The following is a 144,179-nucleotide window of genomic DNA, read 5'->3' on the forward strand; positions in this document are numbered from 1 at the left end:
AAAGCAGGCATACAGACCTAGCTCTAGACCTCTCAAACTCAACTCTGGACCTTAAAGCCAGTTCCACAACGTTTTTGTCATTGGTGCCCTCTAATCAGGGACCGATTTAGACCTGGGACACCAGGTGGGTACAACTAATTAACAGGTAGAACAGAAAACCAGCAGGCTCCGGACTTCGTAGGGTAAGAGTTGAGTACCCCTGGTCTAGTCATAAAAACAGGCAGACAGCAAAATAAAAAGACAGAGACAGACAGTGAGGCAGAGAGACGTACCAGTGACCAGCTCCCGGACTTCGTTGTCGGTGGTTTTCCTCAGCAGTCTGAGCAGAGCGGGAACGCCACCAGAGTTCCTCAGGGCCACCTTGTTGTCGTCGGTAGCCTTGCCATAAACCAGGTTCCTCAGGGCTCCGCAGGAACTCCTCTGCACCTCCACAGCCTTGTGGTCCAGCAGGTCCACCAGGTGCTGGATACCTCCCAGGTGACACACCTGTTAGAAGAGGGTCATTGTCACACACACCTGGAGCTGACAAAAAAGGTATAGTCAATAACACAGTTACTAAAGCAATAAGGCCAGAGGGGGTGTGGTATTTGGCCATTTTACCACGCCTAAAGGCTGTTCCCTAGCACGACGCAAAGCAGAGTGCCTGGATACAGCCCTTAGCCGTGGTATATTGGCAATATACCAAAAACAACCGAGGTTCCTTATTGCTATTATAAACGGGTTACCAATGTAATTAGAACAGTAAACCATTTTTTTGTCATACCTGTGGTCTGCATTCAGGGCTCAAACCACCCAGTTTATATTTGTGTTTTTAGGACTATCCTTTATATTAATTCACCTTTTACTGCAGTGGGCTAAATCAGGGTCACAGAGTGATTCTTGGTAGTCTTTAACCAATCTACTTTGAAACAAAGGCATTATTTTAAATTATGAAAAATATTAATGACATTCCACCCATGACACCACTAGAGTGCGATTTGGTCATTCAACTGCAGAAAGGGGCTATGTGTTTGTGCTTTCAAATCCTCTCTAGGGAAGGACTTCCCATCCCCATATAGTCTGTTTGATCATACACGTCCGCTGAGAGACAGGGACAGACGGGCATCCTGGTACCTCCACTTTGATGCGGTTGTCTCCGTAACACAGGTGCTGGAGGTAGGCTGCAGCGTTGGCCTGGACCGAAGGGAAGTGATGCTGCAGCATGTGGATCACCTCAGGGAGATCGGGGTCACGCCATGCAAACTCCCTGCAGAGGGTGGGGAGGGAGAGCGAGAGAGATACAGAGGGAGAGAAAGAGATAGTAGGAGAGAGATAAGGGGAGAGAGAGATAGTAGGAGAGAGATAAGGGGAGAGGGAGAGAAAGAGATAGTAGGAGAGAGACAAGGGGAGAGGGAGAGAAAGAGATAGTAGGAGAGAGACAAGGGGAGAGGGAGAGAAAGAGATAGTAGGAGAGAGATAAGGGGAGAGGGAGAGAAAGAGATAGTAGGAGAGAGACAAGGGGAGAGGGAGAGAAAGAGATAGTAGGAGAGAGATAAGGGGAGAGGGAGAGAAAGAGATAGTAGGAGAGAGATAAGGGGAGAGGGAGAGAAAGAGATAGTAGGAGAGAGATAAGGGGAGAGGGAGAGAAAGAGATAGTAGGAGAGAGATAAGGGGAGAGGGAGAGAAAGAGATAGTAGGAGAGAGATAAGGGGAGAGGGAGAGAAAGAGATAGTAGGAGAGAGATAAGGGGAGAGGGAGAGAAAGAGATAGTAGGAGAGAGATAAGGAGAGGGAGAGAAAGAGATAGTAGGAGAGAGATAAGGGAGAGGGAGAGAAAGAGATAGTAGGAGAGAGATAAGGGGAGAGGGAGAGAAAGAGATAGTAGGAGAGAGATAAGGGGAGAGGGAGATAGTAAAGAGATAGTAGGAGAGAGATAAGGGAGGGAGAGATAGTAGGAGAGAAAGGGGAGATAGAGATAGTAGGAGAGAGATAAGGGGAGAGGGAGAGATAGTAGGAGAGAGATAAGGGGAGAGGGAGAGATAGTAGGAGAGAGATAAGGGGAGAGGGAGAGAAAGAGATAGATAAGGAGAGAGATAAGGGGAGAGGGAGAGATAGTAGGAGAGAGACAAGGGGAGAGGGAGAGAAAGAGATAGTAGGAGAGAGATAAGGGGAGAGGGAGAGAAAGAGATAGTAGGAGAGAGATAAGGGGAGAGGGAGAGAAAGAGATAGTAGGAGAGAGATAAGGGGAGAGGGAGAGAAAGAGATAGTAGGAGAGAGATAAGGGGAGAGGGAGAGAAAGAGATAGTAGGAGAGAGATAAGGGGAGAGGGAGAGAAAGAGATAGTAGGAGAGAGATAAGGGGAGAGGGAGAGATAGTAGGAGAGAGATAAGGGGAGAGGGAGAGATAGTAGGAGAGAGACAAGGGGAGAGGGAGAGAAAGAGATAGTAGGAGAGAGATAAGGGGAGAGGGAGAGAAAGAGATAGTAGGAGAGAGATAAGGGGAGAGGGAGAGAAAGAGATAGTAGGAGAGAGATAAGGGGAGAGGGAGAGATAGTAGGAGAGAGACAAGGGAGAGGGAGAGAAAGAGATAGTAGGAGAGAGATAAGGGGAGAGGGAGAGAAAGAGATAGTAGGAGAGAGATAAGGGGAGAGGGAGAGAAAGAGATAGTAGGAGAGAGATAAGGGGAGAGGGAGAGAAAGAGATAGTAGGAGAGAGATAAGGGGAGAGAAAGAGATAGTAGGAGAGAGATAAGGGGAGAGAAAGAGATAGTAGGAGAGAGATAAGGGGAGAGAAAGAGAGTAGGAGAGAGATAAGGGGAGAGAAAGAGAGTAGGAGAGAGATAAGGGGAGAGGGAGAGATAGTAGGTGAGAGATAAGGGGAGAGGGAGAGATAGTAGGTGAGAGATAAGGGGAGAGGGAGAGAAAGAGATAGTAGGAGAGAGACAAGGGGAGAGGGAGAGAAAGTGAGTCTAAAAGCACTTTTCCAATCGATCGCTTCCAACATCTACGACACATCATTTGATTTGAATTCATCAATAACATGTCTGGATGTAATCATCACGTGGCTCGACGTGTGTGTGATGTGCGTTGTGTATTTGTACCTAGGATCCTTTTGTATACTGTCTATGGAGGGGGACCTTGTGGCAGCCCTGTCGACCAGACCAGAGTGCCTGGAGAAAGAGGACTCATTGGGCCCCTGTCCCTGCTGGGAGACCCTGTAGGGGTCTGCGTATGACCCTGCGGTGTTCAGCCCATAGCTGCTTCTTTGGTACGCCAGGGTGCTGCAATGGCTTGTGGTCCTCTGGAGGGTCCGCTGAAGGTTCTCCGCACCTGGGAATACAAAGACACAGATATATTCAGGATGGGCCGTAGCCTACACACACACACACACGCACACACGCACACGCACACACACACACACACACACACACACACACACACACACACACACACACACACACACACACACACACACACACACACACACTTCTCCACTTTGAGTCTTGTGTCTTAGAAAAGACAGCCCACATATGAATATCTTGTTGACTGTAGATTGCAAACTAGTCATTACACACTGTGCAAGTCTCTGGTCCCAACGGTCCTAGCCATGTGTAGTTGCGTCTGCTAGTAGTGTGTTGCAGTACCCGTGAGTGTCCTGTAGATAGCGCTGTGTGATCCGTGGTGGGCGTGGGTGGGACTGTGATACAGGGGGCTTTGGAAGGCCCTGTCGTCGTAGACAGGCGTGACGTGGCAGTCAGGAGACATGGCCATCCTCATATCCTGGTCCAGTGGGCTGTGGTGAGTGGCGTAGGAGCTGTGCAGGCCTGAACACACACACAGCAGTGGAACATTAATAGTCACGGCATTATTTACACTGTGTCAGCTGTCAAGATGGGCTTTGAGGACAATGTTGTGGGTGATGGAAGGTGGAGAAATGGGGGTGAATGAATTACTACCAAGGCAGCAGCTACTATTCCTGGTGTCCGAACAGGGTCAGAACAGTTACATCAACAGCCTACATCATTAAATAAAACAATACAACATCCAAGACATTATTATATTATTACTGTAATAATATAAATTACTATATAAAATCCACAATACCACAACATTACAATGTGTCTGTGTGTGTTAGAGTGCGTATGCTTGTGTGTGTGTGTGTGTGTCTCTTCACAGTCCCCAAGTCCAGAACAGTCTCTGGGGAAACACACGGTACTAAATAGAACCATGACGACACGGAACAATTTCACAGGTAACTGAAACGAGCAGTAAAATCAGATAAAACAACAGCTCACAGCACAACGCGGTGAGGTTACCTGATGTGAAAGAGAGTTCCCACGTGGTCATGGTTCTATTTAGTACCGTGTGTTTTCCTAGAGTCTGTTCTGGACTTGGGGACTGTGAAGAGACCCCTGGTGGCATTTAAGGTCCAGCAGTGCTGCTCTGTTCTGGGCCAACTGTAATTTGCCTACGTCCTTCTTTGCAGCACTTGACCATATATCTGGGCAGTAGTCCAGGTGTGATGAAACTATGGCCTGTAGGACTTGTGTAGTTGATTGTGATGTCGAGAAGACCAAGCGGCGCTTTATCACGGACAGACCTCTCCCCATCTTAGCTTCCGTTGCGTCAATATGTTTTGACCATGACAGTTTACAATCTAGGGTTACACCAATCATTTTAGTCCCCTCAACGTGCTCAATTGCCCCATTATTCATTCGAAGATTTTAGGTGAGGTTTAGGGTTTAGCGAATGATTTGTCCCAAATACAATGCTGGTTGAAGTGACCACACTAATGCTAGAGTGCATCTTGGATGGTGCAACGTCTTTTGAAAGCTCAACCTATTGAGATGTACTGTGCAGTATAGGCCTACGGCCAACAAGAATCCCCTGCATCCCTCTGCCTCAGTGTTACGAGCTGTAAAAAGCTATGCTTTATGGCTCTCCAGGGCGCACTTGATTCACTTTGCCAACAGGCTCCTTTCTTTTGGCCCTGTAAAATAGATGGAAACCAATCCATGCTGCTTTGTCATTTACCAAACAACACCCCCCACAGCAGAGCAGTGCTCCGAACGACTCTGGCTACGCCTCAAATGGCACCCTATTGCCTATAAAGTGCACTACTTTTGACCAGATGTCAAGCCCTGACTTTAGAGAGCTATTTATGCCTCTATTTTCCTTTGGTCAGGGTGTGATTTGGGTGGGCATTCTATGTTTTGTATTTCTTTGTTTTGGCCGGGTATGGTTCTCAATCAGGGACAGCTGTCTATCATTGTCTCTGATTGGAAACCATACTTAGGCAGCCCTTTTCCCCACCTGTGTTGGTGGGTAGTTGTCTTTGTTTGTTGGCACTATAGCCTTTAGCTTCACGGTTGTTTTGGATGGTTTATTGTTTTTGTCGGCGTCATGTGAAATAAAGGAATATGTACGCTCACCACGCTGCACCTTGGTCCAGTTCTTTCAACGGCTGTGACACCAGAGCCCTATGGTTAACCTCCGAACACGGGATTTCTAAAACAGGGCTATGTGGGCCAGTAGGGTAGGCTCAGTGATATGACGCGCTGCAGGATGGACCAGGATAAAGGACAAGCGCATCTCTCTGTCGCCACACTGCAGATCTAGTATTTAGTTCATATATTCCCTTTCACACAGAAACCAATGGATCTCTACAGAGCTAAATCGATTCGGAAAGGCAAGAGAGACTGGTACCGTTTTACCCTTTTCAATAATATTTTTCCTACCCTTTAACCAGCATAAAATGACCCTTTAAAGCTAGACTCTTGACTTGCTACATCCATTTTTGGACTTATAAATTAATCATACTGTATATACCCATTGATTCTTGAAGAATATAACTTAAATAAATGCCTCATGAACCGGGTTCAATAGTTATAGGCCTACCCCATCAGAACCCAAAATATACGTTTTTTATTCTCCAATGTAAATAAACACTGTATAGCAGGGTTCCCCAACTAGCGGCCTGCAGAGGATTTTATTTCAAATCTGTTCCAAAGTAATTCCCACACATAAAAGGAGATACTGTAAATGTGATCACAATACAAAATGTAAGCAAGGTTTGAAATTATGATGTTTTGGCCAAATATATGCTTGGGCTTCTTGCGGTCAATTTGCAGTCTTGCTATTATGTTCCGGCTCCCTGACCATCCCCTCAAAAAGAAAATCCTCCCGCAGCTGAATCTAGTTGATGATCCCTGCTGTATAGCCATAAAACATGGTTTAAACTACTATCATTATGTTGATGGATGGTCAGTCCTTGCATACATAGCTTTGCATTTGAGAGTGGTTAAATTTACCCAGGCCCATCCCTCAGCTTCTTACCAAAACACAGGCGGGCTGACCGCTTTGTTTGTTATTGTTTTAATGAAGGATTCCAGCTTTAAGTGTGTGTGTGTGTGTGTGTGTGTGTGTGTGTGTGTGTGTGTGTGTGTGTGTGTGTGTGTGTGTGTGTGTGTGTGTGTGTGTGTGTGTGTGTGTGTGTGTGTGTGTGCATGAACGTGTGTCCTGCTGTATGACTAACCAGTGAGGCTGTCAGGCCGTGACAGAGGCAAGGCGGTCCTCTCGTAGAGCCCGTAGGCGTCATGTACGTAGGGGAGAGCCCCCTGGCGGGGCAGTGTGGAGCCGTAGTGCTGGGGCACAGCCGTCATACAGGACCTCAGAGGAGAGCCAGATAGCCCCCTCCCCTCCACCAGAGACAGTGTAGACCCCAGGCGCCCGGAGACACTACCCATCGCCTGTTGAGGTGAGGTGGCATGACTGGCGCTCCCTGGAAGGGGGCTGGTCCGGAGAGGAGAGTCGCCGTTCCCGTTCCTCTGGTGGGTGGGGGAGTAAGGAGAGGTGGCGCGCTGGAAGGAGGGGGTGGTGCCTGGACCGGGCAGGGAGGAGGGGGGCATGGTGGTCCCGGGGAATATGCTGGCGAGGGGTTTGGGCTCGGTGAGGATGGGTGAGCCGTAGGCGCTGCCGCCCTGGGAGGTGCGGAGAGATACCCGGGACGGGGACACGGCGCCTCCCACACCACACACAGGAGACTGGCCCCGGGAAGAGAGGGAGCCCATCCTCCTCATCACCCGCCCTGATGCTGAGACCTGGGGTAGGAGGGATGCAGGGTGAGTGGGGGAGAGATACCGGGTGTCAGGGAGTGGGGGAGACATACAGTATGGACAAGGCACGACACACAGGAAAGCCAATTCAGTCCTTACATATGGTTATCTTTGACTTTGAGTTGTAAACAGTTTGTGTAGGTTAACTAAGATATCATATAAATGGGCAGGCATTTAAAAGGTTATATCATATGAATACGTGGGCATATAAATAGGTTGTCTGTCACTTCACAGTAGAGGTGGGTTAGTGTATATTGGCTACCTGTGCGGAGGCCTGTCCCTCTGCCCGGGAGCTCCTGCCGTGACTGGGGCTTCCCCTGGGGCCGCTGCCCGACAGCACGTGTCTGGGCTCTGACAGAACCACGTTCTCTCTGCTCACACTGTAGTAACTCATACTGCTGTCCTGGTAGCCACTGTCTGCATAGGACGTCATATGGGCCACAGATCCTGTGAGAGGGAGGCGAGGGGAGGGGTAGAGGAGAACGAGAGGAGGGGGGAAAGGGAGGAGAAGGGGATGTAGGAGAGAGGAGAGGAGAAAGATGGGAGGGAGGAGAGGAAGCAGAGGACAGAATGACATTTGCCTCGTTGGTCTTCAGGTATATTTCAGAGCTAGGCTACACAGCGAATGAGCATTAATGCAATCGATACATTCATAATGAATACAGCATCCCACGGTATGTAAAAGATAAGTGCCCATTTAAAGAAGCATTGTCTGTCACTAAGTTACGGAAAGCGCCCGCTTAGGATGATATACTGTTTATTGTGCATTTTATGGCCAAATTAAAGCCGTGGTTACATTAGTTGTAGATGTTGTCTTAATATTTCATTAGTAAACCACTGCTACGTTATAAACGGCATGTTGTGTCGCAGTACCTGGTATACTTTGATGTTATACCACAGCTACTTTTTATTTCAAAGAATTTTCTGTCTCTTGTCTTCAAAACATTTTCAGTTTTTTGGGGGTTTCAAAGCATTTCTGCCTTTTTTGACTTTCAACCACCCCTTTTTTTGATGTCATTATTCCTGAGTTTTTAAAAAAATAATAATAATCCCATCTAGCCCTAAACGCTCTATATTCTCCACGCTAAATCTAAACTGTCAACAACAACAACAAAAAATGAAGAAGAAGGCAGATGATAAAGAGGATGCAGGAAGTAACAGACCCTCACTGTCATGGGGGGATGCCCTCTCCACTTCAGGGAGGTAGAGTGACCCGTGACCCTGATCAGCTCGGAGGAGACGGGAGGGTGACTGGTGAGAGCTGTCCATTACAGCAGCCCGGTGCTCTCCTGTACCAGACACATCTACTGAGGAAAACATGACGGCGTCATGTCAACCTGTATCCTGTGATCGCTATCGAGACGGTTAAAAAATAAATCACAGGAGGTTGGTGGCACCTTAACTAGGGAGAACGGTCTCGGGGTAACGACTGGAGCAGAGTAAGTGGAATGGTATCAAATACATCAAACACATGGTTTCCAGGTGTTTGATGCCATTTAATTTGCTCAATTCCAGCCCTTATTATGAGCCGTTCTCCCCTCAGCAGCCTCCTGTGGTATAAACGTAGCTTACCTCAAAAGCAGTTTATGATAGGACTCGCTACATGCCCTTGTGCTTGTACTTCCATTGGGCAACCATATGGGTGTCTAGACAATAGGATTTCAATAGGGCTCAATGTGATTTTAATATGGGAGAAGATGTACCTGTGGATCTCCAAGCAAAGGACTTCTCTGATGAGTCACTGTAAAGAAGAGAAGGTAGTGAAATAATGGAGGGAAGGGGGTGGGTCAGGACAGGCATGGAGAGGAGATGAGCGTTAGATCAACATGACAGTTTACAATTTAATCCTGTGTTTGTATTTGTGTGTGTGTGTGTGTGTGTGTGTGTGTTGCATGTTGTGCATTCAGTAAGCCTGGATAAAGGCATTACTGTAGCTACTCATCATCAGTAGCTCCAATGTAGGTGACATGCTGAGAAACAGGGTCAGAGCTCTGTGTGTGTGTGTGTGTGTGTGTGTGTGTGTGTGTGTGTGTGTACCTGCTACTGGCATCATCATCATCATCGCCAGGCGACTCAGCTCCCAGCATGCACCTCTCAAGTTGACTGGCGACGATCTGACGCTCCTCCTCCAGCTCCCGGGTCAGACGCTCAAACTGGAGCTCCTACGGCAACACGGAAGGGACAAACGGTAGAGTCATACTCGCCGAATGACACTTTCTTTCACTGACAACAGCTTCCATTGTGATAAAAATAACCAAGGTACACAGCCTTTGGCATGCTCACTCTGCGTCGATTTTAGAGCATTTTAATGTTTGACCTGTAAAATATCTATGGTCCAAATGAATAAGTCAACAAAAGAGGCTTTGTGGCATTAAGGTCAGAGCTACCCAGATTCATCAGGCAGATTTCACGCTGAACAGGGACGGGTGTTTCTTAATGTGTTTGTCACAAGTCAGCATTATTATAAGAAGTCAATTAAAAACCCTTCAGGGCTACAAATGTCTAAAAATGTGTATATAGACTAGGCAGACTTTATAGGCCATGAGGTGAGACTAACCGCTAAATGACGAAGCATCATCTAATGGAAGCAATCAGTGGCACAGTGGCAGCCAGCCACCAGCTTGAACAGGATGGGTTCTTATCAGGATGGGGTCCTGCCAATGATCCCTCCTCCCATGCCAAGCAGTGCCAGGTTGTGTCTAGTACTGTACCAGCTGAGTGGTGAACTGGAGGCGTCACTGACTGACTGCCCATTGTCACAAACATAAAAGTGTCTCTGTCTAGCGAGAGGCGTCGACCCCAGAAGCTCAGATCCTGTCTGATGTACACACACCAGAGAGAACCAGACGACTTCTGCAACACACTGGAATCCTGCAAACCCACAGGAAACGCAGCCAAAGACAGAGTGTGTGAGTGCAACACACACACAGAGCGCACACACACTCACACCAGAGAATTACTGGGCTCAACCACACGCACAATAAATACAAGTGTGTGTGTGTGTATACACACACACACTCCCTGACAGCTGTCGAACTTCAACAGTTTGCAGCGCATTAGGGACCTCAGTGAAATACGGGCAGGACAGCAGGGTGGGTGATGTAACTGGATTGAACCAGCCTGGCTGGCCTGGTGCTTTAACTCCACCTACAGATCTAGATTAGGATAGAGATGAGAGATGGACCATTCCCGGAAAACTAAACCAGCGGGGCACAGTGTTCATCCTACATACTGGTACCAAACACTCCATGACAACAACAAGAAAATCATCAAGACTTAATTCTTACTAGAACGTCTTGTTCTCTTGGGACTTTTGGCTTTTGGCACGAACATGGCGTTCCCTGATTTTTGAAACGTCTTACTGGGTTTGCCAATTTCTGAATGGCTAATCGCTCATTCAGCATACTGTTTGCTACAGCATCTGATGGACTCCTATTGCTATTCAGAATGAAAATGCTGATTTTGCCAAGATTATTACTGCGGCTCATCATATTACCGCAGTTAGCTGACCCCCACACTTCTGCTGACTCTTCACAAAATCTGACAGAATTCAAGAGAGAAACCCATTAGAAAACACTTAGCCTAAAGCCTTAGGTGTCAAAATACATCAAAACAGCACTGCCATACTCATGCAGCAATACAGTGTACGCAACAACAACAAACAGGAATCAATTAGGTTTTTAACTAAAAGATACAAGAAAATCTATAAAATCTCATCAGGAAGACACTTCCAGTTTTCAGAATGAGACAAAAATGAAAAAAGAGACTGCATTCATTTCCAGTTTTGTGACGGGTTTGATTAAACGTCTGGAATATTGTCACATTAGTCATCGCTCATTTCTGTACTAGCACTCAGGAGGACAGGACAATGAGGCAGCCTACACTGTGCATCTGTAAATCCTGGATCTTCGGATTGAGCGACAGTCTCAGAAAACACTGATCGATCAATGGAGGTTATTTCCTTGTACATTCTAGCATCTCTAAATTCATAAAATAACAGCAGAAGGGAAAGGGGAGGGACAAAGACTCAGAGAGAGAGAGAGAGAGAGAGAGAGAGAGATCGGGAGGGAATGCGATTCATTCCTACTGGGAGAGCACGAGAGGAGCAAAGGAGGGAGCTATTCATACCTGTTCTTTGACCGAGGCCAGTAGGTTGTTGGTGCTGGTGTCTGCTTGGCTGTGCCCGCTCGGCCCCTCTCTGGTCGGCAGAGACCCTTCCCCTTCCTCCCCCATCTCCGTTGCCCGCTGCTCCGGGGATGGCATCCTCCACCCTCTCTGCCCTGTGGAGACATGCCCAGTACACATTACACAGACAATATGTTACTGTCCAGCACTAAAACCCAAACAAGGACTGCAGTGCATGGAAGGCCCAATTGCTTGCCATGTCATTTTGCTACCTATTTGCAATGCATGCATGCACTTCCACCAATGTGACAGGCTGAGAAGCACTGCACAGCACTTCAACTAGAAGCCTGTGTATAATAGCAATACATTTACTACAGCCACTGTCAACGGGATGTCAGCTCTCCTAATGCAAGATGATGCTGCATTACATCAGGGCATTGGTGCAGCCAGTTCAATGAAAATGGACTGTGAGGTCAATGCATGATGGTATGATGATACACTGGAGCTATAACCCCATGATAGATACATTGTAACAAACAAAATCACCGTGTTTGAAGTTTGAACACGCAAGAGAAAATGTACACGGCGCATATGGATATTGAGAAGGTGAATCATCCGACTCTACCTAGGTTAAAATGATAGGAAGCATGTATTTACAATTCTGCAACAGCTGCTTACTTACGAGGCACGAGCTAGTGAGATTCCTTAGCCGCCAGATGTTGCTGATGTACTGCTCAGGGTATACGTCCGTCAGGAATCCATTTTCCATACGACCGCGACAGCTTCATTTTGCAAACAGCCTCGCTAAGACTACATTACTACTTCATCCGTTAGAAATGATTCAATCAATATTCCATGCTTTGGCGAATGTCAATATTATTATTTATGTATCTGCCTTGGCTGTCCAAAATCTACCCAGCTACGGTGCAATTGACTTCTGTGGCACCAACCCACGATTCCAGATAAGTGTGACGTCACCATGCGGTTTGTACACGGAGGTATTTATATGGTAATTCGCTGGGGCCATAGGAATACAACACACTGTTTTCACCTTACAAAATAATAGTTTAATCAACAGATATAGGACATTTAAAGTGGTGTTTTTTCCAAATATATATTGAATGAAATGAATATGCTATCATATTTTGTTGTAATGTAATAAGGCATATGAATGGAATGAATTTGATTGCATATTATTTCTGTTCTATAACCTGTAGGAAGCTATGTGATAGTTTTATACTGTACTTGTCAATAGGCATGATTATTAACACTAGTACTGTTCTGACAGTGTAGCTAATTACCACTTAAATCAAGAAAGAGCACGAGGGGTACATGCACATGCTAATTTATTTTAATGACATATTCACTCATCACTTTAAGAAAGATGTGAGAATAACACATTTGACTGTGTTAATAAAGTGGACCTATCCATCAATGAAAAACTAGGGAAGATTATTACTGTGTATATTTACTGTGCTAAGTGGAAAATGTCTCCAAGCCAGGTAGGGCTGGGCGATATAGCGTGAATACCCGGTCTGGATCAACATGTCATCTATCAAAAACATTTTGTTTTTTATTAAGTGCTAAATAACTGAACAGTTCAACACATTGGACTATTTCACTGTCAAATTTTGCCCTTAAGAATAAAACCGTAATGAAGAAAGCCTGTTAAAATAACTTGTTGCCATTCCAGTCTCATGCACTAATAATAAAACACATTTGGATCTTGTATTATTCAGAAACATAAAATACAGTCAAATAACACCGTGCCGTTGTAAACTATAGTGATATAGTTTTGGCCACATCGCCCAGCCCTACCTTCACGGCAAAGCAAAACCATTTTCACTTCAAAGCAAACAATATCATTGCACGATACAATTGCCACTATTCCCTAAATATGTAGAATGAATTGACACCGTTGTTAGAACATCACAAAAGGTTTCTATCTATCTATGGAATCAATGGCCACCGCCACTTCATAACACTGAACCATATCCTGGTATGAAATAGCATTCCAAACCATGTCTGCCTTCCCATGACAAGTCAATCACTTAGCACCCATGTCTCCATCTTTTTTTTGGCAGAGCTTTCCGATCCTACTCAACATGGGAGCTGAATAGCGTGAGCCAGGCCTTGTGAGTCTCCTTTGTGTGTCTGTACAGTAGGCCTTGTTCACAAACAATCTTCACAGCACCGAAACCATTTTTTTGACACCACAAATAGAAACTCCAGTGTACAGTACTGTTTCATAGTCACACAAATCATCTTCCAATGCAAGAACGATAATATAAACATGACAAGCATCAACAAGCTGCGTCGGTGGTCTGAGAACAACATTACACGGCGTAAAAAAAATAAAAAAAAAGACAAAATATATAAATAAATAAATGAACAGAGAAGGTAGCGTTGCATAATTACAAAACATAACAGTTGGGATGTACGGTAATGAGAGAAAGTGTGTCGCTCAGAGAGAGAGAGAGAGAGAGAGAGAGAACAGACCGTAGAGTGAATGGCATGTGTGGGTGTGTGTATCCACTGTTGTTTTCTACCCCAGATGGACCTCTTCTGTTCTCCTCCCTATTCCAGGTCTTCATCCTCAGGTGCGATGGTGCTCGTCTGTTCAGAGGTCACACCTGAAAGACAACACACACACACACACACACACACACACACACACACACACACACACACACACACACACACACACACAGGTTGGTGATATGTAATAATGGTAAACATTCAAAATGCATTAAATCCCGTAGTCAACCCATATGAGTCATGTTTGGCATTAGTCCAGAATTTCCATACGGTATGAAATAAACACTTTAATTGTTTGATTTAAAGGTTGTTTGATTTAGCAGAATAAACATATAGTGCTGCTGCTAATTCCTCCAAAATACATGTCGAGGAAAAGTCTGTCCGAGACCATAAGGCAAAGTCATTTGTCGTACTTGAGCAGTCATCCTCGTTGGTGGACTTCTTCTCATCCTCTATGTAGCCAAAGCTCAGCAGCTTGGACATGCTCACAGGAGCAGTTTTCTTCTCAACGGACCTGTCCATAGTAAAATCACTTTGACTGAGAGGTTGGAAATTCAATGGTGTTAGTGGTTATGTTGAATTTATAACTTCCAACATTACACAAATGATATACTACACCGCTTATAAAGGTTCTACAAACATATCGCATACTGATACACGCATATTTCAGCATGTTGGTATTATTAAGCGTGAAGTGAAATGGAATTCCAGAATGAATAGGAGATGTGGAATACAGAGGCAGGCACTCACGTCTTCTTGTATTTGTTGATCTCCATATAACCACCTTGGCTTAGAGACATGTTCTCCATTTGGCTGGACGCATCAGTGACTGTGGGGTTCTGCACACAAGAATACAAACCAGCTCAAACCAGTCGGTCAGGCCCAGTACAAGAATACACATTGTATGAAGTATACGAGCGCATGGAACACTTCTACCAATGAAATGGAGGACCGAGTAAATAAATGGGTGAAGATGTGACGACCACAGCAATCTGGTTGGCAGTCAAACAAATGAAATGATGTTACAGCGCACTGGTGAAAAACAAGGCAAAGAATTTCAACAGAAGTCAACCTCCCCAATCCCTTTCTGAACGCAACGACGGGGTCAACTCAAGAGATGAACTGAGGGAAAAAATAAAGGGAGGGGATGATGGTAAATGAGAACAACTGTGTCAGTGATGAGGGGGGTTTGTTGGGGCCATTGAATTCACCTTCTCTTTATAGCTATCACTCTCCCTTTCCCAGGCTGAAATATCATCAGTACCGAAGGGAGCAGCTAGAGGTTGCCTTTTGCCGTATCCTTGACAATCATCAGGGGATGCTGCTTTACTTCCGCTGTAAAGCACAAAACCATTGTAATACCCCTACATTGGCCACTGCTTTTGGCCAAGAGGCATCCATTTGAGAACCCTGGCTTGGACGACTAAAGGTACACCATCACCAAGAGTCAAGATGTAACTTCCCATTCTAAACATGACCTGTTTCATCTGTTTTCAAGACACATACAGACATGACATGATGCAGAACGTTTTCTTAGGCCTGGCATATTGTTCCGTGATCCCACTTTAGAAAATGAGACATTCCAATAATATTTTCATCAAACAGAGCCAACGAACCAACGGGGTTCGGGGTCCTTACCTCTGAGATTCAGCTGAGAACCAATCAGGCGAGTTGTAGGATTTATTAGGCCGAGCCTCCTCCTTGTTGTCCTCATGCCACAGTAAACCTGTGGAAGGACACATAGCACAAGGTACTTAAAAGTAGGAACATGACTAAACATGAATTCCTGTTTTTTGAAAAGCAGTCTTTTTTAATTTCCTCTGGGAGTTCAACGCCTCTCCCCTATTTGACCTAGATATTTTTGGGTGTATGTATTGATATGCAGGCTGCGCATGTCGTTCTGTCCTTGAGCCGTTTGTGTCTATTAATGTCATGAATTATGTCACGTTTCATGTTCTGTGTGAAACCCCAGGGAGAGTAGCTGCAACTTTCGCAACAGCTAATGGGGATCCTAATAATATACCAAATACCAAATGAGATGAGCATGATATATAGAGCAATTCACTATCATTTGAACTAGCTAATATTATTACAGCCACACTAATCTGTGTCCTATGAGGACATAGTAATGACCATGTACTGAAGTGTAAAGCGTGTATCTACTGTAAAGCAGCACAAAGTTATGACACAAAACATTGTTACCCTTCTGTCCTCCTCCTTTGGCAAGTTTGACATAGTCGGAGTCGGAGTCGAATATTCCCACACGCCTTCCACTGGTCCTGGCCTCAGGAGCACCCTCAGTGGCTTCCTGACACAGCCCGGGGATCTGGGAAGTGGGTCCCGTAACACCGTTGGCGGGGGCTTGGCCTGGATAGCCTGTCTTCACGCCTGTAATAAAATGATTCGGTTTTGAATGGGTGTTGTCACTTACAGGCAGATGACGCAACTGCCCTGGCTGGCTAGAGAATTCATGGCCTAGATGTAAAAGCTATATTGAGTGATATAGTGTAGCCTCCCTGTATGTAAGCATATGCAAGCCTCTGCTAAGGTCTCGAAATTTGCTGCAAGGGAGGTAGCTAGTGCACTTTCCCCTGCAACCCAAAGGTAACTGGTTCAAGCACCACCTCAGCCATTCCTCAATTGCTACATTTGGTGGAAGCAGAGGGATAAATCCACACTCTCTCGGATCTTTTTAGGAATACTCTGCTTCGAGGTCTGGCCCTTTATGGCACAGGAGAGTTTGCTTAAATGCAAGGATACTGAATTAGTTGGCTCAGATGTCCAGTTAACTAACTACAGCCAGAGGCTAAAATACGTTAGCAAGCTAGCTTACCACCAGGCTTGGTCCGTCTGTGGTTGGGAGCAGCACTCATTTTGGCTGATGATGATTCCAGAATTAGCTGACGGGGTAAAATAAAAAGACAAGAAAGTTGCAACGTCAGTGAAATATGCAAGATAAACTATGCTAACAGCTCTCACTATATGTAAACCACACGACAATCGTGTATCCCCGTTTCAGACACAGAGGGGAGAGGCACACACAACCTTTGTTCAATGCTAGTTAGTGGGATAGCATCCTTTTGCTAGCTAGCTAGCTAGCTTTACACAAAAGCCATCAAACGAGCACGACTGGCTAACAGGTTATCATGTCATGTTGGTAATCGCTCATAGAGTAATGCAATGTTCAGAGAGGAATTTTAGGTTTAGAAAAGCTATCTTACACAATGCGTGTGCCGGTGAGAGTGGAGACCTCGATATGGATGGTTAGCTAATGCGGTTAGCATTTCCTGCTGCACATTCCATGTACATCCGGTCATGTGGTTGTATTTATTATTTATAAAGAAAACACCCAAAACAGAAATATCCTACCAATATACATTACACATTTTCATACAATTATATATTACAGTTACAATAAACCAAAATGTATAAATAGATTGACTTAAATTAGGAGACGTTCGTGTCTTTTGGATTTGTAATACTGTAAATTATTAGAATGTTCATTTATTTTCATTTATTACAGAAAATTGTCATTTTATTCACTCAAAACCAGCGCCATACATCTGTACAGGACCATGGACAGCAACCCCGAACAAGCCACAGCGTCACCCTGAACCTTTTCAGAACCATGGATAGCTCATCCTACAACCCCACCAGAAATCACATCGTCCAGACCCAGACCAAGACATTTGAGAGATTGACGTACTGGAGGGAGAAATTTGTGATTTCCCCTTAGATAGGTCAGGCTGCAAAGTCAAAATGGACTATATTTTAAAAATTAATTCATTAAAGGTTAGGGTTAGACATTAGGGGTTAATTACTTTGTGGCTGTTACTTTGTGGCTGTGCCAGCTAGTGACCACTCTGCAGAGCTGCCTCCAGAACAAGATTCATTAAGAAAAAGGCTAACCTGCAGCCAAGACCAAGACAGATCCAGGCCCAGGCCCTCGACCTTAGGCACTAATGTTCACATCCCATACCTCCTTTATGTGTTTTTGAGTGTTCAAGACTCCAAGAGTTCATTCCCCCCCCAAGGGGTGTTTGTACCGCTGGATGGAGTCAGGGGTAAGCCATTCATGGGGGTTGTAGGTGTGCTTCCCAAATGCCACCCTCTTCCCTATATAGTGCACTACTTTTGACCAGAGCCCATTGGTTTTATTGTTGTCTTTACAGATTTGGAACAATATCAAATGTCAGAAAGATCAGTCTATCAATTAATTGCCTTTAAAATACTTTATTTCACATTTAGAGTGCAGGTACATGTCATGTTCTTGTTAGATTTCACTGCTATAATGAAAAGTACAACTCCTGTTATAGTTGTGTCACGGATGATTATCCTAACATATACAACACAATACAATAGTTAAACGTTTCAAATGGTAACAAACCACAGACAAAGTTGTTATTTTGTTTAAAATACATCAAAATTATATCTCTCTTTCTAAGAATCTAATGCAATTTGTGCTCAATTCATCAGACAACATACTGTATCAATCTGAGGCCGGTGCATGCAGAAAGCCCTTTGGGTTAGTCTGAAATGTATATTATTGAATAAATATATCATTCTAATAAATGAAACGTTAGTAGGAGTAGGCCTATATTCTCTTGCATCTTTGCCATCTCTGGCTTTGACGCTTCATCCTGGCACACAGCATTTAGACGTATTTGCCACACTCAGGACACATGATCTCATCGCGGGCCGTCAGAAAGCCTCTTCCCACCAGGGAGATGGAGCACTTCTTGCAGTTGAAGCAGTTGTTGTGCCACTGGCGCTCTTCAAACGAGATGTACTTGCTGCCACCCAGACCTGCACAAGCAAGACGAGACAGGCACAGAGAGGGAGGGATGGAGAAAGATGTGAGCGTGGGAACAATGTCCAGCGCATTTCCTTATAAATTACTCCGGATCACTAAATTAATAATACTCTAAAAGATAGTGAGTAAGTACATTTTTCTGGAAGGAATTCAAAACCCATGAGCTGAGTGCCATGGCTCTTTAACAACAGATAAATAGATCACCTGACTAGTTAATATGTAACCTCACTGTATAAGTAAGGAACCTTGAGTTGGGGTCATTACTACGGAATGATTTGAATAGGAGTGAATAGAAGTGGAGAGTATGGAGTGAAAGGATAAGGAACAAGAGTATTTCAGGCAGTTTTTTTTTGTCACATGGTAAGGAAAAAGTCCTGGTCCTAGTGACATTTTAACACAGAACACTTTGTGTGTCAGTAGGGTGTACAAAACCTTTCTAATATTGAGTTGCACCCCCTTTTGCCTTCAGAACAGCCTCAATTCCTCGGGGCATGGACTCTACAAGGTGTCATAATCGTTCCACAGGGATGCTGGCCCATGTTGACTCCAATGCTTCCCACAGTTGTATCACGTTGGCTGGATGTACTTTGGGTGGTGGACCATTCTTGATACACACAGGAAACTGTTGGGCGTGAAAACCCCAGCAGCGTTGCAGTTCATGACACACTCACACCTGGCACCTACCACCATACCCGTTTAAAGGCACTTAAATATTTTGTCTTGCCCATTCACCCTCTGAATGGCACACATACACAATCCATGTCTCAAGGGTTAATAATCCTTCTTTAATTTGTCTTCTCCCCTTCCTGAACACTGATTGAAGTGGCTTTAACAGGTGACACCAATAAGGGATCATAGCATTCGCCTGGATTCACCTGGTCAGTCTGTCAGGGAAAGAACAGGTGTTCCTAAAGTTTTGTCCACTCAGTGTATAGTTAACTAATCATAGAGGGGTAAATCCTAACTTCCATTTATGTTGAACTTAGTCTCCCATTGACATCCATGCATGACTAAGTGAATATTTCACTTAAGTGGATGCAACGATTGGCTCCAGAGACTACAGGTATGTCCAAGGATGAGGCAATGTGAGTGATCATACGTACCACTGATAGGGCTGGTGCAGGTGGCACACTTCTTGGCATACAGGTTGCAGAAGCAGTTCAGGCAGTAGGCAAAGTCGTCCCGAGAGGTGAACCGCTGGCCAGACAGCTGCTGCTTACAACCGGTGCACAGGAAGCAGTCCTTATGCCACGGCTGATCGCGATAGGTCACCCCGCCTGTGGTGATTGGCTACAGGAGACAGAAACAGGAAGTGACAAGTTCAACCACCAATCAATAATTAGGTAACATCAATACCTGTGAAGGTATTTGACCATGGGAAAAAGTAGTACTGCATAATGCAGGTTCAACTGAATTGAGGTGAACTTCTATTCATCACAATCTTTGTTTTGTGTGCACAAGGAACCAGTTTTAAATGCTGACAAATAATTTTAATAAATGTGAATCTGGAGAGGAGCAATCCATTTTAACACAGAACTCTCCAAAAGCATACACTCCATACACTCAAGTACACTCCATTTAAGCCCACCACAGTGGGTTATATAGGGCTCCCGAGTGGCACAGCAGTCTAAGGCACTATGTCTCAGTGCTAGAGGCGTCTCTACAGACACCCTGCTTCAAATCCAAACTGTGTCACAACCGGCTGTGATTGGGAGTCCCATAGGGCGGCGCACAATTGGCCCAAAGTCATCCGGTTTTGGCCAGTGTAGGTCATCATTGTAAATAAGAGTTTGTTCTTAACTGACTTGCCTAGTGAAATAAAGGTTCAATATAAATATATAAAACAGTATGTACTACCTTCTTGCATTGGATACACTGCATGGCAAACTGCTTCTCGTAACAGGGCACGCAGTAGTTACTGTTGTCCTTATGGATGAAGTTCTTGGTGCCGATTGGCTGCTGGCAGTGCTGGCAAGTAAAGCAGGTCTCATGCCAGCTGTTGCCCTTATGCTCCATCTTCTTGGAGCCTGCGAGAGAGAGAGAGAGAGAGAGAGAGAGAGAGAGACAGGGGAAGTGAGAGAGAGAAACAGTTGAAGTCTGAAGTTTACATACACCTTAGCCAAATACATTTAAACTCAGTTTTTCACAATTCCTGACATTTAATCCTAGTAAAAGTTCCCTGTCATAGGTCATTTAGGATCACCACTTTATTTTAAGAATGTGAAATGTCAGAATAATAGAAGAGAGAATGACTTATTTCAGCTTTTATTTATTTCATCACGTTCCCAGTGGGTCAGAAGTTTACATACACTCAATTCATATTTGGTAGCTTTTCCTTTAAATTGTTTAACTTGTGTCAAACGTTTCGGGTAGCCTTCCACAACCTTCCCAAAATAAGTTGGGTGAAAGTTTGGCCCATTCCTCCTGACAGAGCTGGTGTAACTGAGTCAGGTTTGTAGGCCTCCTTGCTCGCACACGCTTTTTCAGTTCTGCCCACAAATTTTTTATGGGATTGAGGTCAGGGCTTTGTGATGGCCACTCCAATACCTTGACTTTGTTGTCCTTAAGCCATTTTGCCACAACTTTGGAAGTATGCTTGGGGTCATTGTCCATTCGGAAGACCCATTTGCGACCAAGCTTTAACTTCCTGACTGATGTCTTGAGATGTTGCTTCAATATATCCACATAATTGTCTTACCTCATGATGCCATCTATTTTGTGAAGTCCACCAGTCCCTCCTGCAGCAAAGCACCCCCACAACATGATGCTGCCACTCCCATGCTTCATGGTTGGGATGGTGTTCTTCGGCTTGCAAGCCTCCCCCTTTTTCCTCAACATAACAATGGTCATTATGGGCCAAACAGTTCTATTTTTGTTTCATCAGACCAGAGGACATGTCTCCAAAAAGTACGATATTTGTCCCCATATGCAGTTGCAAACCGTAGTCTGGCTTTTTTTAATGGCGGTTTTGGAGCAGTGGCTTCTTCCTTGCTGAGCGGCCTTTCAGGTTATGTCAATATAGGACTCGTTTTACTGTGGATATAGAAACTTGTGTACTGGTTTCTTCTAGCATCTTCACAAGGTCATTTTCTGTTGTTCTGGGATTGATTTGCACTTTTTTCTCCAAAGTACGTTCATCTCCTGAGCAGTATAAAGGCTGTGTGGTCCCGTGGTGTTTATACTGTGTACTATTGTTTGTACAGATGAACGTGGCTTCCAAGGATGAACCAGACTTGTGGAGGTCTGCAATTTTTTTCCTGAGGTCTTGGCTGATTTCTTTTGGTTTTCCCATGATGTCAAGCAAAGAGGTACCGAGTTTGAAGGTAGGCCTTGAAATACATCCACAGGTACACCTCCAATTGACTCAAATGATGTCAATTAGCCTATCAGAAGCTTCTAAAGCCAAGACATAATTTTCTGGAATTTTCCAAGGTGTTTAAAAGGCAGTCAACTTCGTGTATGTAACTTCTGAACCAGTGGAATTGTGATACCGTGAATTATAAGTTAAATAATCTGTCTGTAAACAATTGTTGGAAAAATTATTTGTGTCATGCACAAAGTAGATGTCCTAACCCACTTGCCAAAACTATAGTTTGTTAACAAGAGTTTTGTGGTGTGGTTGAAAAACAAGTTTTAATGACTCCAACCAAAGTGTATGTAAACTTCTGACTTCAACTGTAGATATAATAATATAATTGAGATCAGAGAAACAGGAAAATCAGGTTACATAGGGACAGATCTTCCAGAGTGACACATTGAATAATGACACCAGTAGTGGTACGTGAGCTGGCTCCACCAAACTATGACAGACCATCCACTGTCCCGCTTGACTGCTGCAACGACATCATTCAACACAAACTCCTAACACATGTCCTAGGAGATGGAAACTTGGCATCCATGATTGCACCAAATAGACTTGCTAGTAGCCAAATCCTACTCAAACCTCAACTCAGTTTGATGTCTGGCAAATCTGTCAACTCTTTCCCCTTCAGTAGTTTCCTTACCAGTACCAGTAGATTGTGTACTGGCCAAATCCAACTGAGAGCCCATTCACTGACTCCCCCCTCTGTCAGGCCAGACATGTCCTTACCTGGCATGATGGTCTTCTTGCACTCGTGGCACTTGGAGGAGTACTCGTTGGAGTAGCACTCGGTGCAGAGCAGCTGGTCGTCCTTGGTGGAGAAGGGCTTGTCCACCAGGGAGCGACTACACTTGAAGCAGTGGAAGCAGTCGTCATGCCAGTGGCGGTCCTTGTAGGACAGGTCCTGAAGAAGGAGGATGGGACAGAGAGTCAGGGTCAGGTGTATCTCCATTCACCTCGTTGCCTCCTTTTCTGGGAAAATGGACATCAGCGTTTTTGACTGAATCTAAGGGCCACCAGTCTGTTAAGATTACCACACACTGTGTTCTAGTGATCTGCCATAGCAGTGACCTCAACTCAACTCCTATCTGCTGGAGGCGTGGTGACAATGGATGTGTGACAACATGTGCCTAATTAGCTACCAATTTAGATGAATGACTGAATAATGACTGACATGGGAGCAGGGGTGGCATTCACAGCTATGGGTTAGATAAACTGAAAGAGGCCTAGGACGGATGACTGACTAGCTGCTACAGGGGACAGGGACATTCGGCACAGATGAGCCCCCTCCAGGCCGATCCAGGGGGAGTGACAGTCATCTCATCTGTGACACTAATGACCATGTAAAGTGACAGAAATTGCTGGGGAAAAAACGCAAGGCAAGAATGCGAACTTGGAAGGCCACAAGTTCCAAGTTTGACGTTTTATTAGTCGTATGTACAGGATACACGTGGTGTTGACTGTCCAACCAAATGCTTACTTGCAGGTTCCTTCATGCAACAGCGACAAGAAATACTAAAAGATGGGAATACGAACATAAAGTAAATGGCAGTAGAATAGAATAAACATGATATAAGTACAAATCATGAAAGCACAATTTATAGTCCAATATTTACACGTGTATAATGGAAGGGGGGGATTGGGGGGGCAAGTGTTTAAATTGTGTAGTATTAAGCAGTCATAATGGGAGTCTGGTAGCAGCAGTTGTGATGTGTGTGTAGCTTGAACGTGTATGTGTGTGTGTATCTGTGTGGGTGCGTGTGTGCGTGAGTGAGTGCATGTGTGCTAAGATGCTGAGAGCCGGTGCATAGTGGTATGTCCTGTGTCCCTCCAGGTCAATGACTGTGGCTGGGTCTGGGGTATTTGTGTTTTAATTCCATCGACTCCTGTTCTAATTCCAGGTTCTGTTTAACACCTGGGTAATAGAAGTGAAGTGAATACTAGTAGGAAGGAATACAACCTATCGCGGTGTAGAGAATTTGGGTACTGGTAAACTCTACTGTACACCACCACGTTTAGTGGACCACCTACCCTGCTGCTGCAACCAATGGACTTCTTGCACTCTTCACAGGAGTTAGAGTACAGGTTCTCGTAGCACTTCACACAGTAGGGGTTCTCTTCCCTGAGCACATACTTCCTCCCAAACAGGGACTCCTTGCAGTAATGGCAGTCGTAGCGTTCTGCCATTTTGGATCAAATCTCTTCCTTTGCTCTCTTGCCTGTAAAAGAGGACATAAACATTTAGAGTCACCCAGTTTCTTCAACGGGAGACTGAGTGAAAATTTGACTTAAATTGAAGTTTTTGTTATGACATAATGAACTAGACTACGACATAGAAGGCTTACTAATGTCCTAACGTAGCTAAAAATAAAAGTATCTCTGTGGTTCAATCAATGGACCAGAATTCAAGTCACGATGAGACCTTGGAGAAGGAAGTCCGCGAGAGTAAATTGGTTACGCAATCAGCTGCTTTGGTGAGCTATCGCATCAGTTGAGGACACAGCTGTTCGCTTAATAAGAGCTTCACATTTAAAGTGGTGGAATGCTGTAATCAGCCAGAAATGTAAATAGTTCCCACACACGGGTTCAATGAAATGACGTTGAACCAACATGGAATAGACTGTGGCAGTCTAATCTGTGGCAGTCTGTGGTCCGGGGGAATTTTTAGTAAGTCTATTTCTATGGGGTAGACGCCACGGGAGGCTGGTAGCGCCTTAATTGGGGAGGATGGGCTTGTGGTATTGATTGGAGCAGAATAAGTGGAATGTTGTAAAATACACCAAATACATGGTTTGATGCCACTCCATTCGCTCCGTTCCAGTCATTATTATGAGCCGTCCTCCCCTCAGCGGCCTCCTGTGGTGGCCACCCAGGTGGTCCACAATACAACACTGCAGAGGAGCAGAGTTTGAAGGAATTGGCAATAAGGTATGCAAGTGATGCATTTAACTGCATATCTCTTTCTTATAATAGGAGACTTCATTCCACAGGTTATTTCTGGCAGAGGTTTACGACAGCAGTGGATATTTCTAGGCCTCTCTCACGTCTGTGCCTCCCCTGTCTTCCTCCTCTCTCTCCGTTTTGGAATGGACCCGGATGATCCACGATCTCAGGATGACAAGATGAAGTATTTGGCGCAGCTGTTGGCCGGGGGAAGGGAGGCGGTGTGCTGGCGTTGATGTCCATAACTCAATAAGAGGAGTTTGGCACAGAGCTAGACACCTCCTCCTCCTCCTCCACACACACCACAACACTCAACGTAACTCCTTCTCCTCCACACACACCACAAACCTCAACGCAACTCGTTCACCTCCACAAATGGAATTGAGTGATTTTGTGATCAAGATCGAAGTGATCCCGACTGTAAATAGAAACATGCACTTCACAATACTTAGGTTCCACAGTGATAGTTATGGTTGATTGGCGGGTTCATTTGATCTGTCAAGGACAACTGAAGAACTTTTGAAGTCTCAGGAAATAGGCCAATTCAATGAAACCTGCATTGCAGACCTCATTCACCAGCACATTGACATATCTAGAAAAATCTGAATAGTGTTGGGTATGAGACGCAGATAGATCTCTGTCATGACGTGTAGATACTTCCCATTTTCAGAATAAGACATGAGCCTAGTTGTGACACGCTGTCACATGCAGTAGCCTATAACAATCCAAATCTAATTTCAGTTGACTTCCTGTCCCATTGCCCTACCACAACAAAGACCTCAATTCATCCATTCCCAAATCAGAGTCAGGCTCAAAACCTCTGTCAGGTGTTAGTAGTAGTTTAGACCCTTTTACTAACAGTACATGGATTCATACAATAAGCCCAACGTGATCTCGTTTCCCCTCAATCTCCTGTCTAATTCAAGGTCTACAATGGATCTCTGTTATTGTAATTATACTGTTACAGACCAAACATTGGTCCCTTGACCACCATGTGTTGCTTTAGCCATAATCTCATTGCAGGGCCGTAGAGTCTTACAGGCCACACAAATTGTCACGACACTACCATGACACCATGGCAAATAAAAGATCATGATGAGTGACTCCAGGGCCCCTACCATGGATGGGCATTCCAAAAACGTGGCCCTTCAGGCAACTGCCCTGCCCACCCAAACCTCCATCTCATTTCATCCAGCCACACTGCACTGATTCCTGTATTCAGCCGCTCTTTGTTTTCGAAGACTACTTACTCTTCAGCGTTCGGTCCATCTTCAGCGTTCAGACACTCGAATGTACTTGTCCTCTTGCTCAGTTGTGCACCTAGTCTTTAGACTAGTTGAGTATCTGGAGCGTCAACATTTGTGGGTTCGATTACAGGCTCAAAATGTCCAGAAAAAAATAATTTTCTTCGGAAACTTCTTCTGAACCCACAAATACTGATGCTCCAGATACTCAACTAGTCTAAAGAAGGCCAGTTGTATTGCTTCTTTAATCAGCACAACCGTTTTCAGCTGTGCTAACATAATTGCAAGGGGGTTTTCTAATGATCAATTAGCCTTTTAAACACAAAGTGCCATTGGAACACAGGAGAGATGGTTGCTGATAATTGGGCCTCTATACTCCTATGTAGACGTTCCATTAAAAATCTGCCGTTTCCAGCTACGATAGTCATTTACAACATTAACAATGTCTACACTGTATTTCTGATCAATTTGATGTTATTTTAATGGACAAAGAAATGTGCTTTTCTTCCAAAAACAAGGACATTTCTAAGTGACCCCAAACTTTTGAACGGTAGTGTATATTCCACGTTGGTTCCAAGTAACTTCACTGAAATTACATGGAAACAACGTTGATTCAACCAGTGTGTGCCCAGTGGGTAGTTACTGATAGCTATTGATATCTGTATATATCAAAGCATTTGAAACTAATCTGAAACAAAATGTATCAAGCAAACATCAACCACCTAATTCCAAAATAAAAAGATGAGGGTTAGCTCTAAAGCATCGCAAAGTTTCACAAATCCAAAAAGCTCATTTGCTGCCAAAGAGAACAAGCTCTAGCCTGAAGAAAGAGTCTGCAGCTCAGCCTCAGCTGTGTGAGTGGCTGCAAGTTAGCAAGTGAGACGGAGAGCAGTGGAACAGACAGAAATCAACAAGCGGATGTCTAGAATAACCAAAGGAAGTGTAAAAAAGAGAGTAGACCAGTAGTCAGTTACCAGAACAGTCGACCAGAGCCAGAGTAGAGAGAGAAGTGTCCGGAGAAGTGTCCTCCTACCTGTGAGTGGGGCAGCCTCAGCCTGTGTGCCTCTTGCCAGAGGAGTCAGAGCAGACAGAGAGTTGAGAGAGAAGTGTCCTCCTACCTGTGAGTGGGGCAGCCTCAGCCTGTGTGCCTCTTGCCAGAGGAGTCAGAGCAGACAGAGAGTTGAGAGAGAAGTGTCCTCCTACCTGTGAGTGGGGCAGCCTCAGCCTGTGTGCCTCTTGCCAGAGGAGTCAGAGCAGACAGAGAGTTGAGAGAGAAGACCAGTCCTAGTCTCTGCTTGATTGGTTTAAGAGCAGCAGTACCCGGGGACTGGGCAGTGGGGTGACTGGGGTGGGCCGGACCACTTGATCTGAGGCTATAAATATAACGTAACTATTGAGCTACACTGGAGCCAGAACTTTACATCTCCCCACAATCTGACAAACAGTGGCCTTTTATGGCTTCACTGTATATTATAGAGAGAATACTGTCACACAGATACATAGGCCTGCTCACACAAGCACACATGTAGTCACAAATGCAAATGATTATACCTGATCTACCATCCCTCTCCATCCCATTGACAATTATTTGAGTTATTTATTTTTAATGAAAAAAAAAATGGCTGCTACATAAAACGCAATAGGCCTAAAGAGAAATATAATGTTTCCAACAGTGGACTCTCAGTAAGCTCACTTCATCCGTGGCCTCTGGAAAAAGGATTTGTGTTCCGCTCCTGTTACTCACACTCCACTCCAGGAGAGGTTTGATATCTCCAATGGACACAATGGCCCTGACAGACAGACTGGAACGGCTTAACATGGCCTCAAGAGGCCTCCTGTCGACCTGCGTCTAATATTCTTGAGGAGGACGTGACTGATTATTCTAGGTTCCCCGAGAAAAACAAAATCACATGCAACAGGGCTGCGCGAGTTCACCATGTCAGGGGAATCAGGTGGAGCTGAGGAGGGTTTTCAACTTTATTCCTGGAAGGCTATGGAATGGAAACAGGCTGACGTTCAACGCCAGCTCAGCACTAACCTGACTGGTTCAAATAACCAAGGTTCAGACTGACTACCATGATTACTTTATCAGTTGAAATAAGAGTTGATCTATTCTAAACCGGTGTGTTTCATTCCTGATGGATGATCATGAGACTACATTGTTTGTTCTCTGTCATTTGTGAGCTAGAATCATCAACACCAGGCCCCTCGTGTCTCACAGCCAATCCCTCGCCATCGTTATATAAAGCTACTCCAGTTGTAGCCATTAAGGCTGGGCAGGGAAGTGGATGGGATACTGTCCAGTCTGATTGAGCCATTAAGGTAGAGTGGGGTGTGATACTGTCTGAGGGAAGTGGATGGAGATACTGTCTGATGGGAGGTGTAGAGTAGAGGGTGTGATACTGTCTGATTGAAGGTAGGTAGAGGGTGTGATACTGTCTGATGGGTGTGTGATACTGTCTGATTGGAGAGTCTGATAGGTAGAGTAGAGGGTGTGATACTGTCTGATGGGAGGGAGTAGGTAGAGGGTAGAGGGTGTGAGACTGTCTGATGGGAGGGTAGAGTGGGAGAGTAGAGGGTGTGATACTGTCTGATGGGAGGGGTAGAGTAGAGGGTGTGATACTGTCTGATGGGAGAGGTAGAGTAGAGGGTGTGATACTGTCTGATGGGAGGGTAGAGTAGAGGGTGTGATACTGTCTGATGGGAGGGTAGAGTAGAGGGTGTGATACTGTCTGATGGGAGAGGTAGAGTAGAGGGTGTGATACTGTCTGATGGGAGGGGTAGAGTAGAGGGTGTGATACTGTCTGATGGGAGGGTGATAGTCTGATGGGAGGGGTAGAGGGTGTGATACTGTCTGATGGGAGGGGTAGAGTAGAGGGTGTGATGATGGGAGGGTGATGTGAGACTGTCTGATGGGAGGGGTAGAGTAGAGGGTGTGATACTGTCTGATGGGAGGGGTAGAGTAGAGGGTGTGATACTGTCTGATGGGAGGGGTAGAGTAGAGGGTGTGATACTGTCTGATGGGAGAGGTAGAGTAGAGGGTAGTCTGATGGGAGGGGTAGGGTGTGATACTGTCTGATGGGAGGGTAGAGTAGAGGGTGTGATACTGTCTGATGGGAGGGTAGAGAGAGGGTGTAGAGGGTGTGATACTGTCTGATGGGAGGGGTAGAGTAGAGGGTGTGATACTGTCTGATGGGAGAGGGTAGAGTAGGGGGGTGTGATACTAGGGAGGGGTAGAGTAGAGGGTGTGATACTGTCTGATGGGAGGGTAGAGTAGAGGGTGTGATACTGTCTGATGGGAGGGAGGGTAGAGATGGGAGGGGGAGTGAGACTGATGGGAGGGGTAGTGATACTGTCTGATGGGAGGGGTAGAGGGGGTAGAGACTAGGGAGGGTGTGAGACTGTCTGATGGGGGGTAGAGTAGAGGGTGTGATACTGTCTGATGGGAGGGGTAGAGTAGAGGGTGTGATACTGTCTGATGGGAGAGGGTAGAGTAGAGGGTGTGATACTGTCTGATGGGAGGGGTAGAGAGGGGTGTGATACTGTCTGATGGGAGGGGTAGAGTAGAGGGTGTGATACTGTCTGATGGGAGGGTAGAGTAGGGGTGTGAGTCTGATGGGAGGGGTAGAGGGTGTGATACTGTCTGATGGGAGGGGTAGAGTAGAGGGTGTGATACTGTCTGATGGGAGGGGTAGAGTAGAGGGTGTGATACTGTCTGATGGGAGAGGGTAGAGTAGAGGGTGTGATACTGTCTGGGATGGGAGAGTAGGTAGAGATAGGGGGGTGTGATACTGTCTGATGGGAGGGGTAGAGTAGGGGTGTGAGACTGTCTGATGGGAGGGGTAGAGTAGAGGGTGTGAGACTGTCTGATGGGAGGGGTAGAGTAGGGGTGTGATACTGTCTGATGGGAGGGGTAGAGTAGAGGGTGAGAGATGGGGTGTGTGACTGTCTGATGGGAGGGGAGAGTAGAGGGTGTGAGACTGTCTGATGGGAGAGGTAGAGTAGGGGTGTGAGACTGTCTGGGAGGGGTAGAGAGAGACTGTCTGATGGGAGGGGTAGAGTAGAGGGTGTGATACTGTCTGATGGGAGGGGTAGAGTAGAGGGTGTGATACTGTCTGATGGGAGGGGTAGAGTAGAGGGTGTGATACTGTCTGATGGGAGGGGTAGAGTAGAGGGTGTGATACTGTCTGATGGGAGGGTAGAGTAGAGGGTGTGATACTGTCTGATGGGAGAGGTAGAGTAGAGGGTGTGAGACTGTCTGATGGGAGGGGTAGAGTAGGGGTGTGAGACTATGATGGGAGGGGTAGAGTAGGGGTGTGAGACTGTCTGATGGGAGGGGTAGAGGGTAGAGTAGAGGGTGATACTGTATGATGGGAGGGGTAGAGTAGGGGTGTGATACTGTCTGATGGGAGGGGTAGAGTAGAGGGTGTGAGACTGTATGATGGGAGGGTAGACTGTCTGATGGGAGGGGTAGAGTGAGGGTGTGATACTGTCTGATGGGAGGGGTAGAGTAGAGGGTGTGATACTGTCTGATGGGAGGGGTAGAGTGTGAGTCTGATGGGAGGGTAGAGTGTGATACTGAGACTGTCTGATGGGAGGGGAGTAGAGTAGGATGGGTGTGAGACTGTAATGATGGGAGGGGTAGAGTAGAGGGTGTGATACTGTAATGATGGTAGGGGTGGGGGGTGTGAGACTGTATGATGGGAGGTGTAGAGTAGGGGGTGTGAGACTGTAATGATGGGAGGGGTAGAGTAGGGGGTGTGAGACTGTAATGATGGGAGGGGTAGAGTAGGGGTGTGAGACTGTATGATGGGAGGGGTAGAGTATGGGGTGTGAGACTGTAATGATGGGAGGGGTAGAGTAGGGGTGTGAGACTGTATGATGGGAGGGGTAGAGTAGGGGGTGTGAGACTGTATGATGGGAGGGGTAGAGTAGAGGGTGTGATACTGTCTGATGGGAGGGGTAGAGTAGGGGGTGTGAGACTGTAATGATGGGAGGGGTAGAGTAGAGGGTGTGATACTGTCTGATGGGAGGGGTAGAGTAGAGGGTGTGATACTGTCTGATGGGAGGGGTAGAGTAGAGGGTGTGATACTGTCTGATGGGAGGGGTAGAGTAGAGGGTGTGATACTGTCTGATGGGAGGGGTAGAGTAGGGGTGTGAGACTGTAATGATGGGAGGGGTAGAGTAGAGGGTGTGATACTGTCTGATGGGGGGGTAGAGTAGAGGGTGTGATACTGTAATGATGGGAGGGGTAGAGTAGGGGGTGTGAGACTGTAATGATGGGAGGGGTAGAGTAGAGGGTGTGATACTGTCTGATGGGAGGGGTAGAGTAGGGGGTGTGAGACTGTAATGATGGGAGGGGTAGAGTAGGGGTGTGAGACTGTATGATGGGAGGGGTAGAGTAGGGGCTGTGATACTGTATGATGGGAGGGGTAGAGTAGGGGATCGGGGTAATACTTTTCCAGGGGATGAGAGAACGCAGTCTGGCGTCTCTCTTCCCCTCTCCCCATCCCTCACTCCCTCCCTCTCCTGGTTGGAACAGAGATCCTAAGCATATGTCCTCTGTGGGTTTTGGCTGCCTCTCACATGGCATTTCACAGAGTTCTGGAGGGGGGCCTTGCACCCATCGTCAATTAACACACAATTTGCACGCCTCACAGTAATCCATTTATTGTGACATTGCTCATACCATACTGAACAAGCCTTTTGTGGTTTGTGTTTCCCTATGCAATGTTTATGTCGGGGGATTTACAACATGATGATGGGTTAATGATCATTCACAGATCGGTTTAACTCCAATACAAACATATGATTACAGAAAATGTGTCAACTGACACTGAATGCTTCTGGAGACCCTAATCCAAATTGAAGGGATATTCAATCCAACAATAATCACATTTTACGGTCCTATTCTTTATTAGTCATACGGAACCCATTGAGAGCTGTTACATGAACAGACCTGATGTAAAAATGATGTGTCTTATTATCAAATGAAGGTCGTTGGCCCACATTCTGAAATTCCACTCTGCCTTGTGACATTCACTCCAACAAAAGTGTATGGCAAAAAGGTCCTGGGTGCAGTGAAATATTTCTCTTCATTTGTTAACGTCATCTAGCACTCATGGTCCTGGGGACAACCCAAACCATGAGTGTGGTTCCAAACATAGCCTGGACTTAATGTGATAAGGGGAATGTTAATGTCCTGACACAGATAAGCTGTGAGAGAGATAGTGTGTGTAGACTTGTATGACTCGAGACAGTTCCTTGGTCTTGGAAACATCTATTGAAGAAATTAAAGAGTGACAATCTCTTCGCAGTGACATGCTTTCTTGTCAACACCTACAGCATAAACAGATTTGGGACCAGATGAAGTGCTCCTAGATGACCCCTCTGTGTAGTATGTACTTTGCATTTGGGCAGCGCTCATATACAGGTAACTGCCAAAATAATGGAAACACTTGAGTAAATGAGGGATACAAAGAATATTGAAAGCAGGTGCTTCCACACAGGCTTTAAGTTTGCCGACGACATAACGGTGGTAGGCCTGATCACCAACAATGATGAGACAGCCTATAGGGAGGAGGCCAGAGACCTGGCAGTGTGGTGCCAGGATAACAACCTTTCCCTCAATGGAACAAGACAAAGGAGATAATTGTGGACTACAGGAAAAGGAGGGCCCGAGCACGCCCCCATTCACATCGACAGGTCTGTAGTGGAGCAGGTAGAGAGCTTCAAGTTCCTTGGTTTCCACATCACCGACAAACTGTGGTCTAAACACACCAAGACAGTTGTGAAGAGGGCACGACAACACCTATTCCCCCTCCGGAGACTGAAAAGATTTGGCATGGGTCCTCAGATCCTCAATTTTCTTTTACAGCTGCACCACCATATTTGCATTTTATTGTGTTACTATCTTTATACTTTAGTTTTATTTCGTAAATATTTTTCTTCACTTTTATTTTCCTTAAAATGGCATTGTTGGTTAAGGACAAATACTGTGACGTGATTCGATTTGATTCAGATTGTTGGTGCCGCATAGAACCCCTTTCAATGATTCTTTATAGAATCTTTAAGGAGAATGGTTCTATAAAAAACGTTCCTCATCTCAAAGGTTCTACAAATAACCTTTTAAAGAGCCATACATTATTAGCATTTTTTTCTGGTTTGCCATATTATACTGTTACATTTCCAGGTGTTAATTGACTAGTTTAATCAGCGGTGCTAGCTCTGGAACTGCCGGGCGTTCCTAAGGAGAGAAATGAGAAACCTTGATTTAGACAACAGTTCTCAATTGATGCAAGACACTCTGACACACAGTTGCACAAAAAGACCTGTGAGCAAACCACATCCCAAAATATTCTAGGGAGCCAAATGGTTACTATAGTCATTATGATTCCACATAGAACCATCACCTTTCCCAAAGAACCCTTGAGGAATCCTCTTTTCTAAATGTATATTCTTGAACTAAAGCACCTAGTCTATCTGTGTCCGGGAATCTGGCCCTGGGCGTCTTGTTAAACCAGTTGGTCTGACCATCACCTCTTTATAGTCAAAGTGAGGAATAGCTTTCTCTCAGAACACTCAAGCCCGAACAGTGCTGGCTCGCCAAGCAATGTTAAACTAATAAGCTCTCACAAAGCTACAAGGAAAAGTGAGTTTGGTAAGTGTTAGCTCAAATCAAATCAAAATCAACTTGCTGGATCAGGGCAGGTGGACTTGAAGCTCCGCAACAGTTGTCTTTTGTGTTGGTGACTGGAGTGCATGCCAGCCTGTGTTCTGACGCACTCGATCAAGAGGCCAAGCGGCACAGAGCTATGCCAGGACGCCAGGACAGAGTCCCTGCAGGAAATGGGCTGTCGACTTGAGGGGCCTGGGCCCCTGCTACAGTAACTCCCCTGATCCCATTGCCCAATTAAAACTCATCTCACCAGACCAGGGGTAGCCATATCAAAGGACTGACTCACCAGATATTTACATGACCCACTGCCTAAGTGCCCTGTTCCTCTGATGAATATTGAGTTGTAACCCCCCCCGCCTGGCACCTACTACCATACCCGTTCATTGGCACTTATGTTCTGTCTTGCCCATTCCCCTTCTGAATGCACACATACACAATCCACGTCTCAAGTATCTCAAGGATTAAATAGCCCTCTCTAACCTGTCTCCTCCCCTTCCACTACACTGACTGAAGTGGATTTAATAAGTGACATCAATAAGGGATCCTAGCTTTCACCTGGATTCACCTGGTCAGTCTGTGTCATGGAAATAGGTGTTCTTAATGTTTCATATACTCACTGTATGTCAAGAATTCTAAGAACCGTTAGACCCGGTCCAAAAAACGGACCCTGGTCCAGCCCTACAACTTTCCTAAGGGACTAGGGACTGTTTTTGTACAGGACCTCAGTTCAGATAAGGCAAAGTATTGCCACTTATAATTGACTTAAGTCAATCAAAAACAAAACTGTCAACATTGTAAGTAAACTGAGGCTAATTTGTAGTGGTTAATGTTAAGGAAGAGTTAATAAATGCCATTAATGTCACCCCGTTGTCCAATGGCTTTTCATTAGAGAGAAATAGAAGAATAAGGTCAATTGGTGCTTGTCATTGACCACATTTTTCCATTAGTACTCTATATAAAAATGTCGGACTTGGCGTGCAAAGGCTCATAGTAACTTGACTTGTGGTGAGACACATTCTCTGCCATCCAAACAGGGTCAGCGTTGTTTTTTTTACCTTGACTGTACAACATATGGACTGTGCGCAGATGTTGTACAGTCATCATCCCTATAAAGACATGTCTTTGCCTGGACGCCAGAGGATGGTCTCCTGATCAGGGACAGGGGCCAGGAATGCAAGGATCTGTCAATAAGCACTCTTTAAAGAGACAAGAGACAGAATGGAGTCATCAACAGCCATAAATCAACTAAAATCACATGAGCAAATTCTAGAATATTCTTGAATTCTACAAAATGCTGGTTTTATAGGAGTTCATGTGGACTGAGTGGACTCCGTTCAGTGAAACCTGTTAACCCATGTATTTCACTCGGCCTGGTTATGTAACGGTCATCGTCGTCTGATGAGGAAAAATCGGACCAAGGCGCAGCGTGGTAAGTGTTCATGACTTTTATTAAACTGAACACTGAAACAAAAAATAACAAAGTGTAAAACCAAACCGACACAGTTCTGTCAGGTGCAGAACACTAAACAGAAAACAACTACCCACAAAACACAGGTGGGAAAATGCTACCTAAGTATGGTTCCCAATCAGAGACAACGATAGTCAGCTGTCCCTGATTGAGAACCATACCTGGCCAAAACATAGAAAAAAGAACATAGAATGCCCACCCCAAATCACACCCTGACCAAACCAAAGAGACATAAAAAGCTCTCTCAGGTCAGGGAGTGACAGGTTATGTCTTGATAATGAAGATAATATCATAATATATCATACAAATCGCATATATCAACATTATAGTATTATCTATTATATTCTAATAATAATAATATAATAACAATATATGCAATTTAGCAGTTTTATCCAAATCGTCTTGCAGTGGATACATTTTATATATGGGTGGTCCTGGGAATCAACCCGCTGTCCTGGTGTTGCGAACACCATGCTCTACCAACTGAGCTACAGAGGACCACAAAATGTATAGTAAACATGAGTAGGACATTGCCTCCTAGTCGAGAGCCTTGTGATACAGGGAGCCATGCAATACAGTTCACCTGGTGATCCTGTTAGATCCGGGACCGCCGGTGTATCTTGGCTGAATCCTAAATGACACCAGATATCCCTTTCTAGGGCCACGGGGTTATGCGAGGCTGTGTCTAGTCTTGTCCACCAGCCGGCTCCATAGCAATTAGCCTCATAGACAAGGTTTTGCTGGTAAAAGTAATATAGTGTATAAGGAATAGGGTGCTAGTTCATGTGAAGCCTTTGTTCCCGAATCTGAACTATCCTATTCAGCGGTAATCCAATGGCATCCTCCTTTGTATTAGCTTTAAGTGTCTCTGTAGAGCTGATGTAACAAATGGGAGCACAAATTTGATATCTAGCTAAACAGAATTGAATTGGATTAGATTCCCTGCCGGACACAGGTTCGAGCCAATGGTAATGCTTCCAATTCACTTATTCAACCTTTCTCTTCCTCTTGCAACTCCTACTTTGCTCATTGCTGTAGGTCTAGAAGATAATGCATTCTCAGTCCACTATCCTGGTCAAAAAAAAAAAATAGTTTGATACAACATACAGATAAACTACAGTATGTTGAATTTCATTAAAGAAGCCCGTGTTGAGTTTACGTAACACTTAGGACACTAGAAACTGATGGAACCAGTGATACGGTGACAAATGGCAACCACTGACCTGCCTGAACACTCAATAATTCACAATACTGATACACAATACACAATACTAAGTCAACTTTCACTTGCTGGAAAAAACAAGTTCAAAGTGTCCCAATTGAATCTCAGCCTATCATGTGTATACTCATCCCTTTCAGAATTTGGGATGACGTTTTACCCGTTGAGCATCGTCGAGCCTTCTGAAGTCTTAATTGGCAAATCCACTTAATTCACCCTGGCTGACTCTGCTTATGCAATTATCCTCTCAGGGTTTGTTGTTGACGACTTATGATCACATGAGTCTGGTTCTCTTGTTGTTTCCCTTATTCATGTGTTCATCCTTCCTCACGAGTTCCATCGAGCCTCATCACATAAATTGTCTTATTTCAGAGTTTCACTCTGGCAGCAAATCTCTTCGGGCTTTGTGCACTGATGATCTTCCATCAAGAGTTCTCAGAATCAAATAGCATAAGAGGTTGTACTTGGAATACGCTACGTGACACACAGATGATTCCAGGGGATCAAAAATGAGTAACTGGGTCTTTAATCATGTGATGTAACATACCCTAGAAAGGTACTGTTAATTCACACACACGCAGGCACACACGCACGCGCACGCACGCACACACACACACACACACACACACACACACACACACACACACACACACACACACACACACACACACACACACACACACACAAAGCTCAGTTGGATAAGTAGTTCAGCACCTTAATGTGATGTACAAGCATGCTCAACAGCCTACAATCACATTCATTACCTATAACCAAATCTAAGTAAGGGAATTCTCAAGATATTTCAGAATTAGGCCTACAAAATGTAATTGTGCCCAATCCAGATCCCAAATGAGCATTTCACAGAATCATACGTTTGATAAGGTGAGAAGTGGAAGAGTGGTTTATGTTCCCCAGGTCTATGTTACTTTGACCTGTAAAGAGAAGTGATGTAAAGCCTGTAGCGCCTGGAACCTGTCAAATCTCACTGCCGATCACTGCTGATTGTGCTTGTGATTACTACAGGAAGAACATGTCAGATCTGGGGAGGGTGGAGAATCCCAAGTCAAAATAACCCTGAAAAGCAATGCTGATACGATTAGGTCAAGGCCTAAAAATGTGTCACTCTCTCATGCTAGTACCATTTTTGTTGTTGATGTTCCTCTCACAAAAGTCTCGCTTCCTTAGAAATGCCCCAATAATCGAATAATGCTGGAGCCGAATGACGGGACAAACAAACATGGGGAGACATAAATACAAATGTATCCATTCCTTCCTTAACTCTTCCACATCATCTGATTCCCTGGTCGTGTCTTCATACAGATATGAAGCGGAGGCCAAAAATCTCTGGTACATTCGACTGAGTGAGGTCACTCCTCACTCACAAGAGAATCGGTCTCCGCCGTGGCATTCTCTGACTGGAGGACAGTCTGATGAAACTTGTGGGACTCCAGGGCTGACATTAAGTGTCTAATTGGGTCGACTTAAATCATTGTGGGTGATGTGTTGGAGATCACATGTCCTTTGGGGATTAAAGGTCGCTGAAACATAACCCTTTGACCAGCTGGAGGGCAAAGACAAGTTGCAGAGTAAAGGTGAAAGCATGTCGGCAAGCCTGAGGGTCTGTTTTGATTCTAATTGACCTCCTATATATGAACTTTCTGTCCTGTTCTCCTTGAATGCTTGGATTCACCCCACGACTCAACCTAGAATTTGAAACAAGAAGAAAACGTTCAACTTCAGATGCGTTTCAACAATGTGTTTCTTCCCTCTCCCCGTGCAGGCAGGTGCTTTATATCTGTTATGTCTTAACCCATAGCTTTGTTAGGCAACTCGGTAACGATCACATTGATAAGTTAAAGCGTTTATCCAATACATTATTGCACACAGGAGGTGTTGCAGAGACAGAAACCTTCATCAATTCCCATCGATTTATTTTTGTCAGGTGTGACGTCTGTGCATTTGATCAGGATACATTAGTGGATCACACTCACTTAATCAAGACAGATGCAGACCATTCTATTCTCATTCGAAGTTCCAATTGGGAGAATTGGCTTACAGTGCATTCGGAAAGTATTCAGACCCCTAGACTTTTTCCACATTTTGTTACGTTACAGCCTTCTTCTAAAATGGATTACATTGTCCCTCACCCCCCATCAATCTCCACACAATAAAAAAATGCAAATATCACATTATCACATATACTCAGTACTTTGTTGAATCACCTTTGGCAGCGATTAGAGCCTTGAGTCTTCTTGAGTATGACGCCACAAGATGGACACACCTGTATTTGGGGATTTCTCCCATTCTTCTCTGCAGATCCTCTCAAACTGTCAGGTTGGATGGGGACCAACCTCACTGCACAGCTATTTTCAGGTCTCTCTAGAGATGCTCGATCTGGTTCAACCCGGGCTCTGGCTGGGCCACTCAAGGACATTCAGAGACTTGTCCCGAAGCTACTTCTGCGTTGTCTTGGCTGTTTGCTCGGGGTCATTTTCCTGTTGGAAGGTGAACCTTCACCCCCAGTCTGAGGTTCTGAGTGCTCTGGAGCAGGTTTTCATCAAGGATCTCTCTGTACTTTGCTCTGTTCCATCTTTCCTTCGATCATGACTAGTCTCCCAGTCCCTGCCACTGAAAAACACCCCCACAGCATGATGCTGCCATCACCATGCATCACTGTAGGGATGGTGCCAGGTATCCTCAAGACATGACACTTGGCATTCAGGCCAAATAGTTCAATCTTGGTTTCATAAGACCAGAGAATCTTGTTTCTCATGGTCTGAGTCCTTTAGGTGCCTTTTGACAAACTCCAAGTGGCCTGTCGTGTGCCTTTTACTGAGGAGTGGCTTCCGTCTGGCCACTCCACCATAAAGGCCTGATTGGTGGAGCGCTGCAGAGATGGTTGTCCTTCTGGAAGTTTCTCCCATCTCCACAGAGTAATTCTGGACCTCTGTCAGAGTGACCATCGGGTTCTTAGTCACCTGCCTGACCAAGGCCCTTCTCCCTCGATTACTCAGTTTGGCCGGGCGGCCAGCTCTAGGAAGAGTCTTGGTTATTCCAAACTTCTTCCATTTAAGAATGATGGAGACCACTGTGTTGTTCAGGACTTTAAATGCTGTATTTTTTGGTACCCTTCTCCAGATCTGTGCCTTGACACAATCCTGTCTCGGCGCTCTATATGGACAATTCCTTTGATATCACGGTATGGTATTTGCTCTGACAGGTGTACGCCTTTTCAAATCATGTCCAATCAATTGAATTGACCACAGGTGGACTCCAATCAAGTTGTAGAAACATCTCAAGGATGATAAATGGAAACAGGAAGCACCTGAGCTCAATTTCGAGTCTCATAGGAAAGGGTCTGAATACTTATGTAAATAAGGTATTTCTGATTTTAAAAAAAAAATACATTTGCAAAACCTGTTTTCACTTTGTCATTATTGGGGTATTATGTGTAGATTGATGAAGAAAACATTTAATTTTAAAATAAGACTGTAACGTAACAAAATGTGGGGGGAGTCAAGGGGTCTGAATACGTCCCGAATGCACTGTAAGAGCATAACCAAAGATAACCATAGAGAACTCTATGGTACCCCTGGTGGTCATGTTTAGTCTTACTTTAAATGATGCGATGATCTGCGACTGCGCACATATCGCACGTCACACTTTCGCGAAACAGAGGAATGTCTCCAACTAGTTAGCTGGGTACGAATAAAATAATTTACGCTCATAATGTCGGTCTTTCACGACGAAGTTGAGATCGAGGACTTTGAATATGACGAGGATGAAGAGACATACTATTTTCCCTGCCCATGTGGCGACAGATTTGCCATAACCAAAGTGAGTACAGTGAGAATGTCCCCTGCGTGTCACGTTGTGCCAACTCGCCTGTGATGGTTGTTGTATTTAATCTCTCTACCTGCAGGAGGATTTGGAAAATGGTGAAGAGGTGGCGACGTGTCCGAGCTGCTCGCTCATTGTTAAAGTAATCTACGACAAGGTTTGTTCTCCGTTTTGATGTTGGTGTTTCGATTGTCTCGGCTTCTCACGTTCTGAGCAAACGGGAATTAGGAGGCCTCGCGAGACTAGTGTATTGGTGGCCTCACCCTACTAGCTACTTGTCATTGAATAGATTTGTTATCTTTCTCTGATATTATAACTATTTCGTTCATGATGACTAATCTATTTCCCTATTCACCTCAATTCACCAGGAGGAATTTATGTCTGGGGAGATCATCGAAGCTCCAACTACAGAGAGCAGATTGCAACTGACTCCGTCCTCCTGACAGCGATCACACATCCCCTTCATTTTCTCATTCCCATCAGTAAAAGTGGACCCTGCTGCATTTGTATGTGCTTCCACACAACACAAAGAAACATTATGAACGATATGCTTCACTGGTGAGGTCTGGGATGGAGGATTCTCAGGATTCATTCACATGTTCCTGTCATTGGTTTTGCAGAGTCACGTAAAGGACCCTAACCACTACTATTTGCACAACGTATTTAAATAAATCCTTTATTCTTTTAAGTTTTTCACTCCCTTTTTTATAAACATGTTTATGCATTTTTGTGGATGCCTCAAGATTAAACCAGGATGAAGTGAATACCGTTTTTTTCCTTCCCCTTGTTAACTGCTTGTAGTTTTTATGTTTGAACAGCAGGGGAGGCAGATGTTCAAGGAAAAATACAGGCCTACTTACTGTACAGGGAATAAATAGGGTGCCATTGGGAAAATGGGTGTATAGACTTCTCTCTATTCTAACCTACAGTTACTATCCTTGGGATTTCTGAGATCGTTTCAATTTAAAAGGAATGAGCTGGTGTAATAAATATGGTGGAAACTCTTTAGCCTATGCTTAGGCCAATCCTACGTGGCCTTACATACCCTTTATTTGTACATATTTCAACAGTTTAGTGCTCTGCCATTTGACATGCCATGATTTATAACAAAAGGATTTGGCTCTGGTGGGTATGTGTGAGGCAGTGACCCTCTTGACACTTACATTTGAATCTATGAGTCATACGAGAAACATGAATTATTCATATTGGCTGGTTATTACAATGTGTATGTTATGGATGAACAAATGGCTGAATTACAATTCCCTAGTTACATACACTTCTCTCCCCCTTATGGATTAAAAAAAACAACATTGGATTGGCGTAAGCTGGATCTTCTCTTACACCAGTCCATTCCTTTAAATCCGGGAAGAGTACAGAATCGTCCCTCAGCCAATACAATAAAATGACTCAATTCCAAAGACCCATGTAACCATATTACAATATTGACTGATACTGTGACAGCGTAGCTACTGTTTCACACCACCAGCTCTTTCACAGCAGGGCCTGACCTGTCAGAGAGAGGAGCTGTGCATCCCAAATGGCCCCCTATTCCCTATATAGTGCACTACCTTTGACCAGAGCCCTGTGGGCCCTCTGGTCAAAAGTAGTGCACTATGTAGGGAATAGAGTGCCATTCGGGACACACATACAGGGAGAGACCATGATGGTGTCCTTCACATGATATTGAAGGTCCTGCCTATCTATCCAATATCCAGTCAGCTCTGTGGCTGATGCTGTGGCGAGGGAGGAAGCTGAGTCAATACGTCTAACTGCATCTCTCATCAGGGGGGCCACAGCAATGGCAGGCTGGCATTGACAAACACACCATCACTCAGTCAGAGGAGCCTCACAGAGCAGGTCACTGCTGAGGGAGAGCGGGAGTTCGAGCACTGAGCAGTAGCGTCCATGATGTTTGTGTGGATGGCATCTGGAGGAAAATAGTCATTATTCATGTGACGATAATCCTTTGTGTGAAGTGTGATAATCAGTCACAAACAGTCATGAATTGCTCTGCTGAGAGGGATAGGCATACAAGACAATGCAAATGTGATGTAATGTGTGTACAATAATTGTGTTGTGCTCTGTGCTCCCTACCCTTTCCTTTTGGCAGGCGTGACGTCACATTTCAAGGCAGTTGGTTGAGCTGGAGGTAGAGGAGGAGACGAGCAACCCAGCGAGTTGAAGGGCCTGTTATCTTTTAACGTCGTTAAAAGATAACCAAGCACATTGGTTTTTAAAAGTAAACTTTTAGACCCCGAAAGTGAATATCGAAGACTACTTTTGCAAATTCCTGACCTGATAATCCGATTCAACTGGATAAACCACCAAGGTAAGAACACAACGAAACGCTGACGAACTGAGCGCAAAGTTATGGTTGCTTTGCTTGACGGGAGGTGCAGTTGGTGATGACTGGCATTTGTTGTTTTTGGCTAATGACAACATTACGAGCAGATTCAGATTTTTATTTTGAAGATTAGAAAATACAACAGTTAGAATAAGGCTCGTGGATTCGGCGCCGAGAAAGTAGAATAGTATTGTTGTGTTTGTCCATGCGGTTTTCTATCTTCTCCGTGGCTTTGTCCACGGCAGTACAATACAATAGCCCATTGCCGCTTGGTAGGCTACGACGGAGATGAGTGTTTGCGCTTTTGCTAATATTTTTTGCAACTTTGTATTAGTTATGTTTCAAACTTTAACATTATATCTCTTGAATAATCACTCTGCTTCGATTTTCATTCGTGGTACATTTGTTTACATACTGTAGTTAGACGGTCTTGGTGAGCAACATGTAGGCCTATTTGCAATGAGCATTAATGTTATTTTTCTTCTCTGTAAAACGTGCTCATACATGCCCAGTGTAATTGTTGAACTACACACACAATCTATATAAAATATAATGCATTCTGCCTATGCGTTTCTGTTTTATTGTGAGGTGATAGTTTTTTGATGGCCATGATAAGGTGTGGTGTACCTGTTTTTGCTCAACTGTGAACAACCTGAAACTGTGGCGATGAAGAAGATACAACCATTATTCTCTCTGTCAGAGGGTGTTTGCTTGCAAGCCCAAGAGGTCTAGGCAAGATGGGACTTAAACCGTTTCGTCTAATGAACACCTTCAGTTCTAAGGTCTACACCCGCTTCCATACACTTCCACAGCAATTATGACAACTTACGGAGGACGTCCTCCAACCTATCATGTTGTCCACCCAATCAAAGGATCGGAGAATGAAAGCATAAGCTACAGTTATTTAGTACTGCAGTGCAATACATGTGGTGAGTAGTTGATTCAAAGAGTGAGAAAGACAATATTTGAACAGTTTTGAACAAATTAATTTGTTAAAAAAATGAAGGAAAGCTAGAGAAAGGTATTTTGTATTTTTTTTCTCACTTTCACTTACTTAGCTAAATAATTCAGCTAGCTAATTTAACCTACTTAAACATCCAGTGCAAACAGGGATACTATGTTAGCTAGCTGGCCAACAGATAGTCAACAGATAGTCATAGGTAAACTTTTGGTTTGACTAATTTATTGCTAAACTATTTACTGAACTGCTTACTGACTGTACTCTGTAACGTTACTTCATGATTGTAGCTGTTTTGCTAACGTTTTAGTTATATTAGCTATGTTGACTGTGACGTTACTTTAGCTAATATGGTGACAACGATGTAGGCTGTGTGTAGAGGTTATGATATGGTTTGGCTTGTAAAGTTTTTTTCGCCTGGTTTCATACAGCTGATGTGTTGTGCATTGAAATCCACAAGCGAAGGGAAAAGGTGAGAGGAGGAGACCCCATAGATGCGAGAAGGAATACAACATGGCTGCTTTGAAGGTGAACTGTGTTTACATGTGATCATGGGTGTATTCATTCTGACAATTCTGTTGAAAAATGTTTCTTAAATGGAATGAAACAGGGATTAACATACCAGCATTTGTCCAATAGACCTCTCGTTTGCAACTGTTGGACTGGTGGTTTACACCCTTGATAAGATGCAGGCAAGAGTGTGCAAGGCGGTATTGAATGTGTCACTGTCTGTCACCTCAAATCTTTCTCTCAAACTGTGTGCACCTACGTTGTAAACTTTAATTCCTAGGCTAGTTTATAGCAACCTCATGATGGGTATAGGGAAAATTAGAGTATCATGTAGTAAGTAGCCTAAACCTATCAATGATACATTGAACTGGGTGAATGAAATATCTCCCTCATCTTAAATGGCACCGACCACCGCTGACCTAATTTAGACATACAATGTTTAAAACATTTTTGTTTTTTGAAGCCACAACCATGTCAACACAAAGTAGAGACAAATACACAGTTTGTCCTCCGGACCAGCATTTAGGAAGCAATAACCTATACTAACTTCGTTGTCTGTTCAGTCAGTGTCGATCTTAACCAGCTCTGTATCGGATACTTAATATCAAATCAAATTTTATTTGTCACATATACATGGTTAGCAGATGTTAATGCGAGTGTAGCGAAATGCTTGTGCTTCTAGTTCCGACAATGCAGTAATAACCAACAAGTAATCTAGCTGGGAGTACAGGAGAGGGCTCAGAACGCACCCTTGTGGGGCCCCAGTGTTGAGGATCAGCGGGGTGGAAATGTTGTTGCCTACCCTCACCACCTGGGAAGCGGCCCGTCAGGAAGTCCAGTACCCAGTTGCACAGGGCGGGGTCGAGACCCAGGGTCTGGAGCTTGATGACGAGCTTGGAGGGCACTATGGTGTTAAATGCCGAGCTGTCGTCGATGAACAGCATTCTCGCATAGGTATTCCTCTTGTCCAGATGGGTTAGGGCAGTGTGCAGTGTGGTTGAGATTGCATCGTCTGTGGACCTATTTGGGCGGTAATCAAATTGGAGTGGGTCTAGGGTGTCAGGTAGGGTGGAGGTGATATGGTCCTTGACTAGTCTCTCAAAGCACTTCATGATGACGGAAGTGAGTGCTACGGGGCGGTAGCTCGTTTAGCTCAGTTACCGTAGCTTTCTTGGGAACAGGAACAATGGTGGCCCTCTTGAAGCATGTGGGAACAACAGACTGGGATAGGGATTGATTGAATATGTCCGTAAACACACCAGCCAGCTGGTCTGCGCATGCTCTGAGGGTGCGTCTGGGGATGCCGTCTGGGCCTGCAGCCCTGCGAGGGTTAACACGTTTAAATGTTTTCCTCACGTCGGCTGCAGTGAAGGAGAGTCCGCATGTTTTAGTTGCGGGCCGTGTCAGTGGCACTGTATTGTCCTCAAAGCGGGCAAAAAAAAAATAATCATAATTTCCACCACTATGGCTGTATTTATACAGGCAGCCCAGTTCTGATATTTTTTTTCCCACTAATTGGTCTTTGACCAGTCACATAATATATTTTTCAGAGCTGATCTGATTGGTCAAAAGGCTAAGTGAGAAAAAAAAACGCAGCCATGGAGCTTCTGCACCTGTGCTAGAGATACCAGAAATTCACTCTCAGTTCTCAATGCTTATTATTTCCTCACCTGCACAGGTCTAACTGAGAGAATAGTAATATCCTTCACAGACATACTATTTTCATCTGCCTGCAAAATGTCGCTGGTAACATCATTTGACTCTCAAATGCATTCTAACGGTTTTGCTTCAGTTCTCACACTGCTATTAAAAGCAAATCAAATTAGCAGTCTAAACTACAAATAGAATGATTCTTTGGATGTAGACTGACTAGTTGTTGAACGACATGCATTGGCAACCAGACCAATGAGTGCAGGCTAGAATAATTGTGAAATGATTAGGGTTGAACTTGGTCAATCATAGTGTTTTTAAACATAAATAATGATATGACTCTCAGAAGGATACTTTGGGAATTTGCCAATGGTGCCCTTTATGTACTTCCCCAGAGTCAAGTTAACTAGCGGATACAATTTTTATGTCTCAGTGTTCGGTTTGAAGGAAGTTGCTAACCAGAGCTAGCACAATTGCTAATCAGCACTAGCACAATTGCTAACTAGTGGGAAAAAACCCATAGACTTCCAGTCATTGTGCTAATGCTAGTTAGCAATAGCTCGCGACACTACGTCTAACTTCCTTCAAACTAGACACAGGGACAAACAAATTGTATCAGTGAGTTCATCAGACTGTGGGGAAGTAGATTGCCAAAATCCCAAATTATCCCTTTCAACTGTGAAAATGAAATCTGGGAATACATTTAATATCTGTAGTACTGCAGTCATGTGTTTCTACCGTATCCCAAAGTGAACCTGCATGGCCAAAAATAATATCCAAGCTCCAGGTTTGAAATGTCTCTCTGCAGAGTGTTTTAATTGCCTGTAAAACTCTACTCTCGACGTTAGCTGCCTCTTGACTGATATTAGCACACAGCCTAGATAAGTGTTCAGCTAGTTCACAATGTGTCAACTTAACAGGCTACAGCAGATGGCACATGTTTCACAAAATGGACTGGTTCCAACTTCCAAGAGCAATATTGCTAGAACTTCATTAGCTACATAGTTGTAGCAAAGCAATTGCACTCAACTGGCTTGCAAATTTTGTGTAGTGTAAAGTCCTTGACTAATCCAAGCTAGCTCACAGCACAATCAGGCAGGCCATTATCCATAACAAGGCCTCCCTCTACTCTTTATTTCCCCAGGGTAGCCTAGTGGTTAGAGCGTTGGACTAGTAACCGGAAGGGCTTTAATACTACCTTAATGCTCAGAGTCTGCCCTTGGTTCACCCCAGACTTGACTGCCTTGACCAGCACAAACACATCCTGTGGCGTTCTGCGTTAGCATCTTTCAAAAATTATCCGCCGAAATTGTTGCAACACCTATTACTAGCCTATTCAACTTCCTTCGTATCGTCTGAGATCCCCAAAGATTGGAAAGCTGCCGTGGTCATCCCCCTCTTCAAAGGGGGAGATGCTCTAGACCCAAACTGTTATAGACCTATATCCATCCTGCCCTGCCTTCCTAAAATCTTCAAAAGCCAAGTCCATAAACAGATCACCGACCATTTCGAATCCCACCGTATCTTCTCCACTATGCAATCTGGTTTCCGAGCTGGTCATGGGTGCACCTCAGTCACGCTCCTAAGGTCCTAAACGATATCATAACCGCCATTGATAAAAGACAATACTGTGCAGCCGTCTTCATCGACCTGGCCAAGGCTTTCGACTCTGTCAATCACCTCATTCTTATCGGCAGACTAAATAGCCTTGGTTTCTAAAATGACTGCTCGCATGGTTCACCAACTACTTCTCAGATCGAGTTCAATGTGTCAAGTTGGAGGGCCTGTTGTCCAGACCTCTGGGAGTCTCTATGGGGGTGCCACGGGGTTCAATTCTCGGGCGACGCTCTTCTCTATGTATATCAATGATGTCGCTCTTGCTGCTGGTGATTCTCTGATCCACCTCTACGCAGACGACACTATTCTGTATACATCTGGTCCTTCTTTGGACACTGTGCTAACAAACCTCCAAATGTGCTTCAAAGCCATACAACACTCCTTCCGTGGCCTCCAACAGCTGTTAAATACTAGTAAAACTAAGTGCATGTTCTTCATCCGATTTCTGCCCACACCCTCCCGCCCGACGCGCATCACTACTCTGGATGATTCTGACCTAGAATATGTGGACTACAAAAATACCTAGGTGTCTGGTTAGACTGTAAACTCTCCTTCCAGACTCACATCAAGCATCTCCAATCCAAAATTAAATCTAGAATCATCTTCCTATTTCGCAACAAAGCCTCCTTCACTCATGCCGCCAAACGTACCCTCGTAAAACTGACTATCCTACCGATCCTTCACTTCGGCGATGTTATTTACAAAATAGCCCCCAACACTCTACTCAGCAAATTGGATGTAGTCTATCACAGTGCCATCCTTTTTTTCACCAAAGCCCCAAATGCTACCCACCACTGCGACCTGTATTCTCTCGTTGGCTGGCCCTGACTACATATCCGTTGCCAAACCCACTGGCCCCAGGTCATCTATAAGTCTTTGCTAGGTACAGCCCCGCCTTATCTCAGCTCACTGGTCACTGTAGCAACACCCACCCGTAGCACACACTCCAGAAGGTATATTGCACTGTCCATCCCCAAAGCCAACACTTCCTTTGGCCGCCTTTCCTTCCAGTTCTCTGCTGCCAACGACTGGAACGAATTGCTAAAATCTCTGAAGCTGGAGTCTTATATCTCCCTCTAAAACTTTAAGCATTAGCTGTCAGAGTAGCTTACTGATCACTGTACCTGTACGCAGCCAATCTGTAAATGGCACACCCTACTACCTCATCCCCATATTATTACTTACCCTCTTGCTCTTTTGCACCCCAGTATCTATAATTGCACATCATCATCTGCACATCTATCACTCCACTATTAATGCTAAATTGTAATTACTTTGCCTCTGTGGCCTATTTATTGCCTACCTCCCTCCCTACTCTTCTACATTTGCACACACTGTACATAGATTTTTCTATTTTTCTTTTCTACTTGTTTGTGTAACTCTGTTGTTTTTGTCGCACTGCTTTGCTTTATCTTGGCCAGGTCGCTGTTGTAAATGAGAACTTGTTCTCAACTGGCCTACCTGGTTAAATAAAGGTGGAAAAAAATACATTGGGAATAGGGTACCATTTGGGATGCAACCAGTGAATCCAAGAAAACCTCGGGCTGAGCCACATCCTGGTCAGTGTGACCCAGAACTAACTCTATGGTAGTCTAGATTATGCTCAGGGCATTTGATTACCCTAGTGCACTCAAACATGTTTTTTTCATCACATGAGAGATTATCCCAATAGCATGCTGTAACCTCTGAACATGAGAAGGAGGCATGGGCAGGGGAGGTACAATGATCCGCTCTGTTTGGTAGTGAGGGCTGACGCACTTCCCGGACTCTCACGTTGGTAGCATATGTCTACCCGATTTGGGTACGGAACTGCTAGTGCACCTGGCAGTAAGTAGTAGGATACTTCTGTGTGGCCCCACTTGAACCCCTTTGCAACGGAGAAAAGAGGGAGCATTTACGTGGCTTGCAGTGTAACACTAGTTACCGGACCTTGTGTCACTTCACCTGGTGTTGATATTGTATTTCCTTACTCTCTCTCCATTTGGAGAATGTAATGTGGTAATATTTGATATGTAAGCATGCGCTATATTGTATACCTCGCATGCAAAGAGTCTATGTATATCTGACTCCGTAAAGATGATTTAGCAACATGCAAGGTGCTATGTAGACCACGTGCAAGTATTATGCTTTTAGCTGTCAAAAATCAAGGAATGGTCATGAGAATGGAATTTTAAGTGCATTTAATGACTTGTATTATATGAAGCTTAAGTTTCAAAGCAATACGAGGCACTTCTAAGCATGATCGGAGAGGGAGAGAGAGAATCTCACCACAGCAGGTCAGGAACAAAAAAGAGAACGAGACAATGAATCTAAGACCGTGTATAACATCTGAGTTGTTTACCAATAGAATTACTGTAACGTTAACTTCCAATCAGATATATAACACCTACATGATGTAATCTCAACAGAACCTCTGCTTCTCAGAGGTGTGACGATGGCGGTTGGTGAGATGAACACAAAGAAGGCTGAATTCCTGAGAAGACGATAATAGCTTTTGCATAGTGTGTTAATAAGAAGAGTCACTGTGGGGTGGGGGGGGGGGCTGCCCAAATTCTCTAGTGCTTCTTACAGGAAGTTGAACTCCTTCCTCTAGTATCTTTCAGAACATAATTTGAACCAGTCTTTGATTCAGTCTGTGGGAACTTGGTAGTGCGCAAAATTTTAGGGTAGCTGTAAAATGTGATACTAGTTTGCGAGGAGCCGTGTTGCTAATTCGTTATGAGGATTGTTTACTGGGTGAGTTTTTAACCCAGTTCCAGTAGCTAGGGATATTTCCAGTATCAGGGCTAGAGTTGGCGTCTCGCCCCTCGAGTGAAGGTGCTATTTGAGCATTCTCCATTTCGGAGTTGAAGAGGACAAGCATAGACATAGTGCATGTGGGCAAGCATAGACACAGTGCATGTGGGCAAGCATAGACACAGTGCATGTGGGCAAGCATAGACACAGTGCATGTGGGCAAGCATAGACACAGTGCATGTGGGCAAGCATAGACACAGTGCATGTGGGCAAGCATAGACACAGTGCATGTGGGCAAGCATAGACACAGTGCATGTGGGCAAGCATAGACACAGTGCATGTGGGCAAGCATAGACACAGTGCATGTGGGCAAGCATAGACACAGTGCATGTGGGCAAGCATAGACACAGTGCATGTGGGCAAGCATAGACACAGTGCATGTGGGCACGCATAGACACAGTGCATGTGGGCACGCATAGACACAGTGCATGTGGGCACGCATAGACACAGTGCATGTGGGCACGCATAGACACAGTGCATGTGGGCACGCATAGACACAGTGCATGTGGGCACGCATAGACACAGTGCATGTGGGCACGCATAGACACAGTGCATGTGGGCACGCATAGACACAGTGCATGTGGGCACGCATGACACAGTGCATGTGGGCACGCATAGACACACAGTGCATGACACAGTGGTGGGCACGCATAGACACAGTGCATGTGGGCACGCATAGACACAGTGCATGTGGGCACGCATAGACACAGTGCATGTGGGCACGCATAGACACAGTGCATGTGGGCACGCATAGACACAGTGCATGTGGGCACGCATAGACACAGTGCATGTGGGCACGCATAGACACAGTGCATGTGGGCAAGCATAGACACAGTGCATGTGGGCAAGCATAGACACAGTGCATGTGGGCAAGCATAGACACAGTGCATGTGCTGGTGTACATGAATACAACTGGGTTTGTCATATTGCGAGCTTTGAAAGATAAGCCTAAAGCCTTGGGATGCTTGTGATCTTGAAAGCTACTTGCTGGAAGAGAACATTGTGTTGGGAAAGAAATCCTCACCACTGTTGCTGTTTCTTATCGTGTGGAAGGGTCCTATCGGGGTTTCTGCTTGTAGACGGATAACAAAAAGGCAGGGGTTGGATTTACTTGGCTTCTGGTCGAAGCCAGTCAGGAAATCTTTGGGCTGTAGTGCGTAGGCAGACCAAAGGGCTGTCAAGGGGAGGCCACGTTTTGGATTGTGAAGGCATCAGTGTAGCTTAAATAGCCTAACTGCAGTGTGTGTGTGTGTGTACACATTTGATTTTTTTTAGTTTTTGTTTTAACCTTTATTTAACTAGGCAAGTCAGTTAAGAACAAATTGTTATTTTCAATTTGGTTGGTTGTCATTACCTACCTCTGTGACACATCATGGTACATATGCTTCCAATCAAAATCAAATCAAATGTTATTGGTCACGTACACATGGTTAGCAGATGTTATTGTGAGTGTAGCTAAATGCTTGTGCTTCTAGTTCCCGACAGTGCAGTAATATCTAATAAGTAATCTAACAATTCCCCAACAACTACCCAATACACACAAATCTAAAGGGGTGATAGAGAATATGCACATATACGTTTATAGATGAGATGGCCAAGCGGCATAGGCAAGGTGCAGTAGATAGATTAGTCATATCACATCACTGTATTTTATACTAAGATATTTTAACATTGATTAAAGTGGCATTTTTTTATTTTACCTTTTTATTTAACTAGGCAAGTCAGTTAAGAACAAATTCAGCCTAGGAACAGTGGGTTAACTTCCTTGTTCAAGGGTAGAACAACAGATTTTTACGTTGTCAGCTCGGGGATTTGACCTTTCGGTTACTAGTCCAACGCTCTAACCACTAGGCTACCTGCCACCCCAGGTTGTTTTCCTTGATGATCTTTTTGGCCTTCCTGTGACATCGGGTGTTATTGGTGTCCTGGAGCGCAGGTAGTTTGCCCCCGGTGATGCGTTGTGCAGACCGCACTACCCTCTGGAGAGCCTTGCGGTTGAGGGCGGTGCAGTTGCTGTACCAGGATGTGATGCAGCCCGACAGGATGCTCTCGATTGTGAATCTGTAAAAGTTTGTCAGAGTTTTGGGTGACAAGCCTGATGTTGAAGAGGCGCTATTGCGCCGCCTTCACCACACTGTCTGTGTGAGTGGACCATTTAAGTTTGTCTGTGATGTGTACGCCCAGGAACCTTCCACCTTCTCCACTGCTGTCCCTTTGATGTGGATAGGGGGGTGCTCCCTCTGCTGTTTCCTGAAGTCCACGATCATCTCCTTTGGTTTTGTTGACGTTGAGTGAGAGGTTGGTTTTCCTGACACCAAACTCGGCTACATAATGATGTCATTCCCCCCATCCCACATGGCAACAGTGTTGCGTGTTCAGATTTGCCAAGACAGAGACTCATCTAGAGATGAAAAACAGAACAGGAGAGGGAACCTCTCAACAAAGAAGAAATGGTTGTTCCTTTTTCAAGAGGAGCAGATTCCAAGAAAAAAGGGGAATCTACAACATTTAACTCTCCAGTGAATCAGAGTCGACGTGAAAGAGGATGTTATGAAGCCTAACAACGTAGACTAGTGTGTATGACTGACCTCATCCATCAACTAAGTAAGTCGTATGCAGCTAATATATACACACCCCATGCAGTTTCTAGTTTGTACACTTCTTTGTGTTGACCTAGACTAGAGCAGGCCTCAAAACAGGCTGGATGACAGTGAGATTACCGTGGTAATGTGAACTGCAACAGGAGCACCGTATAATGCAGAGAAATGTTTCTGTTGCGTTGAGTGTGCATGTCAGTGTGGTTTTTGTCAGAGTAGGGATTTTACACTCCAAGATCAAAGAGCTATTCTATCAGTGAAGCAGAGCCTGTCACCAGATCATAATCATTGTCACGGAACACTTGTGTCACTTGTGACTCTGGCTGTCGGTGCTAAATGGGACCAAGTGAAACCGAGAGGGAGAGAGAGATTTAGAGTGAGAAAGGCGACGGGAGAGGAGAAACAGCCCCTGTAGAAATGTCCTGTCTAATAAAATCTGACAGTTACTCAAAAAGACACTGGGTTGTCTCATGAAATTGAAGGGTTAGCAGTTGGCACGCTTGGCAATGGATCTCATTAAGATGTGCCGACATCAGAAGCATTATTCTTTAATTGGTCTGAGCTAATAAAATATTTTTACTAGAAGATGGCTCATGGGTAGGTTACAATGTCTCTGGGGAACCGTGTTGCTAGCTTGCACTGTTTCCTCTACTTTCATGTGGTGGTGGAAATGTCAGTTGTATTTTGATAAGATGTAATTTGAAAATTCTCCATCTGTTTCGCCTGCCTCGTCTCCACAGGTCTAACTTCCACCGGTATGTTTGTGAAATGGATGATTATCCCATCTGCGATTCTCCGAAACAAACGGTTTTTGTTCTGTCTCTAGGCGAATAGTAATGGGTCATCCGACTCCACCAACGTGAGAGATTTGAATATTACCTCCTTTGTCCAACTTTTCCTCTGGAATATAGATTTCACAGTTTCTTACGGTCTCTGTTTTCTCAGCACCTTAGCTCAGAACGACAGATTTCAGCACCAGGCGGTTGCTATCACAACAGTCTCAGGATGTGCAGTGGATGCCATATTTCCACCACAATCACTTCACTTCAAATCTCAACATCTTAGTTTGTACCTGGAAGAGTGACTAGAGTTTTTCAGAAATTGGGCCAAGATGAATTCCCCAACATCTATTTTGTTGTCTCGCATAAATCAGGGTTTGAAACATGCAGATTTCAATCATGGGAGAGATCAATGAGAAACTGAAGATGCCTATCAGAGTCAGACGGTCAAAGCCTCTGCTTACCCAGTATACTGGCAACAGAAATGCTTAGAGCTCCCGATCTTTCAGTTTAGGTTCTCAGGCTCAGGTTCATTTGATGAATCCGAGGGAGAACAGCGGCTTTGACTCCAAACTGACCGCTGTGTACGGACAAATGAGGGATTCCTCTTCCTCCAGGAAACGGCAGGCAGGTTCTGGTCATCACGAAAACAACCTCTGCCCAGCTGAGGCATTCACAGCTTCCTGCTATGATGGCCAATTGCACAGATTCATGTGGACTTTCGTAATGGCTTTTCCAGTTGGAGCTTGTTTTAGGCTAACTGTTGTGGAGATGGGATGTTAGATTCCACTGCTGTGTCATTTTGAATGAGCTTAAAGCATCTGAAAAGCATAATCTTCCTAGCTACCCCTCATAACAATTCAAGTTTAGGCTAATACGCTAACAGCACTCATCATAATTACTTTTCTCGCCACTTAAAAGCAAAATTCTTCAGAGATTTAGCAGCCATTGCTGGAATAGTAGGACCACCCTTACATGAGACATTTTAGTAATTTAGCAGATGCTCTTAACCAGAGCGACTTACAGAAGCAACTAGGGTTAAGTGCCTTGCTCAAGGGCACATTGAACGATCTTTCACCTAGTTTGCTCTGGGATTCGAACCAGCAAAATTTTGATTACTGGCTCAATGCTCTTCTGAAGTTTGAACCACGGGGATGGCAAATTCACTTTTCAGATGCAGCAATTGACAGCACACACTACTTTTAGATGGTTATTGTTTTGTGACTCTGGACGAAGAAAAATACTTTGCAGCAGCCTTGTCATAGATTAGAATAGGCCTACGTCGTGGCCTGCGCCTGACCTCGAACTATCCATTCAACCACGATGAGTCCTGAGCCTGTGACCTTTACCGAAATGTCGGAATGCCTCATGGAGCTGGTCATCCAGTGTTGAGCAGGTGGGATGCTTGCTGTGAAAATTAAAACTGGGGACATTGTTCTGTAGGTATGTTAGCTGATGGCTCTAATAGCCTGCTGTGCTCATGACACGAACAGTGTGATAGAACAATACACTACATCTGTGTCATTTTTGCCATGGAAAAAGCTCAATCAGACAGACAACAAGATTACATTTTGACCTACTGTTTTGAGGCTATAACTAAATACTTAGTTATGTTTCTGTTTGCATGCCACCACGCCTCACTGTCAACAGAGGCAGCAGGTTATAGGGTGAGGCAGAGCCTGCCTCTGAGTCTAACTATGGAGTTGACTATTCCCTCTAGAACGTTCTATAGCTCTCTCTCCCTTTCCCTCTCTCTCCTCTTATCCTCTTTCCCTGTCTCTCTCTGTCTCTCTCCCTTGACCCACTCTCTCTATCCACTCAAACCTCCATTCCGAGCAGCTTTCCCAACAGAAGCATGTTAGTGTTATTTTTTTAACCGGCTAGCAGGGATGGATACGGCACAATCTGTGGACAGGCTGAAGAGGAGTCGGGGACCACATTTGAACTGAGAAGTGGTTCTGAAAGGTTGGTCATGTTAAAATAAAAAAATATATTTATTTATTAGAAAGGATTGGTTTATGTAAGAGAGCTTGCTGTTGTTGACAGGTCAATATGTCTTTTCCCACTTCTAAGAAAGGCAGGATCTTCAATTCAGAAGGGCAGGATCTTGCTCCCTTGCTCTTTTTGGTCAGGCCTTGAGTTGTTTTGTCCGCTTTGCTGTTCCGTCTCCATGTTCTTCTTTCCATAGAATAAAGATGGGTTTTCTTTGAATGAGGCGACTTTCTCTGCTCTTTGTGTCTGCTCCCTGCAAACCCGTTCCCTCACCAGACAGTGAGTGCACAGAAACATTGTTTCTGAATATCAGGCCCAGAGTCTCTCCTCAGTACTGAATGAGAGCCTTGGGGTGAACTAGACTGTTGCAGTGCTCTGTCTCTGTCTCTGTCTCTCTGTCTCTCTGTCTCTCTGTCTCTCTGTCTCTCTGTCTCTCTGTCTCTCTGTCTCTCTGTCTCTCTGTCTCTCTCTCTCTCTCTGTCTCTCTGTCTCTCTCTGTCTCTCTCTGTCTCTCTCTGTCTCTCTCTGTCTGTCTGTCTCTCTGTCTCTGTCTCTGTCTCTGTCTCTGTCTCTGTCTCTGTCTCTGTCTCTGTCTCTGTCTCTGTCTCTGTCTCTCTGTCTCTCTCTCTCTCTCTCTCGAAATAAAACGTGTTATACATCCAATAAGACTAAAAGTATGTGCTCTAGCAGCAGACGTGAACGTTGTCACACTGCCTAAAGGACCTTCTAAAGCTCTTGGTATGCAGCCCATGATGTGGAGCCAGAGACTACACTGGAAATCCAATTTGAGGAAAGCGGAGTCTGAAGGGGCAGTTTAGGGCATTTAGGATGACGAGGCGAAGTGGAGGGTGTAGCTGAGACCGAGGGGGGTAGTCAGACATTTTTACATGCACCTCCCTTAGTTGCTCTCATAATCTCTCGTGGACAGACTACGTAAACGGTACCGTAGATCTGTCATGATTCAACGGGATGCGTGAGGTAACGAGCAGCATTACTTCCGGTGCTTTGGACAAAATCACGATTTCGCAGGTGAATTCTGGAAGGGGGTTCCGATCCTTGTTCTACCTCTTCTTTTAACATATATGGACCCAGTCACGACACAGGAAGTACAGGTTCCCAGGCCTCTTCCGTTAACCCTATGGTTTTAGTTATCATGTAGGCCTATGTTAATATGATATTAATATGCACGTCCAGGTGTCTTTGCTGCTCCAATAGCCAGTGATAGTCTCCAGAGAGGCCTAGGGAGCCTGTAGTTCCTGTATCGTGACTATACTATGGGAGAGAGAGGGACATTTATTGGCCCCTGAGGCTCCTAAAGGCACAGTCTCTAGCTGTTGTGGTAACCTCTGACCCCTCTTCCTTCCTGTTTAGGTCGTAGATCTCGTCCCTCTTCCCCCCCATTCCCTCCAGACAGCTAATATGATGTGATAGGCCTGTTCACTCATGCTATCATTCATATTTCACCTCTGTGTCTGAAAGGTAGCTGATGTCGTCAGTTCTTGTCTGTTGGAAAGAGCCGTTCTGCGAACATGATGGATCCCACAACTTTCCATTTCTGGTGGCTTCGCGATCTCCTCATCGCTCTCTGCTAGACCTGTGGAGGAAGATGGAGATCACACGAGAGAGAGAGAGAGACCCAGTCTAAATATGGACTGTGCTGATTGAATGTGGTCTCATTTGAAACACTCAGCTCTCCAGCCTGCTTGGCAGAGACCGATAACAGCGATTAGCATAAAGAGGGAATAAAACCAGTGTTTAACGCAGCAGGCAGCGAGCTAGTCCACGGGATGGGTTCACTCTAAGGTGTACGTGTGTGGGTGTCATCAGGCCCCTCTGAGCAAATCAAGTGGAACGCAATTACTGTGTGCATCCCCGTTCTGATAAGGCTTTTTAAAAGCATTCTTTCCCTCCCTCTCTCCTCTCCTTCCATCTCTCACCCATCCATCCATTATTCGTCCATGCTGTTGCACGTCCATCTGAATTACCGAGGATTCATTGTTTCCATGTCTTTCAGTTAGGGAACCTGTCGCCCTTTGACTGTGTAACTGACAGCACTGAAAGGCCCAGTGGATGCCTGTGGTTGTCTTATTGCTCTACCAGGGCTTGACGATCAGCCAGCAGTTAAAAGCCACGATATGCTTCATCTGATCTAGGGCCTTTGTCGAGAGCAAGTTGGGCATAGCGGGGATATTTGGCTGCTCCATAACATCCAAGCTGGCAGGCAAAAACTATGGCCAAAGAGGACATCAATTCCTTGCTCACACCGCGTGTGCGTAGGAGGGTGCATGTGCGAGTCAGCCCGCCGTCTATTTCAGAATTCGGGAGAATAGTCCGTCTCCCACCTGTGACGGCGCTGGGTTGTCAGAGAGTGTAGTCGGATGATTCGACCTAGATGGTAAGTTGTCAGTCACACAGACACACACACTCGTCCCTCACGCACTCTGGCACTGCGGGCCAAGGCCAGATCAACGGATGTAGCAGGACCAGCTTCGATGTCTCTGTCTGTCTGTCTGTCTCTCTCTGTCTCTGTGCCGTGACTCTTCCTGCACTCTAGTTTACCCTCTGATGCAGATGTACAAACCAGGCCGTCACTGTGTGTGTACTGTGAGGGCCACGATGTGTATACTCCTACCCCTGCCTCCCACTCAGCAGCAGTAGCAGCAGCTCCCTGGTCCATACTGACTACTGACGGAACCTAAATCACGAGCACTATGCCAATAACATACCATGCTAATCTTGTCCTCTTTGAATAACAATTAATGACAGTGTGATCTCTTTTAATGAAAACTCCTGATTTTGCTTAAGATTGGCTACTACAAAACTCCTGAATGTATTAGGCTATGCTTAAAATATCAAAAATGAAAATAGAAAGATCAAACAAATCATCTTGAGTAATTGGAATGGATTATCTTGAGTTGAATGGACCTTTATAGGCTGAGAGCAACTGTTTAACTGTTGATGTTTCCCCTGGCCCTGTCAGCCAATGGGCTAATTTAATTATCGCTGTTTACGTTCCTCTCTGTAATAAGTAGCAACGTGTGTTAGTTGTGTGTCCTCCGGCTTGTATATCACTTAATTCTGTTCCCTTTGTCAGGCTGCCTCTTCTACCTCCAATTATCTGTACTCTCTCTCTTCTCCCTGTTTCTGGAACATTCCACATCAACCTGGACCTATTGTTCAACTAGTGAGGAGAAACATTGGGAAATACATTTATATTGTGTGGTGATGTTGTGTGGTGATCTGGGGTTGTGTGATATTGTGTGGTGATCTGGGGTTGTGTGATATTGTGTGGTGATCTGGGGTTGTGTGATATTGTGTGGTGATCTGGGGTTGTGATGTTGTGTGATATTGTGTGGGGTTGTGCAGGGTTGTGTGATGTTGTGTGGTGAGGTTGTGCATGGTTGTGGGGTTGTGCGGGGTTGTGATGTGTGGTGATGTTGTGTAGGGCTGTGATATTGTGTGGGGTTGTGATGTTGTGTGATATTGTGTGGGGTTGTGCAGGGTTGTGATGTTGTGTGGGGTTGTGCAGGGTTGTGATTGTGTGATATTTTGTGGTATTGTGGGGTTGTGATATTGTGTGGGGTTGTGATATTGTGAGGATGTGAGGTTGTGTGATATTGTGTGGGGTTGTGCAGGGTTGTGGGGTTGTGCAGGGTTGTGATGTTGTGCAGGGTTGTGATGTTGTGCAGGGTTGTGATGTTGTGCAGGGTTGTGATGTTGTGTGGGTTGTGATGTTGTGTGTGTGATTGTGTGGGGTTGTGGTGATGTGTGGGGTTGTGATGTGATATTGTGTGGGGATGTGATATTGTGTGGGGATGTGATATTGTGCGGGGTTGTGATGTGTGGGGTTGTGGTGTGATATTGTGTGGGGTTGTGGTGTGATATTGTGTGGGGTTGTGATGTGATATTGTGTGGGGTTGTGATGGGATATTGTGTGATGTTGTGATGTGATTTTGTGCGTTGTAATGTGTGGTGACGTGTGATATGGTACAGGGTTGTGATGTGTGGTGATGTGTGATATTGAGCAGTGAGATATTAGCTTGAGGGGACAAACATCATTTTAAATTGTTGAGGAACTGAATGTTACAGCTGTGACTGTCTTGCTGATGACACAGAGTATGACTACCTCTTCACCTCCCCATAACTTCCCTATGTGGCTCTGGGGCGACAGTGTGACACTAGTCACATTAGGAACACCAAGCAAACAGACAGACAGAAACCGAGTAACACGTTTGTAGTGTTTAGCCTGGTGTAGCCTATTTGCTTAAAGTGATATCTCACACAGCCTACCTTTTTGCCAAGAATAAGGCTATTCCAAGTTGCAGGCAACAAATCGTATTCACTTGGACGACACAACCTTTTCCAGAACAGACATTGTGAGTGGGAGAGCGTTATAAAGAGGCAGAGAGAGAAAGACTGAGTGGAAAAATGACCAAAAACTTGTCATTAAAAGAAATCCTAAATGACGTCCACAGCCAGGATAAACATGGCTCACTCTCTGGGGCAGAATCTGCAGTAATTGAAAAGGAAGGAGGAGGTAATGATGAATATGAGAGGGGGCAGAGCAGAGGCCTACATTTTGAGTTCTATCCTTTAATGAGATTGGGGAATGAACCTGGTAGTTAAGAAAAACCTCTCTCTCTTTCTCTTATATTAAGTAATGAGAAGAGTAATGCTGGAATGTTCTTCGCAATTGTTTATTTATTTAACCCTTATTTAACTAGACAAGTCAGTTAAGAACAAATTCTTCTTTACAATGACGTCCTACCCCGGCCAAAACCGGACGACGTGGGCCAATTGTGCGCCGCCCTATGGGACTCCCAATCACGGCCGGATGTGATTCAGCCTGTGATTCAGCTGCGCCACTCGGGAGCCCCATTCCATGGGTGTAGAGAGACTGTGTGTCTTCTGTCCGTCTGTTTCTGCTTAGTAGTTGGATTTTGCCAGATTAAACCAATTATTGCTCCAATTAACAATCAGCAATTGCTCAAATGGAACTAATAGCATAATAGCATTCTAATGTGATTCAAATCTGTTGCAGAATCACAAGATAAGGAGGGAGCCGTGAGAATTGGCCTAGCTTCTGGGAACAGTTACGATTGGCCTAGCTTCTGGGAACAGTTACGATTGGCCTAGCTTCTGCCACTTGGGTGTTCGTTCATGTTTTCGGGAGAGCAGCTGCATTTTGAAAGATGTTGGGTGAAGCTCTGGATCTTCTGACAGCACACACGCGCTATATAATCTCACGGGAGATGCTTGTTTTCTTGCACAACAGCCCATCTATTCGCTCGGGGCTAGGCTAGGGATTTATTGTGATGGGCCTGAAAAGAATACTGCTGTATCCGTGCCAGTCTCTCTCAGGCTAATTATTGCCTGCCGATGGGCCCCGGCTCCCCCTGGTCCTTGCTTGTAAAATGGCTGTATGTTCACAACAAGTGAATGTTCTATGGAGTGTTTCATTATGTCCCTGGCTGCCATTGGCCAAGTATCTTCCTGATAGTCACGATCTACAATCTCGTAGGCCACCTCAACTGTCTGTCTGTAGGTACAGTAATGATCTGGCCGTGGTCTGATCTACTTTTAAATGGTGTCAGTGTGCATTCAACATGCAGATGCTTTGAGTCGTAGGGAAATACGCTGACATTTAAAAAAGGAGTACTGACCACGAGCTTATCTGTGTACATGCAAGGACAGGAGACATATCCCCTTTAAAGCAGGGGCCAAAGGGTGCGTACAAGTTCTCCTTTTTTATTCCTGAGGAGTGGTCCATTCAAGGTCTGTGGCTTAGAATTGGAACTAGGTCCGTGTCTCAGATGAGTGAATTTTTCAACTGTACAGTAGAGGATGGATGGATGGATGGATGGATGAATGAGAGCCTGTAGTCAAGGTCATCTGGAGGAGGAGGGCCCAGTTGTTTTGACAGTTGCTCAGCTAGCTGCTACTGCAGCGGGTCATTTTTGTCAGCGCTAACTGAAACCAGAAGTCGGCCTAGAGGTTCAGGGGAAGAGAGGGAGCACTGGAAGCACATGCTGCCGAGAGAGGTCGAACGAGACACACACTTTTGTGTTCAGTGTTTTGATCAATTAAGGAGCCATTTCCTTTGCTCTTTCAATCGACGTGTGCGTCCATGTTCATGGTATATATGTGGAAGGAGCACATCTATTGCTGTCACCTATGTTGCAGGAGCCTGATTTGAATGTGGTGGAATAGCCAAAGTCATCTGCATAACCCAGAGTAGTAATGGTTGGACTTTATCATCACGAAGGGCAGCGGTACCATATCCATGAATCCCTGTTAAACTGAGGAGAAGACGACTTAATGATCCTCGGATGAAGTCGATAAGCACCGAGGTAAAAACTTAAGAAAAGGTTTGAAGGATTTCGTGTTAAATTTGTTTTTATCTCAAGTGCAATGTATTAATAATTCTGACTGGTTCGTTCACTTTTCATCGCCACATGTATTTAGACCTTGTATATGGTCTTCTAGCTCAATCCACGAGCCAGGTGAAGTCTGGAGTGTTCCAGAAACATAGTTCTGCATTACAATGCCTGGAGAGGATTTGAACGTCTCGAGAACCACATCAATATATGATCAATCATTTATGTCGTGTTGAGTTATGGCAACAACAAAAAAACAACCTCTTCCAAAACAGACCTGTTTTAGTCATAAAAGACACAGCAGCAGCTTTGACGGAGTTATTTTAATGACATTGCTGTGGTACTGGGGTCAGAGTTGCACACAGTGTGGAGGGAGAGAGAGAGAGACAGAGAGCTCTGCCATTGAGGGTAAATAACATTGACTGTGAAAGGCTCTGTTTATTATAATAATAATAAAAGTGCTATTCATTAAAATCTCAAAGCATTTTAAAGCAACAAAAAAAGACAAGCAATTTAGAAAGAACATAATTCATGAGATGGAAGGTCATGAGAGGGTCAGGAAAGTTCCTGGCCTGAGCGGTCATCGGAGGAAAGTGGTCTTAAGGGGGAGGAGCAAGCAAAGCCGGTCTGTGTCATCAAGGTGTCTCGCTGTCCCTCCCCTCTGTGTGACTCGGTTGAAGTTTGAGCTCAGCCACTGCAGTTCATGCACTCCGGAGTAGGTACTCCTTCACTATTACCAAAATGAAGCACCCGCTTGGGTGAAGCTACGGCAGTCAGCTGGCACCAGAAAGCACACCACATTTCAATAATAATTAAAGAGTAGCGTTATTCCTCCCTACGATCCTCATCACTCCACACCTCTGCTGTGCCATCTTGCTTTCGGTTCCTCCATCCTCAACCTCCGGACACTGTGCTTATGAGTGCTGTGCTTATGAGTGCTGTGCTTATGAGTGCTGTGCTTATGAGTGCTGTGCTTATGAGTTCTGCCTGCGTCCGTGTCGGAGAGGAGAGTTAGACTGAGGGAAGGACAGTTACAGGAAGCATGATGTACTCCAGAGCCAATAATTCTCTGTGCGTTACAAGTTGCGGGCAGCTCCTCCAGATCAAAGACTAACACTCAAGGGCATTCAGGGAAGGCGAAAAGGGGAGGATGGTGAGGAGGAGAGGAAAGAGATGATGGGGGGGGGGGTATTTTTGGCCAAGCACCCACTGACTAGCTGTTTTTACATCCTTTCTTCTTTGTACTTGGAGCACTGACAGTAACATTTGGATGCTTTTTCACACAGGGTCAGCGTGGACATGTTTGTTCTCTTCTTTGTTTGTTTTTTCCGTCTTGATTTTTTTATATTTTTAAAGCTTCCAAAAGGGTGTTTTTTTTTCTTTATTGACTAGCGTACATGGTTCTGACAGCCACTGGGACTCTCCTGTCTCTCCTCAACACTATGACTCCTGACCTCTAACCCCTAGGCCCCCATTCTAACTGTTTCTCTCATCCCAACAGGCTACACACACTGTAGTTTGTCAATGCTAATCTTCCCACAGCTGCCTGCAGAGATCTGTTTGGGATTAAATGGCTGTTTTCTCAGAGCCACCAAGGTTTTCACATGTCCTCAAATGGCTTGGGTGAAATCTGAAATGTGGGACTCGTCAACATCATTGGGGTCTGATAGGCTACTATGCACTCCATCTCTTACATAAATTAACCTTTTGTAGGCTAATATTGAAATTAATTGATGCTTTCCATTTAGGGCTGTGTGATTTAATTGAAATTGCAATATTGACATGTGCAATATCCATATTGCATGAGGCTGCAATTGTTTTAAGTGCCATGAATGTAACATTCAAATGTAATAAGGGTCCCCTGGGAAACTGACCAAACACTTTGGTTCCTACCATGTCACATAAACTTCTACTGTACCTGGCTTTGTCATTTAGTTGTCATGCCAAACACCAACCATAGAATCAGAAAACTAATTTTATTTATATGATTACAACAGTTCATCCAAATGTTTTGATCTAAATCGCAATTGGATTATTTGCCCATATAGTGCAGCCCTATTACCATGGTAATGTCAGCCTGATGGTACCCAGATCTGTTTGTGCTGTCTTGCCAACTCACATATTGTCATTGTAAAGCCAAACACACAAACAGATCTGGAACCAGGCTATAGTTAAGTGGGTCAAGCTGGAAGAAAACTTGGTTAGGTATGGCATGACAATGGGCCTCAGGATCTCACGGTATCTCTGTGCATTCAAATTGCCATTGATAAAATCCAATTGTGTTCGTTGTCCATAGCTTATTCCTTGCCCAGACTATAACTCAACTGCCACCATGGGGCACTCAGTTCACAATGTTGACATAGGCAAACTGCTGGCCCACACGCCATACACACTGTTTGCCACCTGCCCGGTACAGTTGAAACCAAGATTATTCAGTGAAGAGCACACTTCTCCAGCTTGCCAGTGGCTATTGAAGGTGAGTTTTTGCCCACTGAAGTCGGTTACGACGCCAAACTGCAGTCTGGTCAAGTCCCTGGTGAGGACAACGAACACGCGGATGTGCTTTCCTGAGATGGTTTCCGACCGTTTGTGCAGAAATTATTTGGTTGTGCAAACAGTTTAATCAGCTATCCGAGTAGCTGGTCTCAGACGATCCGGCAGGTGAAGAAGTCTGATGTGGAGGTCCTGGTGTGGCATGGTTACATGTGTGAGGCCCGTTGGACGTACTGCCAAATTCTCTAAAACCACGCTGTAGGTGGCTTATGGTAGAGAAATTAACATTCAATTTTCTGGTATCAGCTCTGGTGGATATTCCTGCAGTCAGCATGCCAATTACATGCTCCCTCAACTTGAGACATCTGTGGCATTGTTGTGTGACAACTGCACATTTTAGTGGCCTTTTATTGTCCCCAGCACAAAATGCACTTGTGTAATGATAATGTTGTTTAATCAGCTTCTTGATATGCCATACCGGGCAGGTGGATGGATTATCTTGACATTTTTGGTTCTGGCAAAAATAATTTCTCCACAGTCAAACAAATGTCCTCAGCTTTACCCTCAAAGAATTAGCCATTTGGTCAGGCCACATCTTGGATCTTGGTTTTTGGTCCCCGGTGTAAAGAAATCAATGCTGTGACTCTGAGTGGGAGAGAGAGATGGAGAGAATCCTCCTTCCCCTCTGCTACCAAAGACAAGATCTCAACTTAGTCATGAAGGAAGCAGGCAACACTGTCCGAACACTGAGTTGTAAAAATCAACACAAGGCACAGTGAGATTGATCAAGAGGAGCTGTGTTTGTCTTTTAGAATTGATTTGCTGTGTCAAAAGGATCAAAGCTAAACTTAGTGAGATCAAACTTAAGTAAAGCACTCCTTCTGTTTCTTTTGGGATAATAGATGTAGAAATGTCTAATCATCACGGGCTCTTTTCAGTTCTGTGCCTCTTCGATATTACGATAGAGGTCTAATGAAAGTGTGTATGCTTGTGTTTTAGACCACAGCTGTGCCAACATGAGATAGGCTTGGCCCTATAGCAGCCAATGTGTGTCAGCCAGCCTCTTCTGGTCTGTCTGCTGATACTAGCGGGCTGCATTTAGGCAGCCCAAGCCCAATTATTATTATTTTTTTTACTGATTGGCCATTTCACCAATCAGATCTGATGTGTAAAGATATGTGATTGGTCAAAATACCAATTAGTGGAAAAAATATCAAAATTGGGCTGCCTGTGTATACAGTGCCGTGGTGTCAGTTTGCACTGTGCTCTTTTAATTATATATATTTTTTTTACATTTTACCCCCTTTTTCGTGGTATCCAATTGTTAATAGCTAATATCTTGTCTCATTGCTACAACTCCCATATGGGCTCCAAACACCGTGCACCTGGCAACCTTGTGACTCTGAGTGCACTGCGCCCGGCCCGCCACAGGAGTCGCTGGTGTGCGATGAGACAAGGATATCCCTACCGGCCAAACCCTCCCTAACCAGGACGACGTTATGCCAATTGTGCGTCGCCCCATAGACGTCACGGCCGGTTACGACAGAGCCTGGGCGCGAACCCAGAATCTCTGGTGGTACAGCTGGCGCTGCAATACAGCGCCCTTAACCACTGCGCCACCCTGGAGGCCCGCACTGTGCTCTCTTGGCCCAGGGTCAACCATGTGACTGCTGTGAACTAGCTGCTGGGAAAGACTTGACCCTGAAGGGAAGGGATTCATCGGAGGAGGGGAGGAGACGACCCTGGGGAGACAGGAAGTGACTGGCAGCAACACAAGGGGACCTCTGCACCCAGGAAGTCAGAGACATGACCTCTGTGACCCCAGGTCCAGAGACCACCATGGGAGCTGTCACAACACAAACAGCCTCTACAGACTAGCCAGGCTAACCAGGCAGGTGCTGACAGATAGACAGGGACACTAAAAAGCAACAAAAACAGTCGTCAGTCTGCGAGTGGCGCAGTGGTCTAAGGCACTGCATCTCAGTGCCTAAGGCATCACTACAGACCCTGGTTTGATTCCAAGCTGTATCACTACCGGCCATGATTGGGAGTCCCATAGGGCGGCGCACAATTGGCCCAGCGTTGTCTGGATTAGGGTTTGGCCTTCATTGTCAATAAGAATTTGTTCTTAACTGACTTGCCTAGTTAAATAAAAATTGTCTTGAACCAGGCTAGTGTTGAGATATGTTGGCTGTGTCTGATCAAACAGCCTCGACTATCTAATATTACAAAAAGAGCACCACCAGTAGCAGAATTTTTTTTTTTATAAAGGGGGTGAGATCTAATATGCAGCAACTAGCATGGGTTGCTAATATGACTAGGATTGTGCATTTGGCTACTGGAAAATAAAAAAGTTGATCAAATAATTGCCTCCACGGATATGGTCTGATTTTTGGCTAGGCTAATTTAAAGCCAGGCTCATATGTAGGAAAACGTTCAGGTTTTAAATATGCATACTGCCTACCAGCTCGTTGCAAAGTGGTGTGTGACGCGCTGATGAAGTCTGCCTTCCGTTGCCTATGCATTTACCGTTTGACATGCTGTATAGCAGCAGCTTTCGCGCTGTCCGGCGGATTTACTTAACGAATATACTGTACACGCGCACCAATTTAATACCACTCAATTATGCAAATTAAGCTGTCGACCGAGAATCATGACCAGTCAAATGTATTTACATTGAGTAGAATTAGGGTTGTGTCACGCTTGTATAAAGGATTTTGGAGACCGGCGCTGGAAAACACAATATGGGTTTTTAATACACGCCAAACAAACACGTATACAAAAACACTGATGTACCCAAACAAAAGAGTGAGGGTAAACCGTGTTGACCGACAACGGGACGATACCCGTAATACACACACTATATATATATATATATATCACGCAGTTTAACAGCTGCACCAACGTATTGGTGCTCACACCACCAACGGACATGGGAACAATAACCGACAGAGGGAACATATATAACATACTAATCAGGGGATATGGGAACCAGGTGTGTGTAATTAGACAAGACAGTACGGGGTTGATGATAATGAATCCCGTTCAGTGAAGCCTAGAAAGCCGGTGAACAGAATGAGCATCAGTACCGGGGGGATCCGTGACAGGATGCACATTTTGGGGAATATTCAGAGGTGGAAACTTTCCGTGGGAAATATATGCAAATTAATATTAATACAATTTAAATATCGATATTTTTTTTTTGCGTTGGATATATTTATCATATGGAGACAAACATAAACCTTTTACCTTATCATAAGTAGACATAATTGAAATGATTAAATCCTTCCAATATAAATAAATACATGTAGTTACAAATGGAACTTTAATTAAATGAGTTGACTCTTCACATGGGATGATTTCACTGAACAACTAAATAAATGGAATATTGAATGATCCCCAATGATCCATCGCATCTCCCTAAAACGTTTTCAACATAAAATGATAGTCTAGAAACTAAAGCTTTGGTTGTCTTCCTCTCAGGCTTCCATGTCTTCTCCCAGGACCTCCTCAATGTCCACCTCTTGAGACTCTAAGGCCTCATCTTCACTTTTACTTTCCAACCTTGTTGAGGATGGCTCATTGTCAGGCTCAAAAAGCCTCACATTTTCCCGGATGGATACCAATCTTTCAACATTTGTATTGGTCAGCCTGTTGCGTGCTTTGGTGTGTGTGTTCCCAAACAAGGACCAGTTGCGCTCTGAGGCGGCTGATGTTGGTGGGATTTGGAGGAAGATGGAGGCAACAGGGGAAAGAGCCTCAGATCCACAAAGTCCCTTCCACCAGGTGGCTATGATGCCATATTGCATCTCCATCCCAAAGCCCTTGCTTGGAAGTGTACTTCGCCAGACTGCCAAGAACCTTGACCTCTTCCAGGCCAAGGTGGCGAGACATGGTGGTGATGACACCATAGGCCTTGTTGATCTCTGCACCAGACAGGATGCTCTTGCCAGCATACTTGGGGTCAAACATGTACGCTTCAGGCAGAAGTCTTCACGCTTTTTGATGTATTTCAGAATGGCATTTTCCTCTGCTTGGAGCAACTGTGAAGTGGGCGGGGCAGTACGGATTTCTTCTCTTACATCTGTAAGCAGAGTCTGAACATCAGACAGGATGGCATTGTCTCCCTCAATCCGTGCAATGGCTGCTGTTATACGTTTCAGGCTGCTTACCACTCTCTCCCAAAATACATCACCCAGGAGGACCCTCTTGATGGGGCTGTCCATATCAGCAGACTGTAATATGGCCATTTCTTGGAGAGACTCCTTCCCCTGCAGGAGACTGTCAAACATGATGACACCACCACCCCATTGGGTGTTGCTGGGCAGCTTCAATGTGGTGCTCTCATTCTTCTCACTTTCCTTTGTGAGGTAGATTGCTGCTATAACTTCATGACCCTTCACATACCTAACCATTTCCTTATCTCTCTTGTAGAGTGTATCCATTGTTTTCAGTGCCATGATGTCCTTGAGGAGCAGATTCAATGCATGAGCAGCACAGCCAATGGGTGTGATGTGAGGGTAGGACTCTTCCACTTTAGACCAAGCAGCATTCATGTTCGCAGCATTGTCTGTCTCCAGTGCAAATACCTTCTGTGGTCCAAGGTCATTGACTGCCTTCAGCTCCTCTGCAATTTAGAGACCGGTCTGTTGTCCCTTGTGTCTGTGCTCTTGTAGAATACTGGTTGAGGGGTGGAGCTGACGTAGTTAGTTATTCCTTGCCCATGAACATTCAACCACCCATCAGAGATGATTGCAATAGTCTGCTTTCTCTATGATTTACTTGACCTTCACTTGAACTATGTTGAACTCTGCTTCCAGGAAATTAGTAGATAAAGCATGTCTGGTTGGAGGGTTGTATGCTTGGCAAAGAACATTCAGAAATCTATTCCAGTACACATTGCCTGTGAGCATCAGAGGTGAACCAGTTGCATACACAGCTCGAACAAGACATTAATCAGCATTTCTCTGACAATGTTCCTCCATTGAGTCAAAACTGATTCCAGGAGGACCATGAGCTGTTGCTATCGATAAGGTGTATGATTCTTCATCATTTTCCCCTTGAATAGAAGTAGATGGACTTTTGTCAGAGGTTGCTTGTTGTGAGCGTAGAGGGAACCTTATGTACTTGGCCAGATGATTCTGCATCTTTGTTGCATTCTTCACATATGATTTGGCACAGTATTTGTAAATGTACACAGCTTTTCCTTCTACATTAGCTGCAGTGAAATGTCTCCACACATCAGATAGTGCCGTGGCATTTTCCTGTAAAGATTAGTATAAAACCCCAAATACAATTCCATGTACAGATAGATAGTTAAGCAGTTAGATTAAACAACTCCTTTGTAAGATAAATGTTTTAAAATGAGACATGTATGGAAACATGTTGTGAATTAACACTCAGTTAGCAGGCTCAAGCAAGCTAAAACCCACATGGTAGCAAAAACTAACTAGCAGAAATTGTAAACAAGTTAGAAATGATTTAAACACACTTTGCTGTAGGCTACTATTTACTAGTTAACAAAAAACATGTATATTATATAAAATATATTCAGGCCACCCAGTATTGTATTCAAAACATACCAGAAAGCATGTAGTCCTTGGCTCAGACAGCGTAGTAGTGTGGGCTCAATAGCATCTCATTAATGTGTAGGATCTTGAGAATCAGCTGCACATGTGATGGAAGAATGCACTGTGCATGCTGAGGGTTGCAATTCCATTGAATTGGGGATAGTTTAACCAACATATGTCAAGACCTAGAATTGCCTTGTGTATCCCACAAAAAAGGTTCACTGTTATAAGCTAACTTTTAAAAAATACAACGAATTTAAGCAAAATTCCCAGGCTTAACCTGTTACTCCTACCCCCTACTTTTTCGAACATTCTGTTAAAAATCGCGCAGCATTTCAGCGCCCTGCTGCTCATGCCAGGAATATAGTATATGCATATGATTAGTATGTGTGGATAGAAAACACTCAGACGTTTATAAAACTGGTTAAATCACGGCTGTGACTATAACAGAACGTGCGTTTCATCGAAAAGTGCAGGAAAATCTGATCACTGAAAATTGAAAAATATATCCATGCGCGACTTGAACCCATTGATAAAGGTTAAACCACATTTAATGGGGCTGAGGTTGCAATACCTACAGCTTCCACACGTTGTCTAGAGTCTTGTCATTTGCCTACTATTTGTTTCTTGGTCAAACAGACCGGATATTTTGGTTGAGATTTACCCGGACATTATTTCCAGACGGACAGCTAAAGAATATACTTCGCCTCGTGATCAATTTGATCGCTTATTAACGTTTACTAATACCTAAAGTTGCATTACAAAAGTATTTCGAAGTGTTTTGTGAAAGTTTATCGTCAACTTTTTTAATTAAAAAAAATGACGTTACGTTATAAGACACAATTTTTTTTTGTTTATCACACAGTCTTCATAGATCGATATCTAGGCTATATATGGACCGATTTAATCGGGGAAAAAAAGACCCAATAGTGATTATGGGACATCTAGGAGTGCCAACAAAGAAGATGGTCAAAGGTAATGAATGTTTTATATTTTATTTGTGCGGTTTGTGTAGCGACGACTATGCTAATTATTTTGTTTACGTCCCCTGCGGGTCTTTTGGGGTGTTATATGCTATCAGATAATAGCTTCTCATGCTTTCGCCGAAAAGCATTTTAAAAATCGGACTTGTTGCCTGGATTCACAACGAGTGTAGCTTTAATTCAATACCCTGCATGTGTATTTTAATGAACGTTTGAGTTTTAACTAGTACTATTAGCATTTAGCGTAGCGCATTTGCATTTCCAGATGGGACGCCTGCGTGTCAGGTAGGAGCAAGAGGTTAACTTCCCATGGAAAACGTGTACCCGGAAAGTTTCCGACCCTTTGCAACCCTAACTAGTATTTCCATCAATCAATAGGCTAAAAACCATTAATTCACCATTTTTATTTTTTTCCTCTTCTCCCGGACAACTGGCCGGCACCTATTTTGTTTACTCAGCTCCCCCCCCCTTTTTTTCTTAAATCGCCCAAAAACCAGCTATTACCGGCTAACGGAAACCCTGACACAAACACACACACACACAAAATGAGTCTATTAGTTCCACACTTCTCATATGCCCTCCACTTGGCATGGCATGACATGGTACCCTGGCAGTGGTCCCTGCTGTCAGGGCTAGTTAGGCCTAGGTGAGCTGAGACAGCAGGGGGTCGAAGGGGGAGCAGAGAGCACAGCTGGGACTGGGAACCGTGCTTAGCCTCTGTCGCTCCATCCACATACTCTCCCTCTTGCGTGCTCTGCCTGCTCCTATAGCCTCTAACCCAGTCGGTACTGAAAGCTCTGCACTGCCTGCTCCTATAGCCTCTAACCCAGTCCGTACTGGAAGCTCTGCACTGCAGCCCTGTCTGGGTCCACAGGTTTCCCGTTTGAGGTCATTGTCTTTATAGCACTCTGCTGCCCTCATACTGAGTCATACAGTAGCATGATGACGAACCTCTCTTCCAGTCTCTCTCCTGGTCTTCACATTGATCATCATTGGTCCTCTTTTCTCTAATGAAAGACCACTCTTTCTTTCTCCCTCTGTCTTTCTGCCCCCTCTCTCTCCCTTTGTATTACTCGCCCCATCCTTCTTTCACCTTCCCCCCCATCTTTCTCTTAGTGTCCCCCTCTCCTCCCCTTCTCCTGGTTCTCAGTCGAATAAAAAGGATCCTCAAATTGGATTACAGAGCTGGGTGAGATGGAGATGAAGGAATTGGCTGAGTTGAGCCTGGTTAGACCCGTTAGGAATCTCTCTCCTACCCGTTACAGGCAGCTTCGACCCTGCTGCACATTTATGCAATTACACTGAAAACTGGTCCACGTCCTCCCCAGCCTCCTGGTCCTATCCCTTCTAGGGCAATCTCTGCTCTCCTGACCTCCATAAGCACTCTCTGCTATTGGTTAATACATGCTTTGTGCCCTAATGATCTATTAAAGACTTCAAAAGTTATTATTAAGTAATACTTGCTTAACCTTCCTCTCAGTTCAGTATTATATTTGTTGAAATGCACAATATACACAAGACGCATTATAAGAAATTGTGATTTTTGTGTGTGTGTGTGTGTGTGTGGTGTGTGTGAGATCTTGACCTTCTGTCACAGTTCTCTTCTTCTGAGATGCCAGAGCAGGTCACGATCTTCCAAACCCTCCTGAGTAAGCCTCTGACAGTTTGTCTCCATCTTCTGAGAAGAAAACGCAATATAGTTATTTCTCCATGTTGTCAGATTCCTATACTCTACCATAACTGTTTTGACAATGATTACGGTGTGGGCAATGTTCTATTTACGGTTACAATGATCTGTTGCCTTTTTATGAAATATTACATCTCTTGATTGAACTTACCACGGCACTATGCTGGCATTCCACTGCACACCGAGCTGAACAGGGTGTGAGCAGACAGAGCAGAGAAGTGATGGAACAAGACGACAACCTAGCAGAGTTTGTACATCTCAGATCAAAACATAGATAGCCATTGCGAAGGAAAGGCTGAACACACAAATTATACATTTGAAAAGATTGTCATTTACATGTTTGCTTTAGAGGAAAAACGTCCGTTAGGGATGTTATGCCCTTTGTTAGGGATGTTACGCCCTTTGTTAGGGATGTTACGCCCTTTGTTAGGGATGTTACGCCCTTTGTTAGGGATGTTACGCCCTTTGTTAGGGATGTTACGCCCTTTGTTAGGGATGTTACGCCCTTTGTTAGGGATGTTACGCCCTCCGTTAGGGATGCTACGCCCTCCGTTAGGGATGCTACGCCCTCCGTTAGGGATGCTACGCCCTCCGTTAGGGATGCTACGCCCTCCGTTAGGGATGCTACGCCCTCCGTTAGGGATGCTACGCCCTCCGTTAGGGATGCTACGCCCTCCGTTAGGGATGCTACGCCCTCCGTTATGGGATGCTACGCCCTCCGTTATGGGATGCTACGCCCTCCGTTATGGGATGCTACGCCCTCCGTTATGGGATGCTACGCCCTCCGTTATGGGATGCTACGCCCTCCGTTATGGGATGCTACGCCCTCCGTTATGGGATGCTACGCCCTCCGTTATGGGATGCTACGCCCTCCGTTATGGGATGCTACGCACCAGGTTAGGGATGCTACGCCCTCCGTTAGGGATGCTACGCCCTCCGTTAGGGATGCTACGCCCTCCGTTAGGGATGCTACGCCCTCCGTTAGGGATGCTACGCCCTCCGTTAGGGATGCTACGCCCTCCGTTAGGGATGCTACGCCCTCTTTTAGGGATGCTACGCCCGGTTGGGGATGCTACGCCCTCGGTTGGGGATGCTACGCCCTCTGTTGGGGATGCTACGCCCTCTGTTGGGGATGCTACGCCCTCGGTTGGGGATGCCACGCCCTCCGTTAGGGATGCCACGCCCTCCGTTAGGGATGCCACGCCCTCCGTTAGGGATGCCACGCCCTCCGTTAGGGATGCCACGCCCTCCGTTAGGGATGTCTTAAATAGACATTAAAATCTTAAAGATTTCTTGGATCAAAATCTATCATAAAGCATGTGACATTTTGAAGTTTAAAATGTCAGCAGAAGGCATAGTACCTCAATATTGTATAATTACAGGCAGTCTGAATATAGTGTACAAGGCCAGGCACCACAACCTTAATTATCTTTTTTTTTCTCAATATAATTTGTATCCAACATTTACTCAAGTGTTTCCTTTATTTTGGCAGTTCCTTGTATATGTGGCTATACTGCCAATCCACTTTTCTGGACACTGAATGAAGTCTATATTTTGGGGGCTTTCAGTTGAAAAGACACTCCAGACCTTTTCACAGATTGTTGATCTTTTTGTCTAAAAACTGTACTGCCATGTATGAGAAATGCATTTCATTTACATTTACATTTAAGTCATTTAGCAGACGCTCTTATCCAGAGCGACTTACAAATTGGTGCATTCACCTTATGACATCCAGTGGAACAGCCACTTTACAATAGTGCATCTAAATCTTTTAAGGGGGGTGAGAAGGATTACTTTATCCTATCCTAGGTATTCCTTAAAGAGGTGGGGTTTCAGGTGTCTCCGGAAGGTGGTGATTGACTCCGCTGTCCTGGCGTCGTGAGGGAGTGTGTTCCACCATTGGGGAGCCAGAGCAGCGAACAGTTTTGACTGGGCTGAGCGGGAACTGTACTTCCTCAGTGGTAGGGAGGCGAGCAGGCCAGAGGTGGATGAACGCCGTGCCCTTGTTTGGGTGTAGGGCCTGATCAGAGCCTGGAGGTACTGAGGTGCCGTTCCCCTCACAGCTCCGTAGGCAAGCACCATGGTCTTGTAGCGGATGCGAGCTTCAACTGGAAGCCAGTGGAGAGAGCGGAGGAGCGGGGTGACGTGAGAGAACTTGGGAAGGTTGAACACCAGACGGGCTGCGGCGTTCTGGATGAGTTGTAGGGGTTTAATGGCACAGGCAGGGAGCCCAGCCAACAGCGAGTTGCAGTAATCCAGACGGGAGATGACAAGTGCCTGGATTAGGACCTGCGCCGCTTCCTGTGTGAGGCAGGGTCGTACTCTGCGGATGTTGTAGAGCATGAACCTACAGGAACGGGCCACCGCCTTGATGTTAGTTGAGAACGACAGGGTGTTGTCCAGGATCACACCAAGGTTCTTAGCGCTCTGGGAGGAGGACACAATGGAGTTGTCAACCGTGATGGCGAGATCATGGAACGGGCAGTCCTTCCCCGGGAGGAAGAGCAGCTCCGTCTTGCCGAGGTTCAGCTTGAGGTGGTGATCCGTCATCCACACTGATATGTCTGCCAGACATGCAGAGATGTGATTCACCACCTGGTCATCAGAAGGAGGAAAGGAGAAGATTAATTTCATCAAATAATTTCATCATTTGGCAAGAGAATCTTAGCTAGAACACATACATTTTCAAGATATCAGAAATGTTCAAGATATTAACAATTTCAAGATAATCAACAATTGCTTCAGGAAAAGTCTAAAGAATAGTTCTCAGAACCAGCACACTAAATCTGGTGAATGCAACATCTTCTGAAGCCAAGATATCATATCAATAGTGATGGGGGGGGGGAAATTGATGCAGTTACATATCGAGGATATGCTAGTTGACTGTACCTGAACCAAAATATCAATGTATTTCCTTCATAGAGAACAAGCTATCTTCTTTTTGAAATAGAGAGCCAATTTTGTTTTCAGCACTTTTCTTTTATTTACATCAAAACCAGTTTTCTCATGGCTGTCTCTTGTCCGTCTGCAGCAAACATAAGCAATATGTTAGGACCGTGGAATCGCAATAAAATCACAGTATCGACTCGCAATACATGTAGAATTGTGAGATTCGCAAAACATATCACATGGGCACCTAAGTATCGTGACAATATCATATATTTACAAGACCGTAGAGCACGCAAACACAACTCAAGACACTTACATTTGTTCTGTATTGCTTCATGAACACTTCCTATTCATAACTAACACTGGGGGGCAGCTGTGTGGAAAGACCAAGCTCTGTGAGCCCTTTCTAATGGCCATGAAATGTGAATGCCTGCTCTGTAATGGTGAAAATCCATGCGATTTCCTAGTTAAACTGCTCCCCCAAAAAATGAACTGCAACATAAAGACCTTAAGGATAATCATGAGCATGGTTTCATTTGGAAATGCCTATCTTTATTTGTCCACGCTTACGGTAGGTTGACCTTACCACGGAATTACCCCAATACGCCCAAAGCTTGGGATAAAACCGAGAAGGTCTTTTTTAAAGAAAAGGAGCTTAGGGTAGAAGTCTAGTTGAGTAACTTTGACTGGATTTATGGTGCGTTGAGGTAAATAGGTTTTATGGCTTTGCAATTTGCATATCTGTTTTCAGCATTAGGCCCAAAATCAACTTCTTCTTGAAAATAATGTCTTCAACATGTTTGTGCCTTTTAACCCTGCCAGTTGATGACAGTAGGCTTGACAGCCTTTATCAGGCTCTTCCTGCCCTAAGGTCATGGATGAGAGAGGAAAGAATTCCAGTCGGGTGACATCATCACTCTCAGACAATAGTGGCTTTCTCTTGCTGGGTCACTGAGGTTCTTTACTGTAGCCTTATTGAGTCATATCAAACTCAATGGGCTGTAGAAATAACCCTCGCAGCCCTACGTACTTGTTTCCTGGAACCTTAGACTAAGGAACACTTTCAATCGAGGTGAGCATGCTTTTTATTCAAAGAGTTTGATCCGGGTCTGGAAAACTGGCCCTCCGAGTTGAAAAGAAAGACTGTATGAACTGTGAATAATGCGGTCTCAGTCAGGCAGAGAAGTGGCCAGTGGTTAGTGTGACAGCTCTGAAGTGTGTGCATTATCGTTTTTGCTTGGCGCCTGGAACCCCCCAGCCCTCCTTCTATGACTTGTCAAGGCCGTCCCGCTGAAGGGTGATGGGTTAGAGGGCTGGGGACTCCGGTGCTGGCTGGCTTACAGCCTCATCCCTATGGAGGGTGTCAGGACGATGGGGGAGGGCACCTCTGACTGGCCCTGGAAGGAAAAACGGCCTGTCACTGCAATATCTCTCTGACACACACGGTTTGGCTGGGGACACCATCCAGTAAGAGAGCACTCCATGTTGTCTCTCTCTCGCTGTCTCTCTCTCTCTCGCCCTCTCTGGCTTTCTCATTCTATCTCCTTTTCTTCTCGCTCTCTCTGGCTTTCTCATTCTATCTCCTTTTCTACTCACCCTCTCATCTCTTTTACCCCTCCCCCCATGTCCCTAATGTCTCCATCTCCCTCTCGTTTTTTCTTTTCTCCAATCCCTCCCTCCCTCCATCTCTCTCTCTCAATCCCTCCCTCCCTCCATCTCTCTCCAATCCCTCCCTCCATCTCTCTCTCTCCAATCCTTCCATCTCTCTCCAATCCCTCCCTCCATCTCTCTCTCTCCAATCCTTCCATCTCTCTCTCCAATCCCTCCATCTCTCTCTCCAATCCCTCCATCTCTCTCTCCAATCCCTCCATCTCTCTCTCCAATCCCTCCATCTCTCTCTCCAATCCCTCCATCTCTCTCTCCAATCCCTCCATCTCTCTCTCCAATCCCTCCATCTCTCTCTCCAATCCCTCCATCTCTCTCTCCAATCCCTCCATCTCTCTCTCAATCACTCCCTCCCTCCCTCCATCTCTCTCTCCAATCACTCCCTCCCTCCCTCCATCTCTCTCTCTCCAATCCCTCCCTCCATCTCTCTCTCTCCAATCCCTCCCTCCATCTCTCTCTCTCCAATCCCTCCCTCCCTCTCTCTCTCTCCAATCCCTCCCTCCATCTCTCTCTCCAATCCCTCCCTCCATCTCTCTCTCTCCAATCCCTCCCTCCATCTCTCTCCTCCCTCCCTCCCTCCCTCCCTCCCTCCCTCCCTCCCTCCCTCCCTCCCTCCCTCCCTCCCTCCCTCCCTCCCTCCCTCCCTCCCTCCCTCCCTCCCTCCAATCCCTCCCTCTCTCCCTCCATCTCTCTCTCCATCTCTCTCTCTCAATCCCTCCCTCCATCTCTCTCTCTCCAATCCCTCCCTCCATCTCTCTCTCTCTCAATCCCTCCCTCCATCTCTCTCTCTCCAATCCCTCCCTCCATCTCTCTCTCTCCAATCCCTCCCTCCCTCCCTCCCTCCCTCCCTCCCTCCCTCCCTCCCTCCCTCCCTCCCTCCCTCCCTCCCTCCCTCCCTCCCTCCCTCCCTCCCTCCCTCCCTCCCTCCCTCCCTCCCTCCCTCCCTCCCTCCCTCCCTCCCTCCCTCCCTCTCTCTCTCTCTCTCCAATCCCTCCCTCTCTCCCTCCATCTCTCTCCCATCTCTCTCTCAATCCCTCCCTCCATCTCTCTCTCCAATCCCTCCCTCCATCTCTCTCTCTCCAATCCCTCCCTCCATCTCTCTCTCTCCAATCCCTCCCTCCATCTCTCTCTCTCCAATCCCTCCCTCCATCTCTCTCTCTCCAATCCCTCCCTCCATCTCTCTCTCTCCAATCACTCACTCCATCTCTCTCTCTCCAATCACTCACTCCATCTCTCTCTCTCCAATCACTCACTCCATCTCTCTCTCTCCAATCACTCACTCCCTCCCTCCATCTCTCCAATCACTCACTCCCTCCCTCCATCTCTCCAATCACTCACTCCCTCCCTCCATCTCTCCAATCACTCACTCCCTCCCTCCATCTCTCCAATCACTCACTCCCTCCCTCCATCTCTCCAATCCCTCCCTCCCTCCCTCCATCTCTCCAATCCCTCCCTCCCTCCATCTCTCCAATCCCTCCCTCCCTCCATCTCTCCAATCCCTCCCTCCCTCCCTCCCTCTCTCCAATCCCTCCCTCCCATCTATCTCTCCATGAATAGACACCAGTCTTTGTGTTTACCCTCAGTGTGCAGCAGCACTAGATATCTCCTGGATGGGTTTGATATATTCCTTATTAGGACGGCAGGTGCTGGCTGCCCTAACTCTTTCTCCTCTCTCGCTCTCTCTCTAAGCCGTGCGTGTGTATAGACGCATTTAACATATAACAGTGCTCTGCTCAGTGTGTCGCTGACTAATTTGGTACATTTAAGAATAATAAGAGAAGCTGATAAAAGAGGCTCTTGTGTGGTTTGGAAGTAAAGCGTGAACTTCCAGCTTAGTCGACAAGTAGGGAAGGACACACACACACACACACACACACACACACACGGTAGTTCTCAGCCTACAGGGCAGAGAGGCTTCGCTCTGCCAGATGTCTTACAACAACAGCTGTGTGACAGACACCAAGTGCCAAGACGAGGCCTGCACACAGTCCGTCTGAGACACACACAGACCATAGTGGTGGATGGCACCATCCCTCTGAGACTGGCTTCAGAGTGTTTGTTTGTGTGTGTGAGAAACATGTTCTCTCTCTCGTGTTTTTCGGGGGTTGCACGGAAACGGCTCACCTCATCGTTTTATTCATTTGTGTGTATTGCTGGTGTTCGTCTGTGTGTGCATTTTCGAGTGTTAAATGCCTTGTTAACCAGGGCAGGGGCAATTCCTTAGGATCGTGGCAAGGAAACAACACAAAGCGGATTTAACTTCTTTAGGAAAACGGAGCTAATGTTGTAAACAAACTTTATGTTGTTATCCTGAGTTGCATTTGTTTATTTTCCAAGCTATAGCGCACAATATCTTAAATACAGTAGGATTTTAAAGGACCAAAGAGTTTCTTTGTGTTTTTTTTTTTTTTTTTTTACCATGTAAAGAATATCGCGATAAAGGGCACCGTGACAGCCCTACAGTTAACCCCACCCTGACCTAACAGTATGTCTCTCTGTGTCTCTCTGTTCCAGAGGGGCTCCATGAAAAATGACAGAGGAGGTGATAGTTATAGCCAAGTGGGACTACTCGGCTCAGCAGGAACAGGAACTTGACATCCGGAAAAACGAGCGGCTGTGGCTCCTGGATGACAGCAAGACGTGGTGGAGGGTGAGGAACGCCTCCAACCGGACCGGCTACGTCCCCTCTAACTATGTGGAGAGGAAAAACAGCTTAAAGAAGACCTCGCTGGTGAAAAACATCAAAGACACACTCGGTGAGTTGGGTTAAGTGTGTAGGTGGGTGGACGAGGGTGTGTGTAAGACGGGGCATCTCTGCTGTTTTCTAAGTGTGCACCGCCTCTGTGCACCCCATCTCCAAGTAGTGTGTGTGTGTATTTTCTTTCTCTGCTGTTTTCTAGGGGTGCCTCCACAGAGGCGTCTCACCTCTGTGTGTTTAATGCGGATGAAGCACTGTTAAATGCTTGACTCCTTGACACACTTACACTCTCCAGTAAGAAATGATTTCTCAAGGCTGGTGATTTGTAAACAGTATGTTTAATACAGAAGAGTTTTGTTTTGTGAGGCCGTCCTTTAAGCTATTCATTATCAGGCTAGGGAAAGCTGGTGTGATCGATCAGGAGAAATGCCGGTATTGAAGCTGCTTTTTCCCAGGTCAGAGGAGGTAAGAACTAATTTAATATGAAGTGCAAGGATCAAAGATTTTCTTGGCTGGACAACGGCTGGGATTAGCTGAGCTCCTGTAATTCTCACTGTGGACTGATCGGGTAGAACTCTCACCCTTATTAGGCTAATGAATGAATCTCTGTTGGTAGATACAAAGATGTTCGTACTCACAGAGAATTGGATATCCTTTCCAAATGGAGCGAAAGGGCAAGGCGATGCAATTTTTTTCATTTAAGTGGTCGACACTCAAGAGTGATACTGGGCAATAGGAACTGAAGTTGTGATGAGATGGAACCTTGCCATTCAATGTTATCAGGGATGAATAGGCGCATGCATCAGAAATGCACAAGATAGATGAGACTTCAAACTGAAAGAATAGGATTACTAGCCAAGAGGATTTCTCCTAGTGCTTTGCCTAGTTGTCAGAGGTCTTGACAGACAATGCAATTAACAACCTGCTGCTTGTCTGATCCCGGCGCTGGGTCTCTGATCAGCCACGCATCCTATGCTGAAAGCCGAGAGATGGGGAGAATTAGAATGTGTAAGACAGAGAGGGGGGGGGGGCAGAAAGAGAGAGAGAGGGGAGGAGTATGTTGGTAGTAAATCTCTCTGTCAGGAGAAACAGGCCATGGCCCATGGCATTTACTGTCCCTGAATACTGCTTTATCTGATGTAGCAGGCTGTACACTCATCTGTACTCTCTCTCACTTTTGTTCTCTCTCTCTGTGTATTAATGAGCCTTGGAACTTCAGGAAACATTTTTCACATCTCTAATCTCCCCTATCATCCATCGCAGATGAATAATCTACATAATGTTTAGTGAGGATAAATTGAGAAGATAAATTGTAGCCTTGGGCAGACCGAGAGTGGATAGCTCACCATGGACACGTGGCACGTGTTGTGCTGTTTAGGGAATAATCGATCATTTGAAGGCTGTTCGGGCCCACAGCTGACAGGTCGATATCTAACCTCCATCATGACAGTCTGACAGGGTCTCCGACTGTTTGCTATGGCAACCTCAAGGGCACGTGTGTTAAAATGGGGGTTAAATGAATCTGGTTTTGAGTGGAGGGGAATGGTATTAAATGTTAAGAACTGTAAAACCAAGCTATGACAGCTGTTGGTAACACCGGATGCAACCAGAGCCAACCATTTTTAGTTTATGGGATGTCTTTTAATATGGCTGGATTTCATTCCCCTCTCTCTCAGGAAACATAGTTCACTGCTGTTCCTCCCTGATGGGTTTTGGATGTTAAAACACTTATGGTCTTCCAGTCTTCGTTGGCTTATGTCCACGCCTTTTCAGTCAAAGGATGTCTGTCTTCGTTGCATGTCGCTCCCAAGGTTGCATGTCGCCCCCAAGGTTGCATGTCGCCCCCAAGGTTGCATGTCGCCCCCAAGGTTGCATGTCGCCCCCAAGGTTGCATGTCGCTCCCAAGGTTGCGTCACGCTTCAACAATCCACCGTTTGCTCTGTGTCAGTGGAATGCATTTGTAACCAACTTGCAGTGACCTGCCGTGTGGATCCCTCTGGCAGGATAGAACGAACACAGGTTGTGTCCATCGTTTACAGCAGCTCTCTGGCAACGCGCCATGTTGTTCTGCTCCGTGGATTGGCTATAACAAGCTTCACAGAGGTTACACAGATCTGTCTCCTTTATGTCTCATCACGGTGATAACCTACTTACTGTGTTCTCTATCCAACTCCCAACAGCGTCGCCGTGGAGCGTTCAGGTGGTAATATGTTATGTAGAACAGACCTCTGACAGAATAAGGGTTCTTGTTGGCTCTATTCATGATATTTCTATGTGCAACGTTCAACACATTTGCTTCCTGAATGTGACTCTGGTCTGCGTTAGACTATTAGGCTTCTACTATATCTGTTTAAGTGTTAATGCCCTCGATGCTGGTGTTTGGAGGATATATTGGCACAGGTGTTGCGAAACATCGTCTCGGGCCAGGAAACCGTGCCAATATATCCTCCAAACACCGGCTTCGAGGGCGTTATCACTTTTTAACAGGTTACCAACATATTCAAATATTGATTGACATATTTCCATTAACTTTATTTGGATTGATTTGTTCATACTATTTCATCCTTCCACAAGATATAGTCCTGACACAAATCTAAGCCGGCAGGTCGTTCGTTATATCGGTTCGGTTGACAGAGACGAGACTCAGTCGTTAAGTCCTTTTGTTCTGTATCTATGGACACGACTCAGTCGTTCATGTGGATTGCACAGTGAGATGGAACAGAGTAAATAGGCATTTCCACGTCATAGCTTTAGCCGGTGGTAACTTGTGGAATAAACACCGGCTGAAATGCGGTTTTAACCAATCAGCGCCGGGATGAGACCCCACCCGTTGTATAAATAGTGAGTAACCTGAGGGTGTTTTCTGCTGCTAACAGTGACACATACTCTTCCCTACCAATCCATCTATTTATCAATTAATATAAACCTGGAGACACTGTTCAAAGGGGGAACTCTATATCCACTACAGCTCTCTTTGTTCTCTTGTCAGGCCTGTAGTGAAACACAGAGCTTTTTGGCATCTCTTTCTCTCACTCACTCACTCACTCACTCACTCACTCACTCACTCACTCTCCCCCCCAAGGCAGATGAAGTGGTGGAAGGTGGGTGTTACTGCTTTGTGTAAGGAATGCACACTCAAATACCATCAGGCTTACACTGTGATTCCTAATGCGGGCATGCGCTTAAACACACACACGCCTTGAACGCACCCACACGTGAACTTGCTAACTGCTATGTTCTTGTTGTTGTATTGAATTGTTTGCATCCCCAATGGGGATCAGTAGAAATGTCAGAACATTTAACCAATCATCTCCAGACAACTTGCTACAACCGTGACTTCCTCCAAGGACAACCCCTGTGTGTGTGTATGGCTGGACCTCCATCTGTTTTCTGATTGGTTATTACCAGGGTTACTTCAACCAGTGACACGTTTGCCTTCTCCACGGCAGGTGTTATGGCTTCATGTTTTCACTGGAAACACCAAAGCGATGCAATATTTGCTTTAGTCAGTCACCAGTTGATTTGAATCCTATCTAGTATAGGACTACTTATCTTCTATGTTTATTTAGTCATAAAGTGTGTGTGTGTGTGTGTGTGTGTGTGTGTGTGTGTGTGTGTGTGTGTGTGTGTGTGTGTGTGTGTGTTCTAAGTAATCAGGTTTGTGCAGTACATAATCATCTCTAACCACTGAGGTGTTAAAATTACCAACACAACTGCAGCCCTTTGTAGCGATTCAAATGACCTCCGTTTCTGTTTTGGAGCTGGGTCTACTGATAGGCTTCTGATGTGTTCTTAGCTCCATTGGGTGCCAGTCAGTATAATGCTCTGCCTGTGGAAACGTTGGCTCCGTTCACCTTCCCACAAATAATGACCTGGTGCCAACCCAGCTATGATGAAACCGAACTCCCTGTCCTCTGTTCACCTTAGTGGAACAGTTCACATTGGGTGCCTCAAATGTCACCCTGATCCCTATATAGTGCGCTATGTTTTTAAATATTTTTTTTATACCAGAGCTCAGGTCAAAAGTAGTGCACTATATAGTGAATAGGGTGCCATTTGGGACGCATACAGTCTTGCCAACTGGAACCTTTTTCAAAAGAACTAAAACTGTAATCTACCTTAACATTTCTTTATGGACTATTGAATAATCATGACATTAAATAAACTGTGACTTTTTTAAACAGCTTGGACATTTCTAGGAAATGATGTCATGGCTTTAGAAGCTTCTGATAGGTTAATTGACATAATTTGAGTCAATTGGAGGTGTACCTGTGGATGTATTTCAAGACCTACTTTCAAACTCAGTGCCTCTTTGCTTGACATCATGGGAAAATCAAAAGAAATCAGCCAAGACCTTAGACAAAAATTGTAGACCTTAGTACAAACAATAGTACGCAAGTATAAACACCATGGGACCACAAAAATTGTAGACTTCCACAAGTTTGGTTCATCAAAAATAGAACTGGGATGTTTGGAGGAAGCCGAAGAACACCATCCCAATCATGCACGGGGGTGGCAGCATCATGTTGTGGGGGTGCTTTGCTGCAGGAGGGACTGGTGCACTTCGCAAAATAGATGCCATCATGAGGCAGAAAAATTATGTGGATATATTGAAGCAGCATCTCAAGACATCAGTCAGGAAGTTAAAGCTTGGTCACAAATGGTCCTTCCAAATGGACAATGACCCCAAGTATACTTCCACATTTGTGGCAAAATGGCTTAAGGACAACGAAGTCAAGGTATTGGAGTGGGTATCACAAAGTCCTGACGTCAATCCTATAGAACATTTGTGGGCAGAACTGAAAAAGTGTGTGCGAGCAAGGAGGCCTACAAACCTGACTCAGTTACACCAGCTCTGTTAGGAGGAATGGACCAAAATTCACCGAACTTATTGTGGGAAGCTTGTGGAAGGCTACCCAAAATTTAAAGGCAATGCTACCAAATACTAATTGAGTGTATGTAAACTTCTGACCCACTGGGATGAAAGAAATAAAAGCTGAAAGAAATCATTCTCTCTACTATTATTCTGACATTTGACATTCTTAAATAAAGTGGTGTTCCTAACTGACCTAAGACAGGGAATTTGTACTTCGATTAAATGTCAGGAATTTTGAAAAACAAAGTTGAAATATATTTGGCTACGGTGTTGGCCATATACCACAACCCCCCGAGGTGTCGTATTGCTATAATAAACTGGTTACCAACGTAATTAGAACAGTAAAAACAGATGTCTTGTCATACCTGTGATATGAGTCTGATATACGACGGCTGTCAGCCAATCAGCATCCGGTCTTGAACCACCCAGTTCATAATGACAAATAAATAATGTTTTGTCGAAAATGTGGCTAATTTTAAAATTGGGTGTCCTAAGGCAGTCAAGTAGATGAATTGTGTTTTTAAATGAACCCTCCAAGTACAGTTGTCTGATGAAGATATGTTTTGTTAATGACTCTTGCTCATCACTGATTCTGTAAACAAGGTGGTTAAAGGGCTTTCCTCTTGATGAGCTCCATTCTTTGAGTCTTGGCCACTCTGCAGACCTCATTCTGGGGGTGCTACCCTCATTGATTTGACGTTTTCTCTGTCATAATGTCAGTGTAATGAGGGTTGTGTTCAGGCCACTGGCTCTGTCAATACGGTGTTCAACCATTCAGGGCTGGCAGTTGGACATTGTTGCCACGGCTCGATTTGTTGCCATGCGATGTATATGGTCACGTTGTCTTTGCTGACAACTTCAGGGGCCCAAATGTAGTATGCTGATCAGCCAGGGGAGACGGCGTGCCTTCTAGCTAACCAGAGCGTTGCTGGTCAGTACTAAATGTTAGCGTTTTTAAAACCTGTATTGTCAAGCTGATCGTGTTGCAGTCCTAATATATAGATCGAACTACGTTGTGCTTGTCCGGAACTTGTGAGATGCGTTTGGAGAAAAAGTGGTGCTCGGCTTACTCCGAGCCAGAAGCTGCTACTGCTGAAGTTTCAAGGGAATTGAGTCGGTGATGGGCGATCGGAGGACAGTAGAACAGACAGAGAAATTGCTGCTCAGACAAGAATGGCTAAGGTTTGATTTGACAAGTGACAGTGAGCGACGGAGAGCCGTAGAGGGGTGTAGAGTTAAACGACTAGAGTATTGTCTGGGAGACGGGCACTCTCCGCCTCTACTCTCTACTCGCTCCATCCTACCGCGCTATCCTCCTCTCTCCATCGTCCTCCATCCCCTCGTCCTCTTAAGTACACTCACACAGCTTTCCCAGCCATCGTGCAGAAAATAAAAAATGTAATTAAGAGAGAATGAGTTCCCGGCAAACCTCAGATAATCATCTTACTCTGATATGCATCAGTGATTGTAGGGTAGATATAGGTAGATGTAGCCTAGGTATCGGTTTATAGTATATCCTCCCTGTGCTGGAATTTAATTTCAGACTGAGACATGGAGAAGAAAATCAGCTTTATGAAAATTAAATAAAGCGAAAGTTGCTGGCGAGTGATTCATTAGTCTCATACCACACCTTAAGTGAAGTGTCTCATTAGGAGAGCGAGGAGGGAGGGGGAGAGACAGGGTGGGAGGAGAGAGAGGAGGGAGGGGGAGAGACAGGGTGGGAGGAGAGAGAGGAGGGAGGGGGAGAGACAGGGTGGGAGGAGAGAGAGGAGGGAGGGGGAGAGCGACAGGGTGGGAGGAGACAGGGTGGGGAGAGGGAGGGGGAGAGAGCGACAGACAGGGTGGGAGGAGACAGGGGTGGGAGGAGAGAGCGAGGTAGGGGGAGGGAGACAGGGAGGGAGGGAGAGGGCGACAGACAGGGTGGGAGGAGAGGGAGAGAGACAGACAGGGTGGGAGGAGAGAAGGGAGGGGGAGAGACAGAGGGAGGGAGGGGAGGGAGACAGGGGTGGGAGGAGGGAGAGAGACAGACAGGATGGGAGGAGGAAGAGACAGACCGGATGGGAGGAGGAGGGACAGACAGACAGACGGGTGGGAGGAGAGAGAGGAGAGGAAGGTGGGAGGAGAGAAGGGAGGGGAGAGAGACAGACTGGAGAGGGGAGACAGGGTGGGAGGAGGGAGGAGAGGGGTGGGAGGGGAGAGAGGAGAGAGAGAGAGAGAGACAGACAGACAGGGTGGGAGGAGGGAGGTAGGGGGAGGGACAGACAGGGTGGGAGGAGGAAGAGAGACAGACAGGGTGGGAGGAGGGAGAGAGACAGACAGGATGGGAGGAGGAAGAGAGACAGACAGGGTGGGAGGAGAGAGAGGAGGGAGGGGAAGAGAGACAGACAGGGTGGGAGGAGAGAGAGACAGACAGGGTGGGAGGAGAGAGAGACACGGGGTGGGAGGGGAGAGAGATGGACAGGGTGGGAGGGGAGAGAGGAAGGCACGAAGGACCACCTGGACTCACATTCTTCTTGTGGATCACACTGCTACTTAATAGCATGGTGGGCAGTGGACCAATTATCTATTATCGGAGACCATCTGAGCATTATATTGCAAGGAGAACATTCTGACTAAGCACAGCCTGTTCTATATTCGTCAGCCCTGAAATGGGCCTGTATCTGGGATTGATACTGAATAGCTTGGCAGTCACTTCTCATCGAATGACTTTATTTTCTCACTCCTCTAGTACCACTGCAGTAGTCATACATGATTAGTGTTACTCTGCAATCACCATTTTGTTACATTGAACAGTTGTCCCCAGGTCCTCTACATTGCTTCCCTGCACCTGTCCCTGGCCTGTTCTTCTTAATCTAAAGAGCGTATCGTTAAGCATCAACGAGTCAGCTGTATGGGTCCACACTGTGACTCGCCTCGGGCCTGGTGGAATTGATGGCTTGGTGAGGGTCCAGTTGAATGAATGGATGGCTTGGTGAGGGCCCAGTTGAATGAATGGATGGCTTGGTGAGGGCCCAGTTGAATGAATGAATGGATGGCTTGGTGAGGGCCCAGTTGAATGAATGAATGAATGGCTTGGTGAGGGCCCAGTTGAAAGAATGAATGAATGGATGGCTTGGTGAGGGCCCAGTTGAATGAATGAATGAATGGATGGCTTGGTGAGGGCCCAGTTGAATGAATGAATGGATGGCTTGGTGAGGGCCCAGTTGAATGAATGAATGAATGAATGAATGGATGGCTTGGTGAGGGCCCAGTTGAATGAATGAATGAATGGATGGCTTGGTGAGGGCCCAGTTGAATGAATGAATGGATGGCTTGGTGAGGGCCCAGTTGAATGAATGAATGGATGGCTTGGTGAGGGCCCAGTTGAATGAATGGATAGCATGGTGAGGGCCCAGTTGAATGAATGGATGGGATGGTGAGGGCCCAGTTCGGGGTAGCCACTCTTTTTTTTTTAAATGTTAAAATAATTGTTTAATTTGACCCCCAATTTCGATCTTGTCTCATCGCTGCAACTCCAACGGGCTCGGGAGGTGAAGGTCGAGTCATTCGTCCTCCGAAACATTAACCGCCAAACCGCGCCTCTTAACCTGGAAGCCAGCACCAATGTATCGAACGAAACATTGTTCACCTGACGACCGAGGTCGGCGTGCAGGCGCCCGTTCCGCCAGGAGTCGCTAGAGTGCAATGAACCAAGTAAAGCCCCCCCCAACCCGGACGACGCTGGGCCAATTGTGCTTTATGCTCTCAAGACACTTCCTCACGATTTATGTCTACTTATTTTTTGATGATCTTTCAGGTTCCCATTAAGCGCTTGTTGTCTAATTAGTGTTGTCACTGTCATCGCAGCGTTGCTTAGTGGGGGCTACTGTGAGTTAGTGTGTCGTTACCGTTGTGGTGTGTGAGCGCAGCACAGAGTGCCTCGTTTGTTGTTGCATGCTGCAGAGGAATGAGCATGAAAGTCATGGGCCAGCTGTCAGAGCTTGCTGAGGAAGGAAGGTATATCTGCGTCATCTCTTAGAAAAGTTGTGTGTGTAAATGCTAATCTCCCTGCCTGCCTGCTGCTTGCTCTACAACCCTTTGAAATGGCATCGGCCCTACCGTGTAAAACACCAGCCCAGTACGATCCCGTATGTAAAACTAATCTTAGCGATTTCCTTTATTTCTGTGAAAGCTCTAAATAGTGACGGTGCCGCCTCCTCACAGCTTGTTGTGTGAGGGGTGGAATGGCTTGTTGATGGGGGATAGTTGTGACAGGGGCTAAGTGATGGTATTTCACCATCCTCCATCCCCCCCACCTCTCAAGGGCACTGTTTTCCAAATCGCTCACTTTCTACCCACCCCCCAGGCCGAAACAGAAGCAGCTTCTTATCCCCGTTTTCCCCGTGACGCTGCCACTGGCCTTTGTGTGTCATGGTGGAGGCTGATTCATGGAGACGAGGGCTGTCTTCTGGTCATTTTAACTCTGAGGGTGTATTATTCTGTTTGTTGTGGGTCATATTTAACCTGTTCGGTCCATCATGCTGTCGGTCTCCATATATATATGTTGTGTGTGTGTGTGTGTGTTTCTCCGTATGTAGGATCTACTCTATGATTGAACCAGTATCTGGGCAAAGCAGCCTCTTCCGGTTCAAAACAATACCTTGGACTGTTTTCGATTGCTTGTGAATGTTTATTTAGTCCTTTATCGGAAGTGCACACCGAGCGTAACGGCAGTAAATGACGATCGTTGCAGGCACAGCGTATTCAGTGAGTGACGATATGCTCTTTTCACGAGGGGTAGTACTATGATGGGAGACCGAGAGGTCTATGATTTATTCATGTTTTTTTTTTGGTCCCACCGGCGTCGTGTTATCTGTGCTGCGTGTAACTGGGCACGTGTAAGCTACGTGATGCTTCCCGTGAGCAGATGTGTTTGTCATTGTGAGATGAGCTCCACATTTGAACACAAGTGTTTGTCTGTGTGCGTGCCTGCTGCCTGCTTATTACAAACCCGTGTTCAGCCCATCTCATCTCCAGGTTTGCACGCTCTTGTAAGTCTGCTAAGAACGGTGTGCTGCTGTACACTCAAAACCAACACCGTCCCTGGTTGGCTGCGTGCTCCGTCGGAGCAGAAGGCCGGTTAAGCGTCAAGGACACCGAAGGTCAGAAAGCCGCCTGGTTTCATGCATGAGGCATGGTGGAGGGTGGGTGGAGGAGGAAGAGGGGGGACGAGTGCTCTCCTACCTGGCTGTGAGGGAGGGCTGAGAGGGTTGAGGTTAATTCTGGGCTTTAAACAACAATGATCCTCTTCCTTCTGCATGCATGAGCGATTCTCTATATTGTCTTAAATAGATGTGTCAATGTTCAGAGGGCGAGTTCGAGGGATTGGGTCTGAAGTGAAAGGAGGAGCCTAATTTTACAGGAGTAGTTTACAGTGGGGGACCGGTTTGAGGGGTTGTTGTTGAAAGAGGTTAAAGGTCAATATTTTCCAGCGAGTGCACTCCATCCTACCTGGCAGAAGTTTGTAGGGAATGGCTGAGAGGGGATTGAGACCTGTCCACCTCGGTTCTGATCTATTTCTGTCTCCTAAACAGCCTTCCTTTACAGTAGGCTTTAAAGCTGCCGACAATGATTTTTCAACACCGATCCTTAGTGCAAAAGCATGACCGATTCTCTTTTATTTTATTTGTCTTAAATAGAATGAACACTTATTTTTACTTAATATAACACATCAATAAAATCAATTTAGCCTCAAGTTAATGAAACATGTTCAATTTGGTTTAAATAATGCAAAAACAAAGTGTTGGAGAAGAGCCTTTCAATTTTACCATGTAGAAAGCTAACGTTTAGAACATATGGCTGGTGTTTCCGAGTTTGAGGGAAATTTTAGGTTGTAGTTATTATAGGAATTAAAGGTATTTTCTATATCATTTGTATTTCATTAACCTTTGACTATTAGATGTTCTTATAGGCACTTTAGTATTGCCAGTGTAACAGTATAGTGTCCTCTCCTCGCTCCTCCCTGGGCTCCCAGCAACACAACGGGCCACTGGTCAGAAGTAGCGTTACTATGCAGAGCAAGGGGAACAACTACTAGAAGGCTCAGAGCAAAAATTTGGGCGTTCTATGCTAGACCTGTCCACCATCTCGGTGTAGGCTCTGAAGTCATAAACATTTCCTGTCTCTAAACAGCCTTCCTGTTTACAGTTTAGTCTGCTTCAGCCTAGCTCAGTCAGATACTTGATTTTTCAACACCAGTCCGATTATATGGAGGACCAAAAGATAATATCTAGATTATCATCAACCATGCCTAGTTATGATTGATTTTATTTGTAATAATGAGCAATAAAGTTATCTGCTTACTGCATTCTAGTCTCCTTGTGGAGTGCAACGAGAGGCAGGTCCCATCTAGACATCTGCTCCTACCTGTGGCGTCCCAAACATCTGGAAATGCAAATGCGCTACACTAAATGCTAATAGTAAGAGTTAAAACTCAAACATTCATTAAAATACACATGCAGGGTATTGAATTAAAGCTACACTCGTTGTGAATCCAGGCAACAAGTCAGATTTTTAAAATGCTTTTCGACGAAAGCATGAGAAGCTATTATCTGATAGCATGTAACACCCCAAAAGACCCGCAGGGGACGTAAACAAAATAATTAGCATAGTCGGCGCTACACAAACCGCACAAATAAAATATAAAACATTCATTACCTTTGACCATCTTCTTTGTTGGCACTCCTAGATGTCCCATAATCACTTTTGGGTCTTTTTTTTATTAAATCGGTCCATATATAGCCTAGATATCGATCTATGAAGACTGTGTGATAAACAGAAAAATATAGCGTCTTATAACGTAACGTAATTTTTTTAATTAAAAAAGTTGACGATAAACTTTCACAAAACACTTCAAAATACTTTTGTAATGCAACTTTAGGTATTAGTAAACGTTAATAAGCGATCAAATTGATCACGAGGCGATGTATATTCTATAGGGGTACGTCTGGAAATAATGTCGGGTAAATCTCAACCAAAATATCCGGTCGGAGACCGGAAGAAAGGCTCTGCCTTGCGTCCGATTGACCAAGAAACAAATCATAGGCAAATGACAAGCCTGTTGACATCGTGTGGAAGCTGTAGGTATTGCAACCTCAGCCGCATTTAATGTGGTTCGCCTTTATCAATTGGTTGAAGTGGCGGGATATATTTTTCCATTTTCAGTGATCAGCCTGCATGGATATGTTTCCATTTTCAGTGATCAGTGTTTTCTATCCACGCATACTCATCATATGCATATACTATATTCCTGGCACGAGTAGCAGGGCGCTGAAATGTTGCGTGATTTTTAACAGAATGTTCGAAAAGGTAGAGGGTCGACTTAAGAGGTTAACTGTAAGGCTGCAAGATTGGATCCCCCGAGCTGACAAGGTGAAAATCTGTAGTTCTGCCCCTGAACAGTTAACCCACTGTTCCTAGGCCGTCATTGAAATTAAGAATGTGTTCATAAACTGACTTGCCTAGTTAAATAAAGGTATACATTTATTTTATTTTATTGGCGCCCAAAAATACCCATTTCCGAGTGTTATGAAAACTTGAAATCGGCCCTAATTAATCAGCCATTCCGATTAATCGGTTGACATCTACTATCAATACCCAGAACCAACCCCCCCCGGTCTCTCCTCTGGCCTTACCTCCAGTTTCCTTCCAGCACTAATTACCCAGAACCCCTCACTCCCCGCTAACTCTATCTGAAGTGTTTACCTCTCTCCCTGGCTGCAGCCTTAAAGAGAAGTTGTGACCTCCTAACCCTGGACTGTCCTCTACCAGCAGTACTAGGAGATAATTAGCCCAGCTTGCTGCTGCACTTCACTTGAAGGCTGTTTTTGGAGTAGCGTAGCTGCTACTTTGAGCTATTTTCACCTCAGGACTTTTTCAAATATGTTGAGGGACTTTTTACTATGTTATTCTGCTCTGTTGTGGAACTACTGCGGAGATCTTCAATATGTGGTATAAATATTTGTCTATTGTACCAAGTTATTTCTCTGTCTCTCCCTCTCTAAGGCCTGGGGAAGACGAAGAGGAAGACGAGTGCCCGCGATGCCTCGCCAACACCCAGCACGGACGCAGAGTACCCGTCCAATGGTGGCGGAGGTAGCAGCGCCGAGCGTATCTATGACCTCAGCATCTCAGCCCTGGTCAAGTTTGCCTACACGGCGGAGCGGGAAGATGAGCTGACACTGGTGAAGGGGTCAAGGGTCATTGTCATGGAGAAGTGTAGCGACGGCTGGTGGCGAGGGAGTTCTGGAGGTCGGGTAGGCTGGTTCCCCTCTAACTATGTCCTGGAGGAGGGAGAGGAGGAGGCCGTCTGGGGGGACCTAAGCGGAGGTTACCCAGGACAGGGGGCAGGGTCGGGAGGGGTGACCAACGGGACCACCAGGGCGATCCACACTGTTCAGACGCTGTACCCCTTCAGCTCTGTGACTGATGAGGAGCTGAACTTTGAAAAGGGCGAGGTGATGGCGGTGCTGGAGAAACCGGAGAACGACCCTGAGTGGTGGCGGTGTCGGAACGCCCGTGGACAGGTGGGCCTGGTGCCAAAGAACTATGTGGTTATCCTTAGCGACGATCTAGCCCCCGGGGGTGGGATGGGCTCGGGCCCCCACTCGCCCCAGATCAACTACACAGGGCCGGCCCGCGTGGGAAAGTTTGCCGGGAAGGACTGGTACTATGGGGGAGTGACCAGGCATCAGGCAGAGTGTGCGCTCAACGAGAGAGGAGGTCAGGGAGACTTCCTGGTCAGAGACAGCGAATCATCGGTGAGTGGTCGAGAGAGTATTGTGATTGGTGGAAATGGGGGGAGAACAGTTGATTTTCGTGTCTCTTATTATTTATATGATAATGTACTCTATGGTTTACAATAGCTTTATCATACTGTATTTTGAGCTGTTTTTATTGGGAAAGCTGTCTTGTGGGAAATTGTACATTATTCAGTGGGATGGGTGGACTTTACAGTAGAACTAAGGCCCCCTCTAGTGGCTTAAGAATGAAACTCCATGGCAATAGTCATCCATTTCTTATCTCTCGCTCTCTCTCTCTCTCCCAGCCCAGTGATTTCTCCGTGTCCCTCAAGGCGATGGGAAAGAACAAGCACTTCAAGGTTGCGCTGGCGGAGGGGGTCTACTGTATCGGCCAGAGACGCTTCAGCAGCATGGATGAACTGGTGGAGCATTACAAAAAAGCTCCGATCTTCACCAGCGAACATGGAGACAAACTCTACCTGGTCAAACCTCTGCTGTGAACACACACAAATGCTCGCATTCATACATTTGCACACACACACACACACACTCCGGACCCCGGTGCTCGGCCTGGCCTAATAACAAGCCTTATTACCGGACTTGCGACTGACTTATTGAGCACAGCAATATCCACTGGTCTGCCCATGACCCTTCAATACAGGTGCTAAAAGTCACCATAACCTCAACAGAGAATCATTTAGCACAGAGAGAGACTCAAATGGTACATGTTGGCCACCGTAGCTCAGATTCCTTTCAGAATAATGACACTGAGTCCTGTCCAGAAGTGTCCAGAGAACAGCATCAGTAAGGGCCCATCTGTAAGCACCCGTTCTTTGCCTTGGCTGACAACTCCACCTCCTAGTAAAGCCCTGTCGGTGCCTCCTAGGTTTTTGGAGTGAGCACGGATGGGGATTTACAGACAATGGTTCCTTCACGACAGCTACATACGCTATGAAAGTGAATATTTAATGTGACCCGTCCCTTGCAGAAAGTAGTATTACGTTTCCATAGACCCTTGTACCAGAAAGAAAGGCACCACAAATGGTACTTGTACTGTATTTACCAGATAAGGAAAGGACGCCCTCTGTAGGTGTATTGTGGAATTGGACACGGTCAGGAAGCTGCGCGTTGGATGTCCGTGGATGTATACCGCCGACCATGTGCCACACCCTCATACTGCTCAAATGTGCCCCTAACGTTCTCTTCGAAATCCATCGCTTTCCTCAACGTCCGAGTGGAAACGTCGCTGACCGAGGATGGAGATTCAAGAGCGATAGGGAAAAACGTTTAGTCTGTTTGCCAATCAAAGTCTGTTCAAAATTAGTTTCCTGCTTTTAAAAATGAAAAACTGTGTCTTAATGTTACTGAGCACTGTTATTTAAATCTTGTTTTCAGCTGTGTATGTATATTTAAAAAGAAGATTAAGGTGAATATATGAATTTAGATACAGCGGAAGGTACTGTACTCCAAGATGGTGTGGTGACTGAGGGTTGAAATACTTTTGTTCAATTAAAAGTTTTGCCGAAACAAGCTTTCTGGTTGCACATTTGTCTGCAGTGTCATTTTATTCCCTTTCACGTTTTTAAAATATTGTTCAATCTTGTTCAATTAGAATACATTCAAATTGCATTTCTGTATTTAGCATTTTCTACCAACAGATGGCAATGTTACTACAGGTAGGATTTCGTCATTTCAGGACCTGAAGGCCCGTCCTGATGCAAGAGCTTAGGTAACCACAAAAGTGCTTGCTTCCTTTACGTCTTATCAGAACGTTTGGGATGCCTCTCCTTAATCCCGATACGGCATGAGGAGATCTGGTTTGTCTCCCAATATGGTTTGTCCCAAATTGCACCTTATGGGCCCCTGGTCAAAAGTAATGGACTATTTAGGTAATAGGATGTCATTTGGGAAGCAGACACTGCCTTACAACCTAACCCATGGTAGCCATGTTGTCTCTTTCCTAGAGATAAATGAGTGTAGCTATAGCTAGCCAGATCCAAGACAGGTGTTGCCGAGACGTAATGCTCCTGTACAACTCCTCAGGGACAAACTGAGGTGAATGTGGACTGTATTTGAGGCCTCCATTGTGGTCGTCTGGTTGAGACCGTGTAGAAGTACATAAAGAGGAGCCGAGAGAGAACGCAGTCCTTGGCTCACAGTTACGGTATGTGTAAGACTGTGGTGTTTGTATAGTTTTGTCTTTTCTAATATTATAATGTGTGCCATTTAGCAGATGCTTTTATCTCGACGTCACACATGCATCCATTTTCTTTGAGGTTTTGTCACTTTCAAGATGTGCAGGTATTGATCAAACGTTTTACTGTACATGAAAGGATGATTGATAATTGTGTTTTATTAGATGAATGGACGATATTAACAGACAAATACTATTTTCTGCAGCAGTACATGATTGTCATGCTCGGGAACATAAGCAATTGTAAGTTATCTAGACGGGTACAATTTGTCTGCATCGGACCTAGTTGGTGAAGGGTAAGAGAGTGTTGACATTCCCCTCTCCTCCGTCTCCCCCTTCGTCCACAAAGGAAGCCTTTCAGTCCATTGACATACCTGCTTCAGGTGTGAGAAGTGGGGACCGGGTAGGAAAGAGAGGGGGTTGGTTCGGAGGTAAGGTATGGCATGTGGATCTGAAGTGTGAAGGACCAACATATCCTGGACAGCTCTGTTTACTGTATCTGTCCTCTCATCCAGTGTCTCTGTATATCTGGACATACACACGCTACACACACACACACACACAGAGCAAGAGTACCAAGAGCCCGGATCCAGCACCAGGTACCTGTATCAGTGTAAATGAAGATTGTTTATTGATTTTGTTTTGGGTGATTTATTCTGTTACTGGGGGGGAAATGCCAACATTGCACCTGCTGCAAAATCTGAAATGTACCTTCAAAATGTTAAATGTAGCTCTTAGTCTTCCTGCTTGATTCAAACCTACTTTGTTGTGTCGTTCTCTGGCACAACTCCCCTCCCCAAGGTGAACCTTAAGATGGTACAGAACAAGCAGAACTCTGTGGGGGAGGGGGACGACGACGCTGTGACAATTTCTCACAGGTTGTGGTTGTGTTTGTCTTTGTGCGGCCTACCGCCGTGCAGAACCATGCCTCGTCTTTGTGTCTCAATGCTGCTCTGGGTCATCCTGCTGGCTCTCTCCTCTCTCTAATAGGTAAGTCAGCCTGTTAGGACTCCACAGTGGCGAGAGCCTCCGAGCCTGTGTCATTTTCATCAGTGATAACGGAAGGCAACCATGACGGTCCGGGTGAGTACAAGACATCTCTTCAACGTCATTTGAACCTGTTTTGCGCAAAGGGTTAGTATTGGATTGTGAGGTGTACTTGGATGAAACTCAAGTCTGAAGTGGTGGCGGCCTCTCTTCAATTCATCTCTCCAATATCCCGGTGGGCAGATGTGAAAGAACTGAGAAAAGAGAAGTGCACTACCACTCTACTGGGTTCTCTGCTCTTTGTGCTATAAATGGATAAGAGGAGATGGAGAGAGGAATCCTCCACTATTGAGATGTTGAATGTTACATCTGAATGCGACTGTTATTGGCCTGCTGTTGTCTCTTACCGTAGTCTGGAGCAACTCTCAGAAACCGTCAACTGGAACTAATTACCTTGGAGATACAGTTTGTTTCCCCTGAGGGAATGTTGTCCATTAGTTCACTAGGAATGTAACCTTCTGACATTTGAACAGCCGGTACAGTCAACAGCAACACATAAGACAGGTATTGATTATAGTGTTTTTACTGGGTTCTGTCTCGATGCACCAAATATGAAGTTTAGTCCTCAACATATCTCTTTACATTGTTTACAGTCACACATTTTTCTGTCAACTTGTATTTTATTGTGGAATACGAGGAGAAAGTTTTGAAGGTTTTTCTTTCAAATGAAACAGTGTTCTTTGTATTGGTATAAGGACCATTGGTACCGTTTCTTCAACAACACACCACAATACTGTATATTTAATTGAATAGAGCTTCTTCCTGCTTGCCTTGACTACACAATGCATGTGCAGTATTGGCTATTCAGAGAGACAGAGCTTTTGTCACAACATCACTCCGAGATATTTGATTGAGTGGAAATGGCGTTGTTCTGATGAAAAGCAGCTGGTTGTGGGTTATGTGGGTCAGAATAGACCAGTCGCAGTTCATTCCCTTCTGTCGCTTTCTCTCTCCCCCTTTCGTTTTCATTGAGACAGTAGAAGTATTACACTGTGTGCCTACCGTGCTTAGCCCGCTCTAGTCTCTGTTGACCAAGCTGAGCGTTTATCTTTCCCATCCTCTGTGTATCCTCCCAGACCTGGGTCCAAATACTATTCAAGACTTTTCTAATACGTTTAGCATTTGCTTCGGGTCTGCCTGGAGTGCCAGATGGGCAGGGTTTGTATTTTTCCGACTATTCTAATGGTTCTATTGTGCCAGGCAAGCTCAATCAAGCCCAGAATAAAGTATGTTGAAATAATGTATACAAATAGTAGCTGAACCCAGGTTTGTGTTTCTCCACTGGCCTTTACTTACTTCTTCATTGATCTGCCACGACCCTCCTATCCTCTGAGGAGATTTAATAAAGGCTGTGAATGTCTGAATGTCAGAGCAGTCCAGGGCCAGGCGCAGCACTTAGCAGTCAGCCGCTCCATATCCTCTTCATCCCCTGTTTTCCACCTCGCTGCCCCCATCTCCCTCTCTCTGTCTGCAACACCCCCATCTGTTAATCTGCTGCTGCCTGCCCAGCATGTTGGGCAATGTCAGAGATAGAGACAAAGATGGGGGGGGGGGAGTTGATAGACAGAGATTTTTAAAAAGCACTCCTCAATCCTAGTGAGAAAGAGAGATTGGTACAATGAAATCCACTTTAATACTGAGAACACTAGCTAGACTAATTCACTTTATCTCTGTTTTGTCACAAGTCACCCATCAACAGAGCTGTGTGAGTCACCGTGAAGACCCATAGGGTGCCTTCAGTATGAATAGTTGTCTTTTCTCCCTCTAACGTAGGGGCTGAGGAAACAGCAAGAGAAGATGGCAAAGGTGAGTGTGTGTTACCGGGAGACTGGGTAACCAGGGGTTACCAAGATGGGGTTGGATTCAATCAAACCAACCCTAGCAATGTTGATTTCAATATGTTGAGTTGTGCAACTGTAGCTTGAAGACATACACTGAGTGAACAAAACATTAAGAACACCTGCTCTTTTCATGAGACTGACCAGGTGAATCCAGGTGAAAGCTGTGATCCATTATTGATGTCACTTGTTAAATCAGTGTAGACGAAGGGGAGGAGACCGGCTAAAGAACTTTTGAGACATAAATGGATTGTGTATGTGTGCCATGCAAAGGGTGAATGGGAAAGACAAACGGGTATGGTAGTAGGTGTGAGGTGCACCGGTTTAAGTTGGTCAAGAACTGCCATGCTGCTGGGTTTTTCCACGCTCAACAGTTTCCCGTATGTATTAAGAATGGTTCACCGCTCAAAGGACATCCAGCCAACTTGACACAACTGTGGGAAGCATTGGAGTCAACATGGGCCAGCATCCCTGTGGAACACCTAGTAGAGCCATGCCCTGACGAACTGAGGCTGTTCTGAGGGCAAAAGGGTGGGGGGTGTAACTCAATATTAGGAAGGTGTTCTTAATGTTTTGTACATTCAGTGTATGTACACACACAGCAAGAGGCCAGGAGAGAGGTCAGGGGGACAGATGTGAGAGAAGACTTCCTTGGTGCCTCCACACTACATGGTGGTGTTCAGTTATCATCATATTCCTATAGTCTCTCACTCACACCGCTGTTATGTTTGAGTTGGGAGCTGTGGAGTGTTGTTGTCCCAGCCTGCTTTCCCAGCGTGGACCTGGCCCTCTCTCCCACCACCCCACTGTGGGAGGCCTATCTCTGGGCCTAGGGGATGTCCCGAGCCACTCGCTCCAGACTGGTCTTTAATCAACCATAAGCCCGAGATGCTCAACAGGGGCTTTGGTTTCAATTCGAAGACGAGCCGTTTTTTACAAGGTATTTTATTGACTTTGGTTAAAGGAATGCGGCTTAAGCTCAGGTTGTAGTGAAGGGGTGACAGAGAGGTGAACATTGAGAAATGAACAAGGCTGTTATGGTTGGTGTAGCAGGGAGGCTGGGAAGTGGGAAAATTGCAGTGTAGATTTTCCCATTGGTGAGGCAGACTGCCCTTTAGCAAAGGTTCCGTACGGTGGTTCTATCAATGTCACAAACACACATGTATAATCAATGAATACAGATTGTGTATTACACTGAAAATAATGTATGTAGTAAACAGCTATCAACATGTCAAGTTGTGTCATGTGTCCAGTCTTAGTGAAGTGCAGTATCATTCACTCAACCTCTGATTGGTTCCCTTTTGACATCCTCATCCATTCTCGAGCTCTCATTGGTTTTCCAGCAGCAGATGTGGGGCGTGAGAAGTGCAGCATGCTCAACTGGGCTCTGACCACCTCTGACTTCTTCGGCTGGGTGGAGGCTCTGCGCGAACATGCTGGTTATGAGAAGATTGAAGACCTGTCCAGAACCTTCTGGGCTCACTTCCCCTCCGCCAGCTGCCTGGGCTATGAGCTGTCCGACCCTGATGAGGAGTGAGGAACCACAACAACAACGATGTATATAAAAACCGGTGTAGGATCAGTTTAGCCTTTTTTAGATCCAAAATGGATGGGGGGAGTAGGAATGCTGATCTAGGATCAGGCCCCCCTGTCCATGTAATCTAATGAATTGTGATCTAAAATTAAAAACGGATCCCAGATCAGCACTCCTACTTTGAGACGCTTTATGATTACGGGACCAGAACTGGAACCAACCAAATTGTATATGGAGGCCTACTCTACGTCCTCAGAGGACCCTGGAAAAGACATATAGTGACACGTACCTCTGCATGGAGGTCATCTGATGCTCAGTACTGTATGTGTGATAGACAGAGAACACATGTTGACGCCAGATCAGGTCTCTCCTACACTTGACTTTGCCTTGTTTTGTGTCCATGAACAATAAATCTGTATGTGTTCTGTGTGTGAAACCGCCTTTCTACGACCCAATTAAACTCCCAGGGCCCTGGATCTTTACTTCTTGTGAAAAGTCTGTTTCTTTAAACTTGTCTTGAACAGCCGTTGCATGCAAAGCTCTCCTCTCAGAAGATGTGCTTGGTGCACAAGTTTAAAATGGTTAAACAATTGATTCATGGAAAAGTACAATCGTGCAGCAGCTAGCAACATGTTTGTCTGTCAGAATTCTGGCTTGCTTAAACCTACTACTCGGGTCTAGTTTCCTGAACACAGATTTATTCTTGAACTAAAAATAACTTGCTTAATCCGTGTAATCGACCCTATGCAAATTCACATACCAGAGATGTCTGTAACTTACTATTGAGTGATTCGAAGAGCAGTGATGTGGATGTGTTTGAATTCTCCAATATTTTTTTTCCCTCTTCATATCTGTGTGTTCTTTCCCCTGGCAGGCAGCAACTGCATGTCATGCTGGCTGAGAGAGATCAGAGAGAGGCAGTGAATATGAAATACTGTGTGGTGGCAGGGCATAGGGCATGCTGTGTAGTGGTGCAGGGCATAGGGCATACTGTGTCGTGGCAGGGCATAGGGCATGCTGTGTGGTGGCAGAGCATAGGGCATGCTGTGTAGTGGCGTGCGGGTTGATCATGCAACATGGGGGGAAATTTGACCATTAACACGCACTTTAAAGAACAAGCCCTCCCCCAGTTGCCATGGTAACAGATGGACGGAGGGGATAGGATAGGTGGATGTAGAGATGGTGTCAGGTGAAGATGGTGTAGTGTGTATCATCCTCGTAGATACACAGTACACCTAAACACTTATCTACGGCTGACAGCTCTAAGAAACCACACACCAAAGGAGCATTAAGATGCTGTGTGTTATGTACAAATCTCATGAAGCGTGACCTTTCTCCTATTTCTCAGAATCTACCCATCTTAAGTGTTAGTTATTCCCCCAGTGTGTGTGTGTGTGCAAGAGAGAGATTTTTGCCCATCTCTCTGACTTCTCTTTGAACCCTGTTTCACAGCAAAGACCAGGCCTGCGCTGAGTGCAGGTATTCCTTCCTCTCACAGGATCACAGACTGATCCTCTCACTCTAAAGGTACGTGCCAGGCAAACCATTCAAACTCCAAGGTTAAGGTGTGTTCCATCCCAGTTTATAACGCTATTCACAGATTATCACATGCTAATCACAAGGGGATTGTCCCCTGCGTGTATGTGCCTTACAGACAGAGGGGTCTGTCGTGTGACTCCCATGCAAGCCACAGCAGCTGAGTTCTCTCAGTGTGTCTTGACTCTTAAGGAGGAGTCAGTCTGCACGCTGACAGATGTTTGCCATAGCGTCCTGTCAGTGGGTGAAGCAGTGGCTCCCTGAAAGCCTAATCTACCATTAACTGAACATCGCCCGCAGAAGGATGGCTTGCTTTGAAGCACAGGGAGATACTTTCATTTCATCTTGCCTTAGTAAACAATGGAATGTGATCAAATGCTTGCATTGGTAAATGTATTGGATCTAATTTACTAACAAGGTAAAGAGAAATATTTGATCCCATAGACAATGATATACAGTGGGGAGAACAAGTATTTGATAACCTGCAAAATCGGCAGTGTTTCCTACTTACAAAGCATGCAGAGGTCTAATTTTTATCATAGGTACACTTCAACTGTGAGAGACGGAATCTAAAACAAAAATCCAGAAAATCACGTATGATTTTTAAGTAATTAATTTGCATTTTATACATCATAAAAGCAGAACTTAATATTTGGTACAGAAACCCTTGTTTGCAATTACAGAGATCATACGTTTCCTGTAGTTCTTGACCAGGTTTGCACACACTGCAGCAGGGATTTTGGCCCACTCCTCCATACAGACCTTCTCCAGATCCTTCAGGTTTCAGGGCTGTCGCTGGGCAATACGGACTTTCAGCTCCCTCCAAAGATTTTGTATTGGGTTCAGGTCTGGAGACTGACTAGGCCACTCCAGGACCTTGAGATGCTTCTTCCGGAGCCACTCCTTAGTTTCCCTGGCTGTATGTTTCGGGTCGTTGTCATGCTGGAAGACCCAGCCACGACCCATCTTCAATGCTCTTACTGAGGGAAGGGGGTCGTTGGTCAAGATCTCGCAAGATCTCTTCCATTTTCTAATAATTGCGCTAACAGTTGTTGCCTTCTCACCAAGCTGCTTGCCTATTGTCCTGTAGCCCATCCCAGCCTTGTGCAGGTCTACAATTGTATTCCTTACACAGCTCCCTGTTCTTGGCCATTATGGAGAGGTTGGAGTCTGTTTGATTGAGTGTGTGGACAGGTGCAGTTAATACGGGTAATGAGTGGAGAACAGGAAGGCTTCTTAAAGAAAAACTAACAGGTCTGTGAGAGCCGGAATTCTTACTGGTTGGTAGGTGATCAAATACTTATGTCATGCAATAAAATGCTAATGAATTACTTAAAAATCATTCAATGTGATTTTCTGGATTTTTGTTATAGATTCCGTCTCTCACAGTTGAAGTGTACCTATGATAAAAATAACAGACCTCTACATGCTTTGTAAGTAGGAAACACTGCCGATTTTGCAGGTTATCAAATACTTGATCTCCCCACTGTATATATTTACCAACAGACTGGTAGCCAATTAATGTGTATTAAAAACATATGGTACATGTTGTGGTCCTACGCTTTGCTGGAGGGGATTTCTTTCTTGTGAACAATTTTATTGAGTATATTAATAAATATTGGGATTGAGGCGGACAACAGGCCTAGAGGTGAGTCTTGTCGTGTCCTGTGTTTTTAATTTACTTTTGGTATACTGTCTGTACACCGCAATAAGAAATAGACCAGGAGCTGTTCCATGTCTCCTAGGGACAAGGATAAAGATGGTTTGTCCATAATCTGGAATAGACACTGATACATTTTCACAATGCCACACTAACAAACACATCATTCCTTGATTTGCAATCTGCAGAGAGGGTCAATGAGGTATTCAACACAATAAGAGAGCACATTGTTGCCTTGCCTCCTGTCCCTATCAGCACTGAAGAGAAAGAGAACTGATGGTAATATATCCAATTATTGATTTAACTTATAATGCCTTTAAGAGCTCTCCTACCTTCAGCAGAGACCAGACAAGGCTGCAGAATGTCTTAAACGTGGGGGTGTCATCTTGGTTGACCGTCATGTTTTGGGAGTTTGCGTCTCAAACGGCACCGTGTTCCCTTTATTGTCCTATGGGACCTGGTCAAAAGTATTTATCTATAATTTCTCTTCATTATTTCTCTTCATATGACAAGGATTAAAAAGGATGTGCCAGTAGATTGTCGACTTGATTTATGATGGTGATTGCTAGCTAAGACTTTGAAAGTAAGATGTTGACATGTTCAGTCCAATCAAAGCTACTGTGGATATAATGTGATTTGATGTCATTCTGGCTGTGGCCAATGACCTTGAGCCTTCTTGGATGGACGCTTCTAATAGAACTCTATGGCAGAACCCAAGGGGAAACATTTTTAGAGCTTTAACCTTAGACTTAGGGGTGACGTACTGTCCCATGAGTGACAGAAAACTGAGCAAATCAGGCGCAATACTTTGTATTTTCTGCTGGCTTTCCCCACCACCACAGAAAGCACTGACCTAGGCTGAAACACCTGCATTTTGGAGATGCCTTACTCAAGAAAGCAAAAAAGAAACCATGTTTTTATTTTTTATTTTTTTTAAAAGATGTAACCAGGCAAGTCAGTTAAGAACAAATTCTTATTTACAATGACAGCCTACCAGGGAACAGGGGGTTAACTGTCTTGTTCAGGGGCAGAATGACATATTTTTACCTTGTCAGCTCAGGGATTCGATCCAGGAACCTTACCGGTTACTGACCCAACGCTCTAACCACTAGGCTACATGCCACCCCAGATGTGGCTTTATTTATGCAGCTGTAATTAAATCGTTTTTTTACATTGTTATATTGTTTGCAAACAGGTGGGGCCCTGCCCTGAATGACAGGTCACCACTGGTCTGTTACTTGAACTCTGTGAAGCATTTATTTGGGCTGCAATCTGAAGCTGGTAACTAATGAACTTATCCTCAGCAGCAGAGGTAACTCTGGGTCTTCCTTTCCTGTGGCGGTCCTCATAAGAGACAGTTGAGAGCTGTTCTTGCCATAATATGGACTTGGTCTTTTACCAAATAGGGCTATCTTCTGTATACCATCCCTGCTTTGTCACAACACAACTGATTAGCTCAAACACATTAAGAAGGAAAGAAATTCCACAAATTAACTTTTAACAAGGTACACCTGTTAATTGAAATGCATTCCAGGTGTCTACCTCATGAAGATGGTTGAAAGAATACCACGATTGTGCAAAGCTGTCATCAAGGCAAATGGTGGCTACTTTGAATAATCTAAAATCGAAAATATATTTTGATTTGTTTAACACTTTACTGCGTGTTTCCATATGTGTTATTTCATAGTTTTAACGTCTTCACTATTATTCTACAAAGTAGAAAATAGTACAAATAAAGAAAAACCCTTAGGTACTGGGAAAAGGGTGCAGAATTAGAACAATTTCAAATCAAATGTACTGCCCCCTACCTGTGTAGAGAGGACTAGTCTCCATGATCTCGGGGCTTCGACAAACTTCAAAGTAAAGTAAGGAAATGAAATTCAAGGTTTTTTTTTCCCCTCTCTGTGGAGATGTGTTTTTTTCATGTTCAGAAACATCTGTCCTTCCCTTGAGATATTTAGCTCTTTCTGCATGGAAACATGCCCCAGGGGAAAACTTCCTTGAGTTGTGTTCCATAAATATGGTCCCCGATTTGTTGATTGCAGCATCCATGATGCAATTTGTTAAGTTACTACTTGGTCTGAAAAAAAGCACGCAGGAAAACTATCATTTACTGCCGACTATGTGGAGGAAATGTGATATGGAGGTCTTCTGCGTTGTCTTTGAGGACATTCTTCTGTGTTTCTATGACATCTTTGATCAGGCTTTGACAAGTTGTTTGACAGTTACAATTCCCACTTTCTGTGTAAAGACAATTGACAGAAAAAAAACATCAGATCATCTCAGTAAGAGAAAGCACAATATCTTAAACGGACACTACTCTAGATGTAGTAATGCTCAGTCACACTTTATTTGGATAGTCCCAAAAAGTCCATTCTCTACAGATGCTCATTTTTAGATTTCAGTTAAGTCAGTTAAGAAGAAATTCATATTTACAATGACGGCCTTTCACGGCCAAACCCTAACCTGGACAACACTGGGCCAATTGTGCTCCGCCCTATGGGTCTCCCAATCACGGCCTGTTGTGATACCGCCTGGAATCGAACCAGGGTCTGTAGTGACGCCTCTAGCACTGACATGCAGTGCCTTAGACCTCTGCACCACTCGGGACCCCTAAACCTAGTTTGTTGAAAGTATCTGTTGATTAGCAACTGCCTCAGATGCTTAGGGCTAGGTTTAGAATAAGGGTTAGGGTAAGTGTTAAGTTTAGGGCTAGGATAAGGTTGTGATTAGTAGATAGTTAGTTGAAGTGTTACTAATAGCTTGTAGACCGTCTGTAGAGCGTCTACAGATGGACTATACAAATAAAGCGTTACCCATCCAACAAACATATCACCCACACATTGAATGAGAGAGAATGACCGAGTGCTTCTGTTTGGCTGGGTCTTCCTTTTACGACATTCCTGAACCGGCACAAGCAGGTTTTCCTCCAGGGAGGAATGTTTGTTCTCTGGGCCTGTGGGGAGACTCCTGCTTCCACTGCTCCTGATTCTCTTCCCGCTTCTTCTACCCACTGCTTCCCGAAGCTCAGAGAGACGTCTGGGACAGAGACGGAGACCATGGCTTTCCACAACCTCTGTCTGCAGGTTCTACTGCTAACGGTCTTCCTCTCCTACTGCGCTCACTCAGGTAAAAACCCTTCCGTCACTCACGTTCATATTGTACATTTGTGATTGAGTGTACTCACAGACCCATCACATGTATACTGTAAATTTGCAGGTTGCTGCATTCAAATGTCATAGTATGTTGCCACGTGACAAAATTGTTACGTAGAATAGAGATTTTCGAAAAGGGAGCCTGCACGCCTGTCTCAATATTATTCCCATCTCACTCTTTTTCGAAATTGCTGAGATCGGCCAAGACTTGATTTTTTCTTCTCCTTGAGGACAAGTGTGACGTTTTGATTTTTAAAGAGTTCAGTGGCTATTCTATCCGCCTTGTAGCCACCACCTTGGATGCTCTGTAGGAAGCTTTGATTTTTGAAGCTCACCGGGAGAAAGAATAATGATTAGAAGAGAGAGCGAGATAAAAAGGGGAGGTAAAAACCAAGAGAATAGCAAGAGGGAGGGAGAGTAAAAAAAAAAGGAGAGAGAGAGATGGATTGAAGTATTTGTGTGTGGAGGACAAAAGGAGGTCAAACCAAACCACAGCTCCTGGAGGGAGGATTTCACACCCTCCGTGTCACATTGTTTGTCCGTGTAAATATCACCCTCCTACCGTCTACTGTCTGCTAGCTAGAGGAAGAAGGTCTCTGCTCACTACCTCTCTAACCGGCCATCAGACCACACCCCACTGCATTTAAAGAACTACATTTATACAACACGTCCATGACCCTTTACACTTGTGGGAATGGGCCTGTATGGATAGGGCTACATTGAAATGTTTCTGACAGAATAAATATGCAAAGCCTATGCATAACCATGGTAACAATTGAAAGGGAACCGTTTGGAGATAATGGGAACATGATTAGACCAAAGTTGGGCACACCTGACCATAAGACTGAATCCAAACATTACACTGTTGATTTTATGTCCATTTTATTGTACTTTTCCCCACATTTGTTGAAAACAAAATCCGAAAATACTCTGGATATATTCTGTAACATGATGATAATGTTCCTGGAGAATGTGGGGTAGGTGCAACATAAGACAAAACCATTTGAATGTGTGAGGTCGAACTGGTTCCTAAGCAATTTCAATGCACTTTTATAACTCAAAGAAGAGTCTTCAATTATATGTTTTTAATTTTTTTTTAGCTGTGCCATTTGAGGAACTACAGCGAGCATAGTTGTAGTTGTTTCGTTTGGAACACAACCCTGCAATCACACAATTACCGTTGTTGTTTACGCGATCCTCAAACGATCCATTCTAAATCTCAATCTGGGTCAGGTGGGCATGATTTAAAAGTGTGTTCTATTGCCAACATGACTAGCTAAATTATAAAATATAATCATGACAGTGTTAGGCTTTCACAAGGCAATTCAGAGAAACAGAATTGTGGTGCGCATTGAAAGGAGTCAAGAGTGCATTCGGTGGGTGAGGTTACAATGGCAAATGTTCTTCAAAATAAACAAACAGGCTCACCGCCCAAAAAACATCCAGCCAACTTGACACAACTGTGGGAGTCAACATGGGCCAGCACCTTGTGGAGTCCACGCCTCCGACGAATGGAGGCTGTTCTGAGGCCGAAAGGGGGTGCAACTCGATGCAAATATTTTGTACGCTCAGTGTACGTCTTTCGTAATAGTGATAGAACAGTTAATACAAACTGATGCAATGTTTAGATCAAGTACAATATATCTGCTTTGTCTTTCTTTAACCTCTTTTGTCTGTGCGTCTCCCAACAGATGGCGCAGGGGAGAACAAGCTCCACAGACTACTGAAGAAAAGAGATGGTAATATGGATTATGGCTGTTTCTCATTAGAAACACCTCACAGCTGAGGCTACACACACACTGACTACACCGAGCCACACTACATCCAGATATGTCTGCGTCATACACGCCAGGAAAACAATTCACCTTTTTCACTCGCTTAGTTAAATAAAGGTTAAATAAAAATGTTTTTAAAAAAGAACTTTATCGACAAAATCCACCTCAGGCGGTAAACTTTTCACACTTGTCTAGCTTGGAATAGCCCTGTCAAGTTCAGACAGACCTCCACACACGCAGTCCTCGGTGGGATCCGTGTTTGGATTGATAAGTGACAGTTTCAGATGATGATGCCTTTATGAGTCTTATAAATAATCTACAGACACCCGTTGATATTTATAGAGTGTCGCTGATGCAGCCTTAGGCTCCTCTCCTGTCTGTCCTGGCTACTGCTAGTCGGTCAGAACCACTCTGTCTCTCAGTCACTGACAGCTCCCCTGCTCCCTGCATACTTCCCCCTGCCTCCGACCCTGCTGTGGGCAAACAGGTGTGCTTATTGACTTCTTTACATCCGCAACTTGTCCCTTAACCTCTCCTGCCTGTATTTCCGTAGTGGGCGGAGGTACGAAGCCTGCAGGGGTGGCTGTGACCCCCTCCAAGGCCAAAGAGTTCCTGACCTCCCTACGGAGGCCCAAGAGGAACATCTGGGACCGCAGCAGGCCAGATGTGCAGCAATGGATCATGCAGTTTATGCACATGGGTTATGACGAGGCGGTAGGTGCACTGCACACTGCGCCCTTCACAATGCACTGCACACTGCGCCCTTCACAATGCACTGCACACTGCGCCCTTCACAATACACTGCACTCTGCACACACAGATGCTTTACCCATTTGGTCAGTAAAACATTCCTACAGTCCTTACAGTAATCTGATCTAGTAAACTACAACTGCATCTTATACTATCATGTATTATAAACTGGGTGGTTTGAGCCCTGAATGCTGATTGGCTGACAGCTGTGTTATATCAGACCGAATACCACGGGTATGACAGAACATTTATTTTTACTGCTCTAATTACGTTGGTAACCAGTTTATAATACCAATAAGGCACCTCGGTTGTTTGTGGTATCTGACCAATATACCATGGCTAAGGGCTGTATCCAGGCACGACAGAAGAACAGCCGTTATCCGTGGTGTATAGGCCATATACCACACCCCCTCATGCCTTATTACTTAAATATACAATTCCATGTGATATTACAAATAACTGACTTACAGGAAGAATGTACAGCACAGTACAAGCACATTCCTATTATGTTCCTTTAATCTAATCTGAATGATTTCCCTTTAATATGGTTATAGAACCTCTGATTATTTTCCCATCCTTGTATAAGTCCCATGGTGGCATTTACAGGAATGATAGGTGAACATATGAAAAGGTCAGTCTTTGTGTTTGCTTCAGTCTCATAGAGGCTGTATAGAGACATGACTTCCCGTCTACAGCAATGTGTTAGCAACACAAAGCAACCACTCCGCCATCCAGACAGTTCTATTAGAAAGTGTGTGTGTGTGTGTGTGTGTGTGTGTAACCTCTCTCCACTGTCCAGACAGCTCTATTATAAGGTGTGTGTTGATATTTTTTATAACCGTTAGCGAGGCTGTGTGATTGGGTTAATGTCGGTATCTGTGACACCTGTCTCCAAGCGGGCTCAGCAGCTGCCCCCGTGTGTGTGTGTGTGTGTGTGTGTGCGTGTGTCAGTTCATCCCAGCTCCAACATCAGTCGATGAGGGGACGTAATATTATTCTCACATCTGCGGCCATCGTCCAACAGTGACAGACCTGTCCAAACCGTCTCGCCACATAAAGCCCCCTGACTTCAGAAATGCCTAATAGAAAACGTGTCAGTTAATTATTCAAGACGAACGTGAGGTTGCCCTCTAACGCCAGTAATACTCCAGCTCAGGCACACCGTCCCTTCCAAAACCTCATCTATTTAAACATGTTTCCACTACTTTAGGTTGATTTCCCACTGGTGTCATACATTATATACTCTACCGTTCAAAAGTTTGGGGTCACTTAGAAATGTCCTTGTTTTTGAATTGAAAAGCATGTTTTTTTTTGTCCATTAAAATAACATCAAATTGATCAGAAATACAGTGTAGACATTATTAATGTTGTAAATGACTATTGTAGCTGGAAACGGCAGATTTTTTATAATAATAATAATAATATATGCCATTTAGCAGACGCTTTTATCCAAAGCGACTTACAGTCATGTGTGCATACATTCTACGTATGGGTGGTCCCGGGAATCGAACCCACTACCCTGGCGTTACAAGCGCCATGCTCTACCAACTGAGCTACAGCAGAATACAGCAGAATATCTACTACATACAGTAGGCGTACAGAGGCCCATTATCAGCAACCATCACTCCTGTGTTCCAATGGCACGTTGTGTTAGCTAATCCAAGTTTAGCATTTTTAAAGGCTAATTGATCATTAGAAAACCCTTTTGTAATTATGTTAGCACAGCTGAAAACTGTTGTTCTGATTAAAGAAGCAATAAAACTGGCTTTCTTTAGACTAGTTGAGTATCTGGAGCATCAGCATTTGTGGGTTCGATTACAGGCTCAAAATGTCCAGAAACAAAGTAATTTCTTCTGAAACTTGTCAGTCTATTCTTGTTCTGAGAAATGAAGGCTATTCCATGTGAGAAATTGCCAAGAAACTGAAGATCTCGTACAACGCTGTGTACTATTCCCTTCACAGAACTGGCCCTAACCAGAATAGAAAGAAGAGTGGGAGGCCCCGGTGCACAACTGAGCAAGAGGACAAGTACATTAGAGTGTCTAGTTTGAGAAACGGACGCCTCACAAATCCTCAACTGGCAGCTTCATTAAATAGTACCCACAAAACACCAGTCTCAACGTCAAGAGGCGACTGAGAAAAGCCATTTCTCAGACTGGCCAATAAAAATAAAAGATTAAGATGGCCAAGAGTATACAGACACTGGACAGAGGAACTCTGCCTAGAAGGCCAGCATCCCGGAGTCTCCTCTTCACTGTTGATGTTGAGTACTATTTAATGAAGCTGACAGTTGAGGACTTATGTCTAGCACAACATGCCATTAGAACACAGGAGTGATGGTTGCTGATAATGGGCCTCTGTACGCCTATCTAGATATTCCATTAAAAATCTGCCGTTTCCAGCTACAATAGTCATTTACAACTTTAACAATGTCTACACTGTATTTCTGATTAATTTGATGTAATTTTAATGGAGAAAACACGTGCTGTTATTTCAAAAACAAGGATATATCTAAGTGACCCCAAACTTTTGAACGGTAGTGTGTGTGTATATATATATATATATATATATGAAAATATATTAATATTTCATTGTATCTCCAGTTGTCCTTGAGATGGATCTCTCCAAAAAACAGCGGTCACACAAATACACACACTACCTCTTCTAATACCTTGTCTATTCACTCTCATTCAAACAAGTTCACGAGTCTTCTAGCTTGATTTCATTAACGTTTAATCTCTTGCTGTCTATCCATCCCACAGAGGCTTGAGACTGACCTGTCCTACTGGATGGACCTGGCCAGGTCGTCAGACCAAGGTCGCCAGCACCATTATGACGAGAACGCCCCCATCGGGCCCCAGGACCCCGATTCCTACAGACACGGCGCCAATGTCAATTATGACTACTATTAATTGGCCCACTGTGATTTACTCAGCTTCTCTGGCTCAACATAAAAATCACATGTGCGTAAAGGGATGGTTCTGATATTTTACATATTAAGATATGTGTTCCCTTCCTGAAGACTACTTCAAAGGAAGGAAACAAATATGTTGTGTAAAATCGCTGAACTGTCCCAATCACATAAGTGCTTCCCTCTTCTGCCTTCTGCAACTTATCCCTCTGATGCTATTCTGCACACCTACAGTAATGTAGCCTTCTCTGTAGTGCAAGAAATAGAGCTAAGACATGCTTGTCACAGACTATGGATTGGGTTTCACTGTCTCTACATTGTATCCTTTGCTGTCTGGGAGATTGAGACCTGCTGATGTACATGCTGTGATGGGACCCACAATGCATTGGGTTGATCTGTCTGAATAACTAAATAAAGACCGTCAAAACCTTTTAATAATTCATGACTCGTGTACATGTTGTGTCCAGTGTGTGGTGAACCAGCAGACCGTACAGATACAGGCAGTACCTCAACCAGCCTGTTGATTGGATGCCAATCTATCACAAAACATTGTGGTGACATAATGCCAAACGGGGGGCCACATAGCAAGCTGAGGAGACGGCAGCACCAACCACAGTCAACAGTTTAATGGAAGAAAAAGAGAAGAGAAACTAGGGAGTGAGTACTATCCCTTCTAACCTGTGGTTTGTCCCACTGAGTTAGTGCTATCTGGGATCCTTGGGATGTCCCTACCCTAACACAACCCTAACCTTAACCCTTACCTATAACCCTAACCGTAACCATTTAACATGTCAACTTCATTGTTGAGTTGGGACCTCCCAAGGTTCCCAGATAGCACTGACCGATTGGGACGGTTTCTGCTACTATTGTGTAATTAAAGTGTGTTGTGTTTGAGTTGTTTGAGTTGCTCCCTGTGATAGGGCTGCCTTATACAACTGTCAAACAGGGGGGGGCACGACTTTGTAGACAAGCAGCAGTATGGACCGGGAGTAAAGTTCTGAGCCTTATGTTATTGCTTTCAGATCCCTAGCTTACATCTCATAAGTTATCCTAACCTGCTACGAAAAGTCATTTCTGAAATAAGCTGTATACCATCTTGTCAAAACTACATCTCTGTCAACACTACACCAGTCCCTGCTCACCACATGGACAGAAGCCAGAATGTTTCTTCTGAGAATGGCTACACACACATCACTGTTTCCCATCTTTCTGATTAACACAAATCAGCCTTATGGCACGCAGCCAGTTAGATTACCTGCCCCTAATTGATAACACAAACAAGTTAATCTGTCAAAGATTTGAATAATAATGTACATGTGGGTGATAACATACATACTAATTTCAATGTTTTGATTCTATAAAACACCATAGTGTCACGTCCACTTATCGCACACGTCCTTGTTGGAATGAGCAACATGCGTCTCTGATCCTGCTCCATTCTGCTCCGTGCTGTGTTATTCAGATGTTGTCCAGAGAGGGGCGCTAGAAATCACACATATGAGAGATGAGGCCACGTCCAACTGGGAATTATGTTCACAGAGAAACGTTTAGTCTAGTGTGGAAATGTACGTTGTTTACCATGCATTTGATCAGTTAAGGAAAGTAAGTGCAAATATTTTACTTTCTCGTATGGTTTTGCTGTGAAGTATTAGTTTAGATGGTAAAAGTCTGCATTATTTGGATAAACATACAGATGCCCCAACAGATAACTAACTATACTATGGCTATACAAACCATAAGGAAAGACATCATGTGACCAACAAATCAAGGACACCATAATTACAGTTATTTGTGGCCATCATAAAAACCCATGAGTAACTGCATTCAGCAGGTCTACTCCCTTCCCATATACTTTTTAGCTTGTTTTCCCCCCTGTCCCTCTGAATCAAATCCAATTTGATTGGTCTCATACACATATTTAGCAGATGTCATTGAGGGTTTAGCAAAATGCTTGTGTCTTCGCTCCAGCAGTGCAGTAATATCTAACAATTCACAACAGTACACACATACCTACAAGTAAAATAATGAGGAAATATTAGGAGGACACGGGATCTCTCTATCATTGTTATTCTACTCTACACAGGCCATCAACAGATCACTATGGATTCTCTCAGGAGGCTAAGTCACCCAATATGAGAGAAGATGATTAAATATGCATAATAGAAAATAAAGAAAAAGTTAAATTAGGTTAGTGAATGTCATAGGATGATGTCACCTCCAAGAGTATGTCTCAAATGGCACCCTATACCCCCATAGAGCTCTGGTCAAGAGTAGTACAATATAAAGAGAATAGGGTGTCATTTGGGATGCACACTTGTGCTTTTTAAGAGGGCAACAAGAGAGCCATGGTCCCTCTCTGTGGAATGCTTAAGGGGGTCTTGTGGGCTGGAAGCTGATGTGTTTTTCGTTGCGTAATGGCTCTGGTTACTAGGTGTCAAAGTGCTTGGGCAGCGAGAGACATCTCATCCCTCAGGGCTGTTTGGAGCCCAGGAACCGCAAGTGGACACTATGCCGTGGGTCAATGTCATTTTCCTTTGTCCATTTTCTGCCTTAAAAAAAATAAACAAAACACATCTCTGATGTTGTAGTATATAAAATACTATTATTTTTCTATACCTTCTGACCATGACACCTCAACCATACCTTGATTGCTTTTCTTTCTAGATACAATGGACAGTTCTGAGAAATGTTAATTAAATAGTTTTAGACTATTATGGCTGTCAGAGGAGAACATTCAGGCTATTATCTGGGGGGTTCTGGGAATTGTGTCTTTTCTTCCCCTGCCCTTACACACTTGTCCACATCTGTCCATGTGTATATATATGAACCTACACTAATGGCTCACACACACACACACCTTACCCTCCTCACAGCGCAGATCCAACAACCTATTTCCATGCTGCCGGGATAAATCAATCAAATTGTATTTATAAACCGACACTGAGGTTTGCAATATTTCACACAAACATTTCCAAGTTGAAGGATTTATATGCACATGAAGAGGCATTGGCATGACAAATCAAAGTTTATGGGTCACATACACATAACAGATGTTAGAGCGGGTGCAACGAAATGCTTACGTTACTCGCTCCTAACAATAAAATTACAACCCCCCCCCAAACATTTTTTACAGAAAATATTTATCTAGAACATCACAGCGAATCCACTTAAACTAAATAACACTTTAACAGTAATCCATATGCAATCTATACGTGCTGTATAAAGTGTAACTATAATGCAATGTACAGTAGTAGAAATTACAATGAGCTTTGTCGAGAATACAGTATTTAAATACACAGTACATGACAAACTGTAGCACACTGTAGCATACACAATCCTGTCCATCCAGCGCACCTGATTCAGCTCATCAAGGTGCTTGTTGATTAGTTGAGTCAGGTATGTTAGTGCTGGGTGAAAATACAACCCGTCATCCCTGTGGGTACCCACTACCAGATGTAACATATATGCAGGGAGTCAGGGAACAGAAAGTGAATTTAATAATAATCATGCCGTTAATACTGACCCGAAGCCGCGTACTAAACGTAACCAAAACCCAATACTGCCTGATGACTGAGATTTACTGAGGGATATATGAAGGGAGAGTCATCAGGGTGGTGATGAAGTCCAGGTGTGCATAACGATGGGGAACAGGTGTGCATAACGATGGGGAGTAGGTGTGCGTAACGATGGGGAGCAGGTGTGCGTAATGATGGGGAGCAGGTGTGCGTAATGATGGGGAGCAGGTGTGCGTAACGATGGAGAGCAGGTGTGCGTAATGATGGGGAGCAGGTGTGCGTAACGATGGGGAGCAGGTGTGCGTAACGATGGGGAAGCAGGTGTGCTCAATTTAGATTTCCAGGACCTGTTGTTCATACACCCGTGACTTTGAGCGCTGGAAGGGTGAAGTGGGCATAGAGGTGACACCAGAATTGGAATGCATGCAACTGGAAACCTGCTATAAAAAAGAATGAGAGACTCCAAGGAGAATATATTGCCTTGAAGCTAGAATCCTTAATTGAAAAATAACAAAGTATCTCCCTGTCTCCCTGTCTGACTAATCATGATATTTGCAATTGAGTTATAACCATGTTTTTATGCTATACAGTGTTGTTTGCAGACATTGGAGTAAAACATGCTTGTATTAAATTTATGTGAAGAAATTGAAGAAGCAGTAGAAATGTTGTGGTCAATGGAATGTTATATCGTATTTGTGTTCTATCGATTCCCGGTGCATTTCATGTAGTTCATATGTATGACGCATCAAACTGGCTGTATTTCTGCCGGCTTGCATGGCGAATAGCTCAAAGATGCACAAATACGATGTAACATTCAAAACGGGTGAATCTTTACTTTAACTAAGTCGATTAGTGTTGATGAAACTGATGCCACACAACGCTGAGACACACACACACACACACACATTTTTATGATGCACTAATTAAAGACAATACAGTTGCGAGTGTCACTGACATGCTTCCTGTAATTTATTTAAAAAATAGAATACTGGTATACATGTTTTTCTATCAAGGATAATGGAAGTAGGCCCCAGGTTCAGTCAATGTAGATGTGTTTGAAAATGTATGTCATTCAAGGCTCGTTCGATTCCAGCACAGCTTGCGAACAACCTAAGCACATCCTCTCTGCACCACATGCTATGAAGTAAAACCCCTTTGGGGTGAGAATCTGGCTCCTCAAACAGACAAATTTGAACAACTACAGTAGGACCTCCATTGACAGATAAACCCTCCATGGTAGAGGATGCCTGCAGATTAAAAAAAATAGATATTTTCAAATGATCCCAGCTCCTCTAGATCATTCCACTTAGAAAAATGAGAATAGCTCAAATTGAAGTGTGTAATTTATGATGGTCCAGATAGATGGTTCCTATGCATTATCCTAATCCACACAGGACAGGCAGAACTTGATGAAAGCACTTCCCTGAAGCTGCAGGTGACATGGTCACATGACACTGGAGAATAAATCAGCAAAGATCAGTGTTGCTTATTGACATGTGAGATGAGGAAAAGGGGAAGTGGATATGATGTTTCTGTCATGCCTCGTCAGACAGACCTAGTTCTACAACGATCCCTCAGCCTCTGTCACAGGCTTTCATTCTAAATGGCACAAACGTCTACTGAAAACAATCACTTTCATCACAAACTTGTGTCTTCAGACATGACTCAAAAGATCTAGCCTACATACTGTATGTCTGCATGAAAGGTCTACTCGAACTAAATCACCCTCTGCCCTCTAGGACCTTAAGACAGAAGCCAGGCCGGGGCTGGTTAGAAGCCAAAGAGGAAACAGAAGAAATTTAAATGTCCTCTCTCTTTTCACATCCAGTATTCATCCAGTATTCCCCTGGGCTCACACCAAAGCCTCTCTGTGTGATTGACAAGACATGTTCCAACCCCTTAGAGAGATTACTTGTCATGTCTGGCTTTTATGCAGTATGTACTGAAGACCGGCCACTAAATTACTGACAGGGATGGAGGAGGACAGTCTGGTACATATACATTGACTCACGGGGAATTTTTAATGACCCTCCAGAATTATTATACAATGACAAAATGCGACCTTTCAATCTATAGAGGGAAATGATAGAGGATAATACAGTTTTCTAATGTAATCTAAAACAAAATCATAAAAAAATAATGGTCACACAGGTCCTCTACTGGTCCGTCTTGAGGTTTGTTTTCTCACCAGAGGGACAGGGGACAGTTGTCGCGTGAGCGACTTTGTCTTATAGCTGAAGGGCAACCCAGTGCCATGCCTAGCTACCACCTCAGAGTTTAATGAACTTATTCCGACTCCCCGGCCTCCTGATGCCATCTCTGTACATGGCATATGCTGTGAACATATTTAACTTAGATGCTCTGGGCGGAATACAGACATGGAAACCAAACAGAGGTAACTGGAATATGAGGCATACATCTATTCAAGTGACACGAACGTTCTTCTTTCGTCATTCATTCATTAAATAAAATATTGTATTTATGGTATCTCTTAAAAATATACCATATAAAATGTCATTTATCAGTAGCAATATGAAGTTTGTCCCAACAAAGTTGTATTTTGCATGATGTGTGATATCTTATGTTATAGTCTTGTTCAGTCGATCACAAAGACAATAACAATGGGGACCTTTTAAAATTAGGTATCAGACTCATTTTACAGAAAAGGGATTGATGTTTTGAATTTCGGGAAAACCAAATACATTTGAAGTCCTGATGGGTTTTTGCTTCAGAAAAGTAATGTCACGACTTCCGCCAAAGTCGGTTCCTCTCCTTGTTTGGGCGACGTTCGGCGGTCGACGTCTTCGGTCTTCTAGCCATCGCCGATCCACCTTTCATTTTCCATTTGTTTTGTCTTGTCTTCCTGCACACCTGGTTTACATCTCCTACTAATTAGCATTTGTATTTAGCCCTCTGTTCCCTCCATGTCTGTGTGGGGTATTGTTTATTGTCAAGGTTGGTACACGGCCTTCTGGTTTGTGTCAAGTTTTGTTTTATACCCGTGCTTTGTGTACTTTGTACTTGGGTTTTGTACTTTGTGCTGCCTCACTTGTTCTTTGGGCAGTTGTGTTCTGACATGGTTGCCTAAGTCAAGTGCTTTGTCCATTCATCTCTGATCTCCTGCATCTAACTTCCATGCACCAGCTACACCCACCACTAACAGGTAATCTCATGATTGTGGCGCAAAATCGATTGAGTCATCTTGATGAGACAGAGTCTGTCACTCTTTTGTATCCAAATTATGAGAATTTAAAACCAACTATTAAACAATAGACAGATTTGTCTGAAACATTTGATAGCACCTTCACTGTTAACTTTCTTTCTGCTTCACCAAATACCTTTTTAATGCACTTTCAAACCTCAAATGACAAGATGTTCAAACACTGCATTGAGATCCTGAGTGGCGCAGCGGTCTAAGCCACTGCATCTCAGGGCTAGAGGTGTCACTACAGACCCTGGTTCGATTCCAGGCTGCATCACAACTGGCCGTGATTGGGAGTCCCATAGGGAGGCGCACAATTGGTGCAGCATTGTCCCGGGTTAGGGTTTGGCCTTGATAGGCCATCATTGTAAACTTGCTTGCCTAGTTATATTAAATTGTCTTTAACCCAATGAGTCCCCCCACGACGCCAGCACGTTTTTGACTTCTAATTAATTTGAAACATTGTGCGTTTAATTGGTCTGTTTCTTCTGCATCCGTTGGTACCATTAGTCTGTGTGATTAACAGAGGCTGAGCTAGAGCTCTGTTTGTGAGACAAGGGCAGATGCTTGAAGGGGTCCGGTGCCAGGTCTTTTTACAGAAACGTCTATAGAGTCTGAATGGTTTGAGCCTTTAGTAGTTTGTAGCTATCTATGAAAAGCTGAGACTCTCACGAACACGCACATGGTTGCTCTGACACTTCTACCTAGAAGATCTATCATACTGTAATAAGCTTACATTGTTGCGGTCACCAGCTCAACTCAACAGTTGTCACTGACTAGTTGGATATTCATTTCCCACTGAGAACTATTTCTGTACTTACAGCATTAATCAATTCCTTCTTATCGTTTTTTTTTTAATTGACATTTGTCAATAAAATTCACGATTGCAACTGTTTATGTCAATTAGTTTCATGTTCTAATTGTAGCCCTGGTTATTCTGAAAATAAAATGGTCAAACATTTCATTGTGAGTCTAAATATATGGGCTGGACATGGAGATGTGTTTTTTTTCTGGGGTCTCGGGACTGATGGGGTTAAATAATCCTCACACTTCAGGTCTTGGTGGAGTGTACAAAGTGCTCTCATCCCCTCCCAGCAGAAATGAACCCTTTCCGCTTTGTCTGTGACGTCATAGATCGGATCATAAGTCATTCCAGGTCACAGTACATCCAAATAGTTGCCCTTGATTACCCCTGTGTCCTCAACTATCGTTCCTATCGTCGTCATTATTCTTTTTCAGGCTCTATACAGGTCCCTGCAGCACTCTAACAACCATTTACATGCAAAGTGCAACACTTCCCCCAACCCTTCTAACACCCTCCCGCACCACCACTCTCTCCACCACACTTTAAAACTGTCTTGTTGTTTTGACAGGATTATACAATAAAACTAACAATAAAGTATCATGTTAATAATGTTCAGTAAATTGTGGTAAATGACAATGCACTCTGGGTGATTTTAGGCGTAAACAGTAAATGATAACGTAAATTCCAAAGAAACTTTGGTTTAACAGTTGTCACGACTCCGAACGACTCCGACCGAAGGACACTCCCCTTCCCGTTCGGGTGGCGCTCGGTTTCCTCCCCCTCCTTATGTGTTGATTGAGTGCACCTGTTTTGAGTTAGGTAGTAAGGCTTTATTAGTCAGCCGGCCCGCAGGGTTCCTTGTGCGGGATTAAATATTGTGATCGTCTGTTTGGTGTACTTGTGTGCACGTCTATGGGTTTTGTGTTTTCCCATTTTGTGGGTTTTCCCTGGACAGTTTAGCCCCCCTGTTTGGGGCATTTGTTCGTTCAGTACGCCCTGTGTTTTTGTGAGGGTTGGCTTATGTTCAGCGTTTCTCAGTGCATTAAAATAGCACTCCCCTGAACTCTCTGCTTCCTGCGCCTGACTCCTCACCCACTACACTCAGACCGTTACAACAGTACGTTACTGTAACTGCAGGGCATTGTTGGACTGGCAACTGGCAACTTTTTTAAACAATTCTGAGTAATAGGATTGAGAGACATCTGGATATTACGCTGTAATGAAAAACTGTGATCTGCATGGTACATTTTACATTTATCAACAGTAAAATACTGTGAAGCACTGCAGTATACCCAGCATACTGTGAATGATGATGCATTGTGGGAAAATGTTGTTGGCAGGGAAATAATTGCTGTATTTCAAAAAGGTACTTTAATTCTACCCCACAGAATACAGTACTGTACCATATCTTTGGAGCGCCAAAAACCGCTTGACCACACTGTAAAAACTGTAACTTGTTTTTACGGTAACTTATTGGCAGGCTGTAAGTTACTGTTACCGCTAATTCCAAAGAAATTGGTTTAAGATATGTTGATTTTGTGGCTATAATAAGTTATTTTGTGGTTGTTTCTGGCTCATTAACCTATTTTAATGAGCCAGAAAGAAGCTACATTTGTGCTACCATTAGTGAGAGTGCTGAACCAATTAAACTGATATGCAGTAGAACTGCCCCAACAATTAAATGCGAATTGGGGACAGATGGAAGTGGCAGCAAGTCTCAAACCTTTAATGGTTGAGTATTTGCCATGTCCTTTGCCCTGTAGTCACCTCCAGTTTGGAATACCAAAATGTGGTATTTTATAGCCGTTTTAGAGGCCTTAGCAAATGCTTCCAAACTGGCATTCATTGATATTCTGTAATATGTAAACACATAACCAGTCAACCTGCTTTCACCAATCCCATGCAATTACGGTAAAATACTGTAAAACACAAACCCGATCTGCCCTTATTGAGTTTAATTCATCCATTCTTTACAACAACCATAATACAATTACAATAATGCACTGTACTGTTTCATGGTAAAAAATAAATATCACAGTAACACTATTGGATACCCTAAAATACGGTATGGTAACATACTGTATGGGTTTATTTTCTGCATATGCATCTTTCTTCCCACATCAGTCAGGAAGTTAAAGCTTGGTCGCAAATGTCACGCCCTGACCTTAGAGATCCTGTTTATGTCTCTATTTTGGTTTGGTCAGGGTGTGAGTTGGGGTGGGTATTCTATGTTCTAATATTTCTATTTCTATGTTTTGCCGGGTGTGGTTCTCAATCAGGGACAGCTGTCTATCGTTGTCTCTGATTGAGAACCATACTTGGGTAGCCTTTTTTCCCACCTGTCTTTGTATATTATTATTATAATATTATTATATTATATTATATTATATTATAAGTTGACTTTGTTTATGGCACATAGCCTTAAGCTTCACGGTTTGTTTTTGTAGTGTTTACTGTTTTGTTCGGTGTCTTTTTCTAATAAAGAGAACATGTACGCTCACCACGCTGCACCTTGGTCCAGTTCTTTCAATGGCCGTGACAGCAAATGGGTCTTCGAAATGGGTCGCAGAACTGAAAAAGTGTGCGCGAGAAAGGAGGCCTTACAAACCTGACTCAGTTACACCAGCTCTGTCAGGAGGAATGGGGCAAAAATAATTGAACTTATTGTGGGAAGCTTGTGGAAGGCTACCCAAAACATTTGACCCAAGTTAATTTGACATTTGACATTTTTTTTATTTGACATTCTTAAAATAAAGTGGTGATCCTAACTGAACGAAGACAGGGAATTCTAAATATGTTTACATGTCAAGAATTGTGAAAAACTGAGTTTAAATGTATTTGGCTAAGGTGTGTGTACACTTCTGACTCCAACTGTACATAGACATGGAATCACTTGCCACTTTAATAATAGAACACTAGTCACTTTAATAATTTTGACATACTGCTTTACTTATCTCACGTGTATATACTGTAGTCTATTCTGCTGTATTTTGGTCAATGCCACTCTGACATTGCTCGTCCTAATATTTATATATTTCTTAATTCCATTCTTTTACTTGTAGATGTGTGTGTATTGTTAGATACTACTGCACAGTTGGAGCTAGGAACACAAGCATTTCGCTACACCCGCAATAACATCTACTAAATATGTGTATGTGACCAATAAAAGCTGATTTGATTTTAGAAACATCTCATGGATGATCAATGGAAGCAGGATGCGCCTGAGCTCAATTTCAAGTCTCATAGCAAAGGGTCTGAATATTTATGTAAATAAGGCATCTGTTTTTTTTATACATTTGCAAACATTTCTACTAACCTGTTTTCACTTTGCCATTACAGTGTATTGTGTTTAGATTGATGAGGAAACCATAAATCTGTTCCATTTTTTTCTGTAACGTAACAAGATGTAGAAAAAGTGACTGGGTCTGAATACTTTCCAAATGCACTGTATCATGAGACTGACCCTCTTCTTCTTCTCTCTCCTCAGTGGCACCACCACACATTGAACAAGGGCTCCTTCAGCTTTATTACAGATAACTGGCAGACAAGACATGGACTAGCCATCCCCCTGATGGTAATAAGACCCACACAACTCCCTGTTTGTGCCTGTGTTCCTCTCTCATTGCTGCTGGACCAGCTAGTCTTAATGTGAGACTGTCAGGCTTCGTGTGTTCAACCACATTGCTGCTAATGCCGCTTGGACCCTGAAACGGTTTCAAAACCCAGAAGAAATATGAAAGTACTGTTTCAGGTCTTCTTGCTTTCAGACTCTCAACTCTGGAGAGGTTAGGTTAGCATTGGTGCAGGGGCAAGGATGTGTATGCATTCATATTTTGGCAATCGGTGTCTTTTTTTCTCTTCACCACATCTCCACGGGGTCGCAGAGACTGCATTCACGGTAAACGCTGCATATGTCGGCTCAATGCGTGCCCTGAAGCTCTGCCTACGTATCAATCAAGGTTACGCCCAGCAGTCTCACGACGTTCTTAATGTTCCATGGAGATAGTCACGATAGGGTTCCACAGTGTGTGTGTGTGTGTGTGTGTGTGTAGGGAATAGCCAATCTGTGGAGAGGTGTAGAGCAACATGAGAGTATGTTAGAGCAGAGCTGTTTCTATAGGAGAAGAGCTGTCCCTATTGTAAGGACCGACACTGGCAATGAGAAGCAGGTATGTGGAGTTGAACATTTAATGAGGAACAGACAGGTAAACAGCGTCAGCACACGGGTGAACAAGGACTTATGACAATCAATGCAGAAGCAGGGAACAGAGCGGGGAACCAGACAGATATAGGGAAGATAATGACAGGGGTGATTGAGTCCAGGTGAGTCCAATAATCGCTGATGCGCGTGACAGGTGTGCGTAATGACGGGGGAAGGCAGGTGTGCGTAATGATGATGGCAGGAGTGCGCAATGCTATGGAGCCTGGCATCTTCGAGCGACAGGGGGGAAGAGCGGGAGCAGGCGTGACACCTATAGGAGATAAAGAGAGGAACACTCTCAGTCAAACACCAGGTGTACCAGCCCAAACTTATGCTGTTCAGACATATTTAGAATGTTGAACTTATGGCATGGCGTAGCATTTTCTTTCCATGGCAAATGAGGTGTACAGGTAACCTGTATGTTGTATTATGTTACACGATTCCCCCATGCACCACATGTACCCACCAGGGGTTTATCTCCACTGGTACAGCATGATAAGGTCATGGCCCTTGACTAATAGCCCTTACATTCTCAACAATGCCCCGATATATAAAAACAATTGAATAGGAATTCCATAATGTCGGCAGTGTTACAAAGTGTTAGGGGATTACCAAAGGAATACAGGAAATAGCAGACAGAGATGATGGGAGAGACTCACAATTATAAGAAGAAGCAAAAACAAAGAGAGGCTAAGGGAACAGAACAACGTAGTAAACTCTCATGCAGCACAAACCCATGGGGGAAAAAAACTGTTTCCTGTGAAAAAAAAAGTCTAAGGGCATAGCCAAGCAAACACAGTTAGTAACAGGTCAATGTGTTGTTATTGCTGGAAGAACAGTGGCTTGTTAAGTTAACTAACAGCCAATTTACTTGCAATCTGAATCTCTAAACTATCCCCTCTCCTGCTCTGAGAATATGCACCAATAGTCACATAGCGATAAAAGGGGGATTTGGAAGAAGTAGAGAGAGGGGAGAAACCTCATCTGCCTTGTCCTACAGCAACAGTGTGACTAAATGTGTGAAACTCGGAAGAGAGAGCCATTCAGAGGGGACTCAAAAGTTTGTAGACCTAGTTAAGTTGAGAGGGCCTGCAGTACTTTGAATTGATCTCATTTTCAGTTATTATTGATGCCGAATTATAATACGTCTCATGACTGTGAAGGTCCGATTGATGACTTCAGGCTCAATTTAATCCACTTTATGGCGCGACTGACAATTAAAGGCAATGTTCCCGGGGTCGCAGAGACTGCATTCACGGTAAACGCTGCATATGTCGGCTCAATCGGAAATGACCTTTAAATGTGAACCCTAGCAATCAATCAGGTGTCATGTTATAAGGCTCTGAGTGGTCATTCCCATGGAAATCAGTGTTACCCTTGAGTTGAATACACGTTATTTTGATCTTGATATGATATTCAACAGGATCCCACTTCTGAGAAAACATTCAGTTTATTGGGAAGATAGCCTGAATGTAATGGTACCAGACAGTTGTCAGCAATCAAAAGCAATGAAGTTGACACAGAATGGTCAGAAAGGACGAATTCTGAAATATTTTGCTAGACCCAACCTTGGCTGTTCTGGCATCTTGCCTGCGTCCTGCTTCCCCTGTGCACCAAAAACAGTGTTATGTCTATTATCTCTGACTTGTTTGCTGAAAGACTAAACAATTATTTTTCCCTCCTGTCCTGCATCTTTAACAGCGTTTAGGGATTCATTTACATTTACATTTGAGTCATTTAGCAGACGGTCTTATCCAGAGGGACGTACAGGAGCAATTAGGGTTAAGAGCCTTGCTCAAGGGCACGTCAGAATATTTTTCACCTCGTAAGCTCAGTGATTCGAACCAGTGGCCGTTCAGGTACTGTTCATTAATTGTTTTTATCACTTATTTAGCCACTGTCACTGTGAGATTGATACTGTATCTCTGTTTTGGATATCTAGTGAGCCCTGACCTTATTATATTGTAATAAATAGATTATAATACATTATTTCTAGCTGAATGTGAGAAATATTCATTTTAAATATAACTCCAGTCATTCAGGGGTGAATAACAAATACAAATACTGCATCTATTTGTAGAATACCTATAGCAAAATAAGTGTTTAAATTGAAAATGATTATATGAAAACCATATCAAAAATATAAAAACAGATTGATTCCCAAAAGCATAATATCTCCTTGCCTACCTTCTTTACGTATTGGAGATCTGATGTTCTCAGTTTTCTTCTAAAGATGAACCCTCTTCCCTCTCTTTTCTGCTGTCCTTTCTACTTCCATCCTTTTGTCTGAATGGATAGAAACACAGCTTTAGTGCTATCTTTTCTCACCTTGAAATTGGTTTGCACAGTAACGTGGTGAGAAACTGCACTCAACAATTTTAGTTAGCATTTACCATGTGGATGTGAATTAAGACTTTTTGAGGTGAAACTAAAAGACTGCATTTGGCAGGAGGGTTTGATCATGTTTTTCCACAATGCATAATGTCATAGGTTACGTCCTAAATGGCACCCTATTTTGTCTATATATGTAGTCCACTACTTTTGACCAGAGCCCTATGGGAAAGTAGTGTTTGATTGAGGTCAGGGCTTTGTGATGGCCACTCCAATACCTTGATTTTGTTGTCGTTAAGCCATTTTGCCACAACTTTGGAAGTATGCTTGGTGTCATTGTCCATTTGGAAGACCCATTTGCGACCAAGCTTTAACTTCCTGACTGATGTCTTGAGATGTTGCTTCAATATATCCACAAAATTCTCCTACCTCATGATGCCATCTAACCGTGCTTCACGATTGGGATGGTGTACTTCGGCTTGCAAGTCTCCCCCTTTTTCCTCCAAACATAACGATGGTCATTATGGCCAAACAGTTCTATTTTTCAGACCAGAGGACATTTCTCCAAAAACTACTATCTTTGTCCCCATGTGCAGTTGCAAACCGTTGTCTGGCTTTTTTATGGCAGTTTTGGAGCAATGGCTTCTTCCTTGCTGAGTGGCCTTTCAGGTTATGTCGATATAGGACTCATTTTACTGTGGATATAGATACCTTTGTGTCTGTTTCCTCCAGCATCTTCACAAGGTCCTTCGCTGTTATTCTGGGATTGATTTGCACTTTTCGCACCATAGTACGTTCATCTCTAGGAGACGGAACGTGTCTCCTTCCTGAGCGGTATGATGGCTGCGTGGTCCCATGGTGTTTTGTATTTGCGTACTATTCTTTGTACAGATGAACGTGGTACCTTCAGGCATTTGGAAATCGCTCCCAAGGATGAACCAGACCTGTGGAGATCTACAATTATTTTCCTGAGGTCTTGGCTGATTTATTTTGATTTTCCCATGATGTCAAGCAAAGAGGCACTGAGTTTGAAGGTAGGCCTTGAAATACATCCACAGGTACACCTCCAATTGACTCAAATGATGTCAATTAGCCCATTATAAGCTTCTAAAGCCATGACATAATTTTAAGGACATTTTCAAAGCTGTTTAAAGGCACAGTCAACTTAGTGTATGCAAACTTCTGACCCATTGGAATTGTGATACAGTGAATTGTAAGTGAAATAATCTGTCTGTAAACACTTGTTAGAAAAACTACTTGTGTCATGCACAAAGTAGATGTCCTAACTGACTTGCCAAAACTATAGTTTGTTATCAAGCAATTTGTGGAGTGGTTGAAAAACAAGTTTGAATGACTCCAACCTAAGTGTAGTAAGTTTTAAGTTCCTCGGCATACACATTTTTATTTTTTTATTTTTTTATTTTACCTTTATTTTACTAGGCAGGTCAGTTAAAGAACAAATTCTTATTTTCAATGACTGCCTAGGAACAGTGGGTTAACTGCCTGGTCAGGGGCAGAACGACAGATTTGTACCTTGTCAGCTCGGTTACTAGTCCAACGCTCTAACCACTAGGCTACCCTGCCGCCCCACATCACAGACAAACTGAATTGGTCCACTCACACAGACAGCATCGTGAAGAAGGCGCAGCAGCGCCTCTTCAACCTCAGGAGGCTGAAGAAATTTGGCTTGTCACCAAAAGCACTCACAAACTTCTACAGATGCACAATCGAGAGCATCCTGGTGGGCTGTATCACCGCCTGGTACGGCAACTGCTCCGCCCACAACCGTAAGGCTCTCCAGAGGGTAGTGAGGTCTGCACAACGCATCACCGGGGGCAAACTACCTGCCCTCCAGGACCTACACCACCCAATGTTACAGGAAGGCCATAAAGATCATCAAGGACAACAACCACCCGAGCCACTGCCTGTTCACCCCGCTATCATCCAGAAGGCGAGGTCAGTACAGGTGCATCAAAGCTGGGACCGAGAGACTGAAAAACAGCTTCTATCTCAAGGCCATCAGACTGTTAAACAGCCACCACTAACATTGAGTGGCTGCTGCCAACACACTGACACTGACTCAACTCCAGCCACTTTAATAATGGGAATTAATGGGAAATTATGTCAAATATATCACTAGCCACTTTAAACAATGCTACCTAATATAATGTTTACATACCCTACATTATTCATCTCATATGCATACGTATATACTGTACTCTATATCATCTACTGCATCCTTATGCAATACATGTATCACTAGCCACTTTAACTATGCCACTTTGTTTACATACTCATCTCATATGTATATACTGTATTCGATACCATCTACTGTATCTTGCCTATGCTGCTCTGTACCATCACTCATTCATATATCTTTATGTACATATTCTTTATCCCCTTACACTGTGTATAAGACAGTAGTTTTGGAATTGTTAGTTAGATTACTTGTTGGTTATTACTGCATTGTCTGAACTAGAAGCACAAGCATTTCGCTACAGTCGCATTAACATCTGCTAACCATGTGTATGTGACAAATACAATTGGATTTGATTTGATTTGTAAACTTCCGACTTCAACTGTACAACTAAGGCTTGGAATGCCTATACACTCAAACTAGCAAGGGCAATGATCACAAGTCGGTCATACAGTAACGTGGCTAATAGGCTAGCGCACATGTGTCAAACAAGGCCAATGGGCCGAATAGGACACACAAGTGAGTATAAATGAGTCAACAGTTGAGTCATCTACTTCATGAAAATACAGCCTGACACACTCGCATTAATGAATTCAACTTCAATTGTGCTGCCTTCGTGTGTCCTGTTTACAGCGTGCAGTGGGGGGAATGTGTACAGACACATGCCACAGTCCTAGCGAGGCTACTAAAATGTTGCAGTCTGGCTTCGGCTTTTAAACCTTGACATTAATTACCAAAAAAAAAAAACCTGCAACAAAACATCATGCAATGGACAAACATGTAGGCCAGTGACAGCAACATTTGAGCAGTAGCCTCGGCTGGCTACTACAATTACAATACAATACATGTTGAGTGCACCATACAGCAATGCTAAATAACAAAATGCTAAATAACAAAATGCTAAATAACAGAAAATGTAAATCATGTATAAACGTTACAACAACCTATAACTACTTTTTTGTTATTTAGATTTGTTAAATATTTTTTTGTTTACGGTCGCAGCATGTGATGTACATCTGCAAGCATAGCAGCAAAGGCTGGACACCTTATCTATCTCTTCTCTTGTTTCAATATGTTAAAATGCTATATACAGCAACCTATGTACATAAGTAGACAATATAAAAGGACATATTTTTTCTAATAAAACAATGGCCAGTTTGGGTCACAGGTGCAATTCTTTTTTGTAAAAACAAATAGGCTATGTCTGGCCCACGAATAATGTCGTTTTTTCAATATGGCCCATGCACTGATTTGAGTTTGACACCCCTGAGCTAGAGTATCTATTTATGTAGCTTGCTATTTGTTTAGCAAGCTAAAAACATGGAGCCTGTCATGTCACTGGAGGAGTGTGTGAGGGACCGGCTTTTTACCCTCATCATTTTTCGGTGGCTACAGCTGGAGGTGCAGGTGCAGATGTCATTTACAAAATAGCCTCCAATACCCTACTCAATCAATTGGATGCAGTCTATCACAGTGCCAAAGCCCCATATACTACCCACCACTGCGACCTGTACGCTTTCGTTGGCTGGCCCTCGCTTCATACTCGTCGCCAAACCCACTGGCTCCAGGTCATCTACAAGACCCTGCTAGGTAAAGTCCCCCCTTATCTCAGCTCTCTGGTCACCATAGCAGCATCCACCTGTAGCACACGCTCCAGCAGGTATATCTCTCTGGTCACCCCCAAAACCAATTATTCCTTTGGTCGCCTCTCCTTCCAGTTCTCTGCTGCCAATGACTGAAACGAACTCCACAAATCTCTGAAACTGGAAACACTTATCTCCCTCACTAGATTTAAGCACCAGCTGTCAGAGCAGCTCATAGATTATTGCACCTGTACATAGCCCATCTATAATTTAGCCCAAACAACTACCTCTTCCCCTACTGTATTTATTTATTTATTTATTTTGCTCCTTTGCACCCCATTATAACTATCTCTACTTTGCACATTCTTCCACTGCAAATCTACCATTCCAGTGTTTTACTTGCTATATTGTATTTACTTCGCCACTGTCATGACGTTGGCCTGGGGATAGGTTTATGACAGTCATAAATACCTCTTCCCCCCCTTTTTCCTCTCTCTCTACCCTACTGATGTTACATTTGAAAAACCCTTGGTTAACATAGAGATTCTGGGAACATCAGAAGGTGGGGGGAAATTAACAATATTCTGGTAATCCAACCAATTGAACATATGCGGTGGTATTTAATGAATTTGATGTCAGTTCGGTTGTCATCTAAGACATTCTCATCATTGATAAGATGACATAAACTCTACAGTGGAAAGTCTACACATCAGAATTATCAGATTCACATGATATTGTTGTTTAATTTAAATGTTTGAATATGGAATCATTTGTGATGGGATGAAATGTGATTTTAGCTTCTAAAATGTGAGATTTGGGTTTTCATAAGATAGGGCTCTGCTCAATCAGTGGCCCGCCCCGGTGAAGGGACATGGGCTATAAAACTTTTCAAACACGCCCTCCTCTCCCATCCTATATAAGCCCTTGACGACAATGTAACCTCCTGCTCCGAGGACGTGAGGACAACTGTTGTCAGAATGGTTCAGATAATAACTACAGAACGAAGCCAACATCAGCGTGAGCTTTGGTTGCGAATGGTATGAACTTTGAACTCTTATTCACTACAGAAGTGATACCTCCTAGCCGTTGAGTTCGCAACTGCCACTGCAAACGAGGGTTGGGAAGGAACAGACAGAGTATCCCGTCTATCACACAACGACGTTACTACAACGTATCCAATTGACAACCAGAGACATTCTTCAAAGGACAAAGGAATCGGTTGGACAACACGGCCTTCCATCTACCACCAACCTACCGAAGCGCAGCTCAGAGTAAATATTTATTGCATTTTCCTGTTCCAAATTGGCGGTAATTAGAATTTATAAGATACTGTATTTACGATGGCACAGCTTCGCCCTTTGTTCCTCAGTCTTCCCTCTCTTTCACTCAAACCCAGCCCCTTTTCTTTTGTGTAACAAGCTGTCATATCTGTTCTGCCCGCTAGGGACATTTTCCTTTATGACGTAATTTGTAATCAAGTTATGATTTAATTATGTGTATGTGTAATTCTGGGTGATTAGTTAGGTATTTAGTAAATAAATAATTAAACCCAATTTTGTATTGCTGATTCAAATTGTTAGCCAGGGTTCGTGCAGTTAACCAAGAATTTACAACTTTCAGATGAGACTGAATTAAGATGACGATTAAAATTGACTGCTATTGCTGTAAAATATTACTAGGTCTTTAAGAGTTTATTCGGAAGATAACAGCTCTATAAATATTATTTTGTGGTGCCCGACTCTCTAGTTAATTACATTTACATGATTAGCTCAATTAGGTAATATAAATTATTTTATAGAATAGCATGTCATATCACCTAATCCAGCATAGCCAAAGACACGACACCACGATGGCATTTTTTTGCCTTTACCTCCCTTATCTCACCTCATTTGCTCACATTGTATATAGACTTATTTTTCTACTGTATTATTGACTGTATGTTTGTTTTACTCCATGTGTAACTCTGTGTTGTTGTATGTGTCAAACTGCTTTTGTCACGGTTTTCTTTAGTTGAAGGAGAGTCGGACCAAAATGCAGCGTGGTAATTTTGATACATGTTTAATAACCAAATAAACACGAACAATACAAAAACAATAAACATATCATGAAAACCGAAACAGCCTATGCTGGTGCCAACAAACACAGAGACAGGAACAATCACCCACGAAACACTCAAAGAATATGGCTGCCTAAATATGGTTCCCAATCAGAGACAACGATAAACACCTGCCTCTGATTGAGAACCACTCCAGACAGCCATAGACTATGCTAGATACCCCCACTAAGCCACAAACCCAATACCTAACAAAATCCCAAGACAAAACACACCACAATAAACCCATGTCACACCCTGGCCTGACCAAAATAATAAAGAAAACACAAAATACTGAGACCAGGGCGTGACAGCTTTGCTTTATCTTGGCCAGGTCACAATTGTAAATGAGAACTTGTTCTCAACTTGCCTACCTGGTTAAATAAAGGTTAAATAAATTAAAAATAAAAGGTGTCATTTGGTTAGCTAGCTGGAATTGAATGACTGCTATCCACACTTAGCATATCTCTTAGTTGACAATTAAATGTATTTGGCATTGATCAAATGGGCGGGCAGGCAGTTGTAAATATGTGGGAAGCAAGCTTCAGAAGGCCAACTAGCTGAAAAGGTTTAAGAGGGTGCATCTAATGTTCCCTTGCTAGATTTTAGCTCATCTTGCTCTGTCGAGCATTAGTTGTTGATCTTGTTGATGTGCATAGGCTACTGAGTGAGAGAGCCTACCTTTTCCATGGTCGTTTGATCATTACATTTACATTTACATTTAAGTCATTTAGCAGACGCTCTTATCCAGAGCGACTTACAAATTGGTCAGTAGGAACTGTAAAGTTCCCAAATGTAAGAGGACTCCAGAGGTATTTCCATGTTTGCAGAAATCCATTCAGGTGTATTTTGTGGCTTTTTGCAAACACATTTGAGTGATCTAAAGTTGTGCTGTTGCTACTGCCTGTAAACACACAGTCCAGGTCAAACTGTATGATGGTAGGCCCATGTGGCAAATGGCTTATTTGCATTTAGGCCTACTGTACCTCTGATTGGCTAGACTCCTGTCCTGGACAAGACACATGCTTTTTTATTAGGTTTTTATTTACTGCCGTGTCTATTAATTGTCCAAATGCACAGGCGCTTTCCCACGATGTAGAATTTTCACAAATGCCTTACTATACGTCATTCTATGAATTTATGAAAACGACCATATCTTAAGCGCTCACTTGTCAGAAAATGTAGGTGTCATATTCTTCCTGGGGTTGTATATGAACAGATTTTTAATAAGATTTCATGTTGCTAAAAAGCTGTTGGATCCACTTTAAAAATAAAGATGAATCACCTTTAACCCTGATGTGTCCCTCCATCCATACTCTTTATCCACCAATTAACAGAATTATGAATTATATCATTCTGCATTAAACGCAAAGCAAATCAAACCCTGGCTCCTCTGTCAGCTGATATTACTGGGGAAGACTGATTAAAAAAGTGTTGCTTCCCCTCTTGCACTGATACATTACATTGGAGAATGTTACGAGTATAAGCTAAGACAAATGATTAGTTTATACACTAGCGCATGCCCCATACTGTATCTTCCACTCCGTGTGCATTCAGTGCAAGCACATACACCCTCAGCTCACACCCTCTGTATTTAACTAATAATGATGACCCGGAGGATTCAGAATTAGAGAGAGTATACTTAAATTCACACAGGACACCGGATAAGACAGGAGAAGTACTCCAGATATAACAAACTGACCCTAGCCCCCCAACACATAAACTACTGCAGCATAAATACTGGAGGCTGAGACAGGAGGGATCAGGAGACACTGTGGCCCCATCCAATCCAATGATACCCCCGGTCAGGGCCAAACAGGAAGGATATAAGCCCACCCACTTTGCCAAAGCACAGCCTTCACACCACTAGAGGGATATCTTCAACCACCAACTTACCATCCTGAGACAAGGCCGAGTATAGCCCACAAAGATCTCCGCCACGGCACAACCCAAGGGGGGGCGCCAACCCAGACAGGAAGATCACATCAGTGACTCAACCCACTCAAGTGACGCACCCCTCCTAGTGACGGCATGAAAGAGCACTAGTAAGCCAGTGACTCAGCCCCTGTAATAGGGTTAGAGGCAGAGAATCCCAGTGGAAAGAGAAGAACCGGCCAGGCAGAGACAGCAAGAGCGGTTCGTTGCTCCAGAGCCTTTCCGTTCACCTTCACACTCCTGGGCCAGACTACACTCAATCACATGACCCACTGAAGAGATGAGTCTTCAGTAAAGACTTAAAGGTTGAGACCGAGTTTGCGTCTCTCACATGGGTAGGCAGATCATTCCATAAAAATGGAGTAGGAGAAAGCCCTGCCTCCAGCTGTTTGCTTAGAAATTCTAGGAACAATTAGGAGGCCTGCGTCTTGTGACTGTAGCGTACGTGTAGGTATGTACGGCAGGACCAAATCAGAGAGATAGGTAGGAGCAAGCCAATGTAATGCTTTTAGGTTAGCAGTAAAACCTTGAAATCAGCCCTTGTCTTCACAGTGTAGGGAGGCTAGCACTGGAGTAATATGATCACATTTTCTGGTTCTAGTCAGGATTCTAGCAGCCTTATTTAGCACTAACTGAAGTTTATTTAGTGCTTTATCCGGGTTAGCCGGAAAGTAGAGCATTGCAGTAATCTAACCTAGAAGTAACAAAAGCATGGATACATTTTTATGCATCCCTTTTGGACAGACAGTTTCTGATTTTTGCAATGTTACGTAGATGGAAAAAAGCTGTCCATGAAACAGTCTTGATATGTTCGTCAAAAGAGAGATCAAGGTCCAGAGTAACGCCGGGGTCCTTCACAGTTTTATTTGAGATGACTGTACAACCATTAAGACTAATTGTCAGATTCAACAGAAGATCTCTTTGTTTCTTGGGACCTAGAACAAGCATCTCTGTTTTTTCCGAGTTTAAAAGTAGAAAGTTTGCAGCCATCCACTTCCTTATGTCTGAAACACAGGCTTCTAGCGAGGGCAATTTTGGGGCTTCACCGTGTTTCATTGAAATGTACAGCTGTGTGTCATCCGCATAGCAGTGAAAGTTAACATTGTGTTTTCGAATGACATCCCCAAGAGGTAAAATATATAGTGAAAACAATAGTGGTCCTAAAACGGAACCTTGAGGAACGCCAAAATGTACAGTTGATTTGTCAGAGGACAAACCATTCACAGAGACAAACTGTTATCTTTCCGACAGATAAGATCTAAACCAGGCCAGAACTTGTCCGTGTAGACCAATTTGGGTCTCCAATCTCTCCAAAAGTGGTGATCGATGGTATCAAAAGCAGCACCAAGGTCTAGGAGCACAAGGACAGATGCAGAGCCTCGGTCTGATGCCATTAAAAGGTAATTTACCACCTTCACAAGTGCAGTCTCAGTGCTATGATGGGGTCTAAAACCAGACTGAAGCATTTCGTATACATTGTTTGTCTTCAGGAAGGCAGTGAGTTGCTGCGCAACAGCCTTTTCTAACATTTTTGAGAGGAATGGAAGATTCGATAAAGGCCGATAGTTTTTTAAAGAATTTGTTCATAACTGACTTGCCTAGTTAAATAAAGGTTACACACACAAACATGCACACACCACACTGACCAAAAAGTTATTTTGTTGACATTTACGTATGTCCCCATTACCAGTAAAACATAATCAAAATCGATTTCTTTCACTTTCTTGCAGTGCTGTTTCGTTGTTCATTTGTTTAGTCGTTTCATTCTCAACCAGGATTTCTATGGAATGCCGTTTGGGTCTTGCGTGTCAAAAAATATACTATTCAACACTATTTGACCCGTCAAATAACACTATTTGATGTGTCAAATAAGTTTGTTGACCAATCAGGACTTGAATATGACTGCACATCACATAATAATTGAACGCGTTCATACATTTTTTTACGTAGTTATTACACATTGGTTACACTATCACTCGTATTTCATATGTCACAACGATTCATCGATACGTACGCTATGATGCTGGTAAAGTTGTCATCATCGAAAGTCATCATCGTCATCATCGAAAATAATCCTAATTTATAAGACAGTTCTTATTTGATTAACAGTTGTTGGACCCATCTATGTGAAGCTAGTCACAATAAGGATTAGCCGCAATAGTGGCGGTTAGCCTTCAAAATAAAAGTATGGCATAATTCTACTATTTGTATTCATTTGCATCACTTTCAATGACAAACTTTTATTTTGAAGGCAAACAGCAAATTCCACTATTGTGCCTAATCCTTATTGTGGCTAGTTTCACAACACATTACACGGTCCGGTCGAGCCTCACTAGTCAGATGAAGCTAGCTGGCTGCTTATAACGTTAGCTTTGGGCAACAGGGTTAAGTAGCTGGCTAGCTATTTATTTTCATTAACCGAAGTTCAATTTCAATACGCGAACAACAAGTGGCAACCCAGCTAATACTTACTCACAAGGATTCATAAATCATTGCTAAGAATAATGAAAATGACTGCAATTTCTACATGGTCATTGTTTTCAGGCTGGTTGTGTTGGTGCTACCTAGGTACCAAGCTAAAGCTAGCTACCCCAGAAGTTGCGGTCGAACAAATGATGCTTTATTACCAACGCGGTATTGTAAACACATTGTTCGTGGCTGGTGTTTGTTTGTTTGCTGACTTTTTTGTACAGCTTTGACAGTGCTATTGTATCTTTTTGACACGCAAAGACCCAAACGGCATTCCATAGTATGTATTTCGTGAAGATAATAGCAGTGATGCCATTACTGTGTAACTCCGGTAGGGCAGCATCGAAAAACAGCGCATTTGGTAGTGTTAACCGGTGCTCGACCAGTCGGCAAAAGCCAACATCACCCACGACAGAGAACGGTTGATTGTCAAGGGTAATGAATTCCATTATCTTGGCTTTAATGATTTTCGCCTTTGAGTTGTCTCGCTGAAATTTTGTTACTCTTTCAAATGACTGCTTGACTTGCTCGATCCACACAGCAGACATTGTGGGCTAGTTTAGGAATGCTGTGTTGCACGTATAGTGCACAATTTTACGTGGCGTCATTACGTCATGTACCTTCGTTATATTGGTATGCACGTCAGCTTCGACATCGGTTTTGCACATCGGCATTAAACTAGACCGATGTTTATATTGTTAGCTAATATCGTCCGATTCCGAGATGTTCACCGATGTATTGTGCATTACTAAAAATAACCACACAAGCCACTTGCCAGCCAGCTATATATATCATGAATATGAAATAGTGTATGATCATCATCATCATCATCATCATCATGTTTATATGACAAATAATACATATTCTAATTATGTTAAGCAAATCAACCAATGTGCTACATAACTATAGCTGGAGTAATTATTAATTATATTATTAGAAAATTATACTAGTGAAGTTAAAAGATTATGGATATTAGATTATGAAGTTATTATTTAAAAACATTGCTGATAAATCACAATGTATTAAATAAATGGACTAATCCGGTAATCTAGCTAGCCATTTTGTTAGCTGTAGTTTATGATAGCCTAGTGAGTTTGCTAACAACATTATATTGATATAGGGTATAGTGATTGTATGCTACAGTATTTTTCACAGTATTCTATTCATTTGCCCTCATTACTGTATTATTTAGAGATAGTGTAGAGGAGCAGCTGTATCCCTGAAGTGACCTTCAACCTCACTGCTCTACAATATTTCTACTAAATAATCAAAGTAATAATTACTCAACGAGTCTGTGACCTCATTTTCTTTTTTTGGGGGGGGGGGTCTTTTATTTTTGGAGCACATACCCCCCAAAACGTCAGTTCACGGCCCTGGAATACATTACAAATGTCACGCTCTGATCTATTTCACCTGTCTTTGTGATTGTCTCCGCTCACCTCCAGGTGTCACCTGTTTTCCTCACTGGGTACTTATTCCTGTGTTGTTGTTCTTCTTGTCTGCCAGTTTGTCAAGTCAACCACCGTGTTATTCTGTTCTCTTGCTTTTTCCTTTGCTTTGTTTTCGCTAGTCCTCCCGGTTGTGACCCTTGCCTGTCTGGACTCTGAACCCGCCTGCCTGACCTTTCTGCCTACCCTGACCTTGAGCCTGCCTGCCACTCTGCACCTCCTGGACTCTGACCTGTTTTTGATCTTTTGCCTGTCCAGGACCATTCTCTTGCCTACCCCTTGGATTATAATACATATCCAACATGAACCATCTGCCTCCAGTGTCTGCATCGCCTTGTGCCCTTATAACAAAGGTAGAAGCATGTGTCTATGAATAATGTTGTAGGGATGATGTTGTTACAACCATTGAGTCTCAATCTTTATTTACTGATGTATTTTGTGTTCAGATGAGTGTTAGGAATAGAAGGAATTATGGTTACCATAATAGGGAACACTGACGCAGCCTCAGACACGTACCCTCAGAGATTATCCTCCCCTGTCACATTAGTGTGTTATGTTCTGTCAACCAGATCTTGAACAAACCAAGCCGTTACCTTGTTAACCTAGGATACGTTTTGGAGCAGGCCCAAGAGCTCTCATGAGTTACCGTTTAATCCAGGAATTACCTCTCTTTAAAATACTTTCCAATGTTTTCTGGCACCAAATCAGAAGATCACCTCATTAAAAGGCAATGTAATCCTTCACCTCTCCAGAACAATGAGGATTAGATCATATGGGGTTCACACCACTGTGCTTAATGTCTATGGTTTGGGGCAGCACCTGTCTAGACACCAAGTGGACAGTCTGGACGCTGTTCACCGGCCCTTCTGAACCTGAATGTGATTATCCTTTGAGGGTAACAGTCTGTGAGTACCATAAGCCTTTTGGTTTGTTTTATCACCTTTCCCAGGACATTTTGTATCACTATAACACCCTACCTCGATCAAAACAGGCAGTCCTTATATAAAGCTTCAGTCAAAATGACGAGGGATGAATTCAATCCAAATTAATTCCTCCCATCTTGTCTGTTCTCTATTTATAGATTCTTTACTGTATCTGACTGGAAGCGTTCTTAACTTGACTTGCAAAGCAGCAGCTCACCTTCAGAGAATACTTTGCTTTAAATTTGACTCCTCAGTGCGCTGTTATCGTGTCATTTTGACTAATGTGCCCCACTGAATAGTGTCTCGACCAGCAACATGTTACAATAATGGAAACGAAAATGGGAGAATAAACCCTATTCAAGGACAACACAATGGATTATTAAACCATTGTTCATTTGAGGTGTCTGCATCTGGGTCGTCTGGCCTTCATACCCGATAGTGATTGTTTGTTTATTCATTACATTTGTTGCCAAGCCGGTGAAATTCAGGAAAGGAGTCTCATTGAATGATGAACTTAGTACACTACTGTTCCATAGATTTACTGAAATCCATACTCCCTTTGTCTTTGCCAGGAGGGCTCTCCTGACCACATACCATATCAATTGTTGCATCTTCACAGGAGGCTTTGCTAAAAATAATTATTTTGATATTGATACAGGGGTACTTTGTGGAGTGTCAGTGTCAGTCTAGCACTAGAAGGAAGTCTCCCAATAGAGAGTTCCAACCCCAGCCGGGCCTGAGGTCTCTAGGGGTCAAGAAACATGGCAGTGAGCATGGGTGTCTAGATGAGCCTAGAGAGAGAGACTGAAAGAGTCATCCAAACATGCTGTGTGCGGAGGGATCTCCTGCCGTAAACAGACAGGCACACGGATGGGCACCCGAGACCCACTGCAGCCCATATGTAGTATTTTCTTCAGAAACAACAGCTGTTGCATTTACCACATTTAAAAGTAACAAAATAACCCCCAGACAGTCATGTGATTGGACAGGGTTGATCATGAAGTTCAGTACACTGAGTAACTATCCCCACAGTAGGTTATTGTAGCCAGCTACACTATATACAGTATACAAAAGTATGTCGAAACCCCTTCAAATTTGTGGTTTCGGCTATTTCATCTACATGTATAAAATCGAACACACAGCCATCTCCATAAAGAAACGTTGCCAGTAGAATGGCCTTACTGAAGAGCTCAGTGACTTTAAACCTGGCACAGACATATGATGCCACCTTTTCAACAAGTCAGTTTGTCAAAATTGTGCTGCCCAGGTCAACAGTCAACGCAATTATTGTGAAGTAGAAACGTCTTGGAGCAACAACGGCTCAGCCACAAAGTGGTAGGCCACACAAGCTCACAGAACGTGACTGCCGAGTGCTGAAGCATGTGGAGCAGTGGAAATGCGTTTTCTGGAGTGATGAATCACGCTTCCCTATCTGGCAGTCTGACAGATGAATCTGGGTTTGGTGGATGCCAGGAAAACTCTACCTGCCCCAATACATAATGTTGACTGTAAAGTTTGGTGGAGGAGGAATAATGGTCTGGGGCTGTTTGTTATGGTTTGGGCAAGGCCCCTTAGTATCAGTGAAGGGAAATCTTAATGCTACAGCATTCTAGACGATTCTGTACTTCCAACTTTGTGGCAACAGTTTGGGGAAGGCTCTTTCCTGTTTCTGTATGACAATTGCCCCGTGCACAAAGCGAGGTCCATACAGAAATGGTTTGTTGAGATCAGTGTGGAAGAACTTAACTGACCTGTACAGAGCCCTGAACGCTGACTGCGAGCCAGGTCTAATCGGCCAACATTTGTGTCCGACCTCACTAATGCTCTTGTGGCTGAATGGAAGCACGACCCTTTAGCAATGTTCCAACATCTGGTGGAAATCCTTCCCAGAAGAGTGGAGGCTGTTATAGCAGCAAAGGGGGAACCAACTCCTTATTAATGCCCATGATTCTGAAATTAGATGTTCAACAAGCAGGTGTCGACATACTTTTGGTTATGTAGTGTACAATCAGAGCAGGTGAGCTATAATGGGCTACTGGCTGCATTCTCTACAGCCCTGTCATAACCAATCCATGTTGATTACTGTACGAGTGTCTTGGAGCAGCATGGTGGAAGCACAAACAAGCACACACACACACACGTTATGTTATTGTCATGGGGACCTAAAAATTAATTTCCATTCAAAATCTTATTTTCCCTAAACCTAAATGGGAAATGTCCCCACGAGGGAGAATTATCTTTGTTTTACAATCCTTGTGGGGACTTTTCGGGATTTTAGGTCCCCACAAGGATAGAAGAACCAACCAACACACACACACACACACACACACACACACACACACACACACACACACACACACACACACACACACACACACACACACACACACACACACACACACACACACACACACACACACACACACACACACACACACACACACACACACACACACACACACACACTTTCTAAACAGTCTGGTGGAGGCATCGTCCTGTCCTCTCCCCAGCCATGGAACGGAACACACACTGTCTGATTACATAATCATCCAATTACTTTTACATCTCCCTGTTTTTCTCTCTTTACTCTCGGTTGATAAGGTTTTGTTCCTCCACACTCTGAAAAAAAGAAGTATTATACTGTCGGCTCAATACATGACACTTGCATTGACTGATCTCACCCAAACACAGCAGATCATCCATCTAACATCTTCAATTAACGCCGGCCTGCCTGCTCTTATATAGTGTTCTAATAAATACATTTCCAGGAAAAAGAGTAGGCTGGCTAAGTGTTGTTGGAATGTGTGCCAGCCAAATCATAAGAACTGCGCCTGTCCATGTTTGACATATTGCCAGTGAAGATGACAGGTTAGTGCTGGAGATCAGCTGCACATGGACAGGAAGGAGCTCTTCAAAGGAGATGTGAAGGGATGTGGATCCAGCATCTCCTTGAGGCTGTCTGAAATGATCAACTGTCTGAAAGAGCTGCAAAACCTGAACCCGTACAAATCAGCTGGGCTAGACAATATGGACCCTCTCTTTCTAAAATTATCCACCGCCATTGTTACAACCCCTATTACCAGTCTGTTCAACCTCTCTTTCGTTTCATTCCGAGATCCCTAAAGATTGGAAAGCTGCCGTGGTTATCCCCCTCTTCAAAGGGGGGTGACACTCTAGACTGTTACAGACCTATATCCACCCTGCCCTGCCTTTCTAAAGTCTTTGAAAGCCAAGTTAATAAACAGATCACTGACCATTTCGAATCCCCCCGTCCCTTCTCCGCTGTGCAATCCGGTTTCTGAGCTGGTCACGGGTGCACCTCAGCCACGCTCAAGGTAGTAAACGATATCATAACCGCCATCGATAAAAGACAGTACTGTGCAGCCGTCTTCATCGACCTGGCCAAGGCTTTCGACTCTGACAATCACCGTATTCTTATCGGCAGACTCAACAAATGACTGCCTCGCCTGGTTCACCAACTACTTCGCAGACAGAGTTCAGTGTGTAAATTCGGAGGGCCTGTTGTCCGGACCTCTGGCAGTCTCTATGAGGTTACCACAGGGTTCAATTCTCAGGCCCACTCTTTTCTCTGTATATATTAACGATGTCGCTCTTGCCGCGGGTGATTCCCTGATCCACCTCTATGCAGACTGAGTACATTTGGCCCTTCTTTTGACACTGTGTTAACTAACCTCCAAAGGAGCTTCAATGCCATACAACACTCCTTCTCTGGCCTCCAACTGCTCTTAAACGCTAGCAAAACCAAATGCATGCTTTTCAACAGTTCGCTGCCCGCACCCTACCGCCCAACTGGCATCACTACTCTGGACGGTCCTGACCTAGAATACATGGACAACTAGAAATACCTAGTAGTGTGGCTAGACTGTAAACTCTTCTTCCAGACTCATATCAAACATCTCCAATCCAAAATCAAATCTAGAATCGGCTTTCTTACCCTAGTAAAACTGACCATCCTACCGATCCTCGACTTCGGCGATGTAATTTACAAAAACGCTTCCAATACCATAATCAGCTAATTGGATGCAGTCTATTACAGTGCCATCCTTTTTGTTACAAAAGCGCCTTATACCACCCACCACTGCAATCTGTATGCTCTAGTCGGCTGGCCCTCGCTACATATTCGTCGCCAGACCCACTGGCTCCAGGTCATCTATAAGTCTATGCTAGGTAAAGCTCTGCCTTATCTCAGCTCACTGGTCACGATAACAACACCCACCCGTAGCACGCGCTCCAGCAGGTATGTCTCACTGGTCATCCCCAAAGCCAACACTGACTGGAACGAATTGCAAAAATTGCTGAAGCTGGAGACTTACATTTCCCTCACTAACTTTAAACATCAGCTATCTGAGCAGCTAACCGATCGCTGCAGCTGTACATAGTCCATCTGTAAATAGCCCACCCAATCTACCTACCTCATCCCCATATTGTTTTCATTTACTTTGCTGCTCTTTTGCACACCAGTATCACTACTTACACACCATCATCTGCTCATCATCATCTGCTCATCTATCATTCCAGTGTTAATCTGCTAAATTGTAATTACTTTGCTACTATGGCCTATTTATTGCCTTACCTCCTCATGCCATTTGCACACACTGTATATAGACTTGATTTTTTTTCTATTGTGTTATTGACTGCACGCTTGTTTATTCCATGTGTAACACTGTGTTGTTGTTTCTGTCGCACTGCTTTGCTTTATCTTGGCCAGGTCGCAGTTGTAAATGAGAACGTGTTCTCAACTAGCCTACCTGGTTAAATGGGGCAACAGGGTAGCCTAGTGGTTAGAGCGTTGGACTAGTAACCGGTTGCAAGTTCAAACCCCCGAGCTGACAAGGTACAAATCTGTCGTTCTGCCCCTGAACAGGCAGTTAACCCACTGTTCCTAGGCCATCATTGAAAATAAGAATTTGTTCTTAACTGACTTGCCTAGTTAAATAAAGGTAAAAAAATAAAAAAAAGGTGAAGGTGAAATAAAAAATAAAAAAATTAAAAGACATCTTAGAACTACAGTTTGAATGGAATTCTATTTCAATCTGCCACATCCTGTGACCGGACGGGAGGTGGGTGTCATGTATCTACGGTGTATGGATAACACACAAATCTCATTGTTTGACATCCTAAAGATTACTAAGAATAGTGTTCTATGCTGGGCATAACCAATGTTCCTGGGTGCCTTCTAGATATAGGCTACGGACTTGTCTGCTCTGCACAGATGATTTGGTTGTGATATTGATGTGGTTCCTGAGATGATAAACACTTCTCCGGAAGGATCTAATATTCTGCGCAGACCTGGACATCATTTGTGTAGGCCTATCTGAGATACAGCCAATTTGTCTTTTTTGGCCATGATGTTATATCTGTCCTCAATGTATTGCATGTTACCTCCAGAGGTGCCACCATCAACACTGTTGTAAATGACAGAAGTACAGCAAAGGTTTATGTTAACACTAGTCATATGTCAGTAGTTGCCAATCAG

General features: G+C 44.3%; 6 protein-coding genes and 1 long non-coding RNA gene across 17 annotated transcripts in view; 3 read left to right on the top strand and 4 right to left on the bottom strand.

The window, feature by feature from the left end:
* Positions 1-12,186, bottom strand: part of LOC118363763 (plakophilin-4-like) — a 17,807-nt gene extending 5,621 nt beyond the window's left edge. The window contains exons 1-11 of one of the 6 annotated variants that reach the window (XM_052488608.1): positions 11,899-12,186; positions 11,220-11,371; positions 9,129-9,253; positions 8,795-8,832; positions 8,261-8,380; positions 7,354-7,538; positions 6,512-7,076; positions 3,621-3,800; positions 3,078-3,306; positions 1,114-1,246; positions 273-486 (exon numbers count right to left, since the gene is read on the bottom strand). In XM_052488608.1, the coding sequence (XP_052344568.1) occupies positions 273-486; positions 1,114-1,246; positions 3,078-3,306; positions 3,621-3,800; positions 6,512-7,076; positions 7,354-7,538; positions 8,261-8,380; positions 8,795-8,832; positions 9,129-9,253; positions 11,220-11,354 (1,924 nt within the window). In that variant the 5' untranslated portion in view covers positions 11,355-11,371; positions 11,899-12,186. Of the gene's footprint in view, positions 1-272; positions 487-1,113; positions 1,247-3,077; positions 3,307-3,620; positions 3,801-6,511; positions 7,077-7,353; positions 7,539-8,254; positions 8,399-8,794; positions 8,833-9,128; positions 9,254-11,219; positions 11,372-11,898 lie in introns of all 6 variants that reach the window. The other 5 variants (XM_052488606.1, XM_052488607.1, XM_052488605.1 and 2 more) reach the window with 5 other exon arrangements.
* Positions 12,187-12,545: 359 nt separating this feature from the next.
* Positions 12,546-17,071, bottom strand: LOC118363766 (uncharacterized protein C7orf57 homolog). Its single transcript, XM_035744977.1, has 8 exons — positions 16,976-17,071; positions 16,588-16,654; positions 15,957-16,142; positions 15,393-15,480; positions 14,966-15,089; positions 14,505-14,593; positions 14,168-14,292; positions 12,546-13,849 (listed from the first exon to the last, which is right to left on the bottom strand). The coding sequence occupies exons 1-8, from the start codon at positions 17,069-17,071 to the stop codon at positions 13,794-13,796; spliced, it is 831 nt and encodes a 276-aa protein (XP_035600870.1). The 3' UTR covers positions 12,546-13,793.
* Positions 17,072-17,971: 900 nt separating this feature from the next.
* On the bottom strand, positions 17,972-27,473 carry LOC118363768 (four and a half LIM domains protein 2-like). Of its 4 annotated transcripts, none has more exons than XM_035744978.2 (6): positions 27,319-27,473; positions 23,960-24,147; positions 22,658-22,832; positions 20,425-20,594; positions 19,671-19,857; positions 17,972-18,560 (listed from the first exon to the last, which is right to left on the bottom strand). In XM_035744978.2, the coding sequence occupies exons 2-6, from the start codon at positions 24,113-24,115 to the stop codon at positions 18,409-18,411; spliced, it is 840 nt and encodes a 279-aa protein (XP_035600871.1). In that variant the 5' UTR covers positions 24,116-24,147; positions 27,319-27,473; the 3' UTR covers positions 17,972-18,408. The 4 variants fall into 4 exon arrangements, with proteins under 4 accessions (XP_035600871.1, XP_035600872.1, XP_052344571.1 ...); XM_035744979.2 differs by having other exon boundaries at positions 27,234-27,397; XM_052488611.1 differs by lacking the exon at positions 27,319-27,473 and adding an exon at positions 27,149-27,294.
* A 12,638-nt stretch (positions 27,474-40,111) lies between these two features.
* On the top strand, positions 40,112-41,084 carry LOC118363771 (diphthamide biosynthesis protein 3-like). Its single transcript, XM_035744983.2, has 3 exons — positions 40,112-40,317; positions 40,403-40,477; positions 40,689-41,084. Exons 1-3 carry the CDS (start codon positions 40,210-40,212, stop codon positions 40,761-40,763), a joined length of 258 nt encoding a protein of 85 aa, XP_035600876.1. The 5' UTR covers positions 40,112-40,209; the 3' UTR covers positions 40,764-41,084.
* Positions 41,085-41,939: 855 nt separating this feature from the next.
* On the top strand, positions 41,940-95,125 carry LOC118363769 (cytoplasmic protein NCK2-like). 3 transcript variants are annotated; one of them, XM_035744981.2, is made up of 5 exons: positions 41,940-42,177; positions 42,431-42,649; positions 79,742-79,983; positions 92,845-93,599; positions 93,887-95,125. In XM_035744981.2, exons 3-5 carry the CDS (start codon positions 79,758-79,760, stop codon positions 94,079-94,081), a joined length of 1,176 nt encoding a protein of 391 aa, XP_035600874.1. In that variant the 5' UTR covers positions 41,940-42,177; positions 42,431-42,649; positions 79,742-79,757; the 3' UTR covers positions 94,082-95,125. The 3 variants fall into 3 exon arrangements, with proteins under 3 accessions (XP_035600874.1, XP_052344572.1, XP_035600875.1); XM_052488612.1 differs by lacking the exons at positions 41,940-42,177; positions 42,431-42,649 and adding exons at positions 42,686-43,593; positions 44,054-44,150; XM_035744982.2 differs by lacking the exons at positions 41,940-42,177; positions 42,431-42,649 and adding an exon at positions 55,514-55,536.
* A 4,535-nt stretch (positions 95,126-99,660) lies between these two features.
* Positions 99,661-101,059, bottom strand: LOC118363219 (uncharacterized). The gene is made up of 3 exons (XR_004821369.1): positions 100,975-101,059; positions 100,484-100,513; positions 99,661-100,183 (listed from the first exon to the last, which is right to left on the bottom strand). It is a non-coding gene; the product is annotated as an uncharacterized LOC118363219 (long non-coding RNA).
* Positions 101,060-106,369: 5,310 nt separating this feature from the next.
* Positions 106,370-112,413, top strand: LOC118363136 (augurin-A-like). Its single transcript, XM_035743832.2, has 4 exons — positions 106,370-106,519; positions 108,237-108,284; positions 108,874-109,034; positions 111,833-112,413. The coding sequence occupies exons 1-4, from the start codon at positions 106,450-106,452 to the stop codon at positions 111,980-111,982; spliced, it is 429 nt and encodes a 142-aa protein (XP_035599725.1). The 5' UTR covers positions 106,370-106,449; the 3' UTR covers positions 111,983-112,413.
* Positions 112,414-144,179: the final 31,766 nt, after the last annotated feature.

Source organism: Oncorhynchus keta, chromosome 30, assembly GCF_023373465.1.
Source record: "Oncorhynchus keta strain PuntledgeMale-10-30-2019 chromosome 30, Oket_V2, whole genome shotgun sequence".
NCBI lineage: Eukaryota > Metazoa > Chordata > Actinopteri > Salmoniformes > Salmonidae > Oncorhynchus > Oncorhynchus keta.

Bases quoted from the DNA above. Each gene is read 5' to 3' on its own strand.
- LOC118363136 (XM_035743832.2), top strand. From the start codon at position 106,450: ATGGCTTTCCACAACCTCTGTCTGCAGGTTCTACTGCTAACGGTCTTC. The intron at 106,520-108,236 runs GTAAAAACCCTT...GTCTCCCAACAG, and splicing joins CTCCTACTGCGCTCACTCAG to ATGGCGCAGGGGAGAACAAG. The intron at 109,035-111,832 runs GTAGGTGCACTG...TCCATCCCACAG, and splicing joins ACATGGGTTATGACGAGGCG to AGGCTTGAGACTGACCTGTC.
- LOC118363766 (XM_035744977.1), bottom strand. From the start codon at position 17,071: ATGACCGGATGTACATGGAATGTGCAGCAGGAAATGCTAACCGCATTA. The intron at 15,090-15,392 runs GTAAGGACCCCG...TGTGCTTTACAG, and splicing joins TTCTCAGCTGAATCTCAGAG to CGGAAGTAAAGCAGCATCCC. The intron at 13,850-14,167 runs GTACGACAAATG...GTTGTCTTTCAG, and splicing joins CAACGAGGATGACTGCTCAA to GTGTGACCTCTGAACAGACG.
- LOC118363769 (XM_035744981.2), top strand. From the start codon at position 79,758: ATGACAGAGGAGGTGATAGTTATAGCCAAGTGGGACTACTCGGCTCAG. The intron at 79,984-92,844 runs GTGAGTTGGGTT...TCCCTCTCTAAG, and splicing joins AAACATCAAAGACACACTCG to GCCTGGGGAAGACGAAGAGG. The intron at 93,600-93,886 runs GTGAGTGGTCGA...TCTCTCTCCCAG, and splicing joins TCAGAGACAGCGAATCATCG to CCCAGTGATTTCTCCGTGTC.
- LOC118363768 (XM_035744978.2), bottom strand. From the start codon at position 24,115: ATGGCAGAACGCTACGACTGCCATTACTGCAAGGAGTCCCTGTTTGGG. The intron at 20,595-22,657 runs GTAAGGACATGT...TCTCTCTCGCAG, and splicing joins CAAGAAGACCATCATGCCAG to GCTCCAAGAAGATGGAGCAT. The intron at 18,561-19,670 runs GTACGTATGATC...TTGCTTGTGCAG, and splicing joins CTGCACCAGCCCTATCAGTG to GTCTGGGTGGCAGCAAGTAC.
- LOC118363771 (XM_035744983.2), top strand. From the start codon at position 40,210: ATGTCGGTCTTTCACGACGAAGTTGAGATCGAGGACTTTGAATATGAC. The intron at 40,318-40,402 runs GTGAGTACAGTG...CTCTACCTGCAG, and splicing joins ACAGATTTGCCATAACCAAA to GAGGATTTGGAAAATGGTGA. The intron at 40,478-40,688 runs GTTTGTTCTCCG...TCAATTCACCAG, and splicing joins TTAAAGTAATCTACGACAAG to GAGGAATTTATGTCTGGGGA.